This window comes from Prunus mume, linkage group LG7 (genome assembly GCF_029339155.1).
Source record: "Prunus mume cultivar Tortuosa linkage group LG7, ASM2933915v1, whole genome shotgun sequence".
In the NCBI taxonomy this organism is placed as follows: Eukaryota; Viridiplantae; Streptophyta; class Magnoliopsida; order Rosales; family Rosaceae; genus Prunus; species Prunus mume.
Genome location: NC_142704.1, coordinates 5,448,856 through 5,553,112, shown reverse-complemented (window position 1 = coordinate 5,553,112; position 104,257 = coordinate 5,448,856). Strand labels below are relative to the sequence as shown.

Genomic DNA, 104,257 nt, shown 5'->3' with positions numbered 1-104,257 from the left:
CTAGTTTTTTGTTGACGAATCAAAGAAATCGGGTGGAGGTGGATTGAGGAGAGAGGGGTTGCCTTGCGAAAAGGGTTTTGTTTGGTGTGAAAGTTGGAGAGAGAGACAGAAACAAAATAATGGTTCTTCTTCTAGACTGGACTGGACATGATTCATCATTCGTGATTCATCATTCATGAAGATGAAGTGCTGCTTGCTTCATCTTTCTTTTTTTGCCATCTCATTTTCCACCTTTCTTCTTCTTTCCAAGTTCGGGGTTTGCGTGGTTGGTCTGCGTTTCACAAAGAAATGATTTTGTTTGAGCAAAAGAAATTGAAAGCGAATGGAAATATGTACCACCATGTATACCTAGCAGCCTAGCTGGACCCCACAATTGTGCGGTAAGATATCTAGATAAATAGCAGGACCCACAAGGGGATTATTTAGGTGGGCCCATCTCTTTGCTAATTTGACCATATTGGGCCATTATGGCTTTCTAATAAGCCCCGAACTTGAAAGAGATAAGCCTTTTAAGAAGGATAAACCATAAAGCCCAATAAATTGATGAACCAAATTAGGGTTTGGCTTGGGTTCGTCCGTTGACTTTCCAAACATCCAAAAAAAAAAAAGTACCTATATTTTTCTCTAAATAATGTACTTTTTTTTTCTCCAATAATGTATACCTAGTAAAACAATTTGCCTAGTATAATGAACTTATTTTTTTTTTCTAAATAATGTACCTATTTTTAATTTATAAAAAATGTACGAAAATTTCAATTACAAAGTAATTGACCTATTTTTGTTAAATATTTTTTTGGTAAATAATATATCTATATTTTTATACATATATATATATATATATTCATATGTACATTATTGGATATGTAATTTACATATTTTTTTTATTTGCAATTTTAAGGGGTCATATGTTAGAGGGAGTGGCAAAAGAAATAGGGTGATTGAAGCTATTAAAAGTTTTAATTAAATTAGGGTTAATGAAATGCTTGGAATAAATTATAAATAAAATATGAAGTTTGATGGCAAGGATGTAAAAACATAGGAATACTACGACCTCTTATATCCTACTGATCATTTAAGTTTGAAATTGGGTTTTACATATAGATTTATAGAATGATGGGTATATGTATAAGAAATAGAAATTGTAAGGACCTATATTGGACAAGCCAAAAAATAAAAACCTAAAAGAACCCATCAGTGGGGAAAGCAAAAGGCTTGAAGAGAAATCCATTTTGGGGGGCACAAATTGAAACTGCTGCCCATACTGAGATCAGTGCAACTTATGTTTTTGCTTGAGATGCCACTCTGTTCGTGCTCGTACTATCTCCGCCTTATCAGCCTGCATCCGAAGCAGATGCGTGTACTCTAGGTCGGGCCTACGGTTGATGGAGTTGTTCTTGCAATTGGAGTCTTCAGCCAAACTTGCTGTTGCACTTGTCATGGACTCTAGCAAGTTTGATTGCCTGCATTCACGTCTATACTCCAATGTCATGCTTGTGAGATCATAATCTCCCAACACATTGATGGGCACGCTCTGCTTAATAAAACACAAATGAATTTTGATTTAGTAACACATAATTAAAATGAAAAATGTTGCATGTAAGAGCAGCTTGTGTTATGTATTTTTAAGTACCTCCAAAATCCATCCAATGTATTTCACATTGTTTACATGCTGGTTGGCATCCATGTCACTCCATCTGGGCTGGGATAATTGCAAGACAAAGTAGGTTGTTAATATATTAAGATGCTAACCAATTACCAACATTGCATCAAATTTTGATTAGTTTGATAGTTTGGTGGTCTTATAGTTTTCTAGACTTACTGCTAAGCCTGATCGGATCCTCCCTGCAGTGCCGTCGGTGAGCCTGTCGATTTTTTCACTGTCATTTTTCTCAGTGGCAACTGCAACTCTGTTTAGGTAGAATGGTAGCACTTCCTGTCTCACTTGTTCTGGAATCTTGGACAGCCTTCTTGTTTCTCTGTTCATGATCACCCAAGTGCTGCATGACAGATAAAAAAAATTGGAGGTCAGCTAAGCTATTTAGAGTTTTAAGTTTGGATCAATTATAAATTAAGCAGAAGAAGCTAGACCTTGTAGCTCTTGTAATGATTTCTTGAGTCTTGTAGTCTCGGATGATCCAATCCCTGCGCATTCCATTTTTGCCTGCTGCATCCACCCAAGTATCTATTTCAACAACATCTCCCCTGTCACATAACCCATTTTAGTCCCATTAGTGGGGTGCGAGTAATGCTAGAGAGACCACATTTTAAGTATTTGTCTTGGGCGTAGAGATAGCCTCTTGCAAAAATATTATCAATTATTGTGTCTAGTTGTTAATAAAAACATAATATGGCATCACATACCAGGAGCTATATCTCTGTACTTGAATGAAGATGCGGGTGACAACCCAAATAAGCTTCCGGATGCTCATCTCACGGGTAGCACCGAACCCGTTTCCAGCCAGGCCAGAGCTTGTCACATGATTTAGAGCTGTTTCCTGCAACCAATGGCTTTCACAGTTAATGAAAATATAAACTCTAGACTTTCATGATTAAACTCTCCTAACTAATGACAGTATGTTCATTAATTTCACAAGGAGCAAAAATTACAACGGGCTATCCCTCTCAGACAGAGACATAAAAGAGTAAAAAAGGAAAAAAAAAAGGACCTGAAGGAGATTCATGAGTGTTTCCATGGTGGCAGTTTTGTCTGGTCCAATCTCATAAGACCTGATTACGAAGGTCTGCCTATATACAAACCTGCCTTCAACAAAATTTCCATGCAAAGAGGAATGAGCAGGTGCATCAATGTCACTATCTTTAATTAACTCTGTACTATTTTTGTTTCCAAACAATGTACCCTCTCCCACATGAACCCCATTGACCTTTCCATTGATTGTCTCCACACTTCTTGGAGTTCCTCCGGCGCTGCTTCTCACCGAAAACTTTCCGTTTTTGCTTGTGATCATTGCTACACGCCTCGAACGATAAAACCCCAATTTGGTAGCCATCTCATTCTTCTCTGCCTTGCACATGTCCCTTGGAAGGCATAGTGTAGCAATGTTGTAAGTTCTTGCTGCCATAATTTCTAAGCGCTCATTTGGTTGATCAGAGATACGGAAAGAAATAAACCCAACAAAGTTTCAAGTTTGATAAAAGAGGGTGATCTAGCTTGTTTAGCACTTGTTGAAGAAAGAAAATTTGTCAAATATTTGTAGTAGGTGTAACCACTTACTAGCAGGAATAGCAGATGTAGTTATAGAATTCTAGACAAAGGGAAGATTTTGTCTTAAAATGGAGGAGGCCATGGGATTTTTAGCTCAACCACTTCAATGGGTGGGGGAGAAATGTGGAGGGCCTGCACCAATGGCTTACACGCCAATGTAATTAGTGGTGTTTTGTGCATGTTTACAAGGTAGTTTTTAATAATAGATAACTTGGGGAAAAGTAATTTGGATTCATTAGTAACTCTACCATTGATTATGTTGTTTAATTTGGTCTTACTATTATGTTCTTGCAAGGAAAAAGGTGTACCTCTAAACAATAAGCCTTGTTTTGGTAATCTGTCTTCCAACTTTGGCTAGGCAGAGCATTTGAGATTGCTAGGAATACAAAGCATTCGTTAACAAAAACAACACTTAGCCTCGACAGAAGAAAGCCCACGGAAATGCTTGCTCAAGCAAGACATGAAATTTTCATACCCTTTTTTTATAAAAGCCCACTTTCCATCCTTGGTAATGCAGAGCATTGGTCATCAGAAATCGAAATCAGATTTAGCCCACAAAGATGCTTGTTGACCATAGATCAAATGAGTTGCATTGTAGGGGGTTCAAATCCTAATCTAGCCCTAAAGAGAATCATACTTACAATCGAGTGTATACTTTTGTATCTATCACACTCATCACGTTACTGTTGCATTCATTCGGTGAGATGATAGGTTCTCTCCTAAGCATGATGGAATCTGATGCAATGGAGAGCTGACACTAATTAAAACCCCAGATTAAATATTTAACAAACCCTATCAAGAAGCTTCAGATAAATCATTACCCCACCTTCGGATGATCCGTCTGGACCAGCCATGTAAAAAAGAAAAGAACTCTACGTTGATTTGGATCGTCATCCTCCGGCACGTGTCACCGACGTCGACTTAAAAAACAGAAGAAATACATGAACACGTGGCTTGTGTCTGGGGCAAAGAACAAAGCCATCGTGTCATTTGAGGGAAATGGCAGAGCCCAAGGCGGTCCAGCCACACACACACGCACCTGACCAACCTGATGAGACCACACTGTGCTTCAGCCTCTAGATTGCGACTGGGCGGTGCTAAATCCACATCGACACGTCCAAGGCAGAATCCGATACTTGCTCTTCTCCTGCCACGTGTCCTCTCCATCTTATCATATATACATGCCCACAACCACCTTCCAAAATCACATCAACTGTCTTCATTTTCCCCAGCTCTGAACAGTGAAACCCTATTCTCACTGGCTCAGTTTTCTGCAACCAATCCCTCTTAGTTTGTGCTTTCAATTTGATTTCTTGGGGCTTTTTGTCCTTTTGGAACCCACAAAGACAGCGAAACAGAACAATGGGAAAAGGCTGGACCATGCTTATCCAACTTCATTCACTGGCTGGGTAAGACTTTAATTTCGTTTACTGCTTTTTTCATCTTCTTTTTTGGGTTAATTTTCTTTCCAACATGTATTAATTTTGTGCTTTATCAGTTTATCTATTTCCCCTAATTCCCAATGTTCTTGGAATTTTTTTGCAGGCCAGTGGTGACGTTGCTTTACCCCTTGTAAGCAGCTCCTCTCTGTCTCTGTCTCTCTCTCTCTGTCAAGTTTTTTTGTTTTTTTTTTTTCATTATATTAATAAAACCCAGTAAGGGGATGAACTTGTTCTTGATATTTTTTTTTGGTGTTTGATTATAGATATGCATCAGTGATAGCCATAGAGAGCACATCTAAGATAGATGATGAGCAGTGGCTTGCTTATTGGATCATCTACTCTTTCCTCACTCTCTTGGAGATGGTAATCCAACCAGCTCTAGAGTGGTAAGAACAAATCATAAAAGCGTCAAGAATACACAGATACTATCAGAAACTAAGTTTATGATTGGAAAATGGAATTTGCAGGTTACCAATTTGGTATGACGTGAAGCTTGTGTTTGTGGCATGGTTGGTTCTTCCACAATTCCAAGGGGCAGCTTTCTTGTATGAGAAATATGTGAGACAGCAGCTCAGGAGGTATAGAGATGGGAGAGATCATCCTCAATCCTCCAACAAGTCCCCCACTGGGAAAGGAAAGAACAAGTTTGTGCATTTCATGACCCCCAAGAATGTGAGTTCCTTCTTTTGAGACTTTGATAATATTTTTTTAATCTCTTATTGATCCATTTTTGGTTATGGGCAGCAGGGGGAGCAGGAGGCTTATTGAGAAGGGCAGAGCAAGAAGAGGCTTTTTGGTGTGAAAGAGTGAAGCTTCTTCAACCGTTGGCTTCTTTTTCACCTTTGTGCTTTTACTTTAGTTGTTTTTCACTTTTGACTTTTAACCTGCTCCAATGTACAAGTTGATGACTTTCCAGGCTTTTGTGGCCATTCTTCATGATGTCTGGTATAGATGAGACACATGTTATCAGAAATCGGTGTTATATCACTTTCTGTTCAAATGGGGTTCATAATCATACACGTCTCTCTCATCCGTGTCCAATTTTCAACCCCCACTAATAACTGTGGAAGGTGTTTCTTCGCACACACACAGGCCCAACCTAAAATGCGTTGCTTAAAACGAAGGGAGGCTAGTTTGATTTGTATAGGTTAGGTGTTTTGTCTTTTGGGGCTTGCAAGGAAGGCTATAATCAGTTGCCTCTTTCTTGAGTGGGCCTAATGAAGTTGGTTAGAAGTGGGCTGCTCATGAAAAGAGCCCAAAAGAAAAAGCAAAAAGCAAAAAAAATATAAGCGATAGTCTAAACTATATGATTTATGCATTAGAATGTGAAGTTCTTAAAAATGTTTCCTTGAATTTTTAACCTAAAGAAAACGAGCGTGTTATGCGAAGGCCCTTCACTGGTTGGGAAAAAACTACGTAAAAAGTTTAGGCTTGGAATTGTTTTCGTTTCCATGTTGCAAGATATGCAACCAAATGGTCACAAATTACAACCACAAAAAGAAAGAAAAGAGAAAGGAAGAGGAAACAACAAAGAAAGGGAAAAAATGAAAGTAAAAGACCCTCTATAAAATGGCACCCGAGGCCTACCATAATTCTTTGGATTCGCACCACCCAGGAAAATGTGTGTGAATGGAATTGGGATACCATACAGTTTAAACAAGTAAAAACAGCTTTTGAAGTTTTGAGCCCATATCAAATCAATCTGTGGATTAATTTCCAGTTGTGCTAACTTTTAAAAGCTTCATTTTTTGAGGGAATATTTTGGTTGCTTTGTACTCTGGTGTACTGTATACATGTACGTACACAGTACACATCCATCACATGCATGGCATGTGGGCTGAGCAAGGAAGAATCACCATGTAATTAGATTAGGCATCCACATGATCCACATCCGCATCCATTTACCAACTTTTAGAAAAGTTTTTCGGTTCTTTAGGCACCAAGAATTAAGAACTAATTAAGCACTAATTAGCATGCAAGTTGGGTTGTTTTTAAATTTTTAAGAAAACAAATGATAATTGTGACCTCCTTTGACTAAATACATGTTGGATTACAGCACTAATCTCCTTTTATCTTAGGAAGGAGGAATCATACACGTACATACTCTTTAGAAATGGAAAAGTGAGAGGGAAAGGAGAGGGTGTTGATTTGTTTGTTTTTAGTTTTATTCATTATAGAAACGATTGTCTAAACTACTTTAATTTAAAGGGAGGAGATTTAAACTTGAGGTGGGCGCATCGTCGCGTGGGTAATTTGCTTAACTCAATTTGCAGAAAGAGTATTCATATCCACCAATATAAAATAAGATTTGCTTTTAGTTCCCTAGATTTCATCTAAACGGCCTTGGCGCTTTCATGACCTAAAAAAGCTATTTTCAATAATGTCTAAGTTGCAAAGAAAAACCATTCACTTAGTGCTCACTAGCCTCTCCACACGCGCTTTCGCGCCTGAGAGGCTTTTTTTTTTTTAAAATTAAATTTATTTTAGAATTAAAAAAGATAATGGGTAGTTGTGTTCCATAAAAAGAGGATCCATTATCTGATTTTTATTTTAATTTAATTTTTTTTAATATGACAAAGTATGAATTTACCATATTATCCTGATTTAATTAATAATTTTAATTCTTAATGTTTGCATTAATCAATGGTATTTTATCGTATTTTGAATGTTTCACCATTCTCTGCCTTTTACTTTATATATATAGATAAAATGATTATAATTAAGCATGATTTGTATACAACTCTCTTCTGGTGTAAATTTAATTGAATATGAAAACAAAAGATCATTTTGACGGAGTATGACTTTAATAATTAAATATCTACTCACAAAAGAAATTACAAAATATTACGATAGCATGACCACATAGTACATTTTATACACGTGTTATAATATCGCCACATGCTACATCTTGTACTGTAGTATTCTATAATCACTCCTACTCACGCCCCTCCCCGGTTGCCTTTTTTGTTCCACTCAACAATGTCCCATCTAGTTGAGGAATTATGTGAGCAAAAGGCCAACAAAGCCTTCACTCAAACGTCCAGGAAAAAGAAAGGAAATACAATTATGCATATGCTTTCTACGTGGACTGCTTCTCCTTTAATAAATTTCATGAACAAAGAGAATCTATCTATAGCCCCAAACACCATCGAAGGCTCAAACTTATTCCTTAGTTGCATCAGTGAAGCTGATCATAAATTCTGAGACTGTTACTAAATATTAATAAAAATTTGCAAGCAGGGGAAAAGCAGGTAGCCTGAGAAGCAAAAGTAACTAATAAAACACCAATCAATCTCCCACGACTTTACAAAAGTCACCTTCCCATATAAAGTAATAATCTGATGAATCTTAAATTACCGAAGTAACCCCATTTCACCCACTATATAAACCAGTGTTTGCAAATGCCCTATGGTCCGCAGATGAAAACCACCCCCTCAATCTTTTCTCTTGTTCTTCTGATATTCTCCTGACTCGTCAGAATTACCTCTAGTCCCTTAGGCAAAAATGGATCCCATCAAGATCTTGAAGTTCCAAGCAATGCGCAAGCACAACAAGAGGCATCATCACCAGCCTTTCAACAATCTCTTCCTTTATACTTTGACAGCATTAACTTGCAGTCTGTTTTGTTTTAGCCCTTTATGGCTTCCCTCTTTAACTTCTTCCATGAAGGCCTTTGTCTTTGTTTCTGTCCCAAAAATCAGTTCACTGTTTTTGAGCTCCAAGTTTGTGTTCATACTAGGCAATCTCATTGTTGTTGCCCTTGTTGGAGAATCCAAAATCTTTTCCACAGTCTCTTCTGCATCTAATATTGTTGACCAATATGAAAGCATGAAAAGGTGCCAAACCCTTCAGAGCTCTTCCACCCACCACAGAAAGGAACCCAAGAATCTGAGTACTTTTGTGGAAGAAAAGGTGATGCTGAAGAGGACTTGTGGAGATGAAGAAGCTATAGAAGGGAAAGGATGGGATGAAGAAAGTGAGGAAGTAGTGGTGAAGGTGAAAGAGGATATAGATGAAGATGAAGATGATGATGATGATGATCAGAAATTGAACCAAAGAGCTGATGATTTTATTGCAAGGGTCACTGAAAGAAGGCTGTTTGAATTGGAGCTAGATAACCGCTTTTGTAACACTGAAAAATGAACTTTAGTAGTAGAATAGTTATAGGTTTAGTAGCAATTAAAGCTGAAGAAGTTCTCTTTTTTCTTATGTTTTTCCAACCAGTATGTTCGGTTAGTAACAACATAGTGATATGTTTGCATGTAAATTTATGACTCCTTGTTCAAGTATATATTCAATTGCCCTATACTACTTGGTAAGAGAAGCTACTGTGTTTCGTTGGTTTGGTGGCTCGGTTTGGAGTGGACTATTTATTTTCATTAAATTGAATTAGTGTCTTGACCGTTCTATACCAAACGAGATTGAACATGTGTTAGACTTAAAAAGACGGAATTAATTATGCTGATCTGAAGAGCAACGAATGTTGTTCAACAACAAAACTCAATCTGATTCAAGGTACCAGAAAGCTTAAAGCTCCAACAAAATCCAAGCTTCAGCTGCTTCTGCTCTTATATAACTTTTTTTAATGTTAGTATCTTTAGACGAACACAGAAAGAAACCCTTTTCTCCCTTTTCTGAAATTCCTGTGGCAGTGGGTTTGGGAGTACACATGGCACTGCAGTGCTTTACTAATACAAGCCCAAGACCAGCCCAACCCAATCACCCAATATTGTAAGGACCCCCAGCTCTGTTTCTGTTCTTATCCTTCTGAAGCGGCAATAATGAGGAGCACCAAGACAAATTATACCGTCACCCAAGGAACGTCTAGACCACGTGTCCTATTGTTGCGATGCCATGGATGAGTGCCATTGTTCCACCACCTTCTTCTACTGTACCTCTGCATGCCATGCCTTGCCTTATATATAACGAAACCCCAAACCAAACAGATGGCTTTCAAATCCATCTTTATCATCTCAGAAATCTCAGAACGATATCTTTATCTGTTGTCATCAATTAGTCATGTTGGGTCTTAATCTTATCCACAAGTTCTTGAATCTTGTAGCTCCCCCTTTCACCTTCTTCTCCCTCTGCCTCTTCCTGCCACCCTTTTATCTCTTCAAGTCCTTCCTCTCTGTGTTGAGCTCCATTTTCAGTGAAAACGTCAATGGAAAGGTGGTCCTCATCACTGGTGCCTCCTCTGGTATTGGAGAGGTAAACCCTAAAACCCTATATGAAATTAATAATGTAACATGTTAATTAATTCTTCTGAATTACTTATATTTTATTCATTTTTGTTGATAGCATTTGGCTTACGAGTATGCAAAAAGAGGGGCACGGTTAGTTCTTGTTGGGAGGAGAGAGGACTCATTGAGAGAAGTTGTTGATCGAGCAAGTGACTGTGGCTCCCCAGATGTTCTTATGGTTGGTGCTGATGTTTCCAAGGTTGAAGACTGCAAGAGAATTGTTGATGAAACAATCAACCACTTTGGAAGGTGTAAGTACAACTTCTAAATGAACTAATTTTATCAAAGAGAATTAATGGCATGATTAATTGATGTGTATGGTGAGGTGATGCAGTGGACCATCTGGTGAATAATGCTGGGATCACTTCACTTGGCATGTTGGAAGAAGCAACTGATATCACTAATTTTAGAGCCATCATGGTAATTGCTCTAATTCCATTAATTTTAGCCATCAATTTTTAAGTAACCCAAGTCCTGAATTGGGCTCTGCCCAAAGAAGAAGATTCCTAAATTGGGATATTAATTGTTCCTATTAGAGGTTGAAACGACTTGTCGTTGCAGGACACAAACTTCTGGGGTTCAGTTTATACGACCCGTTTTGCAATTCCACATCTGAGAAGCAGCAAAGGTAAAATCGTGGTGCTTTCTTCCGCTGCTTCGTGGTTGCCTATACCAAGGCAGAGCATTTACAATGTAAGTAGTCTTTGAAACCCTAATATTTAGAATGTTTGTACTGTACATATATATGATTGGTTATATAATATATCATTTGATCAGGCAAGTAAAGCAGCTCTGTTAAGCATGTATGAGACACTGAGGATTGAGTTTGGTCCAAACATCCAAATCACAATTGTGACTCCTGGCTACATAGAGTCTGAGCTCACCCAAGGCAAATTTTTAATGAGTGATGACGGCAAGATGATAGTGGATCAAGACTTGAGAGATGTAAGCTAATGTGAATCTAAATCATTGATCATGGCTCGATACTTGCTTGAATTTAGGTCAAGATTAATTAACATCTGTCCATACTGTGAATCTAAGCCATTGATTATGAATGTTCATTGTTTGTGCAGGCTCAAGTAAGTGCGACTGCCGTTGGGTCAGTGGAAGGGTGTGCAAAAGCAATAGTGAACAGTGTGTGCCGTGGGGGCAGGTACTTGACAGAGCCAGCATGGTTCGGGGTGACATATATATGGAAGGTGTTTTGCCCTGAGCTGCTGGAGTGGGGATATAGATTGATGTACGTGACAAGGCCCGGCTCTTCGGCCAAAGAAGCACCAAGCAAGAAGATCTTGGATTACACTGGAGCCAAGAACGTACTCTACCCTGAAACCCTCCACAGTCCTGAAGTCAAGACAGATTGAAGTTGTCTACTTGGGGGGATTTTGGGTTCTGTATATTATGTGAAATAATGTGTTGTGTTTTATGTGTGTTGGATTGTACTAGAGATAAAAATGTGGTAAGTGTAGCATTACTCGGTTTACGTTGTGTTTTATGTTTTTAGCCAATAAAGAGGATGCTTTTTGGCCTCACAATTGTTCTCTATGTATGTACATATTTGCCAGCATATGGGTAGACGTGTGCATTTCATGATCAGCCAAGTGGATCCACCAGGGCATGCCACGTGTTGTACAAGTCAAACTGATGTACATGGGGACTATTGTCAAAGCCTAACTATTGGCAATCCATGTGACAGTCATAGAGCGACCAGCTCAACCGTGGAGCTTCACTTCTTTTGAATATGAGATTTGGCGATGCCCCTTATGACATATACCAACTATGTTGTCTCAAGCCAAGAAAAGGACAAAAGAAAAACACTCGCTCACCAATTAAGTGAAGACAGATGGAAGGAAAGAAAGCAAAAAATTTGAAGATAACATTTCTCAACCTATTTGTCGGTATTTATGATCGAGGAGTCTTTTCATGAGTATTTTTCATATTATAGATATAATGTATATTTTAACACAATTCGTTTCAGTTTATTTCAGAGTCGTTTTGCCAATCAAACTTCATTAACTATTGAAAATTGATTGAGAAGGAACACTGTTGTAATTGTGATATAATTGTTCTTAACGAGTAATTAGTAAATATATTAACATTTTCCATTAACTGTACAGAAATATGTGGCCCAGGATGCGCATATATATATATATGCCAATATCGTTAATCTCATGCCCTCAAGATAATGGCAATCTTCAACAAGATCCCTCACATCTCTCTCTCTCTCTCTCTCTGTGATTGAGACTAAATGCTTGCAAACTCGCTAGAGAGAAGAAGCTAGGCAGCTATGGATTTGATTCACAGAGTGTTGAACGTAGCAGTCCCTCTACTAACATTCACTGGATTGCTTTTCTTTCTTCCACTTTTTCTCATTTACAAGTTTATTAGTTTCATGCGTCGATCAAAATCCATCGAAAGCATGGCCGGCAAAGTTGTCCTCATCACCGGAGCATCTTCAGGTATTGGAGAGGTAACAAATTAATCGCATACACACATCTACATATATATTATTATTTTGTACCCTTTTTTTTTATCTTATCCAATGTTTTCCTTCTTAATTTGAAGCACTTGGCATATGAGTATGCAAAGAGGGGAGCTCGTCTGGCGTTGGCAGCCAGACGAGAGGACCGCCTTCGGGGGGTGGCCGATAAAGCTCTAGGGCTAGGCTCTCCAGATGCCATTGTGCTCCCAGCTGATGTTTCAATTCTTGAACACTGCAATCGACTTGTTAATGAAACCGTCAATCACTTTGGCCAATGTGAGTAGTTTCTCACAAAACGAATTATGCTTTTTGGCTTTTAAAATTATCAAAATCAAAATGAATATCAAAGCTGCTAATTAATTGATGCATGGTTTTTGTTTTTTCCTTGTTTTTTTATGTGCAATATTAGTGGATCATTTGGTGAACAACGCCGGGATTCTGCAAGCTGGCTCGTTTGAAGATTGGACACAAGGCCAAGTCTCTAAGTTGGTTTCGATCATGGTATTATTTTCTACTTAAATGCATGCAAATGATTTGTTGTTCTGTTGAAATTTGTGATCATAAAGGTGTTAATCAACCCACTTAGCCTTGATTAGGCCCTTCAAATATAATTAAGCTTCAAGTATAGAGGGCTGTCAGCTAATTCATGTATGACTTTGATGTGTAGGACATAAATTTCTGGGGTTCAGTCTATTGCACCCATTTCTCACTTCCACACTTGAGAAAAAGCAAAGGGAAGATTGTTGTAATTTCTTCAAGTTCAACATGGTTTTCTACACCAAAATTTGGTTTCTACAATGTAAGAAATTATATATATATGACTCTATAGTATATAGTTTGCTTTATCTAACACCCTTGTTAATGTTAATTATGTTTTGCTAATTGGTTATTAATTTGGTGGCTACTTCAGGCAAGCAAGGCAGCCCTGACTTGCTTCTTTGAGACATTGAGGGCTGAACTGGGATCTGATATTGGGATAACAATTGTGAGCCCAGGATTGATTGAGTCTGAGATGACAGGAAGCAGCCAATTTTTATCACAGGTAATCAAATCATGTGGGACTCTTCCATTAATTAAATATATCCTCCAAATTTATATTTGAATTTGGCTAGAATTCTGGTTGATAACTCTTTGGGAGTGCTTTTGGAAGAGCTAAAAGTGTTTTCTGACAACCAAAACGCTTCTGATGTTAAAATTGGTTATAGGCCGTAGAAGCGCTTGGATTTCTTAATTTTTATAATAAAATCGCTTTTGTGAGAAGCGCTTATGAACATAAATGTTTTCCCACACGAGTCACATTCATTTTGTTTACAATTATTGAGCATATATATTAGTAAATTAGATGTCATTGTCACACCCTTTTTTTGGCACTATGCTTTTAAAAGCTAGACCCTTATTAAACGTGGTTTCGTTTGATGTTTCGATCTGAACTGAATTTGAAGCTACATTTCATGATTGCGTTGTGTATGATGATGTATGTGTTGTGTTAGGTTCGTCCAAATTTGATGCCAATTAAGTCAGCAGAAGGGTGCACAAAGGCAATTGTGGACAGTGCTTGCCGTGGAGACATGTACCTGACAGAGCCAGCTTGGGTCAAGTTCGGATTCTGGTTGAGGGTTTTCTGCCCTGAGCTACTTGAGAAGCTTTTACAGCTAATGGGAACGAAGACGAACCCAGCAGGAACTTCAATTAAAGATGATTAATTAGGAGAAACATCAATTAATTTCTGTTACAATGTAATATTGTACTAACTTCTATCACACTACTCATGGATCATGATAGAGAAAATCAGAATAGAGGATCCGGATCCCACTACTCATATCCCTTTTGAACGTGGGTCCAATAAACTATTTTTTTTAGTTTTGCCTTGTATTAAAATAAAATAAAAATCTTTTAAAGAGAGTTGGAATTTAAAGCTATGTTGGGTCTCTAAAGAAAACATTTGGGTGTCAATAAAGTTTTCCCAATTAATAACATTAAGCCCAAAAATAAAAAGCCCATGAAGCCCAAATGGAACAAATAAACCCGAAGACTTACCCAGAGATCAGGAAAGTGAAAAATCTATCCCAGTCAGATCAGAAAAGTAAAAGTGTTTTTATTACGCTGTATAAACCCCGCCCTCCTCTCTCACATCTCACTGAGTTTTTCAGGTTTTTCTAACTTGTTTAGAAAGAAAAGAAACAGAGAGAAAGAGAGTGAGAGAGAGAATGGAGAGAAGGATTATGCTCGCCGGTGACCCACCTTCCGATTTTCCAACGCCGGACACCTCCGAGAAGGTGTTCATCCGCCCCAAAGTCCTCCTCAACATGCTCAAGCATGGTGCGTTTGCTTCTTCCATCTCCTTCTTCTTCTTCTCTCTTTTTTTTTAATTATGAATTTTATGCAAATTAATTGTTTTTAATCTTTCGTTAATTGTATGAAATTTGATAGCAAGGGCTGGCGTTCCTATGGAGGTGATGGGGTTGTTGCTCGGAGAGTTTCCCGACGAGTACAGAATCGACGTCGTCGACACCATTGAAATGCCGCAGAGTGGTACCGCCGTTAGTGTGGAAGCCATTGATGACGCCTTCCAGACGAAGATGCTCGACATGGTTAAGCAGACTGGACGATACTAATCTCAGTGTCACTTAGATTATCTAGCTTAATTACGCTTCTGCCTCCTTATAATTAGCTTAATCTTCTTCTGATTCAAACTGCAGGGCAGAGCAGGTTGTAGGGTGGTACCATTCACATCCTGGGTTTGGCTGCTGGTTATCTTCTGTGGATATGAACACCCAACAGGTTCTAGCTTTATACAATTTTTCTATGAGTATATGAATGTTGTGTTAGAAAATTCCATATGGTTGATAGAGATTATATTCTTTTGACTGTTCTCAATTGGTTTGATCCAATGGCTGCTGGTTAGTTGTTAGTTGGTTCTTATCTATGCCTGTAAATCTTCTCCAGAGCTTTGAAGCTTTGCATCCGCGTGCGGTGGCGGTGGTGGTGGATCCAATTCAGAGCGTCAAGGGGAAAGTGGTGATGGATGCCTTCCGCCTCATCAACCCACAAACCATAATGCTTGGCCAAGAACCAAGGCAGACAACATCCAATCTGGGGCATCTTAATAAGCCATCCATCCAAGTGAGCTTCTGAACAAGTTTAAATTGTAAATCCCTTTCTTTTGCAAATTAAGTAATGACAAATCTTTGACCTCTTTCTGTAAATTTTCTCTTCAGGGATTGATCCATGGGTTGAACAGGCATTATTACTCCATAGCTGTGGATTTCAGGAGGAATGAACTTGAGGAGAAAATGCTGCTTAGCCTTCGTCAGAAGAAGAAATTGACTGATGGGCTGATGCTCAAGCCATTTGATGCCCATTCAAAAACAAATGAGCAAAGTATTCAGGTAAGAAAGTTCATCTCAATGATTTTAGTTGAATGTAATGGCTTGGCCTGTCACTGTCCAGAAATACTATGATTTTAGTTTTAGAAAAACCACTAGATCTTCGTCTCAATGTTGTTTAGCTGGTTAAAAGTTCGTGACAAAATGAAAACCTGTTTGACAGAAGAAATAAGTGTTGGAATTTTGTCAGCATAGTTTAAAGTGTGAGCTGATTTGAATTGAGGTCTAGTGTTCATGGTAATTTTTTTTTTTTTTCATTCGGGTTTTGCAGGAAATGTCAACCTTGGCTATGCAATACATCACCGCAGTGCAGGAGGAATACGAGGAGGAAGATGAACCAGAGAAGCTTGCGATTGCTAAGGTGGGAAGGAAAGATGCCAAGAAACACCTTGAGCAACTTGTCTCCAACTTGATGTCCTCAAACATAGGCCAGACTCTTGGAGCAATGCTTGATACTGTTGTCTTCTAGATTGAGTATGTTTGGTACATTTTTTCCTTTCATCTTCTGATGAGATAGATAGAAACTGTAGTTTATTTATGTGCTGAGAATGACATTAAATAGCAAACTACATTTGCTTATCTGGAAAAGCTTCCTTAATCATCATTGTTGTTTAAGCTTAGGATATCTATCGAACCGACTCCGGATACAGACACTCCTTCAAGCCGGTTAGGTCCAGGAGCTTCTTACTTATTGTATCCCTCTCGCCACCGCTCCCTTTGCTCATCAGTAACATATGGTTAGACCATTCCAGTAACTCTGGGAAAAACACCTTCCAGTAAAATGAATGCCAAACCCAAGCTGGTACTGTCAAGTAATTTTCTCCCCGGCATGCGCTGTCCACGATTGATTTGGCAGCCTCCTTGACAGGCAGTATTGGCATTATGCTTACTTCAACCTAACATATGGGGTGTTCGAAATTAAGCACATAAATTAATACCATTGAACTCTATAATCACACAATAACCAAAGTAATTAATTAAGCTTACATCTCTCAATTCTTGATCCAATACCAGTTGGCCTTCCTTGGATAAGAATTTGCCTTTGGTCATTTCTGATTCAACCAAACCTGGAGTCACAATTGTTATTCCAACTTCTCTCCCAATTTCAACTCTCAGCGTCTCATAGAAGCTTATCACTGCTGATTTGGTAGCCTGAACCCAATGTGAAATTAGAGAACTAATTAGAGATTTGAGTACTGAATTAGCTTGTTCATGAGGTTAATTGGATCCTTTACTTACACCATACAAGCTTAGTCGTGGCACACGCAACCATCCGGCAGAGGAAGCGATCCCCACGATCTTCCCTCTGCTCCTTTTAAGGTGTGGAATGGCAAAGTAGGTGCCATATACAGAACCCCAAAAGTTTGTGTCCTGTCAAACAAAGTGGAGCATGCACTAATTTCAATCACAAACATAAATAATTTCCAGCTTAATTTCATGAATTCACTAAACAATACATATGTAGTGTTAATTATCAATGAAGGCATTATAATTGTATTTACAAGTTACCATAGCTGGTGCTATTTTAGTGACATCAGTGGTCTCTTCAAACAAGCAGACTGGAGTAATCCCAGCATTGTTGACTAGGTGATCCACTGTAATTAATTGTCAAGAATTAATCCACAAAAATAAACATACGAATAACCAGAAATTCTCTTATGCCCGGTAATAACGTGTGGACATCCGGATGAGAGAATAATTGTACGAATAACATAATCAAACTGAGAAAACTAATTAGTTAATTAATTAATTGCACTTACAACGCCCAAAGTGGTTCACTGCTACATCGACAAAGCGCCTACAATTTTCCACCTTTGAAACATCTGCAGGGATTACGAGAACATCTGGGGAGCCAATGGACATGGCTCTGCTAGCCACAGATTGGAGCAGGTTTTCTCTTCTGTCAACAAGAGCTAGGCAAGCTCCTCTTCTAGCATACTCATATGCCATATGCTTCAAAACCCCCATCAAATCAACACAAACATAATTGTAAAAGCAAGTAGCTCATTAAATTGGGAATTTGGGAAATAATTATGTTCCAAATTAATTATGAAAGTTTCATGTTACATTTAAAATTGCTAGGTTGGTGGTCCAAAATATATGTACCTCTCCTATGCCAGAGGAAGCTCCAGTGATGAGGACGACTTTTCCAGCCACATCTTCACTAAAAACAGATCGTACGGCGGAGAGGAGGAACTTGTAAAAGAGATAGGGCGGCAGAAGGAAGAGGAAGAAGGTGAGGGATATGGGAGGAATTATAATGTTGAGTACCTTGTTAATGATATCATCCATGGCTTCTTTAATTAATTTGCATACAGAAATTTTATAAAAAAACAGGAATTGAAGTGCTGTTTGTTCTGATTAATTTCTATATATATATATATATACTTGGAAGGGTCAACAGAATTTTGCAACGTAGCAGTTGCATGAAAAAGGAAGCAACACGTAGTCCCGGTGCGGTGTCGATACAGCTTATTAGACAAGTAAAAATTGACCCCAAATAAAAGGGTATTTTGGGCACAAAACTTAAGAAATATATATCCAATTACCTACAATAATTTTCTTGTTATCTTCCTCATCTTTTAACACTTGTGTTCTTTCTAAACACTTGTGTTCTCCAGTGAAATAGCTGAGATAACGTTCAGAAAATCCGGCTTCACATAAGACGTTTTCGGAACCTCTTTCTGCGGCCGCCACAGCAGCCATTTTTGCAAGCAAGAGCTTCATCCAAATCCGGATCTTTTCCACGATGCAGCATTGACCATGGAACCCCACGCCAATTGCATTTCCATTATAAGCAATAGCAACACCAGAACTATAAGCTAGATTATCAGGGGGATATATCAATGGGGTGGGAGGAGAGATGTTGTGAAGTCCGAGCTGGAGAGGAAGGATACTGTGATGTCCGAGCTGCAGAGGAGGCATGCCCAGATGCCCGAGCTGGAGGGGAGGCCTTTATTCTCCTCAAAAGCAACCACGCATCAGATTGAGTACAACCCTGCTTCATCTCAAGGGCAATTGGAAGATCATGCAATCTCATCTCTATAAGCATTATGCCCTGAAACATAAAACTCCAATATGATGACGAGAGAGAAGAACTGATGAAACGATTGTGAATAAGGTCAAAAACTGAAAATTGACTTGGTACTTGGTAGGTATCTTACCTCAAAATTTGTTAAGAATTTTTGAAACTGCTTCATTTTCTCCTTCATGTTACGGACTATTGTTTTGTCTGGAGAAGAAATGGCAGCTTTGACCTCCTCAGGAGAATGACCAATCCCCTCCTGTACAACCTGAAGAGCACAAACAGCTAATCAATATATCGAACTTCAACAAGTATTGGTCATCATGGACGACACCCCACAAAAGCTCTAACTTACATTGTGATCAACGAGAATTTCTTTAATGAGAGTGCCGTCATCAACATACGCCTGAAGCTCATATGTATGTGTGTATTGGAACTTCTTCACACCAGTCAAAACACACTGCAGAAATTATGTCTACATTTCAGTAATAAAGTAACTATAAATCTATCATCTGATGGAAATAAAAATAATAGAAAACCATACGCACCTTGACCTTCCCCTGGATTGAATGAGTGTTCTTCATCATAGCTAACTTGGCTGACAAACTACATAGGTAACTGAAAGGTGGTTCGTGGTCTCCAGATAGTATTTCTTGGCGCTCGACCTCATTAACCACATTGATATCCTCATCATTCAAAATAGCATCAGACGATGGGTAACCCCCATGAGTTTCGCCCTCGTTAATCATATTGATATCTTCATCATTCAAAATAGAATCTGAGGTATGGTTTTCTCCCCCAATGTGAATGGCATCCATTTCGACATCTTCAACATCCAAAGCATCCTCAAAGAATGGATTAGGAATGACATTTTCAGGCACTCGACTTTCCCTGCTATGACCAGCACTATTTATGTGGAGATTCTCAACACCAAAATCATCAGATAATGGGTTGGGAATAGCATTTCTTCTGCTATAGGGAGTAGTATCCATAGGCATATCTTCAACACCAAATACATCAGTAGATGATGGGTTAACAACAGAGTGTTCTCCACTGAGAGGAACAGTAGATTCTTCGGCAGTCACTGGGCTGGTGTTTCTAGATGATACAGAGCTGGTATTTCTGGCTGATACAGAGAATGTAGCACCTACAATTCAAGAAAGGATGCGACAGAACTAACTTAGAACATAATGGAAAAACGTAATGTAACAACAGGAACTAACTAGAGCTGCTATCTTATATGACTATCTCCGACACATACATATGGAGTCATCCTAATTCTACATTATACAGAGACAAGAAATTCCAAGAAACTAGACATGAGCTGCTTATGCTCTAAAAAGCCATCTAGTGCCAACAACAAACAAGTAAATGGAGCCCTCTATATACCTTGGTTAGACGCCTGAAATGGGGTTGGGGCTTCCATTGTTGAACTATTGGTGTGTCCAGCATCATGAACACCGTTAGGAGGCCATGCAGCAAGAGTTAACCTTGTAGCTAGAGGAGGAACCACTCCATTCCTGGTTCTGCATAACAATAACACAAAAGTATCAATCTCATCTGCTTGGTATACTTTGTGCAAGTGTGCAAATTGTAATAAATGTAATGAAGTGATCAGTTGTAGTCCAGCATTCCCTTACTTCAAGAAATTGTGAACCCAAAGAAAAAGGGAGGGGGGAAGAAAAATCAAGATTGACCAGCATGTTTCTGAGCTTAAACTGCAACATGAATATATATTTTTTTTCCAGAACAGTTCCAAAGTCACAACAATCTTGATGTAAGTTATTCCTCACCAAAGAAAACAATTCATCTTGCAGTCCGCCAACATGAGTACTTTTGAACCAAGCATGTAGTCTGTAATCCAATATCATGGCCCAAGTTAACTTCAAACCTGTTTATCCAATAACACTATAAACTTCTACATTGCAAGTGCTTTTAGAAGTAGAAGTGTTATCTAGTGATGGAATAAGTTATACTTTTTTGTTTGACAATTTATGGTTTGACATGAACACTAGTAAGTTGTAAACCATTAACACCACTAACATATCTTATACACTTTATAGTTACCTTTTTCCTCTAGGTGGCTTATTTACTTCATCAACAAGGCGTTGACGTGCAGCATCCAGTTCCTCAACTAATCCTCCTAGAACTTCAACAGATTCAGGGACCAGCATAAGAAGTCCGTGGCGTATATGCACATTACACATAGCAACCTAGAGGTTAATAGGATAATCTGTGTTTGAGTCAGAAGAGCAGATAAGCCTTAAAGAGTTTAATCTACCAGTACAATTTGTCTTTCTTGACACTAAAAAAACTGTCAAACATTGGAACAAAAATAAATGGAATAACCCCATGAAGTGAAACCATTTTCAGTAACGAAGATAGCCAGAGAAACATAAACCTTCAAACCAGCAGGAGCCAAAGCTTCAAGCGCCTGAATAGGCCTATATTCCATGGCAAAGACGCGTTGAACACCGTCTGTTATGGACAACTTGAGGCACCTCTTCAGTCCAACAGCGGCTTTCTGATACCTAATCTTGAGAGGATTGCTGATATTAACAATCTCATCAACCTGCAACAAAAATAAAATAAAATAAAGGTTCGCCTGTATATATTGTCATTACCAAATGACATTTCAAGTTCACATTGTTCTGTTAATTCGCAGCAAAAGGTTCAAGCTTGACCTGCAACACATAAGGTCCGGGAAGATCGACGAGATGGAGAGAAGCCACATTTTCTGGAAGCACGCCTCCGCCGGACAGATTCATATCCGAAACCAAAAACTGCTCGAAGCAGAGCTTCGCCTTCGTCTCCACATCAAAATTTTGAAATCCCGGTACGGATTGCTGAAGTCCATGGACACAAGCATCGAGCCACTCCCTCTTTAGCCTTAACCCTAACCCCTGGAGATGTTCGCTAATCGGACACCCGCCGGAGCTCGGTGGAGATGGAGATGGAGGTGGAGGCGGCCGGTTAATGGGTTCCGGTGCCGGATCCTGAGCCGGCAGAGGAGAATGTGGTCGATTGTCGCTCTCGGGTTCCGGAGACGGCTGAGGTGACGGCGACGAGAGGTTGTCGGAGACATCGATGAACTCGTCGTCGTCGGAGGTGATTGGGAGCGGCTCGGAGGGGTAAGGGTTTGGAGGGGCTAGGGTAACGGGTGGGTGAGTGACAGCTGACGATTGCGGCTGAGGTTCTTCATTCTGGTGTTGTTGTGGTTGTGGTTGTTCTTCTTCGTCGGAAGAGTAGCTGAGCCTGAGACGTCTTCTGAGCATATTTGGTCGCAGAAAATTTTTGGGGATTTTGGAGGGGTTTTTAGAGACGACGGTTTGTTTTGCAGGGAAGTGAGTTTGAACTTTCAGTTTTTTGGGCGGTAAAGGTATAAATTGGGCTGAGCTTAGCTAACCGGCCCATTACAACTTTATCTTCTTTCCTTTTTGGGTAAATTTCACTTAAGTTTTCCGAAATTCAAACTTGCTACACGAAGTTTTTTTATACATTTGATTTTAAAATTTTAACTTTATTAATTTTAATTGTTTATAAAATAATACAAATTTTTTATTATTTGTTGGTCCACGTGGCCCAAATTCAGTGATCAACATGGAGATATGAATGTCACATCGTCGTTTAACGGAAAACTTGACAGTCAAACTAATAAATGTATGAAAGTAGAAGTAAAATCAAAGTTTAGGCAAGAGATTTAGATGGAAAAAACTTCGTATAGCGACAGGAAACTTTTGGGTAGTGAAGTGAAATTTATCCCTTTTTTTTCCTACTCATAATATTGCACGTACATTGCACGTGATCCTTTAAAAAAAAGGTATTGATATTTAGACCCTTCAACAAGGTCACATGCGAATCATGTGCAATTTTTAGAACGAAGACGTAAACAAAATTAAACTATAGGTGACACATTGCAACAAAGTTTTAATTTAAGTTGCACATTATTTCAGTTTGTGTTTAGTTGGCCATTTGACGCATTGTCAATCCAATCACAAATCTTATCACCATTTGTATGAACTATAAAATCACAACATTGCAGAACATGAAGATGTAAATATCATATGTAACACCTGATCAACAGTGAAGAAGAACGTAATAAGGAATTGCATAATTGCATTGAATCTTGGAATGTTAGCATTTGAAGAAATGATAGGATCCTAATTGTACAAAGTTTCTGTTCGTCAACCCTATTCGCTAACCCACCCACACCACCGCGCCCTGCCTCCCACCCCAATCAGCGAGAATTATAAATCCAAGCAGTAAACACCTAAAGAATTGAACAGCCTTTACTAAGAAGACACATCACTGCTCTCGTCGTCTATGTTTCTACTCTACTCTACATCTAAAGATACAACAAACATTTCAAGATTTTAAAGAAGGATGATCCCTCCATCTAGGTACACCAGAATCAAATGTCCTCTGTAAGATATTAATCCGCTCTTCAACTAGAATATCCTCTACTTCTTCGATTTGAGCACATTCCTTCTTCCTGATCAGCTCCAGATCTTCAAAATGCTTGAGTTTGCTGTGCAACTTCTTCATCTACATAAACATTCATGCCAAAAACAAGAGGAAGGATTAAGATCATATACAGCAAGCAAGACTTGCAACAAATGGGGAGAAAAGCACATGGCTATCAACTCCCTCGCGCAAAAAGGGCCAAAAACACAGAGACAAACGAGGGGAACCAAACTAAAATAATATAAAACTACGATATATACCTGTGTCCCAATTATGGTTGCCATTAGATGTTCAATCTGTCTATCCTCCTGATCGGCCAATAATTTTGAGTGAGCAGCAGCTGCTCCAAGAGCTGTTCCAATAGCAGCTCTAATTTGCAAAGTTGGAGGTATGTCGTCTTTTTTAAACATTGCATGCCGACTCTCTGGAAAATATTGAAATTCAAATAGAGAGGGTTAGGACTGAAATGATGCAATAACTAGATCGCCAGCAAAATAACACAGCGACTAAACAAATATTAGAAAAGTGTAATGGAAACCAACAACAATCACCAAACACTAACTTAAATTAGGCCAAATATATATAACTATTTACAGTAGAAACTTCTCCCTTATTCCTGTATTCCAAGTTGGTTGTAGCAAACTGTACAAATCATGTCATATAATTGGCTTTGCTTCAAATACCTGATTGAGTTGGCCTTTCCTTCATTTCTGAATCCTCACCATGAACTCTGAAATTGATAAGAAATAAGAAGTTTCAGAACTTTAACATCAACAAAATACAATAACAAATAAAAGTATATATGGAGCATCAGTTGGAATCAGTTGGATAAATAACCTCTCTGTCTCACAATTTCTAGCGGGAGACCACAAGCCATTAGGAATAGAATCGTCGTCAGCATTAAATATCTCCCTTGAACAAGAGGTATCTTCACAGAGTGCATTAACGGCAGCCTCAGCTGCGGCAGATGTAATATGTGGACCAACCATGGTTGTTATGGCAGCTACCTAATGGAAACAACCTTAGTATTTTGTTATGCATATTAAGATGACGGGAAAAGAAAAGAAACAGAACTAAAGACCACAGTTGACATATGATAGTATAAAAGCATATTTGTAAAGTAAAAGAAACAAATCATGAAATCAACCTCTTAACATTTTTCTTTCTTCATTCATACGTGCATGTATAGTGTTTTCAGCCATGATATGTCAAGGCATTGGCAAACTAAACTGGACCCCTAATAACCAGTTTAGTAATTTTATTGGTATCATAAAAATAGAATTGAACAAGAACTGATGTCCGAAAATATAGCTCACCAAGAAGTTAAATCTTTATAAATCGGGCCAGTAAGGTACGTACCTGTTTAATCAGTGAACTACTAGCATCCGAAAGGGAAGCAATGCGCTGCCTTTTCAAAGGAGGTCCTTGATCCAAAATATCTCCATTCTGCTTGCTGTCATCTGTCTGCTCATGCAACTGACCCTTGGTTTTGACAGTCTCTTGACATTCAGATGAAGGTAACTGAATGTGCTCCGAAGAGATCAAATTACCACTAAAGCCGCTAGGATTGCCTTTTCTGTAGGCAGAACCCAACACAAGCTCCCCAAAAGGCAGATCAATGAGCTTAGCAATACAATCAAATTTAGTCTTGGTCTGAACATTTTGAGCAACAAGCTCCCAATCATCCCCATGCTTCAGAACAGATTCTAAAAGTAGTAGAGTTTCAGATTCAGTCCACTCCACTCCGTTAGTACCACTCTTTTCAATTGCCTCATTTAACTTGAAATCATCCCTCAATTTGTTCTCCCCATAGTTCCCATTTTCAAAACATTTTATGCAAATTAGAAAATCACCCTGCCAAATATGATAAACAGATACAGAAGTTAAATTAAGTTTTGGTACAGAAAACTAAGGACAAACAAATTTACTACAGAACAAATTGAAGAACCAGTAAAAATACCTTGCTATACTTGTAGTGTCCAGTTTCACAATGTCCACCACAATTGCCACAAACCAACCCCTCATCCTTCTTTAAATCACCAAAAACATCAGAATATGATGCCAATGGAGCCAAAGTAATTCTATTCACAACTCCACCCCCAGCATCCCCAACTTTAGGGGGAGCTGAAATGGGTGAAATTGGTTTAATTGAATTCGGCATCGCAGCCACACGGATCCCATTGGGGACCCCATCCTCAACCTTAACCTTAGACCTCTCCTCACCCTCAATGCCAAAACCACCGTTGACACCCAAATTTGCACTGAAATTAATCAAACCCCACTTATCCAAGAAATTAAAGACCTTGTGGAGCAAACTAACATCACCCACAAGTGACTTTCTAACCTCAGTGAATGTGAGTTTCCTAGAAGGGTCTTCTCTGTACTTACTAATAATAAAGTCCCTGTATTCCTTGTATGTTTTTGGCGTTCTTGAAATTGAACTTCCATCAAAGTACTCTTTCAATGCAATTCTCTCAGTTTCATGAATCTCATCCCACGAAAACCAGCCTGAGAGAAAATAAAAGACAAAAAGCTCAGACCTAGGCCTCTGCTATATACATTAACAAATAACTTCATAAAATCTAAAGAGAACCCAGGGAACCTTTTTCCGAGCTTGTTCCAACGTGAGGAGCAATTAGGGTTTTGAATTAAAGCTAGGGTTAGGGTTTTGTTTTAAAAGAGGGAAAGGTGGAGGGAACTTACTAGAGTGGCTTGGGATGGCGTAGAGGTCGAGCTCTGGTTCGTCGGGTCGGAGCAGTTTAGAACCCGGGTCGTGTGGTGCAAGTTCCATCTTGGACCAGGTAAGTGAGCCGAGTCGTGTTGTTGAGTTGGGTCCTAACGATCTCTCGCTCGCTCGCTCTCTATTGTTGCTTATGCTTCGATCAATGGCTTGGTCAGCGACTCATCGAGGTCTTTGGGTCACGGACCAATCAGATTCTGGCTCGCTGTGTATTCTTTGCCTGTGATGTAGGTTATAACAATGTAGGAATTATATGTGATCGCCCCTTGGGAGTGCACGTGAGCCTCACATGACATATAAAATTGATTATTACAAATTTACCAACTAGCTCTTCTTTTTTTTCCTTTTTTCGTGGCCAAAAATAAAAATAATTTTTTAAACATATTATTCCTTTTCCATTATTCAATTTCAAATTTATTTTTGGGAGGAATTAAATTTCAAATTATATTCCCAGCTAAATTTGAAAAAGTTCAATTTGTTTTTAAGCCACATCTTCCTGTTTCCGGTTACACATGTTCTTGTTACCCTACTTTGTGTTGTGTGTTTCCGTAATGATGAAGTTAAATGTAAATTCTTCTATGCTCCAAGCTTAGGTCACTGATTTAACGTATGCTTTGAATTTTGATATGGGCAAAAAGTTTTGGTTTCAAATATGGAAATTGAGGAGACAGCATTCAAACTTGCGTTATTGAGAAGAAAGGAACACATTCAAGGAGAGAGATGCGGATGACTTTCCTTTCAGGCTCGTAATAGCATTCATATGAAAGCAAAAAACAACAGTTACTATTTTATAAAACCAGACAAATTATGCAACCATGGTTGAAGAAAGGAACATATTAAAGGAGAACTGGTTTGGATGAAAATAGATGAAGAGAAATGTAGATGCTACAGATGTTCTATCAAAAACCATATCCACACTCTAACCAGAGTGATATAAAAGCTCAAGTTGATTTGTAAGTGATAATAGGGGGGACAGGCTAGTCTTCAAAGAACCAGAAAAAACAGAAGAAAATGACCAACACCCTCTCCTCTCTCTGGAAGATACTTCCTAGTTCAGCCTCTGTGCGGCTTCCTTTGCTAAGAGCTTCTCCTTCGCCTTGGTCCTGGCCTGTGATTTCGAGCCCATGATACCACCTCCCCACTTCTTTCTGTACTCATCGTACTTGTCGTTGAAGTTGGCCTGAAAATCATTCAAAAAATGAGGCAACGTATATCGTGTGCATTTACAAACCATATCAGTAAAAAGACAATATGGACGTGTATATCATCTGCATGAATCTTTTGATATACCTTGATAGCCTCCAGAATCTTGCTGAACTCCAACTTATCCTCATTCTTAACAGTGGTCAAGCAAAGTGCAGCCGCTGTTTTCTTGTGGAGAATCTGTGAGCACAGTAACATATATATCTTTAGATCTTTCACGACAGGATTATACCTAATTCTTTCAAGAATACCAGAAAAATTACTGAGTTATACCGCTCCCAAGCGTGATTTCCCCTTCACAATGCAGTATGGGATCTCCATCTTCCTGCACAAGGCTGGAAGCCATACAACCAACTCGATGGGGTCCACATCATGAGCAATAACAACTAGCTGAGCCTTATTCTGTGAGACAGGAAACCATCTCATTGGTTAGCATAACTCATATGCATTTAACAAGATTCACTGGAAGGAACAAATCAATATGATGCATGCAGTGATAGATTAGCAACCTGCTCAATCAGGTAGGTTACGTGGTTGAGTCCATATTTCACAACAATTGGCTTCTTTGCCTCAACGGTTTTCCCTTCAGTTTCAGCTTGAGCTCTTTTCAGCAGACGTTCCTTCTTTGCTGCTTTGTCTTCAGGCCTGTACTTGAGCAACAATTTGAAGAGACTTGTAGCTGCAGGCAGTGTTACAAATATTGAGAACTGTTTGGCGGTAATGACTTATAAGAGTTTATCTAGAACAATCAATATTTGAGAACACAAGCATAAAAATCATTTAAATACTTCAACGAACACAATCAAAAGATAGCTCCACCATGTATGTTTCTTATACTAAAAACATGATAAAGATCACATGACAGAACATGAAGGGAATAGTCATTAACAACTCAAATCAGTAAGTTTAGACGTACAAATCCTTGCTTAAACTATCAATAGCATTATATGCCTATCTATGAGAAGGAATGAGGAATAAGTGTGGCAGTGGTATAGAGGTAGAAAACTCTGTGCATTAAGAATAATACGTTCCTTATGCAGTAGGAAATTAACTTATGTTCACCTATCCAACAAAACATTTTCTAAATATGTTAAGAATCCAAGTATTCTGACCCAAAAAAAAAGAATATAAGTATTTGGATAGCCTTGTTTAATCAAATCCATTTAAAACAATCCTAACAATTGAAATTACTCAAGCAGAAACTAGCATGATAGTCTGGTCCATACCAAGGTTCTTGTCCAAAGTCTTGGTGAACTGGTTAAGTGCTGGTGGGACCTTCAAGCGTTGCTTAAGGATCCTCTTCTTCCTTTGGATACGGACAACCTTGGGCCATTTCACAAATCGGTGCAAATCTCTCTTTGGAGGCAAAGCACCGCCGATCCCAAACTGCTTTGTACGCTTTTCAAATAATGGGTTCACAACCTTCTCCTAAAGACAGCAATGAAAAAAGACATTCAAACACTTGATAACAGACAACAAACTACAACCAAATTTAAGTTTACAAGTCAATGCTTCATAAATAAAATAAGAAAATGAAGAGCTATAGGAAATACAGTTTTCTTCTTTGCTGCAGCGGCCGGTTTTACACCTCTTTTGGGAGCCTGCAAAACGAAAGAAAATGAGACAATTGAAACAAACAAAAAGTAGCCAATATCTAAGTATGTCACAAATTTAATTGGGGTTACAACACAATTACGTTGAATAATTGATACACCAACAATCCCATCCCACAAGTGTTTACAGAAATATTGAAGTCAGCCTTACATTTATGGATCTTCCCAACAATAAAGGCTAAAAGCAAGCTTCTTAAACAAACAAGACAAGAGGTGGGGATACAAAAACCAACACTCAAATCAGTTTAATTGGATGAAGATATTAGTGAGAGAGATAGAACAGAGCCGCATAATTTTTCTCGTTTAACATAATGCATCAAATGTGAAAGAAAAAAAAATACTCCATCATCTAATAAGCTTCATCAGTTTAAATTCACATGAACAAACACCAGGATTTTACAAATGAAATCTTATTCCAATCCCATGAGATTGTATGAAAGTCTACATTTCACGCCAACAACAGAAATCATCAAAGCCACAAACATACAAGTCAAAAACAGTTGCTCGCAGTGCAGCATAAGATTCAAGCATGCATAAAAGGATGAAGACAGAATTAGGGTTTGCAGTATACCATTTTCGGGTGGTCAAGATCTTCAGTGGCCTTGGGGTTTCTGGAACGGCGAATGAAACCCTAAACTAAGCTGGAGCTCACGAGTGGCGCTAAGTGTGGACTATATATAGGTGGCCCTTTTCCACATTCTGGGTTTTGATTCAAATAGTTGGATCCGACCCGATCTTCCTGCAACTATGGGCTTGAGTTTATATTGATCTTTGGACAAGCCGCATTGTGGGCCTTACTTGTTCTTTTTTATTTCGGCCTCATTTGATGTTGGTCCGACCCGAAATACAATTCACTATCCAAAAACATGGGCGCTCGCGGGTCCCGTGGCCCTCAAAACATGAAGTCGGAAATTCCACAACTGTACAAGTGTAAAGAGCAAACATCAAGTACGAAGAAGACTGCAGTGCAAGTGTTTTATCTTAGGTGGACCGTGGAAGTATGTTATACTTAGACCGTGGTTATTTGACTCTTATAACTTGTGATGAAACACTAATGCGTTCTTAACTAAATATTATGATATTGTCTCGAACGCTGCATGCACAGTCTAGACTTGTGTGTGATTTAATGAGAGTTCTCCTAACTTTGCCTAATTAGAAGGTTGTCGTATAAGTAACGCGACAACAACTCATGTTTCGGTGCTTCTTGTGAGATCATGGAAAAACCTTCAAAACTCAACATCACTAAAAAGAGCCTCATCACCATAGCTTATGAGAGCTCTGCCATACTTGGCCTCCATGGCGCTTTGCATAATACAAATTATATTCTTCTAGGGAAAAAGTAAAAATGGAGCAATAGTTGATCTCAAAATGTCTATGAACCCAATACGTTCAAATTGTTTAATATTCGAAAATAGTTATTTCAAAATATGTATGCTACGATAAAAAAAATATATATATTCTTTTAGTTGGGAAACATATTGTCTAATAAAAGTAGGACAATACTTTATCAGGAGTCATTCCTCTCAACACATGATGTGGTCTCCTTAAAAAACGACACTTGTATCTTTTAATTATTATTTTTGTTTCACCGACTCTCTCTCTCTCTCTCTCTCCCACTTTCCTCTCCTCCCCCTACTATCTCCTATCATATCTCCATCTATGTCTCTCCCCCCGCAATTCTTTAGAATAAATTTTAAGCCTTGTTCTCTTCTCGATCGCTGCCATTTTCCATCCTTGGCATCAACGTCGATCGCCATCTTCCATCTCCGCATCACCTCCCCCTCCTCCATTCCCCGTTCTCTCTCCAATCAGTCTTCTTCCATCATCATCATCACCCAAACACTATGTATTGATTTCTCTCCTTTCTAATTTTATTGCGTTATTTATTGGGGAGTTCTATAAATTTTGAAAATGGTGGAAAAACAAGGTACGACTTGGGGGGAAAAAATTCTCTGGCATCACTCTCTCTCTTCCATGTATGAGTTGCAGGGAAAGAGATGGAGAGATGGAGAGACGAGAGAACATAGGAGGAGAGGAGATTGGGTGAAAAGAGAGAGAGAGAGAGAGAGAGAGAGAGAGAGAGTCGGTGAAATAAAGAAGAAAACAAAAAAACAAGTGTCATTTTGTAAGAGGCCACATCTTGTGTTGAGAAGGAAAGACTCCTGATATCATGAGCCAAACATTGTCCATAAAAGTAAGGTTTGAAAATGTTACATGCATCCCAAATTTAAATAAATGAATACATGGTAGAGGTGTTGTGTATATGTTGATGTGAACTGATATTATAGCAACCTTGCCTTTTCCTCGTGATTTTTACATGCACGAGCCAACTGCCTAATTGAAGAAACTTATTGAGCCTTTAATATGAAATATGAATCCATGAGTGCTTGTTTGGTTTATTATTTATATTAATTAAATTCACATATAAATGACTTGTAAAGCACTAGTTTTTGGGAATTTGATTGAATGGAAATGGATGAGAATCAACATTGAAATGACAAGTGGGACTGAGTTAAATCCCCTTTATTTACATTCATATGCTGTTGTCACATGCTCTTATGAACAAATTGGAAATCTAATATTGACCATGCTTAAGCTCAGTTATTCCAAACTTGTTTTGAGAAAATAATACAATTTTATCGTTATAATTTTAGCCATTAGAGTGTTACAGTCAATCTCTCATGCACATATACTTATAATTATGTGTAGATCTCAAAACAAAAACACACAACAAGTAATCAATTTGATACCCACCCACACACGCGCGGCTAACGCTAGCATTTTCTTTTGAGGCAGTAATACTAATTTACTTTCTCAACAATGCTATGAACATTTGTTAGCAAATCCACCTTTGCAAAACAAGGGGATATATGCCTCCCTGTGAACTGGAACTAGCCACATAGCCAATGGGCAATGTGACCAAATCATAATGGACACGTGGCAAAATTAGCTTTGTTTGTACGTACGTACCCACTGAATTTCTTTTTGGTGGAGAGAGAGAGAGAGAGAGAGAGAGAGAGAGAGAGAGTAGCTGACTAGCTAGTAGTAGTAGTAGTAAAAAGACAGAAGCCCGCTCTCAAAAATTTGGCATGAAATTTTGAAACCCCCACCAAACCCTCCCTCGCTTTATATTTCCACAGCCCGCCCGAAATCACCCCGAAAAATTAAAACCCCCCAATTTCAATTCCCACCAATTTCACAACCCCAATTTCTAATTTTTAATTTCACTTATCGTCTTTCTCTTAGATTTACATACCTGTAGCCTGCTCATAGGCCCCTCCCCTCAACTCCCAGCTCTGTGATTTCTAGGGTTTCCATTTCCCAAAACCACAAATCTAGGGTTTTAACAATTATTTTTGTCCAATTCTCGATCTGTACTTGATTGCTCCGTACCCATGGCGACCGAATCCCTAGAGGACAAGAAACCGGAAGACGAAGCTCCTCTTGAAGAGAAGCAAGAGGCTGAAGCCGAAGTGGAGCCTAAGGAAGAGCAAGAAGAACAAGAGAAAGAGGAAGAAAAGGAGGGAGAGAAGGAGAATGTTCCGGAAGCTTCGGAGAAAGTGACTGAAAACGAGGAAGAGCAAGTTGGTGAAGAAGGCGAAGAGGAGAAAGAGAAAGAAAGTGAAGAAACTCCGAAGAAGGCGAAGAGGGGCCGAAAAACTAGCTCCAAAAAGGAGGAGAAGGACCAGACCGAGCCCAAGAGGCGGGGCCGAGACTCGTCAGGGAAGAAGTTGAGTAAAGAAGCTGAGGCAGAGAAGAAAGAGAAGGAGCCGGTAACACCGGTGAGTGAGAGGCCCACAAGGGAGAGGAAAATAGTTGAGCGCTACTCAGCTCCTGAGAGTGGAAGGTCTTCGGCGAATAAAGCTTTGAACATTGAGAAGGTATGGTGGTGAGAAATGGTGCCTTCTCATTTCATCTTTGTCGAATTTTTGATAGCCTAATTTTTGTTGATTTGGTTTTTGTGATTTCAGGGTCGCGGTACAGAACTTAAGAACATTCCAAACGGTATGAGTTTTTTTTTTCTTCCGTTTTTTGTTCTTGCTTTTGATAAATTAGTTATTGTTAAAGTTGTTGTCAGTATGGTTCAATTGCTAAAACGGTTAATATTTTTTCATGTTGGTTTGCCGTGACACACAATGTCAGTGACACTGAATGTTCTCTGGCCTTTCTGAAAATGACCCAAAATGGGTTGCTATTTGTTTTAAGTAGATCTTTTGTGTTTCCTTTAATTTCATTGGCATAGTAATGTTTTTGCGTACCAATTTGGTGTTGGTAGTACTATTGAATCTAGAGTCCTCACAAAGGATCTTGGATTTAGGTGTTTGGCACTTGTAATGTGGTGGCTGCTTTAGTTTTACTAGTTCTGAAGTTAGAACATTACCTGTGGGCTCGTAATTCATATATTGTTTTACCTGAACTTGCGTTTTAATGTGATGCTGGTTCTGTATCCATGACCGGCCCAGTTCTGATGGACTGCTGGAGTACATTTTATCTTCCAATTAAAGAACCACTTCTAAGAGCACTCCTTTTCCATGATCAATCCTTTTCATTTTTTCAATGTGTTTTGGTATTTCACTGCATCATTATTGACAGTCTAAGTTTGGAATTCTAAAGCCTTATGTAGTTGATACCCATCTTCTCAAAGTAGTGGCTTTTTTTGAGTTGAACTGGTGTCGAATGCAAAGACGAGCCTTGAGTTAAGACAGCCAATTAAGCCATGCTTATTTGGCTGCTATGTACTTAGGATTAAAGGGAAAATAAATAAGTTGGAAAAAAAGAAACAAATTTTTGTGATATGAATTTCATTGTGTTGTTCCTCGAGTTGTTGTAATACCAAATATTCATATTGAAACACGGGACTGGAGCTTGTACCCATGAATTAGAATACTAAAATGATTTTAGTTCTGAATCCAAATTATGGAACACCACTGTGCATTCAATCTTATTTACATTGCTCTTGGTGTTATAGCTGAAGTGCGACCTGAAGTTGGATGATTTAGTGCCAGTTATGATCTCTATAGTTTATTTTGACATGGTTCTAATTGGTTATTTTCTTTAGCTAGATGTCACAAATTTTCACATGTAGGATTACTGCACATTGAGAGGTGGAAAAAGTATATAGCTCTTGTTTTTGGAGAGAAGTATATGGCTCTTGTTATATGTGAATTGACTATGCAGACAAAGTGTTATTTACTTCTATTAAAATTTCTTGTTACAGCAGCCTGGCCTATTTTTTGTCTGATATTGTGAACTGTTTCAGTGGCTTTCAAGTTGTCAAAGCGAAAAATTGATGACAACCTGCAATTACTTCACACAATTCTCTTTGGGAAAAAAGCAAAGGTTAATTTTTGGTTAAATTTTTTATTCAGTGATTTCAGGTGCTTTGCCCTCATATTATCTGGTAGATTTTTCAAATTTTATTTTTCTTTTCTTGTAGTGTGTTTTAATTGGTTATGTTCTTGTGCAGGCTCATAATTTGAAGAAGAATATAAGTCAGTTTTCAGGTTATGTGTGGACTGAGAATGAGGTATTGTATGTTATGTGTGCTCACCTTAATCAATTTTTATTATTTGTGAGACGTCTTCTTGGATATTCATGCGTACAATATTATACTAGAGCCTCTGTTGTATTCATCTTTATTTTTCTGTTTTCAGCAGGAAAAACAGAGGACAAGGGTAAAGGAGAAGCTTGATAAGTGCGTTAAAGAAAAGTTAGTGGATTTTTGTGAGTTTCTTAATATTCCGATTAAGGCTGGTACAAAGAAGGTCAGTGTGGCAATTTTTATTTTATTTTTTATAGTGTATGAAAAATTGATGGGTGACCCCTTATCTCATAAGCTGGGCTTACAGGAGGAGCTTTCTGTTAAGTTATTGGAGTTTTTGGAATCCCCACATGTCACAACTGATGTTTTGCTTGCTGAAAAGGAACAGGTTCTATTTCTTCCTTTTCTTGTTCTTTTTTATTTATTTTAAAAGTGTTGTTTGCTTGCTCTAAGTTCAATTGTTGTGGTTTTTGTTAAACCATGTTTCTTGTCTGTGTTTCAGAAAGGGCAAAAGCGGAGGAGGAAGGTTACACCAAGTAAGATGGCAGGTTCTGGAGAAGCATCACCAGAAACATCAGCCAAGGTTTGTCTTCATTAGTCAAAATGAAATTGGAAATTTTTAAGAATGATTTTTCCTATCTGGAGTACATTTTGTGATGCATTAGTTTCCTTAATTCATTGTTATCTTATACACATGGCTCCCTGCTTCAAATGCATATTTTTCAGCACTTTCGTTATATGTGCTTATGCCCAAGCTTCTTCTCCCAGAAAAAAAAAGCCTCAAATGATTTACTTAATCTTGTTTGCTTTTAATTAGATGATAGGATTTACTTATTGAGTCTTCTCTGTATTCTTATTGATCAGTTTTTTTATTTTTTTATTTTTATTTTTTAAAAACTCTTAATGTGATAGCATTTGCAGTGGAGTCCTGGAATTGATGATGTATTGCAATGTGTATGTGTGTGCCAGTGGGTCATGCAGCATGATCCATTTTGTATTGTGACTAAAGTTTTGTAGTCTTACTTTCTGCCTTCTTTGTGCTTAGAAACAAAAAGAAATACCCAATGTTGAAAAAAAGCAGGACTCGTCCAAGGCTGAAGAAGAGGAGGGCGATGACAATGATGAAACTTCAGATGCAAAGGACAATTCTGTTGGAGATGATCACAATACGATGGATGAGGATACAGACCATGAGGATAAATCCGATGAAGAGCAAGACGAACCAAAGGACCAGGTCTCAAGTCCAAAAAGTTCATCCAAAAAGGTTGTAAAGGAGGGATCAAAGGTTAAAGCTGGGAGCAAAGCAACCCCTGCTAAGAAGAAAACCCCTGCAAAATCTGTGAAAACACCTACGGATTCTGCAAAGAAATCTAGTTCTACTTCAAAAAGAGGTGCAAGTGATGTCGATGGAGCTTCTGGCTCACAGACTAAAGCAAAGCGATCTGCAAAGAAACAAAAGACTGAAAAGGAAAGCCAGAAGGATGTCAAGGAAAAAGCCAGTGGCAAGAAACAGTCGAGCAAGTCCCCGGCCAAGGTTTCGGCAAAGGATCAAGGTGATTTGCTTTTGCTGTGGATTCTTCCTACTTATTTTGATACTTTAATGTTTTTACTTTAAGGCTGTTTCATGAAATGCTTAATTCTCCCAGAAGTTTAGGAGTGTCTCTTTTAATTGTATCAATTTCTTGCATGAGCCAGCGAAAGGAAAAACTAGCAAGAAAGCAAAGGCAGAGCCCACAAAAGATGATATGCATGCAGTAATTGTTGATATTCTGAAAGAAGTGGACTTCAATACTGTAAGTGACTATTGCAACAATACATTGAGTGGATGGTTGAAGTTATGTGAGTTATATTATTTAATTTCCGCATTTTCTCTGTGCAGGCAACTTTATCAGACATTCTCAGGCAACTTGGTAGGGCTTCTTTCTATCTTCTATGATTTCTTTTTTTCCTTTCATAATCTTCGCTTACACTTAGCTAACTGCAAAACTGTAATTTACTTAGGTACCCACTTCGGTATTGATTTAATGCATAGAAAAGCAGAGGTGAAGGATATAATTACAGAAGTAATTAACAATATGTCTGATGAGGAAGATGAAGGGGATGAAGCAGAGGAGGAAGCTGAAGCTGGTGATGATGCCGACAAAGATGAAGAAAAGGATGACAACGACGAAGATGATGCTTAGTTCATAGTAGGCCAGAGCTTATACGTGACTGTTGCAGAAATTGTGCCATACGGCGGCATTCACCAGTTCATATCTTTCTACAGAGGTGTGTGTCATCCGCAGTTTTTAAGAACCGATAGGATTGCCTTAATTTTCAGATAAATATACCCAGCTGGGTGTGTTTGTACCATATTATTTTAACCTCTTTTGTAGTGTTAATCTGACCTCAGATTCATATGTTAGGTTTGTTTACTTCTTTTTAAGTTAAACCCCCCTCCTATAAAAGTTGTTTAGCTGTAGCCATGACTTGATTTTCATCATAAATGAGTAGTAAGTGGGTTTTTTTTCCTTAATTGTTTTCTGTTCTTTTTTCGACTACAATAATTGCAATTTGATTTAGCACGAGGGTTACTTTTTTTGGAGCCTAGATTTTGAGGAATTAACAAACTGTCCCACTAAATTTTGAGGAAAAAAGATTAAAACGAACTAATTAGTGATTATTAAACTGGCATCTAAATCAACCTATACAATTTAAACATTTACGGGTTCGTTTGGAAATGCTTTTTTAGGAAGCGCTTCTACCAAAAGCGCTTTTATTATAAAGATGTTGAAATTTTCATAAGAAATAGAAGTGCTTAGAAAATTACTTGGGCGTGATTTTTGAAGAAGCACATGACACGTGCTTTTCCAGAAAGTGCTTCTATGACTTAAAAACGCTTTTAAACATTTTTGTCAAATGATATCAGAAGCGTTTTTGGTTGTCAGAAAGTGCTTTTAACTATTCTAAAAGCACTCTCAAACAGGCCCTACATTACATGATCCACTGCAAGTAAAAATAAAAAAGAATAATTTTATAATGATTATCATAAAGGTGGTTGGTTAAGGAGTTTGTAGGTTCGTATTAAAAAAAAGGAGCTTATAGTTCAAGTGATTCAGAATATTAGTAGGAGCTTGTAGCTCAAAAGAAAAAGAAATGATGACTGAGATTTTTGCTTTTTTCAATACGGTGATAGTTAAATAAGTTGGGTATTCTTGTTTGACAGTAATCAGACATGTTTATTATTCGTATAATCGTATTTAACAAGTTGTGCTATTAAGCATCATATCGAATTTGAGTCATGTTTAACAATCATCCCTTCCCTATTGTAAGGAAAGAAAACACATTGGCATGGTAATATTCTAAATTTCTGTTTCTAAAAACAGAAACGATAAGGTTATTTCTTGACTAAAAACAGTATTTTTGATTTTATTCTTCTTTTAAGAAAGTAAAGGCGAAGGACAGAAGGACAGAAGGACAAAGGGACAAAGGGACAAAGGGACAAAAAGGACAATAGGAGAGAGGAGTATTGAGATATGATTTGAGGGTTTTTTTCAATTGAATAGTGTAAAATGATTTTTTAAAATGTATTTTCTTTTAATTTCAGTCCTCGTTTCTTTTTATTTTGTATTGTCAAAATTAACCTTTTTGAGCTAACAAGCTGTATCTGTCTGCTTTTATTATCTGGTTTCTGGGCCATACAAACAGCTCCTTTGATACATATCCCTTATTTTAAGGGGGAGACCAGAATTTCATGCACATTGTAAATTAACCCTATGTTACTCAAAGTTGATTGAAAAGTCTCATCCAACTTGGTATAATTTTGTATTTAATACCCATTCATAAGGTCCGATAATGGGGTAATGCATTTTTCTTGCAAGTTTCTTAGGAGATTATGGACCTATAGCGTCAGTGATAGAACATTTAACTCTATAGTATAGAGTCTATACTAACCACGAGAGCTTGATTCGAAATTGATGCGGATTTCAGAGCCGTCTCATGATTACTATTAGTAAGAAGATAATATCCCAATCCAAATCTAATGCTAACTTGTAGCTGTGAGATTTAGGGATTAGCTTATGGTTAACCTCAACCTAAAATCTAAGGGAACCTTCTAACTTCTGTGTGATTGGCTAAAACTTGTAAGAAAGCCATTGTCAGCTGTATGCAAATAGTACTTGTTTTATGATGATCACTCACTTTTCTTCCAATTCCAATTAAGGTCAGAAAGTTCAGATATTATGGCCATGAAATTCATATAAATCTTATTCTAATCAGTAATTTTGTGTTTAAATATTTAGAGCAAGTATACCAAGCAACCTAATATATATATTTTGGAGGCCTAACACACCAACCAAACCCCATCATCATCTGATTCTAATCATGTGCTGGTAACATTTTGGTTCACTGGCCAGTACCCTACTGCAGCTCATATGAGCTTAGCACATTCTGCAGATAAAAATACCAATCTCCAATACATATACTTTATAAAATCTTATTAATTTAACAATAAAAATAAAGGGTCTGTCAGACTGTCGGAGGCTTAAATTTCTTGTTCATGAGAGAGGGGCTATTCCACTAAAAGAGCTTTGCGTATGAACCCCAACCTATTAGACACGTGAAGGAAAACCAGTCTCTTTCATGCCGCAGAGCTCTTTGCCAACCAAAACAATTTTAATGTTTGAAGTTTTTTGTCTTGCTTTTTTTTCTTTTTGGGGTTTGGTAGAGAAACAAGAAATCCATTACTAGTTATAATTAAAATACAGAAACTAGCGACACATCACATCAGTTTCAACCAAACCTCAGAGCTACAAAGCATTTCCCCAGCTGCTCCCTGTATAAATCAAAACACCATCCCAAGAGAGAATTGCAAATCTGAGTTTTTCATTCCAACCATTATTCCTCGTATCATCGATTGCAGCATTACAGGTACGCTTCAAAATATTCCTTTTTTTTTTTTTTTTTTTTTCTTTCTTTCCTTTTTGGCTTTTAAAGTTCAAGTTCTTGGTACATAATATTAACTATATTCAGCTCATTTTGTAATTTGCATGTATTTATATGGTTTGGAAATTGGCTGATCACCTATATTTCTCTAACTTTTCTTTGAACTGCTTTAGGTGTTTTCTGTGATGGCGGATATCAGTGGCAAAGCCTTTGAACTTTCTGTAAAGAAAGAAGAACCAACTTTGGTGCCTCCTGCAGAAGAAACAGAGAAGGGCCTGTACTACCTCTCAAACCTGGACCAGAACATTGCGGTCATCGTTCGTACCATATACTGCTTCAAATCGGATTTAAAAGGGAATGAAGAAGCTGTGGAGATCATAAAGAGTGCCCTGTCAAAGGTTCTTGTTCACTACTACCCTTTGGCAGGGAGGTTAAGTATCAGCACAGAGGGGAAGCTGATAGTGGATTGCACAGGAGATGGTGCTGTGTTTGTTGAAGCTGAAGCAGACTGTGAAATGGAAAAGATAGGTGACATAACAAAGCCTGATCCTTTGACTCTTGGGAAGCTGGTTCATGATATCCCTGGTGCCAAGAACATACTTGAGATTCCTCCCTTGGTTGCTCAGGTTTGAGTTTCCGAAATTTCCAGTTTTGAGAACAGTCTACTCACCACCATTGATATAGCATACCATCTTACTCAAGGATCGTCATGTCTTAACAAAACCTATAATTAATTAATTAGTTTTTGATACACTTGTTATAACTTGGAGTATAAGAAACTGTCAAGAGAGCTACTATTGCTGATCTTTGATATAACCAGACCTTTTTTTAACCAAAACGAACAAAAAGAAATTCTAAGGTGATTGTTTAATCAATTTCAGGTGACCAAGTTCAGATGTGGAGGATTTGTCCTTGGGCTATGTATCAACCACTGTATGTTTGATGGGCTTGGGGCAATGGAATTTGTGAACTCATGGGGTGAGACTGCTAGAGGCTTGCCACTTAAGGTCCCCCCATTTCTAGACAGAAGCATACTTAAAGCCAGAAACCCACCTCAGATAGAGTTTCCACACAATGAATTTGCTGAGATTGAAGATATATCTGATAACACCAAACTCTATGAAGAAGAATTGCTATATAGGTCTTTCTTTCTTCACCCTGAGAACCTTGAAAAGCTCAAGAAAATGGCCATGGAAGACGGGGTTCTTGACAAGTGCACTACATTTCAAGCACTATCTGCCTTTGTCTGGAGAGCTAGAACTCAGGCCTTAAGAATGAGACCAGATCAGAAAACAAAGCTTCTTTTTGCTGTTGATGGGCGCTCAAGATTTGAGCCACCAATACCAGAAGGGTTCTTTGGGAATGCAATTTTGTTAACAAATTCACTGTGTAGTGCAGGGGAGCTAATGGAGAGGCCATTGTCATTTGCTGTTGGGCTAGTTGATAAGGCAGTTCACATGGTTACAGATAGTTATATGAGGTCTGCCATAGACTACTTTGAAGTAACAAGAGCTAGGCCTTCTTTGTCTGCAACTCTTTTGATCACAACTTGGTCTAAGCTAGCTTTCCACTCTACTGATTTTGGGTGGGGAGAGCCTGTGCTGTCAGGGCCAGTGGGTTTGCCTGAGAAGGAAGTAAGTTTGTTCCTTTCTCATGGGAAAGACAGGAAAAGCATAAATGTACTTTTGGGTCTGCCAGCTTCTGCTATGAAGACATTTGAAGAGTTGATGCAGATTTAAAAAAGAAAAGTTGGCCAGGTTAAGGAGGAGAAGCAATAATCATAACCCCAATTCAATTTACAGAGTGAAGAAAGAAAGAAAGAAAGAAATCTTGAGAATGAATAAAAGGGTGGTAGAACTTGCAAAGTTTGTTATGCATATGTTTCATCTATTTTCTTTGTTTCATTTTAATGTGTGGTTTGTATGGTGAGTATATTATACATATGTTCAGCAGTTCATCAAAAGGACATGAATTCAACTTCTAAATCAGGGTTTTGTTGGGGCGTAACTACCAAGTGCTTGTAATGATGTCTAACACTAAATTCATCATAAATCATCAACAATTACTAGGAAACATTGACTTGGGTGTACTAATATTTAAACTGTCTTTGTGATAGTCAATTACTTAGTCAGTTTGGGTGTAGTTGATTTATGAAATAATAGAAAACAAGGATTCATGTTCATTGCAATGCAACTTAAAATCACAAACCAACAGTTTTGATATATAGGGCGCCAATCAATTACAAGCCGATTTTGCAGTAGAACTTCAAATTTACCTTTTCTATAGTCTGCAAGAAGGAGATCTTGCGGCATGGTACAATCCAAGTTCCACGTTCCAACCCTAGAAAAATTTCAGATCCTTTAGGGCAAGTTTGGCATTGCTGTGCGGTGAAAATAATCCCTGCCAGATTTGCTGTGAGAGAAAACGGTTTGGTGTTTGGTAAACTTTTTGTTAATCAAAAGAGCTTTTATTATAAAGATGTTGAAATTTTCATAAGAAACCAAAGTGCTTCTTAGAAAAACACTTGTGAGTGATTCCTAAAAAAGCACATGACAGGTGCTTCTCTAGAAAGCGCTTCTATGACCTAAAAGCGCTTCTAAAATTTTCTGTCAAATGCTGTCAGAAACGCTTTTGGTTGTCGAAAGCGCTTTAACTTTTCCAAAAGCACTCCCAAACGGGCCCTAAATCTAGTGCTTCTTCAAAACTGATTTCTGCATAATAAAAAAATGAAAGCACATCATTAGCTGCTTTCCTTATAGCTTTCTCTCACAACAACTTTTAACAATAAGTGATTTTCTTATAGTTTACCAAACGGGCTAAACTTCCTAAATTAAAAAAAAAAACATTTTTCAAAAATATGATTAGGCTTCTTCGTCATGTACAATCCATCCAAAACAAAGTACTAATCTTCCATCCAAAGCTGCACCATAATTAAATAAATTTGGAAAGTGATAGTATAGGAGATAAAATGATCCCATAATTTATTCAAAAGTCGATAAAGGGTGAGATTAAAAATTACAATTTGTCAAATTTTCATTGTGAATAGAAATTGGGCCAACCCAGTAATCTGGTTCTTATGAACACAAAACATCAGCCCTTACTGGCCCGGCCTGCTCTTCCTGGCAAGCAAACTGGGCCTTGAAAATCATTGTTTTAGAGATCCAATATAAACTTCATGACGACTGAGTCTGAAGTGCCCCGCAGTATTGTTTTTGTTCTTCTTCCTGGTTCGAGATTCATGGGTCCAAAACCAGGTCACCAAAGTCGAGGCTCTGCAGCTTAAACTCCCGCCATCGTTCTAATATTATATCTATCTCCTTCTGCTCCATCAATACAGCCACAAACACCATTGGCCTTTTCAAGCAATATCATATACACACGAGACCAAATGCCTTCACTGCGGCATTTTCACAAACACCATACATTCTTATAGCTGTCATTGCTTCGCTTTATTCTAACAATATGTTTGTGAGAAGATACTGGTCAGTTGGGTCGTGGTCAAAGGATCAGAAGCGGTTTATGACCACCAGTAAGCGGGTGCAAGACAGAAGCAAATTGAAGAGGGTTCATGATCTTGAGATTGTCACTGAGAAATGGAAGATAGCATCCAAAGTGCTCTTCTTGATGGAAATTCTTAAAAAAGAGCCTGAAATGATCATTCCCGTTAGGTCATTGGATCAGTACCGCAGCCAGATTAGTCTCCCAAAACCTCATCGAGTGTCTGATTTTATTCGGAAATCGCCGAAATTGTTTGAACTGTACAAGGATCACAGAAGGGTTTTATGGTGTGGGATGACCAAGAAAGCTGAGGACTTGGTAGAAGAGGAGGATAGGATACTTGAGGAACATCAAGATAAGGCTGCTGAGTATGTCACTCGTTTTCTGATGATGTCTGTTGATAAAAGGCTTGCTTTGGACAAGATTGTCCATTTTAGGAGGGACTTTGCTCTGCCAGTTGATTTTAGGACTGGTTGGGTGCACAAATATCCCCAGCACTTTAAGCTGGTCAAAGATGAGGAGGGGCTTGAGTATTTGGAACTTGTTAATTGGAACCCTGCTTGGGCTATAACAGAGTTGGAGAAGAAGACAATGGGGATTACCGAGGCCAGTGAGGATCATACGCCGGGCTTACTTTCGATCTCTTTTCCTTTGAAGTTCCCTCCCAATTACAAAAAGGCATACAAGTATAGAGGAGCAATTGATCATTTTCAGAAAAGGTCTTATTTATCTCCATATGCAGATGCTAGGGGACTCAAAGCTGGGTCTAAAGAATTTGACAAGAGGGCAGTGGCTATTATGCATGAACTGCTTAGCTTTACTGTTGAGAAGAGATTGGTGACTGATCACCTCACTCACTTTCGACGCGAACTTGTGATGCCCCAAAAGCTTATGAGACTTCTTCTGAAGCATTTCGGCATCTTTTATGTTTCGGAGAGGGGGAAGAGATTTAGTGTCTTCTTGAAAGAAGCTTATGAAGGATCAGAGCTGATTGAGAAAAGCCCTCTGGTGCTATGGAAGGAAAAAGTCCAGAGCCTTATTGGTTATAGAGGGAAGAAGAAGATAGAAACTTTTAGTGATATGTCAGACATGGAAGACAATGGTTTCGATGAGAGCCAATCCGAAAATGAGGACATTGACTTGCAAATTGAGCAAGAGGAGACAGAGAGTGACATGGAGGATGATTCACTTGGGGATAATTCTGAAATGGACATTGATGAGGTTTGCAGTGCATATGAGGATAATACTAAAAGATGTTAAGGTCCTCAAAATTTGATAATGTCAAACAGGTTCCGTCTCTATATGTGCTAGACTGCTAGTCGTACATCCTAGTTTTTCTGTTGTGTGAAATGATCATATCATAAATTTGGAAATTGGAACGCGGAACAAGAATGTGTGCCTGATACAGAATGAAAAAGCAATGTAGAAAACTCTCAAAAATATACTGGTATGCTGATACGATACGATATACGTAAATCTCTCAAAAGTAGAATATGGATACAGTACCAATACAATGATTAAAATAATATAAATATAAAATGATAAATATATAAACATATATATGTAAAATTATATATATATATATATATATAAATGAAGGAAAAAAAAAAGGATAAAAGGATAAATATTATAGAGTTATCTGAACACATGTCCAAATACAAAAATGTAATTTCACAACACAATAAAAATACAACTTCATAAGAGCAGACAAGGGAGAGGAAAATTATATGTGGAGTTATTTTTTTAAAATAGAGAAACAAGGTAGTGTGTGGACTATTGAGGCACGTAGATTGTGAGGTTTTTGCTATGACTTATGACAAGACATAAATTCTACCTAATAATCACATTTAATCTATGACCAGTGGCAGACCTATTAAGGAGTAAGGAGGTGCAACTGCACATTCCCTTATTGGAAAAATCATTATAGGTGCTTCAAATTGCCCTTTTGCTCAACTGGTGGTGGTGTACAGATTACCTTATTTTTATTTTCAATATTTAAGTAAATGTCTTTGTCCTTTTACTTTCATTTATTTTTATATTACTCAATTGACTTAAGTTTACAATGTAAATAAGGAAGTATCCCCCATTTGGATTTAAATAAAAATACTAGAAAATCAAATTCCCATCAAATCAAAATATGAAGAATCGGTTTTAGTCCAAAATACGATTTAGGTTAAAAATGATGGCTCGTTAAGTCAATATATACTTCATAATAAATCTCATAAAATCAAGTTTTTTTTATTTGATGTGTAAGGAGTAAAAGCCGCTAAAAATTATCTTGAGAAAATGATTATTCGAAAATTATTTTTCATACTTAGTCAATATTTTTACATAAAACAATTTTTCATGTATGATATGAATGCATGAAGTGACCTGAGGTCAATTTAAGTAAAAAGTCTTAAATGTTCAATCTACAAAGAGTTTTTAGCACTTCAAAATTGAACCCCACTAAAAAATTTCTGGGTCCGCTAGTGTCTATGACCATATAGAAATGAATATTGTATGCCATTTCAAAATTGTTTTCATAAAATGTATTTAAATAGATATCATGACAAAGTCTTGGCAAGGTCCTGAGTTCGAGTCCTAGCATCCATGCAGTGTGTGTGAGTTTGGTATACTATCTCCCCTCTCAATAGGAAAGGTCTTCAAAAAAAAAAAAGATATGATGACAATTCTTTTTAATAACATCTTTTTTCAAACTTAACTGTTTATTTGTTCAATATAACATTACTTTTATGGATATATAGTCTATTAACTGTTTATTGTTTGAAAATAGACCATTACTTTTATGGATATACAATCTATTAACTGTTTATTCTTTGAAAATAGACCATTAATTACTATTTTATTTCCACTTTCACTTGGTAAATAGAAATATTAGGGGAAACTAAAATGATTAAGATTAGATAGAAAGTGTGTTATAGTCTGAATGTTTAATGTATGCATATTCCTATCTCCATCTTGTTTCTTCCCACGGAATCATGTTCTTATCCCTTTTGAGGGTGCAACAAATGTGGATATGGGTGGTCTACTTCCATCAATCAACATAATAGTGGATATCATTTCAACGCTACAATTCAATGATTTTCATGACATATCATTTTAAATATGAATCTTTGAGGGTTTAGGATGTCATATCGGTGCCGTATCGTATTGGGGCATATCTGATACGAGCATACCCCCAATTTTTGGTGTATGGGTGCAACAGAGGCAGTTTCTTTGCTTGTTAATCGTATGTTTTAAACAATGAAAGTCTATACCTTTTGTGGTCAGTTTTGCTGGACTTATTGTTTATTCTAAATGATGTGATATTTCTCTGTTTGGTATTTTGTATTGCACTTGCTGTGCTTATATGATCTCACACATCTTGGCAAAAACACTCATTTGTGTTTCATAAAGTTGCAAAACATGTGATAAATACGATTTTTCTTGGGTTTGAAATGTAGTTTTAGTAGTCATGTTCTTGTCATTTGAATGTTCTTTTCTCTTCATTGCCTTACGGCACCAGTCAATCCACTAGCACTTGTCATATTCATTGCCTTTATGCACCCGTTGTCCTGTTCTAAATTTCTTAGATGTTGAAACTTTCAGATATGGAGGAGGAGAAATTCATGAAGTATGTGAGAGGGAAGCATGCTAAAATTAATTCAAGAAATCTGATAAACAATACTCCTCAAGTTGCACTTTCACGTTGGCTAGGCTGAGAAAAGAAGCTTCGAAAGGGCTGGTTCTGTTGTTTAGCAAGTTATTATGGGGGTAAGAATGCATATTATCTATAGGTGTTGCTGCGTTTCAAGTGTATCATGGGGTTGTAATTTCACATAATTTCATTGTATTTTGCATTTCAAGCAGAAACTTATGTAATATATTCAAACTAATGTGGCATAATTCATTGCATATAAATTCAGCAATAACAACTGGAATAGTCAATACATAAAACCTACGGCAAACTTTCTATTTAGCACACTTTACGTAACCAAAAGACATTGTCAATCCCAAAGAAGTCTGAGCACAAAACATCAAAAATCAAAGAAGTGTGCTTGCCACAATTCAAATTGATGTAATTAAGCAGGAAGAGTGAGAGTATTTTTCATATTTTTCCTTCCATCTTATTTCTTGTTCTTGGCCATTGGGATTTCCATTTTCCTGTAATTTATAGCAAAGGTAGAAAGTTTATCAGATCAAAATTTGTGTTCCATTGTAATGGGCAGATGTACATTGTGATTACACGCATTGCACTTGCACTGTTGACAAGCCTTTTCCTACATGGTGGCATTTGCTAAATGCAATGACAGATGAGAATATTGTCATCTTAGAAAAGTCTGAGAAAGCCTAGGTATAACTTCAACTTCAACCTTTTGTTTATACGCCTTTCAAGCAGTTGTAACTCTCATGATGATTCTCTTCTTGATCGACGGAATATAACATTAGAAAAACAGGATATAAATTAAAATAGGGGAAAATGACAAAACAAACCCTATATAAAGATGCAAGACCCTTAAAAGAACTCCGAGGCAAGTCATACGCCCATATACATTGTATTCTAATGATGTGTTTATTAATTAGGAATTGGAATTCTCATCAAAAATTGAATTTCACATATAGAGGATTCCTACGTTACATCGAGGAATTAAAAAGTAAGTGGAGTCTACACAAAATTAGGAAATGGAAGAATTCATATTGTTGGATGGGAGGCGGTATCCTAATTCCTAGAGAACCAACTCATTACTAATTCACATTTTTTACCTATTATATCTTCACACAATTTTAAAATTTCCAAATTTGTCATATACTTTAACCCAACAACGATGACATTTTTGTAATTAGTACTACTCCTACCCCAATTAGTACCACTCCTATCCCAATTCCATATGGATTTAGTAAACAACTTCAATAAGGAATCTATAATCTAACTCTCCTCAATCCATATGGTTTAGTAAACAACTTTAACAAGAATCCAGAATCTAATTTTCCTCAATCCAACTCATCCTCAATTCAATTCCTCATAATCTAATTACGGATTAATAAACATACCATAAAGTCTAATAATAATGACAAGGGCAGCTTTTTCAAGGGCCAAGTTTGAATAACATTTTATTTTTGTAGCAAAGTCATAATCCATGAGCAATGGCGGATCTATGAATTTTTCAAGGGAAGGGCAATAATGATTTTGGTACTGCCCAAGGACTGAATAAAAAAACATATATGAAATGAACCAGACCCTCAAATAATTTAGAGTTGATTAGCACAATAAAATCAATACAAAAATAATAATAAAAACATATTATTACAGTAAAAGATTAGATCAACAAACAAGTTGTGTCAATCAAGTCCTAATGAAACAAAAACTCTAATATTCAAATTGTGATGTGAGAGCATCGTGCAAGGATTCTTCTTCTTTGTTTTTTTTTTTTTGGGACAAATGGGCTTCTTCAAATTGGGAGCATAAGCCTTTTGGTATTACATTATTAAAGCATCCACAATGGGCTCTCTAAATCACCTCGTTAGACAAATTTTAGGGAGGAATTGGAAAAATACAACTTTAACCATGCTCCCTATTCACCTCCTAAAATAGGGAGACCTCTAGGAGTTCCTAAATCTGAGGAGAGAGAAATGACTTTTAGTGCTCCCTATAATTTAATGTTGCTTTATTTAATGATTATTTCAAACCTTTAATTAATGCTAATTAATTTTTATATTATTTTTTAATAGAAACGGACCAATTAAAAAAGAAGTATAACATTTATGACTTCCTAAACTAGAGAGCATGATTGAAGTTTAAATTTTATAGAGAGCTCCTAAAATAACTTTTATATGTTTTTAGCTAAAATTTAACTAAAAAATAGAGAACATGATTATGAATGCTCTTATAATGAAATATTTATTATAACAACCAAGTAATTGAAGCAAAATAATGAATCTTGAAACTGCTGTTATCTAGGTTGCACCAAAACCGAAGAGTTTGATTTTTTTAAAACAACTTCATTGAAACATGCGTTTCATTAAACATAAACGAAGGACGAGGACGACGTCGTTTGTGAAAATTAAAAATAAGGTTGTCTTCTTCATTCGTGAACCAGAGCCTCCATAAGCAACACACCTCTACAACTCCTCTACAATACAATGCTTGCCTCAATCGTGTAACTTGTTAAACGAATGGTGCCTTGGATGCGAAAATACATATGCAGTCAGGAGGCCTCAGAAAGACAGCTCTTTCTTTTTTTTCCTAATTTCTGCCGATGCAAGAGGTAGGGTCTTATATAGCAGTCATTTTAAAACTTGGCTGTTTGCATGAAATATTTTTTTTTAAGTAGCACACAGATGTAGTTAAAAGTATTTTATTAACAGTTATACTCTTAAATTTCTGAATGTTGGTGGGCAAATGCCAGCACATTTGTGCTACATGGTCATAATTCTATTTTTCCAGCCATTGCCTAGTCCATTAGGGATACAAGAGAGGGCCACTTGACGTGTTAGTTATAACTTTGCAGCTCAATGAAGGAAAAAAAAAAGATAGGGTTATATGAACACATGTCCAAATGCAAAAAAAGATAAAAGGATAAATATTATAGAATTATATGAACACGTGTCCAAATGCAAAAATAGTAATTTCACAACACAAGAAAAATACAACTTGATAAGAGCAGACAAGTGGGAGGAAAATTATATGTGGAGTTATTTTTTAAAATAGGGAAACAAAATAGCATGTGGACTATGGAGGCACGTAGATTCTGGTGACGTTTTTGCTATGACTTATGGCATGAAATACATTCACATTTAATCTATATGACCATATAGAAATGAATATTGTATGCCATTTCAAAATTGTTCTCATGAAATGTATTTAAATAGATATCATGACAATTCTTTTTAATAACATATATTTTTTCAAACTTAACTGTTTATGACCGTTAATTTTATGGATATACAGTCCATTAACTGTTTATGCCACATCATGTAATATAGAAATGTGAGATAAAAAATGTGGTAAGTGTAGCATTACTCATTACAATAGTAGATATCATTTCAATGCTATAATTCAATGATTTTCATGACAAATTATTTTAAATATGAATCTTTGAGAATTTAGGATGCTTTCCTTATTTCTAGTAATTTGACTCGGTAACAAATTGCTTAGGTTTTTTTTTTTTTTTTTGGAAAGATAATTCATTCATAGAACCAAAGACGTACAAAGAATAACATGATATAGTGGCTTCGTTAAAACCTTCATAGGACAACCTCATGGGACAAACCCCAAGGAGAGGAAAGAGTATTACACATGTCATGGATTAACAAGAGAGTCCAATTCAAGTCACTTTGGACCATTACAATAAAAGAACAAATCAAAAATGAAAACTAACACATAGACCTCCGACGAGAATTGCAACTATAGACCCACATTAGAGGACTGTAGAATATCCCAACTGTAAAAAGAAGCCTTTTATGAGCAAAATCATAGTCATTTGACACCCACACAAACTACAAGGCATACCATAGTGAAAACTAGAATATAACATGATGGAGGAACACATAAACAACAGTAAAAGGACCCCTGAAAAACACTCCACTTCAACTTATAGAACCAGACAAAGAAAACATCTTATGACCAAGCATAGTTCTTTGGTCGGCGCAGAGTAGAGAAGAGCATCACATCCCAACAACAACCACCAGCGTCGCTGCTGCTGCCGGTGAAACAGAGACAAAATATCAGCCACTAGGTATCACAACTCTCTCTAGGAAAGACATAATCCATTGTCACTACTGTTGTCGTCGTCGAGACAAAGACAACACCAGCCACCTAGAACATTGCAAAAACAATCAAATAAAACAAACAGACAAACAGACTTAGATCCAAACAGATCTAGACTATCTGGGGAGGGGAATAGGGGCTAAGAGGAAGGGAAAAGATGGGAGAAAAAGAAGGGGGATGAGGAGAAGAAGGGGAAAATATGCTTAGTTGTTGTTTGAAATATACAGGATTTCAATGATCTTTCATTCAAATGTATCACTAATTTGAAGTGTTTCTCCCTAGTTTCAAAATAGATGTATGAGACATATCTATGAAGTATTTTTGTGTGAAATGGTAAAAAATACACGTAAAATTCTTTTTTTGTTTATGACACAAAATTCCTTTACTTTTTTTTTTTTTGGAGAGAATCATCTAGTCCAAAGAAAACCAACATGTTAAAATCGAACTAGCAGCATAGGTTGTTCATCTAATTGAAATATTTCATAAAAATTAAAAGAGGGAAAACAACAAAACAAACACAGTTTTTTTTTGTATATTTAGATCATTCAGTGAACGAGGAATTTTGATGTGTTTAAACACACTTAGCCGTGGTTCTTCAAATATTTTTCTGATCTATATTTATATAGCATTTCTATATAAAAGTGCTTGAATTACAAATGTTTGCACAAAATAAACCACCAACAGTGATAAATTGATGACTATATACATCTTTTAAAATTGATTTATCTTAAGCATTCTCGATGGACTAAGCAGCCTATAAGCACCACCATAACCATTGTTAATACTCGAGCTTAGATGATGAGTCGGGCTACCAAGTATCAAAGAACCATAATTAACAAACCCACAATTTGGAGTGGCAACATCCTTCTCACTACACTCCATCTCAGCCAACACTTTGACAAACAAATCCACACCACAAGGAAGCAAAATCGGCCCTTCCCAATTGTACCCGTATTCCGTCTCAGCATCCTCCAACAATATCTTAAACAACGGGTGATTCGCAAACTCCGTCTTCACCGCAAACCGTTGTCTTTGAGGCCCAACATAAACCGAAAAGCACCCATTTGGAGCTACTTGGCCTTTGCTCTTCTTTCTATTACCGAAGCTGCAATCCCATGACTTGCACTTGGTCAGTGAGCTGAGCTTGAACCCTTTGTTGCTGCTCTCTCTTTGTAAGCTGCATCTCCTCCATGCTTTGGCAATCAAGTTCATCCTCCACTTCCCTTTTATGACATCCATTTTTGAAAGTTTTGCAGGAAAATATATATGAAGCTTTCTGGGTTGAGAGGCAGAGGAGCAGAACCGGGGATTTATATATCTGGGTAGGGTTGAGAACTCGAGATGTGAGGAGATTATAAAGCACAAAGCCCCATGCCCATTTATATACTCCTAATGATATGGGAGATTGTCAATTCTCATGCGCCGATGGATTTGAAAAAAGATAATGAGTTTTTTCAAGGAAGTCATATGGAGACAATGGAAAGGGCAACTTCTTTTTTGTCGTCAACAGCAAGACTTGCTAGCTAGGCTTAGTGGAGAACAAGATAAGGGAAAGAAGAAAATAAAAATATAGCAATAATGAACTACAATATCAACATATTTTTCAATGTGAGTAAATCATTTTATGGGTTTTTTTAATACAAATTTATAAATAAAAATCCTAGACATGTAAATAAAAGACAACTGATGGGAGAATGAATAAATATATATATTTTTGGGTTTTTTTAAAGGTAAGATCAAGAAGAACATTTATAAGATAATGGAGGTTTTTGTCATACAGTCTATATTTGGAGGATAAAATGCCATGTTGTGAGTGGTGGTAGGTTGAGTGAGCTTCCTGGAAGTCTTGTTTGTCCAATCCCATTTGAACACTTGGCCAGATGCAAACCCCAGATACGAATTTCTCCATAACACATGGTTTTTGTGCAACAAGTTTTGCTAATGGACTATGGTTGAAGTATAGGTTTTTATTATTATTTATAATTATTTTAAACCGCAATATGTGTGAAGCACGAGACAATTATATATGTAGCTGCCATCAAGATATTGGAATGGGTCATCGTACCCCTTGGTTGAGTACTTGAGTTGATGAGTTCAAGTTTCATTTGGTTTCCTTACAGCTCGCCAAGCCACATGGTAATTTTCACACGAGATGTATAATGACACATAAATCGAAAATTATTAAGTTTTTGTTACATAATAATAATACAAATTTATAAATAAACCCAATCCTAGACATGTATTTATAAAAAAACCCAAGCACTATTTAAACATAGAAACATACCCAAAATCAACCCCAAAGTCAACTTTTTGGGTGTGTTTATAAATAGGTTTTGAGTGTGTGTAATGATGGGTTTTGGGTGTGTTTATACATAGTGCTTGAGTTTTTTTATAATTTCAACTCCCATTTTGGGTGTTTTAATGAAACTCCCTAATAATGACTAGCCCCTTAGCACACGCTCACTCATGTGCCAATTGGTTTTTTAATTTTTTTTTTTTTAGAATTAAGAAAAGATAATATGGGTAGTTATGTTCCATAAAAGTAAGACCTATTATCTGATTTTAATTTTAATTTTAATTTTTTAAATATGAACAAAATGTGAATTTACCATATTATCCTCATTTAATTAATAATTTTAATTCTTAATGTTTGAATTAACCAAGGGCATTTTCTAGTGTTTTGAATGTTTCACCATTCTCTACATTTTGCTTTATATATATAGATAAGAAGATAATAATAATAATAATAATAATAATAATAATAATAATGATGTAATGTTATGATTGTCTCTACTCATTGTATCATAATATTACTTAAACTCAATGGTCACATACACTCCACTATATAATCACTCAATATAAGTTGTTTACATATTTGATTACGTCATTTTCACATTACATAATATGTTATTCTAAGTCTCTCGATGCATTATTATAAAGGGCATAAATAGCCTTTATTACGACACATACGTCTTGTCATTTTGATTTTTGATCGTGATGTGGGTAAATGTGTCAGTCAGAATTGATATGTTAACTTGGTAAACTAAACATAAACCCCTTTCTGCCCATTGAAAGGTTCTTGCTGAATTTAATTTGGACATGTTTGGCTGAAACATAAGTGCTGTAACGTCATTTCTATGAGTAGAAGGAATTTCTACGACATGATTCTCCTACTGTATCAGCAACTTGCCCTAAATTACTTCCTTCGGTCTTCGTGTCTACCTCCTACGTGGCCTAGATAGCTTACACGAGTTGATAATTGAAAGTTTGCTTCCTTTGTTCATCTTTTCATTTGTTTCACTTTTATTATTTCTTCCTGGAATCATTGATCATGTTTGATATTTTTACCCTCCTGAAAGTGACTTGTCTTGATCAGTATCAATGTATGCATGCGGCGGTTGCTACGAAATTGGTCGGCCTTAGAGAAGTCCATGAATTGACGCAAATTTTTTTGTGAATTTTCAAAATTGCAAACGAACTTCTCGGCTCAGAATAGGTAAAAATGAAGTAATTAAATATGATGCTTTTTATTACAAGACTTAAAATGAGTTAGAAAACAAAATAGAGATTGCAAGTATGAAGGAAAAAAACAAAAAGAGAGCTGTATTACAAGACTAAAAGATGAATAATAAACTAAAGAAAACTTAGAATTTTTGACCTATGCCGTAAATAACATTTTATGATTTTTATTTTTATTTTTATCAATATCATGAGGGTTTGAATATGAGATCACTAATATGCAAATTAAGATCATTTTTCATTGAGCTAAACCCCCTTAACAAATAACATTTTATTATTGAATCATATCTCTAAGATGGCTATCTTAATTTTCAAGGGTCAAGTATCCAATGACCTAAAATTACATGGGCGGGTTAATCATTTTAAGAAAAATAATACTATATTAAGCATAGCACACATTTTCGTTTAGAGTGCTACTTAATGAACCTTAAAATTAATTGAATTACTAATTTACCTTAATATAAAATGACCAAAAATAATATATTGAATTGTGAAACAAATATAATTTTAATAAGTACACCCTACTCAATCTATAAAGACAAATATTCTTTTGGAGTTATGACCACAAAGTTTTACAAACAATTAATGAATGGTTTCTTGCTCTATAAAAGAAGTGTGGAACACTTCCATTTTACACTTCCATTTTACCCAGAAAAAAGAAAAGTAACCCATAAAACTTTTAGAAGATGATAGAATATAGAATATATTTGGAGGGCAATAAGTTCAATCTAAAAATAAGAAACAAATAAAGAATATCACAAGGATTTACAGGAATCAAGCTTTGAATTGAAGGAGCTAGCAAATCTACTCCCACACTAGCTTAGAAAATTAAAGATTTTGAAATAGAAAATTTGAAAAGAGGGCATGAATTCATGTTAAAAGAGAAACTTGGTTTAGGATCAGTATTAGAGTGTTGTGTGATAGAGTGTATTAGGCTGTACCAGATGTATTTTTGGTAGTTAAATATGGTGTACTTAGCTAATTATACATTTTGATTAAAATATTATGGTGTACTTAAATCATATGGTGTACTTAGTTAATTTTAGGGTTCATTTAGCAGCACTCTTCGTTTATTATCACGACTCACAAGATGATTGGAGGGGACCACCTCTTAAGCTTGTAACACCAGATTCCAACAACCACTTAATTAAGCTAATAGTCCTTGACCGGGCCAACAAAACAAAACTTGTTTATGGGATTTCTGGTACTTTAATATTCATTAATTTTACCGGAAGGCATGTCCTTCTGGAAATACTCATACATGTGTTTAGAATAATGCAGTTAACCTTGAAGCATGCATGCAATCGTTGACATTGGGTTTCTTCCATGGTTATTGTTTATCAATTGTATTATAATATATGTATTTTAGGTTAGTTAGTTAAGATAGTTTTTCTGTCCCTTCACACTTGAGTTCGATTCCCTTCTCTGCATACTAGATCAATTTAGAGAATCGTCTTGTGGAAAAACAATAATCTATGAAATGAAAGGTCATGTACTTCTGCAAATGGCGAAGCTGAAAAATTAAGAATAAGAATTATAAGAAATAAAAGAATTACAATTTGGTTCACTTTAATTCGAAGGTTTCCTTAACTTGTGAAAGCATCTTCATGTTAGCTAGCTAGTAATAATTAATTTGTCAAACTGATAATCTACAAACTAAAATATGTTCGATCGATATGGTCCAGATTAACAATTCAACATAAGATGTGATGCCATGTTTGATAAAACAATATTTTTCGTGAGTAATTAAAGACCGTGTAGCAAATACCCCAAACTTTAGGGACGATGGTGGTGAAATGGAGGCTTCAACTGAATAATAAAACATAAATTGATTCTTCATGACGTTTTCCAACATTTTTCTTTTATTAGGAAGCTCCTCTAACTTATTATTATTATTAGGCTTTTTATTACAAAACGTTCCTGACGTTTGCGAAACTATCAGATTGCATCCTTGAAATTTTTTTGTATTATTCGTGGTCCCTAACGTTAATATGAGTGTTTTTAAATAATCCATCTGTCAAAAACACTGTTAAATCCAAGAATATAATCGTCAAATCAATCCCTTTTAACCTCCTCAAAGCCTATCGACTCACGAGCAGACTAGTCCAACAGAGACTAAATCGAGGAAACTGAATATGTGAACAAGAACATCTTGTGGCAGCTGGATTGAACCTGAAACTACAGGGTTAGGAGACAAAAAAGTTAACAAGGATTGGATGCGAGGCTTAACAGATTAAACCTATCAAAATTTCCTGACTGTCAAAACTAGGAACATGGAAAATTGGTGAGGTATGAGCAAACATAAAAGTAAAATCATGTTACCGTTTTCTTCTGGCGGGCTTTACTGCGCCTCTTATGAGCAACCATTGCATTCTTATATTCTGTAACAGCTGCAGTCTTCTTTTGCTTTGGCAACGTGGCCTCAACGCTCTGAAGGAGGAGATGGGCTGCCAAAACAGCATTTCGTGTCTGCATTCTAGTTCTGTAATAGCCATCCAAAAATTTCTTGTTAGGAGAACTTAAACTTGATCCAGAAGAGTAGACAGCTTAAAACAATAACCAGCTCAAACGTACGTTTGATCCCAGAAAGTCCAAAATTGACAATTTCGTTCAATCAAATCAAGCAAAGTTTCATCACCATCCTCATTACAACATGCCCTGCATTGTTAAGAAACTCAGCTGCTGTTCTTCAGTTAATGATTTGAAGCTCAAAAAAGGATCTAAAACCCAAAAAACCCAGTTGCTGTTTTGCCCAGAAATTTGAAGCTTTTTCGTCACCAAAGGGTTTTAGCAACGGATGTTCATCAGATTTTTCGTGGCTAAACATTTTCTGTGACGGTGTTCTTCAGATTTTTCGTCACTAAAACTGTAAGTTTATGAGGCATTGAGGAGGTTAAAAGGGATTGATTTGACGATTATATTTTTGGATTTAACAGTTTTTATTATTATTACAGAATGACTATTTAAGAGCACCTATATTAACATTAGGGATCATGAGTGATACAAAAAAACTTGGGAGACTTTGGAAAAAGCAAAAGAGAGAGAAATTTTTAAAAGAAGCCAAATTGGACAAAATTGCCCTTATTTATTTTTGGATTTCCTAAGGAATCCTTTACATTTGCATGTCTTTGATTTGAAAGTTGATAGGTTTTTATGTCTTTTTTGAAAAAACTTTGGCTTTTTCCAAAAGTGAAAGTTTTTTTATGGCTAAAACCTAAATTTACTAAAAAACTTTAAGGATACAATCTGATAGTTTTTCAAACACCAGGGACGTTTTGTGATAAAAAACCTTGTTAATTTTTTTTGCCCTTTTCAAATACTTTGTTAATTTGAGCCATTTTTTATTTTTATTTTTTATGGTAAATATCATGAGATGTCCCCACACCCGAAAAGTGAGATTAATTCCCATTCATGATTTGACTTGCCCTTGACCACGAGAAATACTTAAATGTGACTATCACACACAACTATATACGTACCTATACAAACACAATTAAGCGGAGTTACTCAAAAATGGAGCAATCAATTAGCAATTAGAGGTAACACATTAACGTAGCCGTACATTGGAAACCATTGAATTTTGTTAAAACTCTTTTTGATTCAGAAACGGAATTGAAGAGTTTTCAATTCAATCGCATATGACTCCAAATTATAATATTTAATGAGATTTTCTATTTAAACCCCACACTTCTCTTTGTTCACCCCATGTTCTAAGTTCACCCCAACTTCTAATTTAAAGTTTCACAATTTCTAAGAAAACCCCACTATCTTCCCAAACTGCCCTTAAATACACACCAAGCTGAAAAAATAAGAAATAAAAGAGTTTTTGTATTTAAACCCCACATTTTTCGTTGTTCACTCCAATATTCAAATCATTAAACAATATTTGTAGTATACATGAGATTTTGTTGTTTTCACAAGGCTATTTTTATCATGTGATTAAAAAGATTAACTAATGAGACAAAGATGTGTGTGGTAGGGTTCAAACCTCAGACCACTGATATGCAAGTTAAGACCTTTTTTTACGGGACTAGACTTCATTAGCAATAAGATGTAGATGAGTTTGTATTTTTCTAAAACTTAATAACAAGAGTGGTAGGGTGTGGGGGGTGTGTGCATAAATAGATGTACTAAGATTAAATATTAAGTTGAATGACTTTTTTTGTCCTTTTACACAATAATAAAATTGACAGCTTAAAAATTTAAATATTGGGGTTAAAAAATAGGAGTGCGGGGTTTAAATAGAAAATCTCTATTTAATTCAGTTATAGAAAGGGCAAAGCATTTGCTAAACAGAATTTCTTCCCCGTTAGAATGGAAAGAACAAGAAGTTTGATTGCTAGCAATGCCGTTGGAACGACTTTTGTTTTTTAATTTATTAGAGTTTTGGGCTACTTTATGCTAATTAAGATTTAGAATTTTTAACAGACAAGTCAATTGAATTATGATACCAATTAGGGACATTTTAGAAAAAACAAAAGGAGAGAGAAAAATTTTAAAAGAAGCAAAATAACTTATTTATTTTAGAGACAAGTCTTTATGAAAAGTTTTGCTTTTTCCAAAAGTGAAAATTTTTTTATGTCTAAAACCTAAAAAACCTTACCAAAATTATTTGTTAATCCGGATTAAATTTGTCAATGGGAATGAAATTGAGAATTAAGTTGAGTCGAATTTTAAGTGGGCAATCTCCACGCGGGGGCCAATTATTTTCATCTCTAATCTTGTCGATGACTTAGGGCCTCACTTTCTTTGCATAGACTTTTATTGACTTTCCGACTTTCTTGAAATATTAAAATATTGCCGCGCGGCTATACTCTTTAAACATTAAAGTTAATTTTGAGACTATAGCCGAGCGGCTATACTGTTTAAATATTAAAATAAATTTAAAAAGTATAGCCGCGCGCCTGAAATTTTTTTCTAGAAGTATTACCGCCCAGCTACATTCGTTATAAATCAAAGCTGTAAAATGCAAAGACAATGCATAGCAGATGGTCTTAGTCCGTTATGGACAAAACTGTGTGAAGTTCCCTTCCGTTGATATTGAACAAGGTTCATTTACAACCATGCTCCAACTAGAAGCATCCCATTAAAACCACAAAATAGAAAGCTTCATATGGTGATATGCAACATGTCAACATTTCTGAAAGAAAGAAAAGGAAGATACAATCAAAACTTTGATTACTAATCTAAGCAGCAAGCAGCAAGAGGAAACTTCTAAGTCAGCCTCAGTGCCATTTCTTGAACAAGAGCTTGCTTCTGCACAGCACTTATTACATGGTTGGTCTCGGCATTCTCAAGAACATCAGTGATAATGGCAGCTGCATGACCAAGTGGCTCCTCAGCAGCCCATTGATAACTGACCCATTGACAATATTTTTCATAATAAACAACAAACCAATTGATAACTGACACAATACAACCGAGTAATACTAGGGGTACAAAACTAATGTGAGCTGATTTGAGAAGTTTGTTGGAGCCATAACTCAAGTCAACAACTATAGACATACTAAGAACCTGATAACCAGAAAAATCCAACCAAAATCTGGCACACCAACTAACTACTCAGAGTGTATCCCATTTATAAACCAGATGATCACAAAGTAATATGATTGCTTACCGAGATAGTTCATAAACTTTGGCGATTGGAGCTGCTTCCCCTCTGTTGATTTACAATTGCTACCTTCCAACGATCAAGAATGATTACTGCAGCATGCTCTATGTGGTGCAAAACTGTGCAAAGGCCTCCTTGTCTCTCCACTGAGCCCAAACCACCTCCCCATGACAAAACTCTAGCTAGATCATCCCCATTCTGGCAGGTAGAATAGCAACTGTATGAGGCGACAAAGTTTTGCTTTTCTATGGCATTCAGAACCCAACCAACAGTACCATCTCCCCCACAAACAAGAATTCTGAAGTGCAGCACCTTTCTGAATAAATAAAGACCCACCCCCGGTCCTTGTGTTGAGCTCAGCTCAAAAACCTACATGAAACACAAGCACATGCAACAATTAAGCAACAATATATGATATATCAGAAATAATAATAAAGGAATAGGTTCACCAAACTCCATAGAAATCAACCAAGGAGAGAGCCTGATGCTGATAATCATCAGCACTGTTAGGACTTCCTGATTCGCTAAAGGACTAAACTAGCAAATCTTGATTTTTCAAACCCACGGAAATTTAAACCTTAAGCCTTGGTAATAACCTTACTTGGCTCATTTGAAAAGAAAAGAAGGGAAATCTTTTTACACCACAGAAATTTAAACCTTAAACCTTACTTAAAAACCTCACTTGGCTAAACAAATGAAGGCAAATATATTTTTCCAACTAATCAAGATGGTAGAGAAATCAAACCTGAACAGGATTGAGAAGAATATTCAATCGTCGCCTCAGTGAATTCCTAAAACCTGAGAAAAATATTCAATCTGGTGACAAATCAATCAACTCGTATTTTTGTTTCATCCCTAAAACCTGGGACTCAACCTTCTTATTTATTGCTTGACGAGCTCATTTTGAAACTAGGCTTAGAATCCAATTTCCTATCTACATCACCATCTTGGTGCTGCAAATCCACATTCAAAGTACCATTACGGTTTTCCTCAATTTCATGAGAACCATTAACAGCTTGATGAGTATCAGCTGTGCTTTCTGTGGACATATCCCCAGTACTACCACTATTTCCCATGTCAACAGAGGTTTCATTTCCATGCTTGGACTTCTTGCTCTGACTCCTAATAATTGCACGTACTGAAGATGCTATCTCATTGGCCCCCTGAGTAATGGAGCTCAAAATTTCACCAGCGGAAGTCTGGCTCCAAGAAAAGACCCACTACATCGCTCTTCACAATAGCTGCAGAAAGAAGTTTCATCAGGTTGATCTGTTACCTCATTCCAACAGACAGCCCATTGGTGCATCACATGCTCATACCCCATCATGCATACACACTTGCAATCCTTGTGCCACTAGAAGAGCAGCTTAGGTGAGCCGCTGCACCACAAATACTGCAACAGTGACTAAAACTGTCTGAAGCTGTCATAGGCCCAAGAGTTTGAGAAGGGCTCATGGACTTTAAGCATACACAGCAATCAAGTTCTTTCCATGAGATACCGATTCTTAAACCCAAGTATGAGGGGCTATAGGAACTTTGTGACATGCCTTTGGATTTTTCTTTGACCTGGCTATTGCCTTCATCCAACTTAGATTGATATTTCTCCTCCTTTAGAATGCGGAGTAGGCTATAGTCAAAATTCCAACTAGAGCAGCGATATGGCAAGAGACAATAAAAAGGTGATCAGTTGGATTCTTGTTGTTCCAATTGGAAAAAAAATATATCAATGTCACCATCATCGTCCATCCTCAATGACTACTTGTTTGATCTACATTCACATAAGCATCAAACTGCCCAATCCCAGTATAATTAGGCCCAAACTCATATATCCTCCAATTCCAATATGGTTGCATCATTCAATAACATTATCAAAAGCCATAAACTCATTTGACAACCCAACTCATCATCCTACTTAGTTCATCATGTGCAAGTGCAACAGAGAGAGTTTTGAACAATGCTGTTGATAGGTGCTACTTACTGTAACCGCTTCAACAACCTATAAAAAACTGAAAAAGTTTCACGAGTAAAACAAACATCATTCCAAATACAAAGCACTTGCTACCATGATTGGTTTCATATCAAAATTCAGATGTAACAGCCAGATACAAAACACATGTAAACACAAAGGAAATACAAAGTCCACCACAGTTGTATCATAATTTAGTGATATTTTAATTTAAATGACAGTCCTGTCCTGTGGAAAAACAAAACACCCCCAGGCTCCATCTTTAGAGACCAAAGCAACACACAAAGCTTCATACTTCACTTTCTATTCCGATTTATCGGAAACCAAACGGAATAGTCTAATATGTAGCAACGAATACATATCTATGAGTGTGTCTCGATTTTTTGAAATAATAATCAATAAATACATTGAACCGTGAAGATTTCAGAAAATGAAAACTGAAAGTTTTTGAAAAAAAAACAAGTGAACTTACAGTGACGTTCCGTGGAGATGGAGATGGATCGCGCCGATCAGAGAAAACCCTAGCCTTAGCTTGATCCACGCAGAGAGGGAAAGTTCAGAGTGTAGGAATCGAAGCAAAGCCAAACCTAAGATTGATTTTTGAGTGCTAATTTGTACTCGATAATATAAATTTAAAACATAGAGCCGCTATACTCTTTAAATATAAAAAATAAATTTAAATTTTCTAGCCGAGCGGCTATACTCTTTAAATATTAAAATAAATTTCAACCGTAAAGAGGGCTATACTCTTTGAATATTAAAATAAGTTTCAATCGGCTATACTCTCTAAATATTAAAATAAATTTCAACCTTATAGCCGCACGGCTATACTCTTTGAATATTAAAATAAATTTCAATTGTATAGCCGGACGGGTATACTATTTAAATAAAATAAATTTCGACAGTATAGCCGAACGGGCCATACGCTTTAAATATATATTTAAACAGTATACTCTTTAAAAATTAAAATAAATTTGAAAAGTATAGCCACCGGTTATACTCTTTAAAATATATTTAAATAGTATAATCACACAACTATACTTTTTAAATATTTTAATATTTAAAGCGTATAGCCGCGCGACAATATTATTTATATAGATATATATATTTCCTTCTATGGAGGTTGAGCCTCGGGCACAATTGTAGCACCTTATATGACTCATATGAGCTCCGAGCTGTGACTCACCAACTTAAAAAAACCATTCACGCTTCAATTCACCCATCTACGCACAAGACTTGAGTTGCATTTCCAAACAAAGTGTCAAGACATTAAGGATTTCTCAAGAAGAAGCCAAGGACTGACTGATTTCAAGTCCTCTCCCCTCCCCAACTTACCTGCAGTTTGATCAACTATGTATAGCATAATTAAGCATGCATAGTATTCTATTCTAATCTGCAATCAAAATCGAGCCGAGCATGTAATTTCATACCCAACTGCAAGCCTTGTACTATATGATTTCCTCAATCCAAACATCAAATCAAAGCTGTAAAATGCAAAAACAATGCGCAACAGTTGGTCCTTAGTCCGTTATGGACAAAACTGCTGTGAAGTTCCCTTCCGTTGAACAAGGTTCATTTACAACCATGCTCCAACTAGAAGCATCCTATTAAAACCACAAAAAAGAAAGATTCATGTGGTGATATGGTTGTATATAACTCAGGGAATCTCCTACATCAAAGGAGTTCACGTCATCAACAACCCAAATCATTCCACAATCATCTGCTCTTCAATACGAAAGTTAACCATGACATGTGCTAGTTGTCTTTCCTATTCGATTTGATCAAGATTGATTTAGTCATTCAATTTTGATTGTATTTACCTTATTAAGATTGTATTCAACTCTATATAATCATAAGTCTTGTACTTGTAAATTATCTATGAAATATACCATTATTCTTAACCTTTTTATGGTATCACAGCCCTAAGGCTCTAATGAGTATCTTCTGATCGTTTTTTTTTTCTTTTCTTTTCTCTCCAACTTTCCATAGTCATGGCTATTGAATCTTAAATTTTCACCCCACCTGCCACCGACATTAGCTCTAACATCTCCACCTTCTTAATCACCATCAATGTTGCCGCACAACTTCCAATCAAACTACACCCATAAATTACCCCTCTTGGTGTGCCCAGTTTAGCTCCCTGCTTCTTAGCTATAACCTTATGGGCTATGTGGATGGTTTTGGTCATCCCCACCAACCACTCAAGTTGCGTCTCATGCCTTCTGGATTTGTTAAGACCAACTTTTCCTCCATGCTATTCTTGCATCAGTTTCACCACAAGTCATCTCTCTTATTGCCTTTGCTAAGACTTCCAAAGAGGCTTGGGACAAGCTGCTCTATCTATTCGCTAGCAAAGCACGTGCTCGTGTTCTTGGTCTCAAGGAACGCCTTACTCTAATGCGTCATGAGAATAAGCTCGTCTCTCAGTACTTGCAAGATGTTAAGGTTATCTCCGGCGAACTTGCCATCATCGACGTCCCTCTTTTAGTTGATATCGTTCGTTCCCGTGACTCCTTACTTCATTTGAAAATCTTCATGATATGTTGGTTGAACAAGAAACTGCTCTCACATGTGCCAACACCGCATTACTGCCACACCTGTCATCACTACCAATGTCACTCAAAGCTCCTAGCGAACCAACACCCACAGTGGTTCTCACTCCAACAACTCCAATTAAGATCGTGGCTCTTGCGCTTTCGTAATAATTATCATGTTTCCTTCGAATCCACCGTTCCTTTCATCACTGACAATGGCCATCGTTAAAACAACAACACCAACATTGGTTACCGTGGCTATTGTCAATGGTGTGGTACACAAGGTCATAGAGCCAAATGTTGTCCCCACCTTCAATCCTGCTCACAAACTCAACCAATGCTTAACTCTACCTCCCATGATAGCTCCACTGCCTCTCCCACCTGGTTGCTTGATTCTGGTGCTTCTCACCGTGTTACCTCTAATGTCACTAATATCTTCGGTGTCTCTACACATGATGGCCATGATGAAATAATTATTGGTAATGGTTCAGGTTTGGTTATTACTCATGCCGGTTCATCCTTTCTCCTTGCTTCTTCCTTAAAATCCTTTACCCTATCTAATGTTCTTTGTATTTTTTCCATAAAGCACAACATTATTCTCATTTTCAAATTTAACAAACAAATCTATTGAACTTTTTCCTTATTTCTTTCATGTCAAGGATCTAAGCACATGGTGGTGCTTCTTCGAGGCCCGAATAAGGACGATGTTTACAAGTGGTCTACCAAATCTCTCAATTAACCTCAGGCCATGGCAGGTATGATGGTCTCTCCAAATTTGTGGCATCGTCACATTGTCAAAATCGATCTCACCATTCTTCATCAAGCCTCCTCACCTTTTTCCTATTGGTCCTATGCTTTTCAAACTGCGATCTATATCATAAATTGCATGCCCACTCCCATTCTTAACAATGTCTCCCTATATACAAAACTTTTTCATCAACAACCAAATTACTCATGTCTTCGTACATTTGGTTGCCTGTGTTTTCCATGGCCACGACTTTACAACTCCAACAAGTTACTTCCTCATTCCTGCATGTGTCTTTTTCTTGGTTACTCATCTAATCAAAGTGCCCACAAATGTTTTGATCTCTTCTCTAACAAACTCTTTATTTCTCGTCATGTTCAATTTTATGAGTCAACTTTCTCCCTTGCTAATGCCTCTAATTCTGCCCCTATGTCTCTTTTCTTACTTTTCCCTATTGGTTTGCTCTTGCTCTTCCTGTTGGTCGCATTTTCTTCCAAGCCGCAACTATTCTTCCAAGCCGCAACTATGCCACCACCATTGGCTGTCACTTTTTCCTTATTTCTTTCATGTCAAGGATCTAAGCACGAGGGCTGTACTTCTTCAAGGTTTGAATAAAGACAATGTCTACGAGTGGTCTACCCAATCTCTCCGTCAACCTCAGGCCATGGTAGGTGTGGTGGTTTCCCCAAATTTGTGGCACCGGCATCTTGGTCACCCAAATCTTAAAACTCTTCAACAAGTTCTTCGTTCCTCCTCCATTCATGTGTCTTTCAAATTGTCCGAGTCTTTTTGTCCTTTATGTCAATGTAATAAAAGCCATAGGCTTCCTTTTGGTACTTCTTCTCTTATAAGCCATGGTCCATTAAAACTTCTTTATAGTGATGTTTGGGGCCCTGCCCTGTATTCTTCTATTGATGCACACGTGTGAATTTTGATTTTGTTGCAGGGGTTAACGAAGTACAACTAAACATTGTGTGGGCGAATTAAATTGGTTGAATATCCAATATCATGTATATCGGATTACATTGGAAGGCAAAGGTGTGGCAAATGAATGGTATTTGGCAACACAAATGTAAATATATTGAAGGCCATACCAAATAAATGATGATGTTGCAAGCTCGTGGATGCAAGTTGTGGAAGATGAAAATGATTTTTTTAAAGGCTTTTTATGTGAAGATGCACATATAATGCTACATTATCTGTTGAGATATAATCCCAATAATCCTATCAATTACAATGATTGGAGAATGTGTCGCCTTCCCAAGTCTTCTCTTTATGTGGCTTGATCTTTGTAGATGAAGCTCAGGCCATAGGTTCAGTACATGTATGTTTGTTACAAATTGATATGGTACTATCCCTTCGTTTTACTTTTTTTTTCTTCTTCTTATATTATTGACACTTAACTCATTTTCCATTATTTTAACCACTATTAAAAATGGGATTGCTGTAAATTATTTTTTGGTTTATGTTGAGGATCTTCTTATTATAGGCAATAATTCCTCAGTTGTGGTAAAGTTCATTCAACTCTTAGCCACCTCAGTTTTCTGTCAAGGACTTGGGTTTTGGTTGTGTTTGTACCATATCTGACCACCCACTCACGTCGTGACACGTGAAACGCCCTCAAGCAGAGACCACTCAACTGGGCCATACCAAATGTTCTCTCAGCACTCAGTACCGATTCAGGGGTCCATAACGCAGCATCACTACCTCCGCCAACCTTCGGTATTGTCTACCGAGCGACCAACCATCACATCAATCCGATTTTGACAGATTACCTCGAGTTCCTGCCAGAGCCTATCAGAATCACGTGTCGACCTCCGAAGACACTCCCACGAGTCCCACATCGAAACTAAGTGCTAAGAGCATCACAAATGCTCTCTATAAATAAAGCCCCTTGGCCCAGCCAAGTGGTAAGACTTTATGACTTGACTAAGTGCTTCCACTGTCAATAGAATTGCTCTTAGTTATTAACTTTGGCATCGAGTGCCTTCGGCAGTACCACACCGGTATCCACTCCTCAGCTCATATCCGACCCCCGCTCGAACCTTTGGACATCACGGAAGAAGGTCATTCCAATCCTCAACCATCAGCACACTTGTAAGTTAGCCTAAACTCTTATCTGTTTAGATTTAGCGCGAACAGGTTGTTTGTTGGGGGTTTTGGTTTAAGGTTGGTTTTATTTTACTTCATAATCGACTTTAAGGGTTTCTATATTTGAAATGCATGCTAATTTGAACTTTGTATTATTGTAACTTTGTTTTCTATTTAGATTTGCAACTTATTTTGTTTACTTTATTGTGACAACTTATTCTGTTTATTTTTTTTAGATTCACAACTTGGTTTAGGGTTGGTTTTGTGATTCTGTTTTTTTATTTAGATTCACAACTTATTCTGTTTAGATTTACAATCGGCTTTAAAGGTTTTTGTTTAGATTCAAAAAAATTGATAGTAGGATCGACAGTTTTCTTAGTTAATATGATCGCAAATTATGATTGTTATGAGTTTGACTTTGATGGGGAATTTTTTTTGGGAGAAGGTGTTAGTCGAGATGTGAAGTTGGTTTATGTTGGTGAATGTGCAAAAGCTGGAAATAGGGTTCCACTTGACACGTAGGGCGTTAGATAAGAATATATTGTTTCTATTGTCGTTTGTCTTTTGTAAAGACTTTGAGGAGAAGTTTTGGAGTGGATCTCGAAAAGAGTTTATGCTGAAAAGGGGATTTTATTGTTTTGTTTATGACAAATACGAAAAGTATTTGTTTGAGTGGCTTGAAGAGTTGAAGAAAAGTCAAAGAAGATCATTGCAAATATTAGTAGTTGTTACTAAGTATTAGCGTGTTTACCATCAAGTAAGTGTTTAATAATATTTAATTTAGTTAAATGTTTAATATTGTATAATTTTTTCTTTTGAGTAATGTAGTATTTCTTTGATTTGGCAGATCTTTTTTTAAATACCATATGTAACATCCATAAGTATAAACTGTATCATGGATATTTGTATTTGAAGTCTTCTTATGTTTTCGTAAAAGGAAAGCTAAAAATAGTGAAGATTGAACGTAGTTTAGCCCAATATCGTGTGTCCGATCTCGAGTTCCTAATGAATGAGGACTTTAAAGATTTCAAGGGTTTGTTGGTTAATTTGATTGAACCCCAACTTTTAGATTGGGAGGAGCGCAACAATTTCTTTGAATGTTTTGATGATCTCAATCGCTTGTCGTGAGTTGTTTATTTCAGCATTACTTATGTTTTTCCATAATTTTTGTATTAGTACCTCCTGAGTTTATTTTGCTTATATTGTTTTGTATAGGTATCTGTGTATGTAAAGCAACTTCAATCACATCCTTTTTTTTAAAGACTGTTCATAAGAGGTTGAAGTATATATGCAAAGTTTATAGTGACAAGACGACCTACAAATATAGGATGAGCAACTTGAAAAACTATGATGTGACGGTGACCTTTTAAGTTACAAATTGTTTGCACAAAATTAACCACCAACAATGATAAATTGATGTCCATATACATGTTTTAAAATTGGTTTATCTTAATCATTCTCAACGGACTAAGCAACCTATAAGCACCACCATAACTATTGTTAATACTCGAATGTCGACAACGAGTCGGACTACAAAGTATCAAAAAACCATAACAAACCCACAATTGGGAATGCCAACTTCCTCACTTCTCTCCATCTCGGCCAATACTTCGACAAAAAAATCCACATCACAAGGAAGCAAAATCGGCCCTTCCCAATTGTACCCGTATTTCGTCTCAGCATCTTCCAACATCATCTTAAACAACGATTGATTCCCAAACTCGGTCTTCACTACAAATTGTTGTCTTTGAGGCCTAACGTAGACCGAAAAGCACCCATCTGAAGCTACTTGGCCATTGCTCTTCTTTCTATTACTAGAGCTGCAAAATCCAACCAAAATCTGGCACTCCAACTAACTACTCTGAGTGTATCCCATTTATAAACCAAATAATCACAAGGTAATATGATTACTTACTGAGATAGTTGTTCATAAACTTTGGCAATTGGAGTTTCTTCCCCTATTGATTTACAATTTCTACCTTCCAACGATCAAGAATGGTTACTACACTATGCTCTATGTGTTGCAAAATTGTGCAAAGTCCTCCTTGTCTCTCCACGGAGCCCAAACCACCTCCCCATGACAAAACTCTAACCATATCATTCCCCGTTCTGGCAGGTAGAATAGCAACCGGAGGAGGAGACACAAAGTTTTGCCTTTTAAATATTTGAATTTATTTAAAGAGTATAACCGCCTTTAAAATGGTAGAATTATTTGTTTGCATGCCGAATAGGGTCAACCCGAGCACAACGGGTTGAATTCCATTCTTGCCTGTTGTTGAGGCCCAAAAATCCAAGGTTGAGTCCAAATAAATTCTCGGGCCAACGTAATGCCTTATTAAGAAAAGACCCGATTTGGAGCACGCGAAATTTCATCATTCACACTCGCACGAGTCATGATTCACGTGTCATGCCAAATAAATATGCAATCTATCATGCTAAGAGTTGAAATAAGCATTGGCTTTATGAGCCCAAGCTAATTATTAAGCGTCATATCTCTCTTCAAAGCGACAAAATTCAAGCACGCCAAGCGACATGCAATGCCAAGCGGAAAATCATTATTATTACACATAGCTACGCTACAAGCTTAAGTGGGTCAAGCCACTCAAAATGCCCGGGGCTTGCTTGAGTGGGTTGTGATATAGATGGTAATGAGCTTTCATAAGGCTCATTAATGAGCCGAGAAATGGAAGTTTTGGGCTGCTTGGGAGCCCCAAAACTCAAGCCAATTTCTTGAGCCCAAATATGTGGGTAAGTATAAGGAGAGAAAAAAGCCCAATACTCTAGAAGAGATGACCCAATACCATAGGAAGGCCCAAGTAGCCCAAGTGGCTTAGAAAATATCCAAAAAATCTCCAACATATGGTTTGAAATAAAACCACGATAGAAAACCAAGAGATGTTTGTATGCTCAGGCTGCTAGGAGACTCTAGCACATGGCCAAAGACAAACTCAACGCAAGCCATTAGAAAAACCAAAGGGAATTTGTACGTGTAGGAGGAATACCCATTATGCAAAATCTCTATCCATTCTCCTTTTCTCTGCGAGCTCTTTAGGGAAACCAATAAGAAACGTAGGTGGCGCCTCATCCCCTAGGAAGGTCCAGCCTCACAAAAAACCTTGGAACCCCAAAGAACTTGTGACCCATGCACTCTGGTTAAAGAAATTTCACAAAAAATGAGTGAATGGAAAGAAGCAAAGGAAAAGTGAATGATTGATATAATTACGGTTCTAAGTGCCTATAAAATGGAGCTTCTTCTACCCAGCAAAAATCATAATCTAGAGTGCGACTAAGCTTCGTCAAGCAACTGGAAATTCACTTGATCCACATCCAGAGAGCAAGCTTTCTCTCTTGCTTCCAAAACCCAGCGATTTCGTGTCATGTTCATCCTTCTCCCCTATTTTTCCCTTCATGGCATACTGTTTTGTTACCTGACAAAGTTTTCGTCAAGCTGCATGAAACTACTCAACACACCCATTATTTCTCTCATCTATCTCCCACTTCAACAAACCCTCTTAGAATCCCTTCTCCTTTTTCTTAGGACCCTATTTTTCATAAGAATTCACAGCTCTCTCTCTGTTTATGCTAAACTTATGATGGTTTTGCTCTCATGCCTCTCATGTCAAGCTAAGAATCTACCTGTAAGCAGTTGTTGTTTTTGTTGATGAAGATAACCAGGATTTCCTAAGGCTTCGCTACCCTTTCGAAGCATTCTTGGGGTCTGATCTTTGAACTCAGACTCAATGGGTAATTTCACCTGTTTCTCTTTTTAGCAACCCAAGCCTATTCGTCAGGCTGCTGGAATAAAAAGACCCATACACTTGTAACTATAAATGGGCCAACTCAACTATACTATATTTCAGAGAATGAATCAAACATAAGACCTCTTAGTCCAACCCCAACCCAACATGCCTAAGTCTACTCTTACCTTGTAACCGTAACCATAAATGACCTGACTTAACTAGATTTTTATATAAGAGAATGAATCGAACATAAGACCTCATGTTGAGCAATGATTCGTAAGTTGAGTTTCACTTCAAACTCAATCTTATAAGTCACCAAAAATTTCTCCATCTTGAAAATTTTGTCTCCCCCTATCTTTCTCATAAAACTAACCATTCTCTCTATATGCTCTGTTTAAGGGCAATCACTTTCACGTTTCACCTTAAGCCTTGGGTACGTGGACCAAGTAGGAGCAAAATTTTATAGCTGATTTGGTGTTGGAATATTCTGTGATGGCAAGATCTCCTACTAATTTAGATTATTCTACAAGGTAAGTCCTAAATCTGGCCGCATGCTATGAATTTACAACATTAAAAACACCCATTAAACCAAAGTGGAGAAAATAACATCTTCAAAGTAACATCAAATTTTCCATCCACCAAAGTGGATAACAATTTATTGTTAATGAACATTGCTAATTAATATTTACTAAATTGGAGAATTAGAAAAGGTTTTGGCTTTGATTACCCAAATCCTTACGAGACTAGGATACAGGTGATTGGACCATATAAAACCCTATAGGGAGTAAAAAAAAATTGAAACATATTTCTCATAAAGATTTCTAAGAGCTAGCAACTTGTCTTTGCCAATATGAATGGGACAAATTATTTGTGGGTCAAAATGTATGGGACATTGATGTGGTAGTGTTTTAACCAATCAAATCATGTGCATAAATTGTTAAATTGTCAAAGAGGTATTGGCTACAATGTGATCTCCTGTCTACCAATTAGAGGCATGTACTAATTGAACTTACTCAAAGACTACAGTTCCCTGTATGAGAGGTAATCTTTCTATTAAAAAGGGCTTAATAATAATAAAAACAAGCAAAGATAAAAACTAAAATGCCATTACTCTACATAATCTTATTTCCACATGTTTATTGAAACTCATTCATATTATTCCGAGATAACTTTTTCAAAACATTCATTTATTACAAGATGCTATGAGGAGAAGCGTTTTTTTGTAAAATGTATCTTGGACAGTGTGAGAGAAATAATTTATCGTAAAACATAAAGATGGTTTAAAAAAATTATCTTGGACAATGTGATAATGAGTATTATTTGATCATATAAAAGAGAAAATTATGAAGTGGAGTAGTCCTATGTGATAGTTTTCTCACAATGAGTCAGACCTATATGTGCAGCCCGAATTTAAGGTAGAGTTGATATCTTGAACCAATGCGTGAAAATAACAAATAAGACATATGTCTGACTTGAAATATAGAGATATTTGTAAATAGAATAATTCCATGATGAACCTTCATTACATCTACTTAGCTTCATATCGAGAACCCTAAAAATAAATAATAAGACAACATATCCACAAGTCTTCACCAACACGCCCTCTATTCATCTTTTTTTTCTTAGGTCTCATGTTAGAAACTATGATCATGAGGTTATGCTTCTTCTGATAGTCATATAGTGATAGGATACACTTTTAATTATTATATGATAAGAATATCAAAGTTTATTCAAATGGTAAATATCTTAAGAATATAAGATTATTCAAGTTTATCCAAAAGATAAATATCATGAGAAGATAAGATCGTCCAAGTTTATTCAAAGGATAGTATCTTAAGAAGATAAGATCATTCAAGTTTATCCAAATGATAAGAAGATAAGATTGTCCAAGTTTATCCAAAAGATAATATCTTTAAAAGATAAGATCGTTCAAGTTTATCCAAATGATAAGAAGATAAGATCGTCTAAGTTTATTTAAAGAATAATTTGTTATGTGCATCAACTTTCTCACAATAATTGAGACTTACAGGTGCAACCATCGTAAAAACCTTAAAAATTTGTTTGCTTAATTACATTTAAAAGTTCCATTGAAAATAGGAAAAGTCTATATAATAAAAAAAAGGACAATTAAAGATGTTCCCAATTTTTACCTCAATTTAATTTTTTTTTTCAACTTTTAATATCAATTTTATTATTAATTAATGAAGAACGAAATAATTGAACTTGAAAAAAGAAATACACTAAAAAATTGCATAACTCATGTAAGACCCACATATTTAAAAAGTTGAAGTACATACCCATAATCTCCACTTCACTTTTTGGGTTGTTTGGCCATTTATAGGCATTTGGAATACAAATGCAATGTAGCAAGTCATTGGGAGGGCGACCTATATGGTAGGTAGAGTTGGGTATGATGTGACATATGGTGGGCATCCACTACATATAGTTTATAACATAATCCAGTATTAGTCAATTGTATTAACAATTAATTAAGGAGTATGGTCCATCCATATAGTTCATTTATAATTTACCAAATCAAGAATGAGCCAGAACCACACCTGTTACCATTTATTTTGACTTAACCACTAAATTTTTGTCCTAATTATTAGGTGTGTGTAATAATATGAGCTGCAGTTGGATTCCCGTACACTCGTCCGCATAGTAGTATCCCACCCTTGACTCGATGATCTCCACATCAATAAATGAACAAGAAAAGTTTAAAGCTCAAAACTCAAAAGAGTGCAGAGGGAAAGCGGAAAAGAAAAAAAACCTCCATAAATTCTGCTTTGTTGTTCGCCTTTTGAGTTTCCTGTTTTCAAGCTATCAGCCATGGAAGCCACGGTGAAGCAGGAGCTTCTGGAAACTTCTAATGTTCCACATCCTACGGGGAAACTAAACGGCGTCACTTCGAAGGTGGTGCCACCACCGGGGTGGGTAATCGATCTGAGCACGAGTAGTAGCAGCAGCAGCAGTAGCGGCGAGTCGGACTCGGACGATTCGGACGATATCGGAGGCGTTTCGGGGGGTTTGGCGAAGAAGAGGAAGCTAGACGGGATGGGTGTCGTTTTGCCGGTTGGTTTTCTGAGTCCTCTGCCCCCGGAGGGGGTGGCGCCGATGCTTCCGGAGCCAGATGCGGCGGTAACGCGCGTCGAAAAGACTGTGGTGGTCAGTGGGCCTAGCTGTAAGCAGTTCTGGAAGGCTGGGGATTATGAGGGAGCTCCTTGTGGCAACTGGGAATCTACTGCTGGTAATCTAAAGCTCTCTCTCGCTCTTCAAAATCTGCTACATTGTTCTCTTTGTGCTTCTTTTTTCTTGTTTTAGAAAGATTATCCTTGTCTTTGTTTATCTCTCGGTTGAAACAAATTACTATAATTGGTCCCCGCCTACGGATCATCCGACAATTTTCACAAGTTTTTACTATGATCTGTTTGATTTCGGATAAAATTTTAAATATTTTCGTCCTATGGATATGGAGACACTATGATGGAAGTTTACTTCTTCACTTAGTTAAAAGAGTCCTTCTTGACATGCAAGAGTGGGTTTTGCTTTGACATGGGGTCTATTGCCCAAATTGAAGAGTGTAGCATGATTAATGGTGCTTTTATATGGATCAAGTACGGCTGCAAATATGATGTTCAACAAAGTTTACTTTTAAATATGCAGGTGGGATGGACCATGTCAGGGTTCATCCGAAGTTTTTGCATTCCAACGCAACAAGCCATAAGTGGGCTCTTGGAGGTAAATTTAATTGTTCCTGTGTAATGCTGGATTTTGGTCTCTATGCTTGATGCTTGGGTGTAATCCTGTGATGTTTTGCAGCTTTCGCGGAGCTCTTAGACAATGCGTTGGATGAGGTAGCTTTTCGTTCATAATTTTCGTTATGTTTTTGTGTGCATGGGTTTTTTTTCCTCACTGCTTGGACCTATTTCTTCATCTTATCCACAGGTTTGTAGTGGTGCGACATATGTTAACCTAGATATGGTTGAAAATAAGAAAGACCAAAGCAGAATGTTGCTGATTGAAGGTATTTTTCTGTTGGTTGTATTTCGGAGAATGCTGAGAGGTTTTACTTTTATTCATAATTTATATTCTTTTTTTGTTGGGAAATCCATTTGATGTGTATTGCAGATAACGGTGGTGGGATGGATCCCGATAAGATGCGGCACTGCATGTCATTGGGGTATTCTGCGAAAAGCAAAGTCGCGAACACTATAGGACAATGTATAACACCAGTATTAAACCAAAGTGTCTCTTTTTTTCTATGTATAGATATATCTCCCAAAAATCATGTTAGTTGCTTGTTTATGCAGATGGAAATGGTTTTAAAACAAGCACCATGAGGCTCGGAGCAGATGTAATCGTGTTCTCTCGTTGCAATGGAAAAGATGGAAAAAGGTTTCTTTCTGTTCATATTTGTTTATTGTTGTTTCTTTCACATTGCTTTTCCTGTTTGGTTAGTAACGGTTATTTTCTTCAGCTTATGTGGAAAGATGGATGGATTTATGAATTTGTAGTTGCATGTAAGGTTGAGAAATGATGATTGCTTATAGACTTTTCTGCATCCATCTCTTGTATCCACTTTGGCATGGAGAATGACTGTCTATAAAATGAGAATGATTAATTATCTTGGAACTATTAAGCAGTCTAATATGTATATCATTTGTTGCTCAAGTGCATTTAGACCTGTTATGGTGAATGAGGCTTGTTTTCAGTTTTTGTGACTGAAGCAGTATTAGTTAAAACCAGTACTTGAAAAAAAAGTGTGAAGATAATTATGTTATTTTGTATTTATGGTCATAGTTACCACTTTTCTCTCTCTTTTATTAAAAAAAAAATCCATTTTTTTTCTTCTATGCTTTTATTAATTTTTCTACTTCTGAAACTCATTGAGACATGTTGACATTGATTTTAGTGCAACACAGAGCATTGGATTGCTGTCTTACACATTTTTGAAGAGCACGGGAAAGGAAGATATTGTAGTTCCCATGGTAATGACATTTAACCCTTTCTATCTCATGGACTTCATACATAGTCTCAAGTCTTTTTGTTTATTCGAGTGAGGTAGGTCGGGATTTAACTGTTAATTGGAACTTAAAAAGCTGTGCTAGAATCAAAAGGGGAAACCTTATCTTGTGAGGTGCACGTTTTGAGGCATCATTGATGTATAAACCTTTTTGGGTTAGGAAAATATGTAGTTTTGCATCCATCTCTTTTTGAGCATCTTTGGTGCGTTGCATGTTCACAACCTGAGGCATGAGTAGTGGTTGGCGAGTAGGTGGTGTACATCCACTTCTATCACACCAGTCCTTAACAGTCTCAGCATGAACAATTTGATTTTAAGGGCGTTACATCAAGGACGTTAGCTTTTCTTTGTTTATATAATGATTTTGCCCTCAAGGTGTTTGGTATGTTTTGAGAGAAGAAAGAAGTAGGATGTTTGACAGGATGGATCATTTGGTTTTAGTGGTGGAGGATTCTTTTTTGGGGATACTGTTTTTTGGACGTAATTCTTTGTTATAATTGCTGTTAGATTTTACAATTCCTTTGTTTTTATTACCACTCGAGTGCTCGTCTTTTGGATTTTCAATAAACTTATGCAAATCCCTCAAAAAAGAATCATTGCTTAAGTTACATGCTGATCCTTTATCAGTAAAGCAACCGTAATTTGTAGATGTTCACTTGTTTGTATTTTGTTAAGATGGAATATGATTAGTGCGCTTTCTTATTTATTGCTAAGTTAGCATACCTGAATAAAAATGATGTCTTCTGTTGTGTGCATGAAATGAAAAGCTTGATTATGAGAGAAGACAAGGGGCTTGGAGCAAGATGTTACGATCCTCTCTAAGTGATTGGAACAAAAATGCGGAAACAATAGTTCAATGGTCACCATTTTCTAGTGAAGAAGACCTGCATCATCAGGTACTTCAATACTGTTGTAGGGCTTATACCAAATTGGTAAGATGGTATGGAACTATCTTATGCAGATTTTTTTGTCATTGATTTTGTTATTTTTACTACTATTTAGTTCTATATGATGAAAAACCATGGCACCCGAATTATCATATACAACCTTTGGGAGGATGATGAAGGACAGCTGGAGCTGGATTTTGATGCTGATCCACATGTATGTTGATTCATGAGTTATATATATATATATATATATATATGTATATATTATCTTTTTTGTTCCAGTGGCTTCGCTATTCTAGCAGTCATATATGGTGTCTGATTTTGCAGGATATTCAAATTAGAGGTGTCAATCGAGCTGAAAAGAATATACAAATGGCTAAAGAATTTCCCAACTCTCGTTTTTTCTTGACCTACCGGCACTCGTTGAGGGTAAAGTCAAATTTCACCATCCTGGTTGCCCAACTATCATTTCCCAGTTCTTGATTGGGTCTTGGACCAGCGTTCAGAACCCATATTATACAACACCCCTTCCCCCACTCCTCTAGTCAGAGTCTTTGACTACATTATTTATTAGTCTTAAGGTTAGATATTTTTTTTCCATATTAAGAATTAGGAGAGATTAGAATAAGAAATAAACTGAGTGTTGAGTGAAAAGAATTTTGTAACATGGGTCCTGTATTATGTTTTAGACAGAATTAGTCTATATGTCAACTTTATTAATATGTTTCTTCATTTTGACTCCAGAGCTATGCATCAATTCTCTATTTGCGGCTTCCTCATAACTTCCGAATCATTCTTCGTGGGAAGGATGTTGAGCACCACAACATAGTGAATGATATGATGATGTCCCAGCAAGTCACATATCGGCCACAGCCTGGTGCTGATGGGATTCCAAAGGATTCAAATGTAATGTATTAAAAAAAAATTTACTAATCATGCTTACTTTTTCTGTTGTCTTTCTAATGGCATGCAACTCTCGTAATCAGATGGTTGCCGTTGTCACCGTTGGGTTTGTGAAGGATGCAAAACATCACATCGATGTTCAAGGGTTCAATGTTTATCACAAAAATCGACTGATTAAGGTATTTTTAGTTATAAACTTCATTATTTCTAAGTTTGTTGCCTTTTCAATGAAGTATTCACTCTTGGATTTCCTGTTTGAGCAATGATCTTTACATCAGTATTTAAGCACAAGTTGATAAACTTTGGAAGTTTTCTTACACAAAGTTATTTTTTATACCCAGCCATTTTGGAGGCTTTGGAATGCTGCAGGAAGTGACGGCCGTGGTGTTATAGGTATTGTTTATGGATTCAAGTTCCCTCACTTAAAATCTTAGATAAAGTTGAGTTTTCTTCTGAGGCATTTTATTCTTGCAGGTCTCTTAGAAGCCAATTTTGTTGAACCAGCACATGATAAACAGGGTTTTGAGCGTACAACAGTTCTTTCAAGACTCGAGGGAAAATTATTAACTATGCAAAAGAATTACTGGTTTGTGCTTTAGCTTAATTGCGAACAATGCGTCCGTACTTCTATGAGTTTCTTTGTTGTTTTGATACTCACAAATGGACATTCACTACTGCATATATAGGAATAATTTTTGTCATAAAATTGGCTATGCTCCACGGCGTAATAAGAAGCTTATTAACGGCTCTGCAGATAAAGGTATGTCATGGACCCTGCATTCTTTTCGGCAGCCTTTCTTTTTGCTGTGGTCTATGCAGTTATGTAGTGATTCAAAAATTCATGTCAACCTTGTCAACTCATAAACATTTTTTTTCTTGTAGAGACTTCTGATTATTTTCCTGAAACTTCTCCCTCTAAAACGAATGGTGCTACTAAGTCAGGCAGCAAGAGACCATTATCAGTTCCTGACAAGCTCCGTTCACACGCATTTCAGAAAGTTGATTTAAAATCTTCAAAAAGATTTTCTAAACCAGCATACCATGGGCATGCGACTGTACATATGTCTGATGAAGGCACACATAGAGTGCAAACGCCCACAAAATCTGGGGAAGGATCATCAAGTTCTTCTGAACCATCACCACCTTCGACAGCCATGTCTGATAAGCAAGTAAATGACAGTAGTCATAAGGGATTTGCTACTAAAAAGAATTCCAGGAAAGATGGCCAGGGTGTGACTCGGTTATCTTCATGCATGGAAGATATTCAATCTCAGCAAGATTGTTCGCCATGTGGGGGAACCTATCTGCCCACCTCACGTTCCAAGTCAAAGGTTACTTCCAGTCACTTCAGTTCCACTTATTGCTTTGCATTAGATGGTTATATTTCTGATGATAGGCTTTTGCTAATGGATTTTGTTCAATTGGCAGGGGAATAATGTCAATGGTGATTGTTCTGTCTTGGAGGGTGATTTAGGCGTAGTGGAGCAATTGAGAAAAGAGAATCGTGAACTGAAGGAAAGGTACTTGTTCTGTCCTTTTCACCACTATATATAAATATTTGTTACGTTGCTTTATGTTTGCTTCAGTACTGTATCACCTTATTATTACTTCGCAGTCATCGTCAGCTCTTTCCTTCTATATAGATTGGAGAAAAGGATGGAGCAGCTTCAGCTGATTTGCTGCAGGACTTGCAGTGTGAAAGGGATAGGTGCAAGTCACTTGAAACTCAGGTATTCATCGGCCTATATTATCTATTCTCACCTAGAGGCTGGAAAAGTATGAAGTAGATCTAAGTAACAGTTTGTTCTCTTCACATTCTATTTATATTTTTTTCATTACTTCCTGGTCTTGTGATCAGCTCCAAGCGGCACAACAAAAAATTGTGGAAATGAACAAGGAACAAGACACTCTAATTGGGATATTCTCCGAGGAGAGGGAACGACGAGACAATGAAGAGGCCAATTTGAGAAAGAAGCTGCAGGTCAGCCCAGTTTGAGTAGTGTTTTGTTCACATGTTTCACTTTTTAAGGTTGTCTTCCCCCTTATTTGCTTGCTGTTTTTTTAGGATGCATCCAATACGATTGAAGAATTGCTGGACAAGGTAAGGGCACTGGAAGTAATGAAGTCTGCTAGTTTCAAATCCAATAGATAAGCCCTCTCGCCATTGTATTCAGTAGGTCTTTAGGACGCGGCGGAATGTAGTTTGACCCAATTTCAGAAGTAGCCTAACGTAGATCAGGAATTCTTTGGATGGTTGGTGAACAAGCCTAGCCTTCTTTCTCACTAGTGCCTTGGTAGATGTTGTAATGCAAAAAGATAGCAAAGAGAGGGGTGATATGAACTATGTAAGCATCAATATGTGATGGTTTTTTGTGCCACCAAGATTTGGATCAGAATGATGCGGTGTTGAAGTATTGTATAGAGTACAGGGGTTTTATATCTACTCTTTTCTTCTCCTGATCCCGTTGCATTGCCTTTGCATTCTCTGAGTAATGTTGGGCTTTAGAGTTGTAGACACCCTTCACTATAGAAACTGCCAGAGTATTATAAATCTCATCACGGATTGGGCTTTGCTGGTGCAACTTTTCAAATTTTTCATAGGTTCGACCCAAAATTCAATAGATAAATTAGAAGTGGACTATCTATTTCGACCCAAAAGAAAGGTAGAAGTGTAGGTTTTGTTTTGGAGTGCTTATGGAAGTGTTAAAAACACTTTTCTCAATAGAGCTAAAAACGCTTTTGATTTTCAGTGTATGGCAAAATATGTCTAGAAGCGTTTTTAGTGTTCTCTGAAAATATGTCTAGAAGCGTACTCAGTGTATGTGTTTTTTTAAGAAGCGCTTGGATTTTCTTATAACGGTATACTTTTAACAAAAACGCTTACAAAAATCCTTCATATAAAAGCATTTCCACGTGGACGCCAGAATTTAATCAAAATTATATAATATTGGATTTCAATTTGAGATCATATTCATATCTTGCGTTGAAAAATTATCTGTTATGGAATAGTCTATTGGTTATATGTACTTGAATTCATCGAATTAAGTATATTTCTATAATTTTCAAAACTACTATAATTATTAATTGTTTCATATACAATTTTCTTTTTTTGGGACATTTCCTATTGAGATGGGCAATAACATATTAAACGCACACATTAGTTTACACGAATGCTATGACTCAAACCAAGATCTTTGTTGAGGGAGTAATTGCTCTAAATCACTACACTAATAGATGATTTGCTATACAAAATCACTTTTTCAAACTAGAATGAATTGTTTTAGTAGTCTGTTGGCAGCATGCAAACCAGTCCCAGTCCATTTCCATTTACCGAAAAATACAAAATTTGACAGCGTCCATGGTCCTAATATTTCCACGAAATGTCCATGTCCATGTCCATGTCCTAAAACAGTAACAAAAACACACACGTGTACGAGCAAAATGGCAAATGTCATCCGTGTGGTCCCTGGACCCACATCATACCCGAACATTCCCGCTAAATCGGATAAAATTACCTAATGATTCATTTGCCATCGGTTAACAGTTTAACAACCCCCACGTGTGCACTTTATTTAATTTTCCTTTTAATCAAATAATAATCTCTCCCCAAAAAATCCAAAAATCCAAAAAATAATTAATCAGTATATAATAATTACCTCTTGCCGCTTTTACCACTCACTCCAGACCCAGACCAGAGCACACGACTTCCCACCTTCCTCTTCGATCCACCACCTGCCAAAACCCTAATTACAGGTACGTCTACGTGGCCTACATATATATATATATATATTATACTCGTATTGTGTATATCTGTGCCTGAGATGAGAACAATAAATGCGTATAGCAATTCGATCGGCTTTAGCGGATTGTGGTGTTTTGTCATTTAAAGCTTTCTACGATTTGCTCTGCCATTTTTGTCTCGCTCTTGGAGCTTCTGCAGTCTCTCTCTCTCTCTCTCTCTCTCTCTCTGCAAGAACCAACAATGTCTGCCTCTCTCTGCAACTTTGCTCTGTGTATGTTTGTGTGCTCTGTGTCCCTTAGTTATCCTGTACTGCTAGTACTACTATTTACAGTCTATTAAAACTCTCTCTCTCGTTTTCTTTCCCCTCTAATTTCGCTGCCTAAACTTTCCCGGAAAATCTCCATTTTCCCACACACGCCTTGCCATTGCAGTTTTCAATTTGCACCGAAACGCATCCTTTTTCTGTGTTTATTTATGTTCCAAATCAAACACCACCTGCAATTCTGAAACTTCTGCTCTTCAAAACTTCAAATCGCCGTCGTTTTGCCTGTTGCATAGCCTATGATAAAGCCTAGCGTATAGCCTATAGCCTCATTAACCCCGTGAGTTTTTCCCACTTTATACAAAGTCAAATCTCAGCCTCTCTCTCTCCTTCTCCAAATCGACGGTTATTCTTTCTTTGACTGATTGAGATCAATTGATTTTGATGTGATATAAATTCATCGGTTCCTTCAATCTCTTTCTCTCACTCTCTGTTTCTCAATGCAGAGCTTTTAGCTTTTAGCTTCTGCTTATCGCCCAAGCTTGCAGAGGAAGGTTCAGCTTCAGCCTCTTCATAATTCCAGGGCGGGCCAAGGTTTTCGACTCGCTCGTCAACTCAGCGCTCACTCTCGCAACCGAGTTCGTTCTCAACTCAACTCAACTCAACTCACTCGTCCACTCAACGCGATGATGATGACTCGGCGAGTCGGTGTGGTCGTTACATCGTCTTTGCTCGTCTTCTTTGCAGTAGTGGCTGCAGTGCTGCTGTTCGTGCCTGCGTTTGACCATGGTACGTGTACGGACGCCTTTGGATCTTACTGGAGAAGATTCACGCACGCCACAATTTTATCAGATTCCACATTCCTTTTGATTTTCGTTATTTAATTATTACTTTAATTTTTTTTATATTAAATCCGCTTTTCTGTTTTTTGTTTTGTTTGTTCTTGGCATCTCTTTCACAAACACAAGGGGTCCATGTGTTTGTCTTTTCTGCATTTCAACATGATGACCAAATCCAATGATTTAGCATTTTCCTCTTTTTTATTTATTTATTTATTTATTTTACGCATTTTAATTTTTGAATTTTGTTTTGCAGCTGTGTTCATGAGCATCCGCCATGGTTCCATGGGTTCAAGCTCGTCTGGTGCAGGAAACAACACTCTCACTGCAACCCACCGCAAGCTTCTTCTTCGTGGTAAGAAATCAACCAATTAAATAAAAATTCTCGGCATTATTTAATTTAATTTAATTTCTTCAATTCGGCATCTATTGGACAATTGAAATGCATGGAGGTTTCTGGATTTATTATATTTTTTCTAAAATAGTGATGCTGAGAGGTGAGTGCTGGGAGGGGCAACAGAATTCGGTACCCATATGCTCGCAAATGAATTTTGGTAGTCTTGGTCAGATGGTGGGGTTGGGTGTCAGAGGTGCATGTCCATTTGCTGGTTAAGGCTATGCTAACGTGCACCGTTAGCGCTTTGTCTTTGCCCACAAGGGCAACATTTCCTGTCCATATGGGCATCTTTTGAATTGGATCTCAATATCCCATCAAATTTTCATTCCTTGTTTTGGTACCCATTTGAAAATACACACAATTTTATGGACATGGCTACATGCTTGCTTTAGTGTCTATAAATATTTTCTTGAAATTTGTGTGCAAAAAGCCCTAAATTTGCCCGACTTCAATTTGCAAGCTGGCTGCCGATTTTATTTCAATTGCACCTTGTCTCTTTCTTTCTTTTTTCTTTTTTTCCTTTTTCCCTTCTATAAGTGGCTGTTTGACAGATGGAAATGTCACTCTATAAGTGAAAAGGAAATGCGTGTTGACTAGAAGCGATTTACTTTTTTCTTGAATGTTAATTTTCCAATACCCAAAAGTTAAGCATAAAGCTGAAAAGCAGAGATGAATAGATGAAACAATGAAAGCAAAGCAGAAGCTTGCTGGTCCCATCCCATCTCTCTCTATATTTTAGCCTTTTTGGGGTTTAGATTTGTTTGTTTTCACTTTTCATGTATTATTCCTGTGAGTCACCTATCAAAAGTGTGTTTTGTCTGCAGATGCCCTCCCTCCCCGCCAGCCCTATTGGAAGGCTTGGTCGGTTTGCATTGTATTGTCTAATTGGATGCACACCACCCTAATTACAATGCCTAAGCACCCTTTTTTTATCTCTTTTTCTTTCTTTAATTTTGTTTTGTTTTTAATTGTGTTTTGCTTTTACTTGTTTAGCGACAGAAATGGACGAACCAAACAGAATTCCAGGAGAAAAGTGTAGCAAGGCAGACATAGTGATAAACCAGGGTCCCACGGGCCCACTCCCAAGTGGTATTCCCACCTACACCGTTGAGATCATGAACGTGTGTGCCAGCGGCTGTGACATCTCTCGCATCCACCTCACCTGTGGTTGGTTCAGCTCGGCTCGGCTTGTGAACCCTAGGATATTCAAGCGGCTTCACTACAACGACTGCCTTGTGAACGATGGCAAGCCTCTGGTCAATGGCGGTACACTGTCCTTTCAATACGCCAATACTTTCCTCTACCACCTCTCAGTTTCCTCCGTCTCATGCTCTTAATATCTCAATATTAGCAAAAGATCACCTTACTATAATATCACACGACATGAAAACAACAAAAACGACAATTATATAAAGCACCTAAAGCAGGATTTAGTATAGGTATAGCTAAGCTAGTTCGAGCTTTCCTAAGAGACCCATTTTGCCCTTTTCTGTTTTTGGATGGTTTCAACTCTATTCTGGGATTTGTATACCTGAAATGGTGTTTTGGGTGGTGGAGTGGCTGAAGATGGATTAGGGTAGAAATGCATGGTGGTGTCATGGTGAGAGAGAGAGAGAGAGAGAGAGAGAGAGACTTGGCTGGGCCTGAACTTCAAATTGAGTTTTTGACATGTTTTGGGTTTCTCTCCTGTGTATATATAGTAATATACTATAGACTATAATATAGGATGTGGTTTACTGTCATTACTTTGTTGGAGATGCGAAAACTCAAATTGTGATATTGAAGAAATATTCCTTTTGGTATAATGTTTCTGAAAAGAATAATGCTACTCTTACTACATTTGTATACCACATCTTTATACTATCTTATGTGACAGCTGAGGTGGACAGCCACATCAATTAAAATTATTTGATATTTTCTTTTCTTTTATGATTTATTCCAATATTTGTTTTCTAATTGCCTTAATTAAAATAGACTTCATTGATTTAATTGATGTGGCATATAATATGGATATACCACATCATGTGGTATAAAACTATGAGATAAAAATGTGTTAAGTGTAGCATTACTCTTTTGAAAAATACGCTCTGTCAAGTTTGTCATCTTTGGTTGTTTCCATACATAATATCAAGGCCATTTACCCTTCAAATGACATGTTCACATATTCGTAATCTATTTTTATTTTATTTTTAAATAAAAATAGTTGGTTTTCAATTACAATTTATGGATTATCTCGCATTTACTTAATCATTTAGGAATTAACACATAAATGGGGTTCACATAATATTAGGAACTCGACTCCTGATTTTGTAAGAATTGAACTCTTGGCTAGTATAGGTGCTGTTCTTATTATTGAAAAAGCAACCCATCATGAGTACATTATTGAGAAGGCCAAAGTCACTTTTGGTCCCTGTAATTTGACACTTCAATCACTTTTGATCTTGTAGTTTTAATTTTTCCATTATAGTTTCATATTTGTAATAATTTAAGGACAATCTTAATTTCTGTCAAATTATTCTTAACTTATGTTATCTATTCAAGGGTATTTTGGTCCAAACTTGCATACTCTCCCCAACAAGCCAACACTCAAAGAACAGTACCACCCAACCCCAGCTAGCTACTATACCCTATAACTAACGCCCACCATAGCCTCCCAAGGCCGCCCCAACCCCATGATATCATGGACTCATAGATCTATATGTATTTAACAATTTGTGCAAGAAAAGTACTGAATGTTAAAATAAATAAATAAATAAAGCAACAAGAACACAATCAACAATTGAACCAAAACATAATTGGGCTAAAATTAGAGGGGCAACGGGTCTCCACAACCCCCGCCAAAAGTCTCACTTCCAATTTCTCCTCAATTTGCCTTCTCTCTCCCAACTCGATCTCATACATATTGCTTGGAGATGTCAATCGATCTTGGGGAAACTATTGGAACATAGCTCTCGGCTTGCTAGCTTATGCCTTGTGCATTTGTTGGGGTTGGGGCAGCCTTGGGAGGCTGTGTTGGCTTTCAGTTACAGGGACCAAAAATGACTTTTGGAATAAGCAAATTTAAGTAATTAAATTAATTTCAATTCCAATTTAAGTGAATTAATATATAGCTTCAATGGAAATTCAAAATTTGACTCCTCAATCAAACTCATGTTCAATTATAGAGTAGTAAACATACTCTAAGTCAAATTCTTTTTCTAATGTTGGATGCAAAATCAACAATAGAGATAAAATCTATAAGATTTGTGCATCATTATGTTAGTACATAGCGTTGTATAAAAAACATTAACACATTTTCAATCTAACAAATAGGATTTCTTTTGACAAACAATATATAAATTACTTTTCCTGATGCTAAGTATTACTTCCACACAAATGATTTTTTCCTACAAATTAATCAAAATTGTTGACAAAACAATATTTGCTTTTGCCTAATGTTACAGCCTATTTTGAGAATCGATTAAACAATCCACTCGATTTCAAGATTGAAAATAAGAATTGCAATTTCACCAAATATCTCGGGAGAACAAAATTAAAGTAAAAATACCTACTATCTTGAATTGAATTTTTTTTATTATCCGTTCCTAAATTGAAAATAAATCGATTAAACAGTCTACTAACATGGTTTGATTTCTCCAATATTTTGTTCCCTAACATTTAGTTTCCTCCAATATTTCTATTTATGGACATGAGGTAGCAATTGGGATGTAATGTTGGAACACAAAAGAAATTGAAAGTTTGAATCTATTGAACTTGAAAACTGGAAAATACTCATGAAACAAGATTACAACTTAAATAGAATTGATCTACGCTACACGTTAAACACTAAATCAACTTGTGCAGATTTTGTGGAACTAAACAAATGCAACAGAACACTTCTAATTGTGGCGAATGACCTTAACCACAACTCCTACAAACTAGAAATCCTACTTGACTTGGACTCTGAGTTACCAAGCCAGCTTTATTTAATTAAGACTTAAATATCGTGGTCATCAAAGAAGCACTAGATACTGACACTTTCCACAACTGAAGCTGAATTGGTGGCAACAGCTTCAAGCTCTTGTCAAGCTGTTTGGCTTTGAATTGAAATTTTTTTTATTATGCGTTCCTAAATTGAAAATAAGTCTATTAAATAGTCTACTAACATCGTTAAATTCCTCCAATATATTTGTTCCTTGACATTTAGTTTCCTCCAATATTTCTATTTATGGACATGAGGTAGAAATTGGGATGGAAATTAAGAAGTTTCGGGGCGGTGTTGAATACTCTACTCAAATTGGAATCAATAACAAACTAGCATCTCACATTTTGATGTCAAAGTATTCAGCATTGGGAGAAAGAAAAAGAAAAGTACACAAAATATTCATTTCCAATGCCATGCCAGAATTGTGATTAGTAGGAAAAATGTTGTCACAATGTACATGTGCATTGGATGGTCAAGCCCCAATAACGCAATATTTTATTTGCCTTCACCTTATGTTTTATTACCAAGAAATATATTTGTAGTGCAGCAGTTGGGTTGGGGCCACGTCAGGCGGCTCAGAGTTAGGCCCAACTCTGTTGACTTTCAATAATGCCCGACCCGACCGACCCGGTACAACCGGAACCCGGCCCACATGGTTTGCATCTTCTATGTAATCCGTAGTCTAAGGTCGTGGTCTTACTCGCACGTACACTTATCTTCTTCTTGACCGAAATAGCTCCAGCAAGATAGAGACAGAGTGCTTGGGAGCAATCATGGCTAACACAATCCCTGGGGTAGCTGTAGGGCTTTCCCGCTCGACTCCGAAGCTTTCTCAGAGACCCAGTTCACGATTTTCGCAATCGTCTCGGCGTTTTTGCACTGTCAAAATGGCCGTCTCTCTCGACGAGAAGAAGAGTTTCACTCTCGAGAAATCTGAGCAGGCTTTCAAAGCTGCCAAGGTACAGTTTCCATCTTGTCTAAATCTCTTTTCTTTTCCAATAGTTGTTAAGGATTTTGAGTGAGGTGGGATGTAGATTCGTAGTGATCCGTTAGGAGTATGAGAAAGATAAGTAGAGAAGTTGGAATCTTGGGATTGCTTTGTAATGGTGAGTATTAGTTGATTTGGAGATGTGGGTTTGGCTTAGAAATATTGGAATTTCTGGGTTTTGTGATTACAGGTGAATATATTTGATGTTGCAACTGAAGCTTTAGTCTTGATGTTTTAACAAGCGTGGGAATTTGAATTTGGGTTATCCAATTCCAGTTTGTTTAAGGTTCTGATTGCTTACGATGAAATTCAAATCTTTTAGTCATTGAAAAGTGGGATCCGAACTCAAATGGTTCTGTTGAGTTGCTATATTTTAGGATATGTGTCATTTTAACTTTTTCTACATCAGATGTTGAATAGAAGAAATTGCTTCAAAATCTGTTATTGCTTGCTGACACAACTTTTTTATTGTAGGAGTTGATGCCTGGAGGTGTGAATTCCCCCGTACGTGCCTTTAAGTCTGTTGGCGGACAACCTATTGTGATTGATTCTGTCAAGGGCTCTCACATGTGGGACATAGATGGCAATGAGTATATTGATTATGTGGGTTCCTGGGGACCTGCGATAATCGGTCACGCGGATGACAAGGTATTATTCTCTGTTCTTGTAATCTATTATGAATTTCACTTGCTTCTGTTGACAGTCTTGATCCAATGATCAATTCACATTGTTTCTGTTATTGTTTTGGAGAATAGAACTGACTTATTTCTTTCTCTCTCATTATATTTTTCCACTAGTTTTGTATCCAATTTTCCATTGTTTCTGAGTTTGGAGAATGAACTACTTATTTCTTTCTCTCTATATATTTTTATATTTTGTATATATATATATAAATATGTAATATAGTTTCTCTAATACCACATACGCATTTCTCCCAAAGGAGTTACATATTTTAGGACAATGATGTAGGCACCTCATTTTTTATTAAGGAGAATCGCCCATGATAAGTCCTTAATAAGGCTAGCACATAGGCATCTCAAGTTAAAAATCCCTCTCCCAGACAAATTAGAAAGATAAAAAAGAATTGACTGTTAATCTTCTTCACCTTGTCAATTCGTAGTAGCAAAGATAGTTATTATATAACTCAATTATCTTGGATTAACACTTACTTTCAGGTACTTGCAGCTCTAGCTGAAACGATGCAGAAAGGAACAAGCTTTGGTGCACCTTGTCTTCTAGAGAATGTTCTTGCAGAAATGGTGATCTCCGCTGTTCCAAGCATAGAAATGGTCCGATTTGTCAACTCAGGCACAGAAGCATGCATGGGTGTGCTCCGCCTGGCTCGTGCATACACTAGCCGACCAAAGATCATTAAGTTTGAGGGCTGTTACCATGGCCATGCCGATCCATTCCTTGTCAAGGCTGGTAGTGGAGTGGCCACATTAGGACTTCCAGACTCACCAGGTGTTCCTAAAGCAGCCACTATTGATACTCTAACGGCCCCCTACAATGACTTGTCGGCAGTGGAAGCGCTTTTTGAAAGTCACAAAGGAGAAATAGCTGGAATCATCCTTGAACCTGTTGTTGGGAACTCTGGCTTCATTGTTCCTAAATCTGATTTCCTTAATGGCATACGCAAACTCACCAAAGAACATGGCGCTCTCCTCATTTTTGATGAAGTGATGACTGGATTCCGTTTGTCTTATGGCGGAGCACAGGAGTATTTTGGCATTACTCCTGATTTAACAACACTTGGAAAGATCATTGGTGGTGGCCTGCCAGTTGGTGCATATGGTGGAAGGAGGGAGATTATGGAAATTGTGGCACCAGCAGGACCAATGTACCAGGCTGGGACCTTGAGTGGAAATCCATTAGCAATGACTGCTGGGATTCATACCCTTAAGAGGTTGAAGGAGCCAGGAAGTTACGAATACCTGAATAAGATCACAAGTGAACTCATTCAAGGTATAATAGATTCTGGGAAGAGGGCTGGGCATGCAATATGTGGTGGGTATATAAGTGGGATGTTTGGTTTTTTCTTCACTGAAGGGCCTGTCTACAACTTTGATGACGCAAAAAAGAGTGACACCGCAAAGTTTGCAAAGTTTTACAGGGGACTACTGGAGGAAGGCATATACCTTGCTCCTTCCCAGTTTGAGGCTGGGTTTACAAGCTTGGCTCATACTCATGAAGATATCAAAATACGATAGCCGCTGCAGATAGAGTTTTTAGGCAGATTTAGAAAAATCCATTGTTTCTCTGTACTATTATTTTCGTTGATTTCCCCTGTTGCAGGATTGCCAAATTTGTAGGTGATCCTGAGAGAGTCGATTTGTTTGTCATCTTCCATCAGAACCCTAGTCTTTTTATTTAAAGTTTTTGTACTTTAGTAGCTGTTGAGTGTAGTATCTGATCTCAAGCTAGTATACAATCTCGGAAATTTCTTTGTTCTCAACCGGTTTCTGTACCCTCTGTTTCTCATTACCTTGACACATGGTTATCTTGTAGACTATCTAGAATTACAACAGATTATGTTACACAAGAGGCTTGCGAATTGCCCTCCTAACTTAATCGTTCATTCATGGTTTCTGTACCCTCTGTTTCTCATTACCTTGACACATGGTTATCTTGTAGACTATCTAGAATTACAACAGATTATGTTACACAAGAGGCTTGCGAATTGCCCTCCTAACTTAATCGTTCATTCATGGAAGCATGGTCCTTGTTCACGAGATTTGAACTCGAAACCTCCTCCAATAAAGATTGGTGAAAATTAAGAGAGTAAGTTTCAAGTCAACAGTTAATGTTTCTTTAAATGAAGATTAGAACAAAACCTTTGATCCACTTATCAACAAAGTTATCATGCAGAATTTATGTTCAATTGAGTGAGAGAATACTCGCTGGATCTTGCTTTAAGAAAAAATAATAATTTAACATCCATAAAAAATAAATTTATATAACTAAATAACTACTATACTCGATTTTTCAGATTATGTATTTCACTTATTCAATCCGTAGTTTATGGTCGTGGTCTTGTTCGAACGAACAAGAAAGAGAGCAGGTTTTTCTCAATCGTTAGGGCGTTTTTGCATGCAGCGTCAAAATGGACGTTGGTGATTCAAATATGCATCTGCACTAGTTGATGCAAATTCCACTTGAGAAATTTAATCCTGCAATGTTACACTACTGTCCTCGTCTACCACTCAGATAAACACAGCATAAACAAAACATTGCTCCTTGTAGTTGAACTGTGGATCTTTGTATTAATAAGGTCTATACAGCTTTGTATTACTGCTACATTCATCCAAGCAAACCTATAGGACAAGACAGAGGAAAAGGCACATAACAAATGGATAGATGAACAAAAGAAAAAGCAATTATAGGGCAAGACAGAGGAAAAAGCACATAACAAATGGATAGATGAACAAAAGAAAACGCCATCTGTGATGGTGGAAGACAAAAGCCTTGCAACTATTGAAATCACCAACAACATGGTTTTCTGTACACACATCACAACTTGTCCACATTGGTGCTGCAATAACAATGAACAAACGTATGCCCGGAGATGGTTACTGTAGCCAAATCATTCATTCCCAGGTCATCAGATCCCAACATCAAACAGTTTCTTTCACAATATGGAACAGGAGCAGACAACTTTCCGGGGCAAATCATCAACCTTCTTTTCTGTTCAGAATAACCATAACAAGCTTTTCAGAAACCTCATGCTTATAAAATCAAAAGTGGAGGGCAACAAAACTTCACTTAATTAATCCCATTCCAAATTAGTTTTGCCATTTATAAGTATTAGGATCAGTAAAACCCACGTTGTTACTTTTTGAATGAAAAATTTCCAAACAAATAGCAGTAACCAACAAGGATGGTTTTAATATATGCATCCCTCCATTCTTGGGAAGTTAATTGTTCTTCCTAAGGGAAGACATAGTAAGGTCATAAACAAAATGGCTCTCTCCTATCGACGGTTGTCTTCATTGTTAACCTTTCTTTAATCTCAAGGTTGCTCCCCTTTCACAGACAGTATACACGCCATTAATAACAATGAATTGCTGGAGTAAACACCATAGAAGATATATCTCCTGTTGAAGGAAACGAGAGAAAGCAAATTTCTCATAGGCTCAAACCAAATGCTAATTAGTAATGACAACGTCCACATGACAAACTTTTTGTACCAGTTAGTTTCAACTTTCCTGGTTGATTGTTGAACAATGGTTCAAAAGTTTTAAGAGGAATAATTTACAATTAAATTCTCCAGGCATAAAGGCTGCAATAAACAAGCCAGTGCACAATTCACCCAAAATCAATGTTCAGAAGTATATGGTATAACAACATCAAATTCATTTATCGACACCAAATTTAACTCTGAAAACAGCACAAGATTAAGTAGTCTTTGCAACCCACAAGCAACGAAACTTTCTGAGATTTAGATCATAATGGAAATCTTACCTGTTTTAGCCTTTTCTATAGCTGGCTGTACAACAACATGCATTATGATAACTCCCCCACCAACATCACCAAAAGGTAATTTGCATTGACCCACTGTCTTGTTGTTTTCCAAAATTTTGCCAAAACTCATCAGTTTCACTTCATTAGCTGTCTTGGGTATCATAGTTTTGCCTATACAAAAATCAAAAGGGCATCTCAAGAAAATCAAAACTAGATAAACAAAGGATGGAAAAACAGAGAATTCATATGGGGAAAAAAAGGAGTCAAAGTAATAAACTTGTAACTATACTCACAAAAAATACCAATTCCACAACAAGTGAGACTCAAAATTCTTTTGGGTTGTTCTAATTATTTAGAAAATTAGCTTAAGATTCAATTAAAAAGACTCTTTCAAAAGCTCCTAAAATTTTGATTGCCCAAAACTGAAACTTCAAACTTAGATTGACATAAAAATCCAAATCAACATAAAAATTCCAAATTGGAAACACATTGAAATTGACAGGCATAATAGCAAACAAATTCACAAAGAAATTAAGTACTAAGAAACAGCAAGTTGCAAGACAAACCTTTGGGCCAATCGGAGACGACCCTCTGCTTAAGCATATCGACGGTGGAGGCCGATGAGTAGCTGAACGGCCCAATATCGGAACCATCATACAACCTGAACTTTATGTCCACCAAATCCTCCTCCGGCATCTCTCCCCGTCAAGCTTTTGACTTTTGACTTTTCACCTATCCACCGACTGATTGCTTCCACGTGGCACTCTGGCACTTCTGAAGCCCGACCCTTTTCCTTTCGCGTAGCAGACGATCAGCCTAAGCAATTCTGAGACTCTTCTTCTTCTTCTCTTTCTTTCTTCTATGGAGGTTGAAGGTTGGTGCTTCTTGTTGGGGGTGAGCTGCTGAAGAAGAAAAAGTGTTGCCAAAGCTGACTACGACGTCGTTCAAGGTCAAAAGATCGATGGTATGAAAGCGACATAATTTCTAATCCTAATCCGCCTGCAGGGGCCCAGACGACGTCGTTTTAGGGCTGTTTGGGCTCTAGGGCTGTGATTCTCTTGCAAAAGCAATTTTTTTGATAATAAAGCCGAAAAATGAAGAGGAAGTTGGAAGAAGAGGACATGGAGATCGTCTGGCAAACCCCAGCCAACCCTCCACACCGACTAGATTACATCTTTCGCAACGGTAACTTCTGGGTTTCGAAAGCTGTTTCATTTCTTTGTAAAATATTAACAGTAATTGAAAGAAAGCATTTTTATTTTGGCGGGAATGTTGCAGGGAGGCGCCATGTGAGACCCTACTACTTCGAGTTCATCGCTCATGTAAGCCAATCTGCTTAATTTGGGAATGTGATTAGTTGAGTGTGATTAAACCCTAATTCCGTGCTACTGGGTTTTAGGTTAAGAATCGCTGGGCGGGGAAGACCATCGTTGACTTGTTCACTGATGAGTTTAAAGGCCGGTCTCATGATTACTATGTAAGAGTTTTGATGTTTTTTTTTAAATAAAGAAAATTGCTTTGTATTTTAATTAAATGTTTGTGACAATTTACTCCTAGTTTTACTCTGCATATTGTTATGGATTGTGATGCATTGCAGGTTAGTGCAGTGAAATGTGGAAGGATACGAGTTGATGGAGAGATGGTGCCAGTTTCCTACATAGTTAAAACGTCAGAGAAGATAAGCCACTTCCTGCACAGGTCTGTGGTTTTCTTGTAGTCGATGCCTTTAACTCTGCTTGCTTTATCTTTTTTTTCAATTTGTTTTCTGGGTACTTATGATATTTTTCTTAATTGGGTAATTGATTCAAATCTCTATTTTAAAGTTGTCGAGCTACCAATTAATGTGGTAAGGGTTGTTTGTAGGCATGAACCACCAGTGTTGACTTCGGATGTGTTGATTCTCCAAAAAGAACCCGATGTGGTTACCGTTTGTAAACCTGCATCTATTCCGGTTAGTAGGATTATGAGATATTTGCCTAGCGGGTGAGGAACATTTTTCTCATCTCCCACAACCTGATTATGGAGTCTTATGCCTGTTAGTTTCTTCTGTTATCTAGGTGCATCCGTGTGGTCAATATCGTAAGAATACCGTTGTTGGCATCCTTGAGGCGGAGCATGGCTTGGCACCTCTATTTCGTATCCTAAGTTTCACAGAAATATTATACTTCTGGCAGCATGTATTTTGAAGTTACGTATGATATTTTCAAATGGAGTCTTTATTTGCTTCATTATATTTTCCTTGACGCGATCATGCCAGCGGTCCATCGATTAGATCGTCTTGTCTCAGGACTCCTTATCTTGGCCAGAAGTGCTTCAAAAGCTGACTTTTTTAGGCAACAGGTAAGCTCTCATCTATAAAATTTGATTATATGATACTCGAACAAACAATGTATTAGTTAAATTTTCTGTAAACTTTAAGTCATCATCATGGCCGTGGAATATCACAACCAAAGCCTGTGTATTATGGTAGCAGAAATTCATGGTGATTTGGTTTCTGTCACGTTACAATTAGGGTTTAAAATATACTTATGTAATTGGATATAGTCCAATTAGGGTTTCTATCATAGCTAAACCCTTACAATTCGATATAGTCCAGGAGCTACATGCATTACAGGGGTACACTTTTGTAATTGGTTATGTGCTACATGTCAGAGATAAAGTATACTGATCTCTTTAGTTTTATCATGTTAGGCAAAATCATAAAGTCCGTCACTTGTCTTTTATATCTGGTCCACATGACTACTTGCGTATAGATAAGCCTGGGTTTTCCCAATTATTTGACTGGTAATATTCAGGACTGTCTAAGAAGTGGCATTGGTTGCATGCACATATCACGCTTTGTGGATATTCAAGAAATCAGTTTTTCTTGTTCCACTGTTTTTTTTTGTAGATATTCAAGAGTTCTGTTTTGATGACTTATTTAAGCATTGTGTTCTTTTCATGCTTTGTGGATAAGAAATTTTTTTTGTTCTTAAATTTTTTAAGTCAAAATGAAATTGTTGCAGATTGAGGGAGGGATGATCAAGAAACAGTACATTGCAAGAGTTGCTGGGGAATTTCCTGAGCAAGAGGTTTACTTTTGTTGAAGCTGGTTGTTAAAAATGCTGCTCTTAATGTTAGGATTGACAGATTATTTTTTTCTCTCTCTCTCCCAGCAAGTTGTAGATGCTAACATAAATCATAATGCTCGAGAACAAAGGAGCACAGCAGAGGTGGGCTAATGTGTACATGATGCTACTAGTTGTTGTTTAAACCATAGGATCTTTGAGTTTGTTTTTGTAGCCTTCTCTGTGATTGTTGTTGGTGAGGTTGCTTGTTTGCAACTTCCTGCCTTGTGTTATTATGCATTGCGAACTGATCTCTTACAATTTCGGATGGACCAACTAGACTAGTTACGACATCACATTGATAGCCTCTATGAACAATACTGAACAATATCCATCTCTCGTTTATGCAGGTTGGTGCTTGTGGTGATACTACTCCCATAAAGGGGAAGACTGCTTGTACAAAGTTTACTAGACTCAGTACTAATGGTGTTCATAGCCTTGTCTTGTGTGAACCGGTCACTGGCCGAACTCATCAGGTAATTAAATGCCTGATAATTATATGGGCGATGTAACACCGCTTTTTTTAAAAGGTTGCTATTGGAAAAAGAATATTTTCTCCCTTTTTAATTCTGTACTGTAAGTGTGCAAAATGCATCGTATGCTTTTCTTTTTGGTTCTCTTTGGTAATTTTCATTCTCAATTTAATTGAGTGAAACTTTGCTATGCTTATTCTCTTGATGACTCTGCTTTTCATTTTGTTTTCTGAATTTTCCACATCTTCTAAAGACAAATAGCTCTGCATTTTCATTCTTATTGATCTGAAGCAAAGATTTGGATTACCTAAAACCTCAATGATCTCCCCTTTTCTGTGATGTAGATACGTGTACATTTGCAACATGCAGGCTATCCAATAGCCAATGACTTGCTTTACCTGTCCAAACATGTTAATGATCGCTCAGCATCGATCCCGGCATCCGATTTTTGCGAAAATTTATCCACCGAACATGTAGATTCCAATGAAGATTTCAGCATCGATCCCATGTGTACAAATTGTCCGGATTTGGTTCCAAAAGGGTAAGAATTGTCGTTCTTCGTGTGGTCTTCATGAATATTCTTTGATGCATATGATGTAACCATATAAAATCCGATACCGACTGTTTTCAACTTCCATTTGATGAATGTGATTATAATTGCAGGTACAATGTTCATGAAGAGGCTCTGTGGCTACACTGTGTTCGATATTCTGCACCTGGATGGACTTATGAATGCCCATATCCGGATTGGGCATCACTCAGCTAGTTATCCTCATAACATGTTGTAATTTTCTGACGTTTTTGTATTCTTCATTATCATAGCCCCTTTTGAGAAAAATGTAATGCCCTGTGCAATCAATTTTGTGAAAAGCTGTACACAAAAGCAGTTTTGGTTGGTGCCCGTAAATTTATTATTTCGAACTTAAAAAAGATTGAAGTGTCTAACAATCCAGCATGTTAAAATTTCCCCATCGGATAACACTGCGTGGTCTAAAACTCCATGTAACTCAAGCGCATTGAGCAAGTTGACCAGAAAAAAGCATAAGAATCTTTAGCGAAATGGGAAAAAGAAACAATCAAACAAAAAGCACAAGAAGATATTAACCTTTTATAATTGGAGGAACCCTAACCTTTTATAATTGAACAAACTCTGACTTCAGGCTTTCGAAGGAATTTGAAGTAGTAGTGGGTTACTTTATTTCATCACCATCACCTCATGCATGCACAGTCATGGTAGGGTCAAGCATGGGAACCTACCTAAACTTTAGGCATGCTTATTTTGAAAATGACCTTACCTGATTTCCGTACATTTTATACACCTTCCAAGAAACAACATCAACAAATAGCAAAACCGTGCAATACTAATGCGATTACATTTTTCCAATCATATTAGCTGATTTATAATAAACTGATTATTAACATATCAACTGCTACATAATATGATTAACTATGTAATTAAAACGAGTAACCTCATTAGTTTGCGTTGAGCCAATTTGTTATCCAGCTTCTTATCAAGAGAAAAATTGAATTACTTCAGGAAGGAGGATTCGAACTCGGGTGCAATGGGGGCGGACTCCTACCCCCTGTCCAATTGGCCTATAGTGGAAACCGAATAGTATTGGGAAAACGTGAAAAAAGATAAGGGTGATTAATTACTAAACATTGGTATATAATAGATACATAGCTTTTGCCCTGAACCACAAGTTCAGAACCGAATCCCCCCAACTTCTTAAAAAGGAGAGTTATCATCAGGGAATGTATAGCTACCATAAGAATGTTATTAATCCACCCGATTTAACATGAAAAAGTTGACATATACTATATTTATTTATCTATATGGATGATGGTCATACTTAGAAGCAATCCCTAATTTGTGGTGCAAGCAAGGTGACCTAAATCTTTTCTTATATGAATGAAAATCTGATCAGGCTGACTCAAACTTCACTCACGGTGACAGAATAACTAAACCTAAAGGCTATATGATCATATTTTTCGAAACTCCTCACATCAAGAACCCAAATAAAAAAGAAACTGATGTCTCATACAGTGAATTACTGTCATATCAGAATGAAAAATATTATTCTACAGTATTTTGCAGAACATGTAAATCACGCGTGAGACCAAATAACCAACCGCACTCCCATGTTACTCAATGTATATGAACCATGTATTTGACTCGAGTACCACCACACGTACAGAGACGAGTTGAGATACCCGACGTGGAAAATGTGGAAGAATATTCTTCTGCAATTCCAAACTTCACATGTACATATGTGATTTTCTTCCACTGTGGTGTCTGGCTATCATGATATGTTACAAGGTAGGCCCAGTTAGATCGGTCTGGTGTAATCTTTCGAGTCATTGAACACTAGCTAAGATATGCATATAGCTGCAGAGAGAATCTGAGATTCTCCACTACATGGATTTAGGAGGACACAGTTTTTTTATATTTTGGTTACTGGAGGCGTACGTATGTCCGTGTCTCTCCCAGTGAGATTTCTACAAGAGCTAGCTCACTTCATAATATTGGCAAAATTTTAAGTGGATGGGCTTGAAGGAAGAAAATTCCACAGCCACTTCTAGTTTAGAGCTTTTCATAAATATGCTTATTCTAACATGATATATTATGTTGCGATCAGTTACTTTTCTGTGTTAGTGAGTTGTTTATGCTACTAATTTTGATATTATTGTGACAATTATTCAAAGTGACACTTTTAGTCTAGAGTTCTTTCTAGAGCAAAATTAATTCTAAGTGTCATTTTCATTTGTAGGAGAGATAACAAATGCATGCATACCAACAAAAGCTAGCCATACCAAAATGAGTTAGATGGTATTGGATGAGTTTCTCTGCTTGTTTTGGTTTTTCTAGCAATTATACCACCAACTTTTATCTTAAATATCCCAAAAGATTACATCTAAAAAGTTAGCTAAAATGAAAATTAGTATAGAAAATGTAGCTTGTAATTAGCTACTAATAACAATTTTTGGGTACCCTGAGATTAATTAATTTAAAGCTCACAAGAGCTAACTAGATCAGATGGCCAGAGAGAGATAGTAAGACGGATACCCTTAATTTGAAGGGGCATATATATATCATACTGAGACACACCCTTGGCACTACCCCTAATTAATTAAGCAGAAATTAATTAATTCAACACACAAATTAAACTTTAATTAGGCAGACATAATACAGATAGAGGAACTCTGCATTTTGTTTGAAGACTTGAAACTTTATAGCATGCAAAGTTCCTTTCCTTCAATTTGAGTTAAACTTTGGTGGAGGCGTCAATATCCATGGCTTCCTTAGCTTCTTCAGTCTTTTCAGCCATCACGATTATATTCTGAACCGCTTCGATCATGTCATTTGTAATATCCAGAGTTGGCTGCAGAACCACTGGGCTCAGTTCTGGGCACACCAGGGAACTGATCTTCACCACATCAATAATATGTTCTGATAATTCTTGTACTTTCGGCTGCTCCTCCAGAACTTTCTTGGTGTTCTTGTAGACTATGTAAAGCACCATTTGAGCAATCCCAAAGAGGAAGCCCAGTATGTTTGGAAACTGTTGGTTCAATAAACAAAGAGGAAAAGAAAAAGATGATTATTATTAATAAAATATGAATTCATGTGATGCCTGCATGTCACATGCATGCAACTATATATATATATATATATATATATATATATATATATATAATATGTGTGTACAAGGTTTTTATTTACTCACAGCTATATTGTAGTCCTTGATCAGAAGACCATAGAAGAACCACGTGACAGCACCTAATGTTAGGAAAAATGATAATGGAAATGGCATGAACTCAACACTCTTGGTCCGTATTACTTGTCTCTGCACAAATACATGCTCAGTTAAGATGTTACAAATAGCAATACCTAGAAATTTTCAGGTTTAGCTCGTCGTTAATTACCAGGACGCCAAGAGGTGCAACGAATACGCTTAGACTGAAGACAAGACAAATCCATCCCACAATCTTAAGCCGTATTTCACCTGTGGCTAGAAAGTGAGTCAACATCATCATCAAGCCGTAACCGAAAACGTTCAGCAAGAACACAAGCGTCAGGGTTGAGATCTGCAGGTTCCAAATTAACCCGACATGTAAGTTCAAACTTGAGGAACTGGACAGATTAATGAGAGCAGTTAAGCAAAATATGAAGATTGTTATGTTAATGAGCTGGCCGATCGATACGTACCCTGGCCTTCTTAGGGGCATAGAAAAGAAATAGGGAAATGTAGAGAGTCTCTACGACGCAGCCAAATGAGTTGATTGTGATGAGAAAAGTGGCATCTTCTTTGAACTCTTCTTTGAGGAGAGCGTAGTATATGTACAGCATTGAACTCAAGAGGGCGATTACATATGGAAGTGCTTGAAACCCTTCAGCAGTTTTTCTCTTGTATACTGTATAAAATGTTGGCCTGCAATGACAACAATCATTTGATGATGAATATTTGAAGTTCCATGCCATGGAGGAAAAAAAGTCAATATACAGTGAGAGAAAAGGGAAGAGAAAAAAAACCACACTTACACTGGAGCAAGGAAGACCAAGAAGGAGATGATGTTGCCTACGATAAAAGAATAAAATTATTTTAGTTCTCAAGAACTCTACACACATATTACAAGCAATAATGTAGCAAACATGAATTAAGTTGAGACATGCATGTAAAAAGATAGAGCATGTCTCGGGTTCAAATCCCCATAGCATTTTTGTTGTGTGGGTGTGTGAGAAATTCTTCTTCCCCATTTAGTTTAGACTTGCTTTTACTCAAAATAAAATGGGCTATAGCTAGCTTCTATGAGTTGATTAATGGTGAAAAAGAAGAGAAAGAAAGAGAGAGAAAGTGAATGAACATTTTGTACTATACCTAAGAGGCCAAAGGCCAAAGTCAAAGGATGTTGAATGGCCATTCTTATCAAGAGATTGAAGGCTCTCTCTCTCTCTCTCTCTCTCTCAAGCTCTCTTAATTTCACTCACTCTGATCTCTCTTGCTCAAACAGACAAGAGAATTACACAAACTACTATCTCATATATTCTTTCTCAATGCCACACTTATGCTTAGAAGCAAAGGGCTAGAGCCATATTTATACAAGGAGGGGGCAGAAGGGTCACGAATCTGAGTGACCAAGTTGCATGCAAAAATGTGAGAAGCAATATCAATGAAACACTCTTGGGTTTAACCTTTCCAGTTGTTCATTTGAGCCTTTTGCGTTTTACATAATCAAAACAGCTTTCTAGCCCCTATTGACCTACCATTTTCCTATATTTTCCCTATTTGGTCTCTTCTCTCCTCAGCAGGAACGCTAACACCAGTTGAGCCCTTGCTGCCAAGTACTATTTCTAGTACATACACAACATACTTGTGGGCCCCACCAAGTTTCTTTCTGATGTGTCACCCACCAAGTGGTTTAAGGGTTACAACTCATAGTTCAGTTCTAGGGATTTCCTTGCTTTTTTCTCATGGCGTGGCTCCTCTGCTTCTTCAAACACCAAATTGTTTGTTCAATTTTACACTATTCACCAATCAAATGTAAGAAATAGTAATAACATACATTTCTCAAATAAATGTTACATTTCCAATCATGATTGATGTGACAGTATTTCATTTGTTCATTTTTCAAGTCTGTTCGGAATTTTTTTTGTTTTTTTTGTTTTTTTATAACTAGAACTTCAAATTAAGACACTGGCACATGGCGTATCAAATCATTATTTATTAAAATTTACGAAAACTTTCTGTATTATTAATTAATTATTGAGTAGACAGGGTAAATGGTCGGTTTAGATTCTCCCTACCAATTTTTTACTACAAATTGTACAATGTACTGCAGCGCACTAGATTGAAGTTACATTACAAGACCACTTGCTCAGTCCTTTGTAGGATTCCAGAGGGTTTGAAATTATTTCAAAATTTCAGAATCCCACTAAGGATCCTTTTCGATGTGTAATCGCATTTGATGTGCAGGGCTATCCAGATCATGGCTCATTTGGTATAAAAGAAGCAATCAAACGGTGGAGAAGGAAGCTCAGGATCAAGATGGATCCTATGCTGTCTTACCAATACAAGAAACAACTTTTCCAGTTGACCCTTCATATGTATAGCCGCCATACCCAATCCCCAAAACCCCAATCCTCTATGCCATTCCTGTGTACTCCATGTTTTAGCAAAATTACCAGGTCATGTGCATGTCGCGTGCGCTGATTTAACCCCTGTTAAGTTAAATAGGGAAAGGTGACATTGCTGAGAAACCCAATTGACAAGTGTCTATAGACATAACCAAGATTAACTTTTAATTTTGATTTATGTAACCATTGTCATACTTATGGATATCTGTCAAGTGTTAAAAAGGGTGGTGAGCATACATCTTGAGTTAGTGAGCAAAAATGCTCCCCTTATTTTCCTCTTGAAGTGGTTTTGAACATCCATTAAAGTAATTATGATGAAGTCAGCTATCACGATCAAACCCTAAATATCTCCAGCCCAGCCACAATCATCATGAGTCACGAGGACGAGTCAAATCTCAAATGAAGTTTTAGAAGAAGAATTAGCAACACTAATCTATGTTGTGTTTGGTTTAAGAAATAAACTTTGGCTCCTCAAGAAAACATATCAGCCTACATTTTGGGCCAGGTGGAGCGGAAAAGAATAGTTTAATAAATAAAGCTATGCAGTAATAAAATAAATACGAATTGTGTACGGAAATTCTGTTGATAAAATCTTGTGTATATATTATAGTTTTCAAGATTTTTTTCAAATAAAAAAGTGTGTGTGTGTGTTTTTTATTGTGAAAAGGTCATTAAGGTTGTCGTCAGAAGAACAAAGTAAAAGTCCACTGGGGGGACGATTCCCCAAACATTGGAAACATTAATAAAACCAAAAAATATCCCACTAAATGGAGAAAAATTGCACTCTTGATCAAGGAAGTATTAAACAATAGTCAGTGGTTGTCGTTGCTGTAAGTTCATATAAATTATTAATGTGTAAAATAGTTCTTCACCGTTCGTTTACAAGAGAATTAGATTGGTTAAAAGAAGGAGAATGACACCAATTAGGGTAATTAATTGTATAGAGTTCTGTTGAGTATATTGTATATATAGAATATGTCTTTTTGCAAATATCCGAGACTGCCTGATTAGAAAAAGAGAACTTTCTCTCTCTATATATATATATGTAAGTTTGCTTAATATGTGTATGTGTAAGAGAAGGTTCGAATTCCAATGACACCGTAGCGTGTGTGTTAGAATGCAATGCCAGGCACTATATTCCCAAATAGCTATCTAGTTTCCAGTTCCAACATATACCTAAAAACAGAGTCAAGTGCTATGCCCCTAAATGCAACTTTCGGGGTCAAAAAAAATAAAAATGCAGCCTTGCAGAACTCTGCACTATGGGAGACATAAATTTTGGTCACAATTGAGATGCCCTAGCCTATGTATAGTTTGAATTTCAGAACAAATAAGGAAAGGCAACAAATATTGATTAATATAAATAACTAAAAACAAATCAAATGGGTTTGCAGCAGTGCTCACTGATGCAGCAGAAGTTCATGGCCTGTGCACCACACTACTATATTGCATCAGTACGTTAAACTTGGCTCTATATTTATATGCATATACATGTGACTACTTCACAAATTCCATATTTACTGCTGCAATTGTACCTTCGGCACAGGTTTCACATGTGCAGCACAATATATATAGCAATATTATTGCGGACTTGTGTTTAGGAGCACCAGGTGTTTCATGCACAAGAGGATACCAAGAAACCAAAAGCAGTACAATTTGGGGCCTCCATCGTTAGCAGTAGAAAAACTTGTGTGAAACGATGATAGTACTATTTTGTTATTTTCGGTCAATTATGTTATACAAAGTGAAAAAAATTACTACGTATGACATGCCGTAATTAATAGGAAATAACAAAACAGTGTTATCCTTCTCGTTCTACATGAGTGTTTCTCCGAGCAGTGACCTATATTCAGTATACGGGTGTTTTTAGAGACAAATAGAAAATGCAATCGGAATATTTAATGGTCTGTTCAAATTTATGGAAGCCAAAGTGTATTGATGCGACGGGATGGTTTTGTCACCATGTGTCGTTAATTAATTAGGATTCTAATAGAATTAGTTAAGTATCCATGTATAATTTGGTCAACACGTGGAAAGCGTGAAATCACGATGGAGAATGTCAGTCAGCATTGAGAGTGGAAATTCCTATAAACGACATCGTACTTACTCCCCTGTCCCCACTAGGTATAGCTAAGAGTGGAATATAAAGTGTAGTCAACACAATAACTGATTTTAGTATTTTCATTATATCAAGCTTTGTGTGATTTTTTAAACCACAATATCAAAAGAGAGATATATACCTAATTCTTGGTTTGTTTATATGCTTTGTATCTTTTTGATTGTTATAAGTTTGGACTCTTAGTTGAGATGTTTATGTCAAAGTTTGTTCGATCAT

The 104,257-nt window shown here is 37.0% G+C and overlaps 19 protein-coding genes and 2 pseudogenes across 30 annotated transcripts; 12 read left to right on the top strand and 9 right to left on the bottom strand.

The window, feature by feature from the left end:
* Positions 1-1,028: 1,028 nt before the first annotated feature.
* On the bottom strand, positions 1,029-3,940 carry LOC103338095 (palmitoyl-acyl carrier protein thioesterase, chloroplastic-like). 2 transcript variants are annotated; one of them, XM_016795669.2, is made up of 6 exons: positions 2,667-3,940; positions 2,362-2,495; positions 2,089-2,202; positions 1,820-1,997; positions 1,631-1,699; positions 1,029-1,534 (listed from the first exon to the last, which is right to left on the bottom strand). In XM_016795669.2, exons 1-6 carry the CDS (start codon positions 3,078-3,080, stop codon positions 1,268-1,270), a joined length of 1,176 nt encoding a protein of 391 aa, XP_016651155.2. In that variant the 5' UTR covers positions 3,081-3,940; the 3' UTR covers positions 1,029-1,267. The 2 variants fall into 2 exon arrangements, with proteins under 2 accessions (XP_016651155.2, XP_008239504.2); XM_008241282.3 differs by having other exon boundaries at positions 1,029-1,531; positions 2,667-3,332.
* A 360-nt stretch (positions 3,941-4,300) lies between these two features.
* LOC103338096 (HVA22-like protein e) lies at positions 4,301-5,652 on the top strand. 2 transcript variants are annotated; one of them, XM_008241283.3, is made up of 5 exons: positions 4,301-4,632; positions 4,769-4,795; positions 4,929-5,051; positions 5,133-5,337; positions 5,410-5,652. In XM_008241283.3, exons 1-5 carry the CDS (start codon positions 4,586-4,588, stop codon positions 5,431-5,433), a joined length of 426 nt encoding a protein of 141 aa, XP_008239505.2. In that variant the 5' UTR covers positions 4,301-4,585; the 3' UTR covers positions 5,434-5,652. The 2 variants fall into 2 exon arrangements, with proteins under 2 accessions (XP_008239505.2, XP_008239506.2); XM_008241284.3 differs by having other exon boundaries at positions 4,312-4,632; positions 5,413-5,652.
* A 2,414-nt stretch (positions 5,653-8,066) lies between these two features.
* LOC103338097 (uncharacterized) lies at positions 8,067-8,954 on the top strand. The gene has a single exon (XM_008241285.2). The coding sequence runs from the start codon at positions 8,170-8,172 to the stop codon at positions 8,806-8,808; it is 639 nt and encodes a 212-aa protein (XP_008239507.2). The 5' UTR covers positions 8,067-8,169; the 3' UTR covers positions 8,809-8,954.
* A 596-nt stretch (positions 8,955-9,550) lies between these two features.
* LOC103338102 (11-beta-hydroxysteroid dehydrogenase A-like) lies at positions 9,551-11,915 on the top strand. Of its 2 annotated transcripts, XR_016121930.1 has the most exons (7): positions 9,551-9,876; positions 9,967-10,159; positions 10,243-10,328; positions 10,470-10,601; positions 10,686-10,853; positions 10,982-11,367; positions 11,474-11,915. XR_016121930.1 is itself a non-coding variant. In XM_008241289.3 (6 exons), exons 1-6 carry the CDS (start codon positions 9,685-9,687, stop codon positions 11,270-11,272), a joined length of 1,062 nt encoding a protein of 353 aa, XP_008239511.2. In that variant the 5' UTR covers positions 9,551-9,684; the 3' UTR covers positions 11,273-11,915. The 2 variants fall into 2 exon arrangements, 1 of the variants encoding a protein (XP_008239511.2); XM_008241289.3 differs by having other exon boundaries at positions 10,982-11,915.
* A 139-nt stretch (positions 11,916-12,054) lies between these two features.
* LOC103338101 (11-beta-hydroxysteroid dehydrogenase-like 4A) lies at positions 12,055-14,253 on the top strand. The gene is made up of 6 exons (XM_008241288.3): positions 12,055-12,378; positions 12,474-12,666; positions 12,800-12,891; positions 13,058-13,189; positions 13,301-13,432; positions 13,881-14,253. The coding sequence occupies exons 1-6, from the start codon at positions 12,196-12,198 to the stop codon at positions 14,091-14,093; spliced, it is 945 nt and encodes a 314-aa protein (XP_008239510.2). The 5' UTR covers positions 12,055-12,195; the 3' UTR covers positions 14,094-14,253.
* A 199-nt stretch (positions 14,254-14,452) lies between these two features.
* On the top strand, positions 14,453-16,377 carry LOC103338100 (26S proteasome non-ATPase regulatory subunit 14 homolog; annotated as a pseudogene). Its single transcript, XR_016121931.1, has 6 exons — positions 14,453-14,709; positions 14,821-15,010; positions 15,090-15,171; positions 15,337-15,513; positions 15,609-15,779; positions 16,048-16,377. The product of XR_016121931.1 is annotated as a 26S proteasome non-ATPase regulatory subunit 14 homolog (transcript).
* LOC103338099 (11-beta-hydroxysteroid dehydrogenase A-like) lies at positions 16,339-18,085 on the bottom strand. The gene is made up of 6 exons (XM_089041268.1): positions 17,883-18,085; positions 17,537-17,729; positions 17,286-17,371; positions 17,016-17,147; positions 16,764-16,928; positions 16,339-16,672 (listed from the first exon to the last, which is right to left on the bottom strand). The coding sequence occupies exons 1-6, from the start codon at positions 18,066-18,068 to the stop codon at positions 16,403-16,405; spliced, it is 1,032 nt and encodes a 343-aa protein (XP_088897394.1). The 5' UTR covers positions 18,069-18,085; the 3' UTR covers positions 16,339-16,402.
* Positions 18,086-18,111: 26 nt separating this feature from the next.
* Positions 18,112-22,154, bottom strand: RMI1 (recQ-mediated instability protein (DUF1767)). Its single transcript, XM_008241286.3, has 8 exons — positions 21,486-22,154; positions 21,203-21,373; positions 20,869-21,014; positions 20,191-20,327; positions 19,350-19,948; positions 19,157-19,261; positions 18,941-19,069; positions 18,112-18,834 (listed from the first exon to the last, which is right to left on the bottom strand). The coding sequence occupies exons 1-8, from the start codon at positions 22,074-22,076 to the stop codon at positions 18,607-18,609; spliced, it is 2,106 nt and encodes a 701-aa protein (XP_008239508.2). The 5' UTR covers positions 22,077-22,154; the 3' UTR covers positions 18,112-18,606.
* A 731-nt stretch (positions 22,155-22,885) lies between these two features.
* SWI3A (SWITCH/sucrose nonfermenting 3A) lies at positions 22,886-26,222 on the bottom strand. Its single transcript, XM_008241290.3, has 7 exons — positions 25,969-26,222; positions 25,226-25,773; positions 24,625-25,119; positions 24,103-24,272; positions 23,949-23,995; positions 23,526-23,689; positions 22,886-23,346 (listed from the first exon to the last, which is right to left on the bottom strand). Exons 1-7 carry the CDS (start codon positions 26,054-26,056, stop codon positions 23,167-23,169), a joined length of 1,692 nt encoding a protein of 563 aa, XP_008239512.2. The 5' UTR covers positions 26,057-26,222; the 3' UTR covers positions 22,886-23,166.
* Positions 26,223-26,841: 619 nt separating this feature from the next.
* Positions 26,842-29,471, bottom strand: LOC103338105 (large ribosomal subunit protein eL8y). Its single transcript, XM_008241291.3, has 7 exons — positions 29,393-29,471; positions 28,762-28,809; positions 28,435-28,636; positions 27,718-27,887; positions 27,482-27,610; positions 27,296-27,388; positions 26,842-27,185 (listed from the first exon to the last, which is right to left on the bottom strand). Exons 1-7 carry the CDS (start codon positions 29,393-29,395, stop codon positions 27,054-27,056), a joined length of 777 nt encoding a protein of 258 aa, XP_008239513.1. The 5' UTR covers positions 29,396-29,471; the 3' UTR covers positions 26,842-27,053.
* Positions 29,472-31,885: 2,414 nt separating this feature from the next.
* On the top strand, positions 31,886-36,878 carry LOC103338106 (DEK domain-containing chromatin associated protein). Of its 2 annotated transcripts, none has more exons than XM_089041150.1 (11): positions 31,886-32,702; positions 32,793-32,826; positions 34,082-34,161; positions 34,289-34,348; positions 34,476-34,586; positions 34,671-34,751; positions 34,866-34,946; positions 35,409-35,916; positions 36,059-36,156; positions 36,243-36,273; positions 36,365-36,878. In XM_089041150.1, exons 1-11 carry the CDS (start codon positions 32,217-32,219, stop codon positions 36,544-36,546), a joined length of 1,752 nt encoding a protein of 583 aa, XP_088897276.1. In that variant the 5' UTR covers positions 31,886-32,216; the 3' UTR covers positions 36,547-36,878. The 2 variants fall into 2 exon arrangements, with proteins under 2 accessions (XP_088897276.1, XP_088897277.1); XM_089041151.1 differs by having other exon boundaries at positions 31,890-32,702; positions 34,479-34,586.
* Positions 36,879-39,132: 2,254 nt separating this feature from the next.
* LOC103338107 (omega-hydroxypalmitate O-feruloyl transferase) lies at positions 39,133-41,274 on the top strand. Its single transcript, XM_008241293.3, has 3 exons — positions 39,133-39,271; positions 39,460-39,912; positions 40,168-41,274. The coding sequence occupies exons 2-3, from the start codon at positions 39,472-39,474 to the stop codon at positions 41,023-41,025; spliced, it is 1,299 nt and encodes a 432-aa protein (XP_008239515.2). The 5' UTR covers positions 39,133-39,271; positions 39,460-39,471; the 3' UTR covers positions 41,026-41,274.
* A 1,208-nt stretch (positions 41,275-42,482) lies between these two features.
* On the top strand, positions 42,483-44,170 carry LOC103338108 (Ubiquitin carboxyl-terminal hydrolase family protein). The gene has a single exon (XM_008241295.2). It carries the CDS (start codon positions 42,749-42,751, stop codon positions 44,042-44,044), a length of 1,296 nt encoding a protein of 431 aa, XP_008239517.2. The 5' UTR covers positions 42,483-42,748; the 3' UTR covers positions 44,045-44,170.
* A 5,802-nt stretch (positions 44,171-49,972) lies between these two features.
* Positions 49,973-51,946, bottom strand: LOC103338225 (auxin-induced protein 10A5). The gene has a single exon (XM_089041512.1). The coding sequence runs from the start codon at positions 51,771-51,773 to the stop codon at positions 51,246-51,248; it is 528 nt and encodes a 175-aa protein (XP_088897638.1). The 5' UTR covers positions 51,774-51,946; the 3' UTR covers positions 49,973-51,245.
* A 7,122-nt stretch (positions 51,947-59,068) lies between these two features.
* Positions 59,069-62,242, bottom strand: LOC103338226 (diacylglycerol kinase 1-like; annotated as a pseudogene). Its single transcript, XR_016128422.1, has 3 exons — positions 62,103-62,242; positions 60,410-61,660; positions 59,069-60,033 (listed from the first exon to the last, which is right to left on the bottom strand). The product of XR_016128422.1 is annotated as a diacylglycerol kinase 1-like (transcript).
* Positions 62,243-73,461: 11,219 nt separating this feature from the next.
* LOC103338109 (protein MICRORCHIDIA 7) lies at positions 73,462-79,534 on the top strand. Its single transcript, XM_089041244.1, has 19 exons — positions 73,462-73,987; positions 74,404-74,478; positions 74,560-74,594; positions 74,686-74,764; positions 74,869-74,961; positions 75,051-75,135; positions 75,653-75,728; positions 76,531-76,659; positions 76,766-76,864; positions 76,978-77,079; positions 77,395-77,556; positions 77,637-77,732; positions 77,895-77,946; positions 78,028-78,139; positions 78,240-78,313; positions 78,436-78,884; positions 78,982-79,073; positions 79,169-79,283; positions 79,412-79,534. The coding sequence occupies exons 1-18, from the start codon at positions 73,570-73,572 to the stop codon at positions 79,194-79,196; spliced, it is 2,256 nt and encodes a 751-aa protein (XP_088897370.1). The 5' UTR covers positions 73,462-73,569; the 3' UTR covers positions 79,197-79,283; positions 79,412-79,534.
* Positions 79,535-81,166: 1,632 nt separating this feature from the next.
* Positions 81,167-84,550, top strand: LOC103338227 (protein TAPETUM DETERMINANT 1). Of its 5 annotated transcripts, none has more exons than XM_089055658.1 (4): positions 81,167-81,306; positions 82,064-82,346; positions 82,653-82,751; positions 83,787-84,550. In XM_089055658.1, the coding sequence occupies exons 2-4, from the start codon at positions 82,244-82,246 to the stop codon at positions 84,128-84,130; spliced, it is 546 nt and encodes a 181-aa protein (XP_088911784.1). In that variant the 5' UTR covers positions 81,167-81,306; positions 82,064-82,243; the 3' UTR covers positions 84,131-84,550. The 5 variants fall into 5 exon arrangements, with proteins under 5 accessions (XP_088911784.1, XP_088911785.1, XP_088911782.1 ...); XM_089055656.1 differs by lacking the exon at positions 81,167-81,306 and adding an exon at positions 81,381-81,566; XM_089055657.1 differs by lacking the exon at positions 81,167-81,306 and adding an exon at positions 81,381-81,962.
* A 2,901-nt stretch (positions 84,551-87,451) lies between these two features.
* On the top strand, positions 87,452-90,200 carry LOC103338111 (glutamate-1-semialdehyde 2,1-aminomutase, chloroplastic-like). The gene is given in 4 exon segments (XM_008241297.2): positions 87,452-87,716; positions 88,220-88,393; positions 88,921-89,938; positions 89,941-90,200. Coding segments are annotated over 4 exon segments (1,425 nt in total). The 5' UTR covers positions 87,452-87,530; the 3' UTR covers positions 89,988-90,200.
* A 782-nt stretch (positions 90,201-90,982) lies between these two features.
* Positions 90,983-93,094, bottom strand: ATGP4 (Ubiquitin family protein). The gene is made up of 3 exons (XM_008241300.3): positions 92,773-93,094; positions 92,207-92,377; positions 90,983-91,429 (listed from the first exon to the last, which is right to left on the bottom strand). The coding sequence occupies exons 1-3, from the start codon at positions 92,900-92,902 to the stop codon at positions 91,374-91,376; spliced, it is 357 nt and encodes a 118-aa protein (XP_008239522.1). The 5' UTR covers positions 92,903-93,094; the 3' UTR covers positions 90,983-91,373.
* Positions 93,095-93,196: 102 nt separating this feature from the next.
* Positions 93,197-96,624, top strand: LOC103338112 (Pseudouridine synthase family protein). Of its 2 annotated transcripts, XM_008241298.3 has the most exons (12): positions 93,202-93,391; positions 93,485-93,528; positions 93,606-93,683; positions 93,804-93,904; positions 94,070-94,157; positions 94,264-94,342; positions 94,464-94,546; positions 95,212-95,277; positions 95,362-95,418; positions 95,664-95,789; positions 96,131-96,327; positions 96,450-96,624. In XM_008241298.3, the coding sequence occupies exons 1-12, from the start codon at positions 93,301-93,303 to the stop codon at positions 96,550-96,552; spliced, it is 1,113 nt and encodes a 370-aa protein (XP_008239520.2). In that variant the 5' UTR covers positions 93,202-93,300; the 3' UTR covers positions 96,553-96,624. The 2 variants fall into 2 exon arrangements, with proteins under 2 accessions (XP_088911786.1, XP_008239520.2); XM_089055660.1 differs by lacking the exon at positions 95,362-95,418 and having other exon boundaries at positions 93,197-93,391.
* Positions 96,625-98,731: 2,107 nt separating this feature from the next.
* LOC103338228 (bidirectional sugar transporter SWEET10) lies at positions 98,732-100,857 on the bottom strand. The gene is made up of 6 exons (XM_016795715.2): positions 100,667-100,857; positions 100,330-100,366; positions 99,997-100,219; positions 99,714-99,875; positions 99,515-99,634; positions 98,732-99,349 (listed from the first exon to the last, which is right to left on the bottom strand). The coding sequence occupies exons 1-6, from the start codon at positions 100,707-100,709 to the stop codon at positions 99,053-99,055; spliced, it is 882 nt and encodes a 293-aa protein (XP_016651201.2). The 5' UTR covers positions 100,710-100,857; the 3' UTR covers positions 98,732-99,052.
* Between the last annotated feature and the right edge of the window lie 3,400 nt (positions 100,858-104,257).

Coding starts and splice junctions, on each gene's coding strand:
- LOC103338102 (XM_008241289.3), top strand. CDS start 9,685: ATGTTGGGTCTTAATCTTATCCACAAGTTCTTGAATCTTGTAGCTCCC. Junction 9,877..9,966: donor CCTCCTCTGGTATTGGAGAG/GTAAACCCTAAA, acceptor TTTTGTTGATAG/CATTTGGCTTACGAGTATGC. Junction 10,602..10,685: donor CAAGGCAGAGCATTTACAAT/GTAAGTAGTCTT, acceptor TCATTTGATCAG/GCAAGTAAAGCAGCTCTGTT.
- LOC103338096 (XM_008241283.3), top strand. CDS start 4,586: ATGGGAAAAGGCTGGACCATGCTTATCCAACTTCATTCACTGGCTGG. Junction 4,633..4,768: donor CAACTTCATTCACTGGCTGG/GTAAGACTTTAA, acceptor ATTTTTTTGCAG/GCCAGTGGTGACGTTGCTTT. Junction 4,796..4,928: donor GTGACGTTGCTTTACCCCTT/GTAAGCAGCTCC, acceptor GTTTGATTATAG/ATATGCATCAGTGATAGCCA.
- LOC103338227 (XM_089055658.1), top strand. CDS start 82,244: ATGATGATGACTCGGCGAGTCGGTGTGGTCGTTACATCGTCTTTGCTC. Junction 82,347..82,652: donor CGTGCCTGCGTTTGACCATG/GTACGTGTACGG, acceptor TTTGTTTTGCAG/CTGTGTTCATGAGCATCCGC. Junction 82,752..83,786: donor CCGCAAGCTTCTTCTTCGTG/GTAAGAAATCAA, acceptor TTACTTGTTTAG/CGACAGAAATGGACGAACCA.
- LOC103338105 (XM_008241291.3), bottom strand. Junction 28,637..28,761: donor CTGCAGCAAAGAAGAAAACT/GTATTTCCTATA, acceptor TGCTGTCTTTAG/GAGAAGGTTGTGAACCCATT. Junction 27,389..27,481: donor GGAAATCACGCTTGGGAGCG/GTATAACTCAGT, acceptor CTGTGCTCACAG/ATTCTCCACAAGAAAACAGC.
- LOC103338109 (XM_089041244.1), top strand. CDS start 73,570: ATGGAAGCCACGGTGAAGCAGGAGCTTCTGGAAACTTCTAATGTTCCA. Junction 77,733..77,894: donor ACAAAAATCGACTGATTAAG/GTATTTTTAGTT, acceptor TTTTATACCCAG/CCATTTTGGAGGCTTTGGAA. Junction 78,885..78,981: donor CCTCACGTTCCAAGTCAAAG/GTTACTTCCAGT, acceptor TTCAATTGGCAG/GGGAATAATGTCAATGGTGA.
- LOC103338106 (XM_089041150.1), top strand. CDS start 32,217: ATGGCGACCGAATCCCTAGAGGACAAGAAACCGGAAGACGAAGCTCCT. Junction 35,917..36,058: donor GGTTTCGGCAAAGGATCAAG/GTGATTTGCTTT, acceptor TGCATGAGCCAG/CGAAAGGAAAAACTAGCAAG. Junction 36,157..36,242: donor AAGAAGTGGACTTCAATACT/GTAAGTGACTAT, acceptor TTCTCTGTGCAG/GCAACTTTATCAGACATTCT.
- LOC103338101 (XM_008241288.3), top strand. CDS start 12,196: ATGGATTTGATTCACAGAGTGTTGAACGTAGCAGTCCCTCTACTAACA. Junction 13,190..13,300: donor CAAAATTTGGTTTCTACAAT/GTAAGAAATTAT, acceptor TGGCTACTTCAG/GCAAGCAAGGCAGCCCTGAC. Junction 13,433..13,880: donor GCAGCCAATTTTTATCACAG/GTAATCAAATCA, acceptor GTGTTGTGTTAG/GTTCGTCCAAATTTGATGCC.
- SWI3A (XM_008241290.3), bottom strand. CDS start 26,056: ATGGAACTTGCACCACACGACCCGGGTTCTAAACTGCTCCGACCCGAC. Junction 25,774..25,968: donor CGCCATCCCAAGCCACTCTA/GTAAGTTCCCTC, acceptor ATTTTCTCTCAG/GCTGGTTTTCGTGGGATGAG. Junction 23,690..23,948: donor GGAAAGGCCAACTCAATCAG/GTATTTGAAGCA, acceptor AATATTTTCCAG/AGAGTCGGCATGCAATGTTT.
- LOC103338095 (XM_016795669.2), bottom strand. CDS start 3,080: ATGGCAGCAAGAACTTACAACATTGCTACACTATGCCTTCCAAGGGAC. Junction 1,998..2,088: donor ATCATTACAAGAGCTACAAG/GTCTAGCTTCTT, acceptor TCTGTCATGCAG/CACTTGGGTGATCATGAACA. Junction 1,535..1,630: donor ACATTGGATGGATTTTGGAG/GTACTTAAAAAT, acceptor TGTTTTATTAAG/CAGAGCGTGCCCATCAATGT.
- LOC103338112 (XM_008241298.3), top strand. CDS start 93,301: ATGAAGAGGAAGTTGGAAGAAGAGGACATGGAGATCGTCTGGCAAACC. Junction 93,905..94,069: donor ATAAGCCACTTCCTGCACAG/GTCTGTGGTTTT, acceptor GGTTGTTTGTAG/GCATGAACCACCAGTGTTGA. Junction 96,328..96,449: donor CCGGATTTGGTTCCAAAAGG/GTAAGAATTGTC, acceptor TTATAATTGCAG/GTACAATGTTCATGAAGAGG.
- LOC103338108 (XM_008241295.2), top strand. CDS start 42,749: ATGTTTGTGAGAAGATACTGGTCAGTTGGGTCGTGGTCAAAGGATCAG.
- LOC103338107 (XM_008241293.3), top strand. CDS start 39,472: ATGGCGGATATCAGTGGCAAAGCCTTTGAACTTTCTGTAAAGAAAGAA. Junction 39,913..40,167: donor TTCCTCCCTTGGTTGCTCAG/GTTTGAGTTTCC, acceptor AATCAATTTCAG/GTGACCAAGTTCAGATGTGG.
- LOC103338099 (XM_089041268.1), bottom strand. CDS start 18,068: ATGGATGATATCATTAACAAGGTACTCAACATTATAATTCCTCCCATA. Junction 17,730..17,882: donor CTTCCTCTGGCATAGGAGAG/GTACATATATTT, acceptor GGGGTTTTGAAG/CATATGGCATATGAGTATGC. Junction 17,148..17,285: donor CTAAAATAGCACCAGCTATG/GTAACTTGTAAA, acceptor TTTGTTTGACAG/GACACAAACTTTTGGGGTTC.
- LOC103338097 (XM_008241285.2), top strand. CDS start 8,170: ATGGATCCCATCAAGATCTTGAAGTTCCAAGCAATGCGCAAGCACAAC.
- ATGP4 (XM_008241300.3), bottom strand. CDS start 92,902: ATGCCGGAGGAGGATTTGGTGGACATAAAGTTCAGGTTGTATGATGGT. Junction 92,378..92,772: donor CGTCTCCGATTGGCCCAAAG/GTTTGTCTTGCA, acceptor ATTTTTGTATAG/GCAAAACTATGATACCCAAG. Junction 91,430..92,206: donor TATAGAAAAGGCTAAAACAG/GTAAGATTTCCA, acceptor TATTCTGAACAG/AAAAGAAGGTTGATGATTTG.
- LOC103338228 (XM_016795715.2), bottom strand. CDS start 100,709: ATGGCCATTCAACATCCTTTGACTTTGGCCTTTGGCCTCTTAG. Junction 99,876..99,996: donor ATGCCCCTAAGAAGGCCAGG/GTACGTATCGAT, acceptor TGGAACCTGCAG/ATCTCAACCCTGACGCTTGT. Junction 99,635..99,713: donor TTGCACCTCTTGGCGTCCTG/GTAATTAACGAC, acceptor GTATTTGTGCAG/AGACAAGTAATACGGACCAA.
- RMI1 (XM_008241286.3), bottom strand. CDS start 22,076: ATGCTCAGAAGACGTCTCAGGCTCAGCTACTCTTCCGACGAAGAAGAA. Junction 21,015..21,202: donor TGGCTCCTGCTGGTTTGAAG/GTTTATGTTTCT, acceptor ATTAACCTCTAG/GTTGCTATGTGTAATGTGCA. Junction 20,328..20,868: donor AAGCCACCTAGAGGAAAAAG/GTAACTATAAAG, acceptor ATTGTTATGCAG/AACCAGGAATGGAGTGGTTC.
- LOC103338225 (XM_089041512.1), bottom strand. CDS start 51,773: ATGGATGTCATAAAAGGGAAGTGGAGGATGAACTTGATTGCCAAAGCA.